General features: G+C 41.1%; 11 protein-coding genes across 13 annotated transcripts; 9 read left to right on the forward strand and 2 right to left on the reverse strand.

Annotated features, from left to right (window-relative positions):
• The first annotated feature begins 9,315 nt into the window (after positions 1 to 9,315).
• LOC306694039 (inositol hexakisphosphate kinase 2-like) lies at positions 9,316 to 14,967 on the forward strand. The gene is made up of 5 exons (XM_079156742.1): positions 9,316 to 9,894; positions 12,422 to 12,653; positions 12,763 to 12,923; positions 13,054 to 13,229; positions 13,334 to 14,967. Exons 1-5 carry the CDS (start codon positions 9,681 to 9,683, stop codon positions 13,961 to 13,963), a joined length of 1,413 nt encoding a protein of 470 aa, XP_079012868.1. The 5' UTR covers positions 9,316 to 9,680; the 3' UTR covers positions 13,964 to 14,967.
• Positions 14,968 to 25,188: 10,221 nt separating this feature from the next.
• Positions 25,189 to 31,402, forward strand: sec61a1a (SEC61 translocon subunit alpha 1a). The gene is made up of 12 exons (XM_079156737.1): positions 25,189 to 25,278; positions 25,923 to 25,990; positions 26,084 to 26,149; positions 26,936 to 27,014; positions 27,102 to 27,233; positions 27,329 to 27,438; positions 28,043 to 28,196; positions 28,286 to 28,446; positions 28,579 to 28,776; positions 29,123 to 29,314; positions 29,407 to 29,483; positions 30,226 to 31,402. The coding sequence occupies exons 1-12, from the start codon at positions 25,272 to 25,274 to the stop codon at positions 30,410 to 30,412; spliced, it is 1,431 nt and encodes a 476-aa protein (XP_079012863.1). The 5' UTR covers positions 25,189 to 25,271; the 3' UTR covers positions 30,413 to 31,402.
• An 800-nt stretch (positions 31,403 to 32,202) lies between these two features.
• Positions 32,203 to 34,568, forward strand: chchd4b (coiled-coil-helix-coiled-coil-helix domain containing 4b). The gene is made up of 3 exons (XM_079156745.1): positions 32,203 to 32,365; positions 33,086 to 33,184; positions 33,310 to 34,568. Exons 1-3 carry the CDS (start codon positions 32,344 to 32,346, stop codon positions 33,660 to 33,662), a joined length of 474 nt encoding a protein of 157 aa, XP_079012871.1. The 5' UTR covers positions 32,203 to 32,343; the 3' UTR covers positions 33,663 to 34,568.
• Positions 34,569 to 35,967: 1,399 nt separating this feature from the next.
• uroc1 (urocanate hydratase 1) lies at positions 35,968 to 42,375 on the forward strand (the record flags this gene model as incomplete). Its single annotated transcript, XM_079156735.1, has 19 exons — positions 35,968 to 36,093; positions 36,773 to 36,903; positions 37,507 to 37,600; positions 37,681 to 37,740; positions 37,831 to 37,959; positions 38,050 to 38,111; positions 38,205 to 38,271; positions 38,587 to 38,730; positions 38,835 to 38,923; positions 40,013 to 40,075; positions 40,194 to 40,373; positions 40,462 to 40,559; positions 40,663 to 40,735; positions 40,884 to 41,073; positions 41,178 to 41,276; positions 41,369 to 41,468; positions 41,766 to 41,847; positions 41,946 to 42,045; positions 42,143 to 42,375. 19 exons carry the CDS (start codon positions 35,968 to 35,970, stop codon positions 42,281 to 42,283), a joined length of 2,028 nt encoding a protein of 675 aa, XP_079012861.1. The 3' UTR covers positions 42,284 to 42,375.
• A 1,138-nt stretch (positions 42,376 to 43,513) lies between these two features.
• LOC306694040 (MAP kinase-activated protein kinase 2-like) lies at positions 43,514 to 48,740 on the forward strand. The gene is made up of 10 exons (XM_079156743.1): positions 43,514 to 43,936; positions 45,118 to 45,257; positions 46,401 to 46,465; positions 46,544 to 46,623; positions 46,718 to 46,844; positions 47,069 to 47,144; positions 47,267 to 47,391; positions 48,099 to 48,184; positions 48,275 to 48,355; positions 48,455 to 48,740. The coding sequence occupies exons 1-10, from the start codon at positions 43,673 to 43,675 to the stop codon at positions 48,629 to 48,631; spliced, it is 1,221 nt and encodes a 406-aa protein (XP_079012869.1). The 5' UTR covers positions 43,514 to 43,672; the 3' UTR covers positions 48,632 to 48,740.
• A 1,323-nt stretch (positions 48,741 to 50,063) lies between these two features.
• On the forward strand, positions 50,064 to 53,630 carry LOC306694041 (uncharacterized protein). The gene is made up of 9 exons (XM_079156744.1): positions 50,064 to 50,183; positions 51,579 to 51,725; positions 51,977 to 52,063; positions 52,159 to 52,243; positions 52,351 to 52,426; positions 52,720 to 52,801; positions 52,889 to 53,021; positions 53,135 to 53,352; positions 53,448 to 53,630. The coding sequence occupies exons 1-9, from the start codon at positions 50,085 to 50,087 to the stop codon at positions 53,466 to 53,468; spliced, it is 948 nt and encodes a 315-aa protein (XP_079012870.1). The 5' UTR covers positions 50,064 to 50,084; the 3' UTR covers positions 53,469 to 53,630.
• A 1,045-nt stretch (positions 53,631 to 54,675) lies between these two features.
• On the forward strand, positions 54,676 to 69,282 carry pfkfb4b (6-phosphofructo-2-kinase/fructose-2,6-biphosphatase 4b). 3 transcript variants are annotated; one of them, XM_079156739.1, is made up of 14 exons: positions 54,676 to 54,775; positions 61,312 to 61,428; positions 61,559 to 61,655; positions 62,083 to 62,149; positions 62,249 to 62,323; positions 62,411 to 62,467; positions 62,723 to 62,844; positions 62,926 to 63,133; positions 64,297 to 64,443; positions 64,546 to 64,650; positions 64,763 to 64,892; positions 65,316 to 65,378; positions 65,639 to 65,703; positions 68,292 to 69,282. In XM_079156739.1, exons 1-14 carry the CDS (start codon positions 54,733 to 54,735, stop codon positions 68,349 to 68,351), a joined length of 1,356 nt encoding a protein of 451 aa, XP_079012865.1. In that variant the 5' UTR covers positions 54,676 to 54,732; the 3' UTR covers positions 68,352 to 69,282. The 3 variants fall into 3 exon arrangements, with proteins under 3 accessions (XP_079012865.1, XP_079012864.1, XP_079012866.1); XM_079156738.1 differs by lacking the exon at positions 54,676 to 54,775 and adding an exon at positions 59,674 to 59,852; XM_079156740.1 differs by lacking the exon at positions 54,676 to 54,775 and adding an exon at positions 60,082 to 60,130.
• Positions 69,283 to 71,276: 1,994 nt separating this feature from the next.
• arpc4 (actin related protein 2/3 complex, subunit 4) lies at positions 71,277 to 74,588 on the reverse strand. Its single transcript, XM_079156792.1, has 6 exons — positions 74,500 to 74,588; positions 72,873 to 72,991; positions 72,632 to 72,743; positions 72,382 to 72,477; positions 72,029 to 72,199; positions 71,277 to 71,819 (listed from the first exon to the last, which is right to left on the reverse strand). Exons 1-6 carry the CDS (start codon positions 74,500 to 74,502, stop codon positions 71,814 to 71,816), a joined length of 507 nt encoding a protein of 168 aa, XP_079012918.1. The 5' UTR covers positions 74,503 to 74,588; the 3' UTR covers positions 71,277 to 71,813.
• Positions 74,589 to 76,924: 2,336 nt separating this feature from the next.
• Positions 76,925 to 85,463, reverse strand: LOC306715914 (ras-related protein rab7-like). Its single transcript, XM_079186400.1, has 6 exons — positions 85,113 to 85,463; positions 80,938 to 81,000; positions 79,358 to 79,484; positions 78,939 to 79,157; positions 77,365 to 77,493; positions 76,925 to 77,222 (listed from the first exon to the last, which is right to left on the reverse strand). Exons 2-6 carry the CDS (start codon positions 80,988 to 80,990, stop codon positions 77,127 to 77,129), a joined length of 624 nt encoding a protein of 207 aa, XP_079042526.1. The 5' UTR covers positions 80,991 to 81,000; positions 85,113 to 85,463; the 3' UTR covers positions 76,925 to 77,126.
• A 3,130-nt stretch (positions 85,464 to 88,593) lies between these two features.
• On the forward strand, positions 88,594 to 93,299 carry LOC306715852 (fibroleukin; the record flags this gene model as incomplete). The annotated part of the gene is made up of 6 exons (XM_079186331.1): positions 88,594 to 88,872; positions 89,507 to 89,702; positions 90,154 to 90,231; positions 90,311 to 90,423; positions 90,560 to 90,822; positions 91,316 to 93,299. The coding sequence occupies 6 exons, from the start codon at positions 88,594 to 88,596 to the stop codon at positions 91,656 to 91,658; spliced, it is 1,272 nt and encodes a 423-aa protein (XP_079042457.1). The 3' UTR covers positions 91,659 to 93,299.
• A 13,335-nt stretch (positions 93,300 to 106,634) lies between these two features.
• gata2b (GATA binding protein 2b) lies at positions 106,635 to 113,739 on the forward strand (the record flags this gene model as incomplete). Its single annotated transcript, XM_079156759.1, has 5 exons — positions 106,635 to 106,860; positions 107,451 to 108,017; positions 109,807 to 109,952; positions 112,395 to 112,520; positions 113,461 to 113,739. The coding sequence occupies 5 exons, from the start codon at positions 106,635 to 106,637 to the stop codon at positions 113,737 to 113,739; spliced, it is 1,344 nt and encodes a 447-aa protein (XP_079012885.1).
• Positions 113,740 to 143,241: the final 29,502 nt, after the last annotated feature.

Raw genomic sequence — 143,241 nt, forward strand, 5'->3', positions numbered from 1 at the left:
CATCCACATACTGAATCACGAAAGTAAGGTAATTCCAGGGACTCTACTTCTGCTTTCGGATCAGACATGGTAGTTTGGGGAATGCATGAAGCCAGACCTCTCTCTTCCTCCTAAGTCAACCAGAAAACTCTGGGATGGCATTTTCAATAGAACATAGATTGCTGATGTGAATTTGTTTTGGCAGTGAGTCACTCAAAGTCAACAAAACCATCTGGGCAGTGTATTAAGCAACTCATTAAAGGGCTCAGCAAAGGAACAGTGGCTGCACGTGGCGGTAGGTCTTTGCACTGCAAGATTAGACCAAAACCCTCAACCCCGATCTGTTGCTCTGACCTGCTTCATCGCTGTTGATGAATATCTATCTCAGGACAGACAGTGAATGCAGCAGCAGAGTCAATAGCAGCCTAGTCTAAAGTGATTCTGACAGTCTGAGATATTGCTAGTTCCTCACCACGATAGCACTAATCGGTATTGAAGTACTGACTGGTCAGGGGGCTAGTTAAAATCAAACTGGTGCGGCGGTCAGGTTGGTTTTGTCTATGTTGGTATTGTAGTGACAGCTGTGGTCCACATTAAGGGATCCACATGCCAAAGCAGCCTGAGTAAAATTCAACATGTTGTGAGTTATTGAAAGCTGGAGCTACTCCAGTCTGCACAAACCAATGCCATATCTGGGAGAAGAGATTAGGAAGCTAACTATTTCCCATGCAGGAATACAAAGAGGTTTTATGGCCTTGTCCGTATCTTTAAAGTTTAATTTACATTTGTCTTTATTTGCTCAGACAAGGCACCTAACAAACACTGAAATGCTCCACTAAACATAACTGCAGTCATACACTAGCTAATTTAAAACATAACTGTTTGTTATTGTCTGGTGCAGCCGGTTAATCTGCTCACCCCGAGTTGGTAACAAGCGCGATACACATTTCATCTCACTTGAGTTATTAACCAATAATTAGCAGAAGGCCGGGGTTTGCGCTGGCTGAATTTAAGTTGCTACAGCTCCGCTAGCTGAAGGTCTGTCTCCCAGAGCTCCGCCCCCATGTCCTTCCAGTCCAGCGAAGTAGGGTTCTGGTGGCAGGGAGGACGAAACAAAATTTTTTGTTTCTGCCACTTCGGAACTAATCCAATAGACAAACTGTCAAAACGTACACAAAGAGTACAGCCCCCCGGTTAGTGGCCCAGTAAACACAGTAAAGGCTGACGGCACTTGTGGATATTAGAATATTGTTTGGTCCGGCCCTCAAGAGTTTTAGCAGTTTAGGCAATTTTTTCTTATTTTTGCCCATCCGTGCCATTATGTTCTTGTGAATGCGATATCTCACAAACGCCTGAAGGGTAGTTCTTTAAATTTGGCTCAAATGTCCACTTACAGTCAAGGTTGAACTGATTGGGATTTTGTGATCAAAGGTCACAAAACGTCTTTTTGGCCATTACTAAAGAATTCATATGCTTATTATGACAATTCTACATAAATGTCTATGAAATTATGAGATTGTATGGACCCAGAATCGAGGTGGACTGTTGCTCCATATTTCTTTGGATCATGTGGCCATATCTTACACATTGCACCTTTTAACCTAGAGTCTCCATACACATTTGATGGTCAGGGTGAAATTAGTTGTGAAATCATGGCTGTGTGCTTGTGTGCAGAGCCAGCCCCTCTGAACAGTCTGTACTTAGTGTCAATATAAGTCATGGGGTTTAGATACAGTCAGACTGGATACACTGGACTGTTACATAACACAGCTGGAGCACACAGGATCTATATTTGCTCTCGAACATCTGCACATGCACATACACCCAGGGCCTCATATTCAGATGTACACACACACACACACACACAGAAATAACAATGATATGTGGGGGAACTCCAACAGCCCTTACATCTGCAGACTGAAAACCAAAACACTCTCTCTATGTTCAGCCAAGTGAGGAGGAGTCTTGTTTCTGACTTTTGACAAATGATGTTCCCCCCATATTTCCTGGAAAAAAGAAAAGTGGTGTACACTTAACAGTGAAGTAACTGCAGTAAAGGACATTCATGGTCATGACCTTTGTACCTGAAAATTAGCTAAGTTGCAATTTTCAGCAGCCCCCAGCAAATTCTGTGCTTCGCTGAGCAAAAAAACAAAATCTAAGCCAGCATTTTGTCTCCAACACATTCATCTGAGTTGCAGGGACAAGCAGTATAGTCTTTGTCCCAGATGCAAAACCTCTGACTTAACTATACCATCCATTTAATCCTTTAGAGTGTCTTAAGGATTGAAACAATTTATATAGAATATAATTTAGTCTCCATGAGTTTAGCTACACTGCAGAAATTGGGGAATAGAAATTGTAAGACCCCCTATTAAAGCTCAGTTTTGCTCCTTGGTTTGAATGTCTAAACCATGAGTATTTTCATGTGACCCAATGAACTTCAGTTTCATGGAAGTCCTTGAATGGTAAATGTCTCCCTGCTCTGTTTGTTTTGGGCTGAATCTCCAACATGCATGAGTCTGAGCTCAGTCTGAATAGATATTGTGTGTGTGTGTGTGTGTGTGTGTGTGTGTGTGTGTGTGTGTGTGTGTGTGTGTGTGTGTGTACATGCATGAGTGTGTGCGTGAAAATCGAAATATTATGGTTCTAGATTTAGGCAGTCTAGGGGCCATGTGACATCCTGAGTAACACGTGGAGAGCAGGAGGAGTGGTTTTGTTTATATAAATCAAACTTTTTTTGCTCACTCTCTGCATGTTTGGGTCATATGGAACTAATTAGTGTACAGTGAGCTGCAAGGAGACATGCAGAGCTGCTGGACCTGCACACACTCTCATGGTTTAAATCATGTAATTTTGACTATTTTATTCCATTGTACACCTCGCTCCATTTCATAGTAAACCCCACAGACTCCGTTCATGAGCCCAGAAAGCCGCAGGGAAGATATCGGAGATAAGGCTGCTCATGTTTCTCCCTGATGGAAAACAAACTGATGTAGGCCATGAGGTTAGAAAGTTTGTTTTGTTTTTCTCAACAGTCTCCACCCACTGAGCTTTTCAGGCAAATGTATAGCCATTACTATGGTAATATACTGAATGAGTGCTGTTTCACCACCACAAAACCAAATTGAGTTTGTGCTGGTTTTTTTCATTTATTTGATCCGTGCTAGGCCTGTTTAGTTTGTCCGTGTTGACTGAGTTGAGAAGCACAGCGACTGCTTGGCTCTAAACTTGTTGCCACAGTGCTGCTACTGAAATGTTGATTCGCATATAGTTGATTCGCATATAAATAAGGATCAAATATGTTGATTTATTGCTTTTCAGGGAAGTGCGCTCTGTGATTTTAGTGCTTACATTTATCCTTGTTTTTTGTATTCATATGTACAAAAAATGGGAATTTTGAGTTTACTTCTTTCTTTGAGTTATCCCTGTTTCTGTTTGTGTGCATGTGTATCTGTTACTCTCAGGCTGTAGCCTGCTACTAAATAGTGGATGTGTTGACGGCTAGTTGGACTGTGGGTACAGTGAGAAGTCACAGAACAAGGATTACTGTGCGAGACGGAAACTTTGTTTGCAAAGGAAGAACAATCTGTATAGCTACAGACTTTCTTTCCTGAAATGTCCACTATACTTTCATTTAATTTGGTACTGGTTGTTTGACTGTTATTTACAAAACAAAAAAGTAGGAGAATGTGCATTCAGATAACTGCACTTTCTTCCATTAGAAAATCAAATGCCTTCTCCTTCTTGTTGGCAGTTGGCATTTGTTGCAAATTCCTAAAACAGGAGTAACAAGAAGAGTCTTTTTCAGTCTACATAACCTATAAAGATGGACATTGTTTGAAATGCGCTGTTGAGCAAAATTACAGGATGGCAAAGGGTTTACAGTGCAGTGGATCCGATGTGTGACGCGTGAAAGGTTGCACTAGCCATAGATATGCTTAGTAATTGCCGGCGCCGATTCCTTCTGGTCCACTTGTCCGAGAGTGACACCTATGCTTTGACTTTGCCGTGAATAAGATGTGACAGGTTGGCCAGACAGTATGTGGGGCAAGAGGGGGCGGGGTTTTGGGCATCTGCCTTAGGCAGGGCACGTAGAACCGACTTGGTGCGGTGGCTTGGAAATAAGCCAAAGGCCACATTCAGACAAGAACTTGGCCACAAGGTCCTGGACATAGAATCTAACCCAATTTCGCCTCCAGGTAGGGTAAATCAGAGCTCGGGCAGACAGTATCATTGCACAGCATCTCACTTTCAGTTATCTATCCGAGGTCAGGAGTGAAGGTTAGGGTTGGGGAGGGGGGGACGATAATTTAGCCAGGTGTACTTGTGTAAAAACGTGCCAGCAGAGCTACAACAGACCACCAGACAGGAGCCACAGCGGCGATATATAACCTATGGCAGATGTATGATATGTGTCCTGTTCATGTTTACATGAAGAATGAAATACAGGACAGGCGAGTAATCAAAGGCTATTTCAACAGTCCTACTGGTAGTGGCACATCACGCCGTTTGTTGAATATTGTGTGGTAGTATTACTGTTTTTTAACAAGTCTGCAAACACTCCTAACTTACCACAACCCAATAAAATCGTTGATATCTCTTCCCACACTGCTCATATACACGCTGTCCTCCAGAGACTGTTCCCATGGTGATGTGCTAGAGCATAACTAGGATTGATCCACTGGGTGCAGAAACTGGGCCATCCCACTGAGGAAGTTAAACACGTTTCATTATTTTCAACACAGGCATGTGAGCAATAACCCACACAATGGACAGAAACATAAACTGTGTCATTCACAGCAGATTGTTTGCCTACACACGCACTCAATCTTTTGTCATTACAAATTTCCTGGCCTCACGTTATAGTGTGACATGTATGTTTACAAACAGATATACTGTGAGGCCCCACCATGATAAAGACCCCCCCCCCCCCCCCCCCCCCAACCATAGATTTAAGAGAAGCAATCAGCTGCTGCTTCTGTGAAAGTGGGTCGGAGTCTAGCTTGTTATTCAGTGACAAGCTGAACGTGTCAAGCTGATAGCATGGTATTATCTCCAACAACCTAAAGAGGCTGCAGTGACTTTAAACACTGCAATCATCTGGTACCGAGGCATCTCGCGACTGCATGCATTTATCTCTGTCACTTGTTGGAGGCTTTCCTGCCCCTGCTCAATACACCAAGTTCAGTTTGTGTTGGCACAATGCCATAAGGTTATGCAAGTCCTCAACTTTCACTCAAATGCTCATGCTGAGGAGTAGATAACACAGCTCGTTTCGCAGTATCAGTGTTTCCGAGTGTTTGCTTCTCACTGGAATATTGAGCTGCTTGAATTTTTTTGCCACGGTTGCGAAAATGCACCTCCAATTCTCCCACTGCCTTTAACCTAGAGGAAGTTGGTTTATTGGGATCAGCCAGGCTCTTCCAATAACCCTTCCCTTCCAGCCATAGACCAAGTGCATCACAGACATGTGTTGCAATATAATGGGCTTCAGGAATGCACTTGAGGAATGTGTCAGTGTACTTGAGGAATCTAAAGTTAAACTTGTGAGGTTGCTTAGAGGCTCTCCAAGGCCATGGTTTGAGAAAGGATAGCTATCACCAATGACGTTGACACAAATAGGCTTATTACAACTGTGAAATTCATGTTCACATTATTAGACATGCTGTGGTTGGGTAGTTTTAACATAACTAGCATTTTGTGCATTTTCCTATATCTTAACTTTTGTTTGTTTTTATGACCATATTGTGAGCATTGAAATAAAGTGTCAACATGATACAATTTATTCAAACTTACTCCCCACAATACTATCAGCCTGTGTTAAGTGCCTGTCTATTTTTTTCACTTTTCAGCCTCTGCTTTTGATAACCCTCACTCTGTAAACAATATGCTAGTTTCTTGACTCTTTGCTGCAAGAAGGTTTATTGCTAAGCCGCACGTTCGGATTTTCACACGAAAATGTCATGCATCCATATATGCGGTCTGATGGTTTATTTACTTACTGTATATTGCCTTGACTCACTTTTTATGAATGTATGTACTGTTCAACCAAACAACCTTATCGCTATCCAAGAATCTGAATAATTTATGTTTGTCAGAGACTGATACAAAACCAACTGCTGTCATACAAATTAAGTGTAGAATTAAGTGTAATTTGTGCAGCAGTCTACCTTTTTCTGTCTTTTATTCAGAAGAAAAAAACAAATAAAATTACAGTTGTAAAGACAAATATTTTATTTCAGTGTATGATTGGTGAGTTTTTAGGATGTTGTCATATACACCATATGACAAACTGGTGCTTTGATTGTATTTTTATCATCAGGCAGTCAGTGTCTTGTGATCCGATGAGCCTTTTCTTCCATTGACAACGTAAAAGGCGGAAGGAATAACACAACGTGGGGGCTGGTGGAGAATGCAAGTAAACAAGGCTGCCCTTGAGTTAGCATTGAGTGGCAGTGTGCCAGCAACAATCATCACTGTCAACACACTTATTACAAGAGCAGCCCTTAGCCTAAATGTCGGAGCATGTAGGCCCATCCCCTTTCTGAGGCGAGTGCTCATACTACCCCATGTTTCACTTCCTCACGTGTCTGGGAGTGAGGGGGAGGGCTTATGGATGCACTGGAAAATGGGATGTTAAGTTGGTCTAATAATACTGTTGAGATTTCCCCCTCACAGGAATTTCAAGGCATTCCTCACAGCACAACGTTTACCCCCCAATTTCAGCTGTACTGTAAGTGTCCTTTTGGGATGGAAGGAGTATCTCAACAGTAATTTAAAAGGCCATGAACCTGACCATGTCTACAATACATGGCAATACATGGCATGTTAAAAAGCTGCCCCGTTTGAAACCAACCAGTTCAGGCCACCCAGTCTGAAAAGTTGAACCAATGCAGGAGTGCCTAAAGCAATCATTCTTTCTGACGGTCAGCAGTAGGCAACTTCTCTGGTTGAAAAATAAATCAGATTTCATTGAAGTCTATAAGAAAGGGGTCCTATTTATCACAAGATTTATTCCCTCAGAAAACATTATACAATTTACTTTATGGTCTCAATGGCTAGTTTCAAATCTTCTTCAATACAGCATGTTGTTCATTTAGTAGTGTTTGCTTTAGGGCGTAGCTACCTTGTGATGGACGCTGGAAGTGGTGCATGCTTTTGTCTTAAAACTTAAACCCTTTCAACGTATTTTGTCAGTTCATGAAGGTTAATTGTAACATTTTGGTCGCTTAAAAATGTCTTGATCAGTGTTCGGTTGTACTAAAAGACACTCTCTCAGGAGTCACAGTTACGGATGCACCTTGCTAACCAGGCTAGCTAGCTAGCATTAGTTGGTGACTTAGCGGTACCTGGGCCTCGCCAGGTTTTTGCTCTGGTTGGTGGAGTTTATAATGACTCTTGTGTCTGTTGAAGGCCACCGTTATACAATGTGCACGGAGGAGGTTGTTGGACGTTGCATCACTGCTCTGTTTCATAGCTGGGTTGAGGGCCCCGTGGTGCAGCCTGGATCTATTGTCTTGAGGCACGGACCCATGACATGAGAGGGGAAGCCGTGCTGAGCTGACATAACACTGACGCATGCATCAACGAAGAGATGGTGACTCGGCTAGAAAGTCGGCAACTCATACACATGAACACACACTTTCTTGTAGCTTTCATACTGAATATATAATCTTAGTGGGATTTGTAGAGTCACGGTTTATCCTAAGAAACAATGTTGACGAGTTCAGTGCTTTAGCACTATGATAGACAGAGTGTAAATGTTTTTTTTCTGTGTTGAAGAAATCTTCTGGATGCTACAAAATTTAGAGCACAGACAGTAACACATGCGTTCATCCCGACCCCAGTGTTGAGGCCCACTCTACACATTTGCAATCACACAAGTAAATCCTTTACACAATAACAGGACATGGTTGTCTTTCCCGAAAAATGGACTGGCCAACGAAAAAGTTGAACCTGGTTCAGCTGTTGCCACAGTACAGTGTACCATCTTTGGGAATGACATGTATTGGTCAAACCTGTGTTGGTGCCTATTCCAGTAGACGACCTTGTATTATTTACAACTGTGCCTAGAAAAGTCTGTAAAACGGTTGACAGGACACCTCAAACAAGGGCAGGTATTTTTTGTAGTATGAAATGTCAATCAATGATTTAATATTAGTACAACTTTCCCAGAGCGTAGAAAATACATTTTCTTTGTGTTATGTCATCGCACATGTGTAGTTTTTAGGTTGGGTCAGGGAAGGAGACAGTGGACAACCCATATGAATATCAGGAAGTTTTTGGCATTTTTTAGGTTGAGCAGCTTTCACTGGATTTATCTTGGGTACTACAACTCAAAGATGTATATCCCTGCACCATATGCCATATTCTCACCAGTACTTGTAGTAACATTGTCACATCTAAGCAGCCCCTTGTGCTTATGATGCAGTTCTATTATTGGCGTGAACACAGCCTTGTGTCACGTATTGCTGTAATGACAAGTGTCCAACTCGTAGAGTGTTCACCTTAACAATATCCAAGTTAAACCAGATTTCATTGCATTCCTAATTGAACCATTAAATGTGATGGATAATAATAGAGTGTTTTGGTTTCAATCCTCACGTGACTGACTCCGCCTGATTTGTCTGGTCACACTTTTCAATTCGTAAACATGGGAATCTTTCCATCCTACATGTGAACATTGTATTAGTCTCTAAGGTAATTCCTGGCTTTTTGTGCCACTGAAACAACAGCTATTTTCTTGAAGGTCCTCTCAACCGTCATAAACATACAACATCTTTATGTATCAGTAATATTTGTTTAAAAATCTAACTTTTACATTGAGTTGACATCCACTGCACTGTAAGTACCTATGCCTCCCGTCTATGGTGCCACCTAAACCCAACCTTCAGGGTTACCTATTGCTGAGACATGAAAACGAAAGTCGGAATGGTACAATCAAAAATAAATGGCTTGTGTGCGGTTTCGATTGCCCTCTCGCCATTTTAAATTCCCTGCTGCATGTGGTCTCCACTGACATTTACATTTGCAAGAATAAGATTAAACTAACAATGCAACCTGCAGCCTGTCTTCAAAATGACAAGTACATTGAAACAAAATGTCCTCAGCGAGTGTTTTGTTTCTGAGTCGAGTATTTTTCCTGTTCACCCCTCCCCCTGTTTTCTCTCCTTCCTCTTTGTTTGCTGGATCTGCTTGATCCTCTCCTCGGTGCCTTGTCTCCTCCCAGCGACAGCTACGGCTCTGTGATTGGCCAGTTGCGAATAGAGGCGGGACTTGCTGGCTGTGTCTGCTGTTTTTCTAGCTAGAGGATCAGTTCTGGCGTCACTTTTGGTAACGGTCACACGACGGAAACGACCGTTGCTTGAAAACGTTTTAAGCAGCTCTAAAGCTGCGTAAGTAGCGTTTTATTACACATTCAAATACGGAGATTATCCAACACATCGGAGGAGTTTTTAAAAAAACGTATCCTTCGTAAAGGAAAAGAGAGGGAATAAGGGTTTTTGTCGTTGCCTCTGTCTTTCCTGTTCAGCCCTTTGTTTTTTCACCGCTGTGCTTGTGCAAGGCGACCAGTAGCGCCCCCGCGCGAGCTAACAGTGAAGAGCTCGAGGATAGGGAGCCACACGAGCGGGCGAGCGTCTTGCCTCCACAGCGACGTGGTGGGTCCCCTCAGCTCAGTAGTCCGATGCGGAGTGAGGATGAGTCCCGCTCTGGAAGCCCTCATGCAGGCAGACGGGACTCCGTATCCCGGAAAGGGGGTGATGCTTGAGCCCTTCGTGCACCAGGTGGGAGGCCACTCCTGTGTGCTACGGTTTGGGGAACAAACAATATGCAAGCCCCTCATAGCCCGGGAGCACCAGTTCTACAAGAGCCTCCCCCCAGAGATGAGGAAGTTCACCCCTCAGTATAAAGGTAAGACCCCCCCATCCCAAATCTGCTCACAGTGTCACGCTAAGTGATGCTGTATTAGTAAGGGTGCCTAGCTTCAACCTTTTTTTCTTTTATATTTGTGTATTTAAGCCACTCTTTGCCGAATTTAATATTATATGGCAGAAAATTGTTTGTAAATGTTCAAATCGTAAGGATATCATTGTTGCTGTGGTTGTAATGGATTGCTGCAAGGGCTCAAATAACATGGCGGACACCACAACACACTGCATATATGTATTTTGATATTTATAGGGCGAGACAGACTTTTAAATGGCCACATAATATGTCATGTTGGAGCAATTTGCAGGCTCCACGGAGAGTTCTTTGGTCGGGACCCTCTCGATCAACGTGTGTGTGTGTGTGTGGGGGGGGGGGGGGGGGGGGGGTGTCATGTAGTGTATGAGGACTCTCATGTGCCGTGCCAGGCTTTAAGGGCAGCTTAGGTTTCAGAATGAGATAGAGTTCCACAGCTATAAGAACAAAATAAACTGATCGCCAGTGGAGTGATCCACAAGTCACTTGATGAGATTTCCGTGTTGTGTAAGCAGGTACACAGTTTCACCTAAACGCGTGGATTAAAACATAGTGTTCCTCTGGTTGGGTCCACAGTGTCTCACGGTCGCATTCAGACAAAGACACCCAGTACATCCTAATGCAGAAGTCTTGAGGTGGTCACAGGACAGAGGTAAGACACACTGGTACCTGACTCCGCAGGAACGCTGCGTGGGACTATAAAAAGACCCAGAATGAGGAGAGGAGCTTTGTAGGGATCGTAGAGGACTTCTGGGGCCAGTGATCACTCTTACTACATTACACACAATAACAAGAGGAAGAGTTGTTTTTAAAGGACATAGTAATATCTGGTGATCATTAACTTATTGCTAAAGACATTTAAAAGGACATTTCAGTGACATCTTGTAGTGGCCTGTAAAAAGAATAAAATTAGGGAAATACTTGAAAGCTTTGAGACATCAGTAAAATGATCGTAACACTGTCTGTATTCACTGTTAAGCATGGAGATGGTGCAGACGGTTTCAATTCCAAGATACAGACGTCAAAGACAGATTTGGCCACCAGACCTTTTGAACCTCCATAAAACAATACTCACTGATAGTGATCTGCAACTACGTCAAACCCCTGCTATTATACTACGGCCAAACGGGACGATAACTATTTTAATTGATGCACCGACTTCACAAATGTATGAGCTCCTCTTGTGCATTAAGCCAGAGTGACTCATAAGTTCCCACACTCACTGAGGTGGTGTGATGACAGAGCAGCTCTGAGTGGACAGAGCAGTCCATAGGGAAGAGGCAGGGCCTCCTGCAGGGTGGTGATGTCAGAGCGCATGGCGTCAGCCGGGCTGCAGAGGAAACACGGACGCTGGGTCCTCGGGCCCACCGTTTAATACGCTAAAACAATCCAGTGCATTATCACAACATTGGTTTGGTGAGGTTGTTCCTAAATGGCTGTTAATTCTCTGCTATCCAGTGGCTGTTTGTTTAAACCACCACTTGTGCTGTTGGATACAAAGTGTGTCATGTATTGACTTGGATGCTGTGTTCATATCTCTGCCACTTTCTCTGTCGGTCACTTTCGTCCACATCCTTCCTTCCTGTCTGTGGTTTATCTGTATCAACCGCTGCAGCTGTGATGTTTATTCTCAGTGCTACACCTCCCCCACCCGGCACACACTGGCCCTTTTAGGGACTTTTACCGGGGACAGGGGGTCTACTGTGATGCCCGTGGGTCATGTTATAAAACATCATTGGCATTAAGGTAGACTGTGCTTCATTTCTAGCCCTTCCACCTGGTTTGTTTTTAAGTTTGTGAAACTGGTTGATGCTCAACTCTAGACAAACTGCCAAACCTCTTTTAAATGTTCTTGTTTCTTTTAAGTCCTGTGTTATGAACTGTGTAGACAGACTGATTGTCACTGAATCATGGTTACGCACTGATCGATGTATGTTGTATGTGGAAAGAGAGAACTGTACTTCATTTTCTCATGTCATTGCAGACTGCTTGAAACTCTGTATAAAGACTTGTGTGTTTTCATGAGGATGTTTAGCAATTGCTTAATAAATGTCCTGCTGAGTTTGACACATTTCAGCCTTGTGTGGTATTTTGTCTCTTCTTTCCTGAGTAACGAGTTATTACACGATTGTTTGTGTTCTGACATATATCAAATGCTCTGATTGTTAATATCCTACTTTCCACTTCCATCTGTCTGTCACATCCATGGTCTAAACCTCCATATAACATGCTTATGTGTGTGTTTGTGCATGTGGAGATGGGAACATTCAGATAGCTCTATGAATGTGTCAATATCTTTGTGGAAAAATGTGTTTAAATGTGAATAAAAATAGATTTGGTAAGGCATATTCTCTGTAATTGGATAAATGATTACTCACTATGGTACCCACATTTATAGATGATTGCCATAATAGAATTGACTTCAGAATTCAGTACTAATAACCGCTCTCTGGTGCTCCTTCTCACCCTCTCTCAGGTGTAGTGTCAGTCAGTTTCGAAGAGGACGAGGAAGGGAACCTGTGCCTCATCGCCTACCCCCTCCACAGTGAATCTGGGGACCTGGAAAACAAAGATCCCTCAGCCGACTGTGAGCCCAAGAGCAAGATGCTGAAGTTGAGCAACAAGAAGCAATCCTCGTTGCTTCTGGAGAATGACAACTACAGCAAAGACAGAGCTCGACACAGCCGTAAAGAAGACAAGATCATTAGGTGAGGATGCTTGTTATAACACCATGTTGTTTCATAAACTATGAGACACTTCATTCATAAGTTCTGTAACACCGATGCTGACATCTTGTCTGTGTTGTCACTTTTGCAGTTATAACCGTGAAGAGATGCAGCAGCAGGCCGAGGTTCTCTACTTCAGCCTGGAAAAGGGCAACGTTGTGCCCCAGATCAAACACAACCCCTGGAGTCTCAAATGTCACCAGCAGCACTTACAGAGGATGAAGGAGAACGCAAAGCACCGAAACCAATACAGTATCCTTTCATTAATAAACAGCCGGTACTGAAGTAGACAGATGGGTCTTAGATGTGAATGTAAACACGCACAACGTGCGTTAGTTTAAAGGTCTTTTGTTATCGTGTGATCCTTAACCCCCTTTCACAGAATTCATTCTTTTGGAGAACCTGACGTGGCGCTACACTGTACCATGTGTCTTAGACTTGAAGATGGGAACTCGCCAACATGGAGACGATGCGTCAGAGGAAAAGAAAGCCAATCAGATTCGCAAGTGTCAACAGAGCACATCTGCTTCTATTGGAGTGCGACTTTGTGGCATGCAGGTACGGTAGAGATGCAAAACAACTCCTTTTGCATTGAAGTTTGTTTTTTTTCCGTATTGGTTACGCGTGGAGCTGTAGTGCTCATGATTCTGTGTAACCTGCAGGTGTACCAGTCAGACTCCGGCCAGCTGATGTTCATGAATAAGTACCACGGCCGTAAGCTGAACCTCGCAGGCTTCAAGGAGGCGCTCTATCAGTTCTTCCACAACGGGTGTCGCCTATGGCGAGAGCTGCTGTCCCCGGTGCTGCGCAGACTCCGGGAAATGCAAGCTGCCCTGGAGGCCTGCGAGTCTTACCGCTTCTACTCCAGCTCCCTGCTCATCATCTACGACGGAGACCCTCCCAGGACTCGCGCTAGACCCAGACACCGTGGTGGGGAAGAAGGTGATGAGGATGAGCCGTCTGATGAAGATGAAGAAGAGGAGGAGGAGGAAGATGAGGAAGATGATGAGGAGGAGGAAGAGGAGGGGGCCTTTGGTTTCCCCCGATCTTCCTCAGCGGGTGGCGGCGCTGGTGTGGCCGGAGGGAGCGGCAACAGTGGTCGCTCCTCCCACAGCACAGGAGAGGCCGGCAGCCCCGCGGTAGACGTGCGCATGATTGACTTTGCTCACACTACCTGTCGGCACTACGGAGAGGACAGTGTTGTGCACGAAGGCCAGGACAGTGGTTTCATTTTCGGCCTGCAGAACCTGATCTCCATCATCTCCGAGCTGGAGGATCACAGTACTGACTGAGGCTGGACTAGAGCCAACATGGTCTAAATTTCAAGCATGGGAAGAGCTCATTGATCTGAAACCCTGCTACTCCAAGGTGCATCGCCCTTATGCCTACATGGGGTTCTGACCCTTCTCTGCTTGGAGGGAACCTCAGACACCCCCGGGGTCAGAAGGGAGAGTCTGTGTGGTTGTCCCCGCGCTCTCCCTCACCTGACAGAGGACAGGGCGTCCTGTGCCCTTACTTGCACTTTTCTCTTTCTGGGACTGCTCCTTTTCTTTGTTATACTTAGTAGGAGAAACATTGTGTGAGACGGCGGTCTTTCAACAAACACAGGGACTCCCGTAGCATCCTAGGACACCCCCCCCCCTCCCCCTCTCCTCCTCTGGTACAGAAGACTTTCCTTATTGTTAAGTTCTCTCTGAGAGAGAAAGAGCGAGGCAGAGATCATTGAAGCTCAAGTGTTCTAGGAGCCTGATGTGGTGCTTTACCTGTGATATGATATGTTTGTTTCTTTTGGATGAAGTTTGGACTAGCGGTCCTGCACAGCACATTACTAGTGGGGAAGTTGACTGTACAAGCTGACCTTGGCTGGCTAGGTCAGTACCCTTGTAGCAATTGAAAACTTGCGCTTTGGAGAAGGACATTTACTGTTTCTATTGGTCTCTCCTTAGACCCTTGCAACAAACATGGTTTGTCTGTCCACCGGGCACTTGTATTTACACTTTTTGGTGGAAGAACAAGATTATTTTGGTCTAGAAGAAGGGATTTGCCTTTTTTCAACAGTTGCTCTCCCCTGTACTTTTCTTTGCCTATAAACGAAATACTTTTTGAGAGGTTAATATCCTTGTTTTGTCACTGTTCTTGCTTTTGTCTGATTTCCTCCTCTTCATTCCTGAAACTTTGACTAAACAAAGAGAATATATTGATTAAAAACACTAGCTACAAAGACTATATAGAGATTATTTATTTGAAAGGATTGTTTAAAAAAGAAAAAAGAAAAAAAAAATGGAACCCCCTACATTCCATACTACCACTCTATCCGTTCTGAAACCAACTTTGATTTATTTTGTTATTGCAAGACACAATGTTTCTCTTGTACACCTGTGTGTTAACCGTGTCTTTAAAATAAAGGCATTCATTTGTTGTAAAAACTACTGTCATTGTGTTCATTTATATAACAAAGTGTATGGAGACATTATTGACTTACAGTTCCTACTGTGAAATCATTTGAACTCACCCGGACCAATGGAAACGGTGGTCCAAGCATCTGATATCTAACCAGGTTGTCTGCTGCAGTTCTAGTGAACCAGATTTATGTTCATGCCACCTGTGAATCCGCTGTAGGTCCGTCTATCGTATTGCTTCAGCTGGCAGAAGAACGCTCACTTTACACACAACAGAAGAACGTTTGACTGCTCGCTCTTAGATCAGAAATGTTTTTCTCTGCAGTAAGATGGAATCTGAAGCCCAAACACCAAAAGGAAGAGCGAGAGAAAGCATGAGACTGATGATGTTGTTTAATGATGATGTTGATGTATGTATTCTAAAATAAAACTATTTGGTTCTGAGGTGATGGTAGTATTAAGGACATTACTAAACACTGACTTTCTGTGCAACAACAAGGAGTTACAGTGTGATTTGCTGCCAAAACAGTAGAAGCTGGTGCTGTTTGCTTCTTTTATGTGTAATGTACATACTTAAGACAAAATCCATCCACAGGAAAGTCTCTACCAAAGGAACAGGCTTTCCTCGCTCAGGTTTTACCTTTGTTTGCACAATATGCCTGAGATAGCGGAAATGCAAAGATTGCAAACCTCACGTTGCATGCGTCATCATAGCTACAGAGTTCATTATTAAGCAGTTTAGTCAAGGTTTTTGGATTTGGTTGCCGTTCGGCGGTGACATCGGTGACTGATCTGCACTAGGGTTCAGATTATACACTTAAAACATGAAAAACTTCCAGCAAAGCCTTCTAAGCAGGAAGCATTGCAAGGTTTTAGCCAGCAGCCACATGTACCAACAGGTCCGAAGCAGCAACCTCAGATGACCACTATTTGTTTGAGGAACTGTACACTGAGCTCTGAGCTCCCTGATTAAATTAGTGAGCCTAATGTGCTTCCCAGCACCAGAAAACACCCTGAGCTAAGGAGGCTAAGTCCACAGAAATACTAGCTGTGTGGAAAGTATGACTATGCTGCGTTGCTTTTCAGCAACGTGGCACACCTGCTTTACATGAAGGGTGGGGTTATTGGAGACATTTCCAAAGGCTAGGTTATGACGTAGATACAGTAGCACATACCTGCTGTCTAACCTAAAACAATTGTATGACGTGAATTAAATAAAGTATGTGAATATTTACAGTATTTGAGCAATCTGTAGGCCCTCCGGAGCAACACGCAGCAATCTCAACCACACATCATCGTCAGATCACAGTTCACTTAGCTGGAACAGACTGACTCAGAGCCTTCAGATGACCCACATACCCACGCTTGGCAATATTCAGACATTATTCATGCGTATATCAACCAAAGAATAAGAAGGAAAAATATATTATCAAACACCTATAGACATGGGTAGATCTTATCTGGTTTTGTGCTTGAATGGATTTAGTTAATTCAACTTCAATTTGGGCTGCAAATGTGTGACGCTTTATGTCATTCTGTCTCTTATCCGTCAGTCTGTCAGGACATTAGGGGGTTTGGTGTGGAGAGAGCTGATAGCACGAGATGAGAAGGATTATCATTTCCTCTTTCTACATCTAAAAATAAGCCGAACCTTGCCCGCTCATCTGCTGCCTGCATCAAAACAGATTCAGCTGAGTATGCTTTCCTCCTGTATGGCATGGACTCAAGCTTGTCCGTGTGGTTTTGATGATAAAGCCCCAAATATATTTGATTTAGGGAAGAAGACAGCTCTCTGTCCCCTTGTGTAATGAGGCATTTCTTCACTCCATATGCAGATTTATTTGTCTTTTTGTATTTTCTTTGGATGAGTGCTCATTTGTCTGTGTTGTGTGTGTGTGTGTGTGTGTGTGTGTGTGTGTGTGTGTGTGTGTGTGTGTGTGTGTGTGTGTGTGTGTTGTGTTGTGTTGTGTTGTGTTGTGGGACACTGACAGTTGCCTTGGTGACTGAATGGAATTTTGTTACACTGATATACTGTACACTACCATGGCAACAGCACTGGTATTTTTAGCATTTCTGCACCACAAAATGCAGGGGTGGCTTGGCCCCATTACTCATACAAAAATATTTACATAACCTGAATTAATGACACCTGGCATTGAACTGGATTTAAGTTAATGTCATGCTGTAAAAGAGTAAAATAAAAAATAAATGGCGGAACGCCTGCTTGATTTAGAAAATCTTGCAACAAAACATCAGTTAGGACGTGTTAGTGGATCAAAATAGTGGTTTTGCGATGTACTAAAAGATCTAGTAACGCCTGAAGGCCCCAATAGCACACGGGTAAATGTGAATCATGATGTAAGAGCTCCTGTGATTACTCTTACACCGATAATACCGCACTAATGTAAGGCGGAGGTACACACGCAGCTGCTTGTGTGCATGTGATGACATAATTGAGGCCTGTAGTAAAACACGTTGGTGTCTGAGCCCAAGGTATTACAGTCGTCACAGATCAAAGTTTATGGAATTTCTTATCTTCATTCTGGCAACCTGAGCTTCTCTGCCTGATGGCCTTCTGTTGCAGACATGATCTCGTGCTGCAAAAGAGAAGCCACTTCTCTGTCAAACAAACAAAACAGGATGTGAGAAACCATGTTTGAGTCTGCAGGACAGCACGTGTTCTCTCACTTTCCCTGCAGCAACGACAGAGAAGTGTAAGTGAGCTTTAAATAACCCAGACAGGAGGTCTATATACTAAACTCAAAGTTTGGCAATGTAAGAGCTTTTAAGAACTGAAGCTGAAATATGGTCTGGAAAACCCAGTATTTCTGCAGTTACTTACAGGACTATTTTATGAAAGAGGGGATGACTGATCCCAATATAAACGATATGAGTTCTTAGCACTAGGGGGAGAGCAGAGGAACCTTCATGCAATAAAATATAAAATAAAAATCCAAAAACAGAGCTAAATATTGTATTTTAGATTAAGAATGATACAACATGTATACAACACCGTGCACGCCTACTAACTCATAAGTTTGGAGATAGTTTGGCTGGAACCAACCATACTCTTGAACAATGTAAATGTAACCATAAAAGATATTACGGGGAATGACATTCCAAACAACTGTGCTGTGATGTACCTCGGGAACATTAAAGAGGTCATACAAAGAACAGATAGATACCTGGCACACATTTTACTCAAAGCCAGCAAATAAATAATTAAAATGGTGTGAAGCTGATCCTCCAGGGAAAGAGCAACGCTTTTACATTATTCAAGAAGTTTATTATTCAATGGAAAAATGACAAATGAGAGGCAGAGAAAATACTTTTTTACAGGAAATGGGATAATTTACATGAACAGTTTAAATATGAAATAATTGGAAAAGAGAATGTGTATTTCTTTGTATGCAGGTTAGGATTATACACAAAATGTCATATCCAAAGATATTGGTGTCACAGCACATTATGTAATCCTCCTTGAACTATGGTCAGCAGAGCGACCAGATAATAACACACAGCCACCAGGGGGAAGAATAAAATGACAGTTGATCAGAGGAGATAATTTATGACACCATAGACCTGAACACACTGTGTTCACATCTGTTGGCCCATTCTCATATCAGGCCAGTTGTATCACAGTTTTACCGCTGTAGCAGTAGTAACCCTGCTGACACTGTTTTAATGTAGTCTTATCACCTCTTTAACCTTTGTCCCTAACGGCCTGTCTGCTATGTGACTAGAAAGAAAGAAAGATAGATAGATAGATAGATAGAGAGAGAGATAGATAGATAGATAGATAGATAGATAGATAGATAGATAGATAGATAGATAGATAGATAGATAGATAGATAGACACTGCAGCAGCATCAAAAGGTCTCCATTCTCTTCCACTCTGTTCTTTTCTTTTCTGGATATAAAGATGGTAGGGAGGAGATTGTTATCTTGACCTGATTGCAGCACCACAGCAGCACAACAACAGCATGTGTCACTTACCCCATGTGAACGAGATCGACGAGTCCTGAATGTTGAGATTATGTACACACACATACAGACACTGGTGCTCTGTCAGTTTTCTTTTGGTCAGGACCAAATGTGAGCTGGGATTATGTAACACCTCAGTGGTGTCACAGGCTGTTTTGTCTCATTTCTCACCAGCTGCCCTCCGAGGTTGTGTCAGGCCCTCAACAGCTGCTCTCAAAGTGTATTTATGTCACCAAATCCACAGGAGTCTGTCGCCTGTTGAACAGCGTCACAAAGTGTGCTTCACATATTTGTATGGGTGATAAATGCAGTGACAGGTGTACCCGAATCATGCCAGGCAAATGTCCGACACTCCTCCCTGTAGGGGCCAAGCATTCAGGCCTGTATAGTTGAGATAGAGCTGAATACTGGTGCCAGGTCAGTCACTCATTCTTTGTGAAGCGTCACCACAATTCACCTCATTTCAAAGTCTCTTTGGCTTTTTCTTCTTTCAATCTAGAGCATGAATTGATGTCAAGTACGTCACTGTATCATGCCGAACACGTGCATGGAAGTATTTGTGTTATGTTTCTCCACTAAATTATTCAGGTTTTCCGTTAATTTGTCACCTGTCTGTATGTTCTAATTGCTAGTTAAATAGTTAGATGAAGTGAATAACATTCAAGTCAGTCAACACAAGGACAGAGAGGCTCTTAGAGGTAAAGAAGAGGGATGTGTGTGTTGCTGAAGCTATGAGCCTGATTTTAGCAGCTGATATTTCTGAGCACTAAATATGAGCGTGAGTAAGTGTGAGAGCATGTGAGACCTTTATCGAGCAGTCGAACCATCCAACAAGACGTAGAAAGATATTTGAACCCACATCAGAGCACATGCACACTTATTTTCCATGCATCAACCGCAGTGAAGTGTGCAAGTATGTGTACTAAAAATAACCCAGACAGGACAAGACAGGCAACGAAGGCTATGAGTGTACGTTTAGTAGTCTTGAATAATCTGGATTAAGCCCGATGACTACAGTCCAGTTAAGCACGGTTAACTCTTGCAGGGTTATGTTGTGACTTGTCACTCGCACCACATTCTCCTGTCGGTGGGATTTTTTCGGTTCTCTGCTCTTTAAAACATAGCTGCATTAATCCTCCTCACATACATTTTCCACTTCATACATGACGTGACACCAGACCTTTTCCATGAAGTAATTGCAGAGCCGATGAGTGAGTGTGTCTGCATGTGGGCGGAGGAAGTTTCAATGAAAAGGCCTCTGTAGCTGGATTCCTTTTAATTACTGTAATAAAGGTTATAGAAGTGAAATCTGACAATGCTTTCATGTCATGGTGGCTCATTTATCACTCTCGGAGGAATTGTCTTGCTTTGAAAAGACAAAGTAGGTCTTCGTTATGTGTGGTATTGTTTCGAGTGATACTTTAGAAATATTCTGTTCAGGTAGAGTTGTCTTCTGTTGGTTGTCCTTAAGCTGTATTTGTTTAAGTTTTGCAGAAGCAAAGCTTTAGCTGTCTTATGTTTTCAGCATTTTAGACACTTTGCAATTCATTGTGTTGGAACAAGAGACTACTCATCTGTGATGGGGTCTTTTGGCTGTCATGGCTGTGTTTATGTTAAGAGCATAGACGTCAGGGAACCTTTAAACAGGTTGCATAAGACAGTTACATTGAGGCTGCACTGAGAACAGCTGTTAGCGTGAGATTAGCAGGATGACAAAACACAGCAAAGGCCTCTCCGCTCTACACCTTTTAGGATTTGAAAGTGTTATTATTTACAAATCCTTAGCTACAATTTAGAAATCCCATGCCACTTTTTTCTGTATCCCCCTCCCACCTTTCACTCTTTATGTAAATTGAGCAAGACTAAAGGCGTATGGATGGTCGTGATACCTGTTTTAGCCATGTTAGCAGTGTGGCTAGATTGAAGGCAATGTGTTCAATCAATGACATATCTCAACATCAATTGGATGGATTAGCATTTTGTCCAGAGGTTCATGTTCCCTTCGCGATGTAATAACTTTAGTGATTGCATTTTCATCGAGCTGCTTCATCAGGTAAAAAAATAATTTGCCCAATACTTTGGATTATGACCATAAACCTGAACTAATGAAATTTCCATCTGTCTCAGCTGTGCCTCATGTTTAGTGCTAATTATCAAATTGTAGCATGCTAACATGCTAAACTAAGACACAATCAGGATAAACATGATACCTGCTAAACATCAGCATGCAAACATTATCATTGTGAGCATTTAAACATGATGTTAGCATTTAGCTCAAAGCTACAGGCTCACATAACCGGTAACATAGTTGTAGACTCTAAGCGTAGCTGTGTTTTAGCTTTCTAGATTAGGATATACAGGAAACAACTGTACTGTATGGATAATGTTCAGATTGCCAGCTTTTAAGAGTTTTTTCCTCCATATTTGATGTAACAAGCCCACCCGATTATATAAAGCCGAAGAGCCGGGCTGTTCTTCATTAACCCACTAATGCTGTGTGAGAAAATATCTGCTGGGAGGAGTTATGGTTCTCTGATCTGTGAATGTTTATGTAACCTCGTGCCGAGGTCGAGGACACAATGTTCTTCTGTCAGCTGGATCACATTTAAATCCACCAGTTACAACCCACCGACCGTAACCCCTGACCTCTTGTACAGCAGATATACTGTGAACGTTGTGGTAGAGTATCAGTATGCTGTGGGTCGCCAAGATATCAGAGCATCTGAATCACAGCAGTGAATGCTGCTCAAACATCAGAGCGTAGTACCTGGTCAACAGTGAGCCACCAGTGAACGCAAACGATCCACCATATAAGGAAAACCAGTCATTCAAGGATTAATTAAGAGGACAGAGAGAGATGTAGAGGCAGAGCAGTCTCAACAAGTTTCTCTTCACAGACCAGTTTGGAACAGTTTTTCCATGGAAGTGGAAGTAGACCGACAGGAGAAGCTGGATGACAAAGCTGAGTAGAGAGTGACTCACTCTGCTTTGTCTCATGGTGATCTTGTGACTCTGTACTCCCACCCTTGCTTATGTATCCACTGTCACCCCCATCCCTTACAAGAACCTAATGGACAATCCAGGCAGAGAACATAATATTCTCCTGTCACTGTAAACATCAGATAGTGGTCTTTCCAAAGTCCTTGACGTCCCAGTGATCTACAGGCGTGATACTCTGGTTTACACACACATAGATTTGCGGTTCACGAAACAATTCAAACACACACAAAATTGCTCAAATTAGTGGTGAAAGTGGGTCTTTTGATCTCGCTAATGGGAACAGAGATTGAGTGTGTGATGTGTGACCTGGTTTCGATGGAGAGTGTTAACTGGTGTACAGAACAAGAGAGTGAAACACTCGTCTCTTGCATCAGAGGAGAGTGAACTCTCCGGGACAAAACAAAGCATGAAATGAATGTGAGGAATAAAAAGGCTGGAGAGTTAAAGAACAATCGTAACAGTTAAAGGAATTCAACATTTCTTCACGTTACAGCAAAGTCAAAGACTCTTATGCAACGCCAGCTGCCAAGCAACATTTGTACATGTCCATGTGCACAGTGGCAAAGAGAAGAATTATATTAAGAGTGTGTACACTTGAGATATGTGGCTGCCAGTAACGTTGACATTACTTAAAGTTAAGAGATTGTGGAAAAATATGTTGTTTTGATGTTTTTCCTATATTCACTTTCTCCCTGATAGTTAAAAGAAAAGATACCACTTTTATATTTGTTCGTTCAGTGTGAAACTGGTGCCAGCAGCTTGAAACACCTCTAAAGCTAAATGATCAACACATTATATCTTGTTTGTTTATCTGTTAAAGAACAAACACAACAAACAACAATTGGCTGTTTTACAAGGGGTTATGTAAGTGTCCACTAGTTGCCAGCAGAGCCAGGCTAGTTGTTTCCCCATGTTTCCAGTCATTGTTGTGCAAAGCGGACCGTCTGCTGTAGCCTTGCAGCTAAGACATGAGAGTATCTATCGTCTCATCTCAGCAAGAGTCAATAGGATTTTATTTCCACAAATGAGATTTTAAAAAAAAATAAGAGATACTATAAAAATATCTTTACCGATACAAACTTTTGGTACTTTTGGTCTCCTTTAGACATCTTGAGTCTTACTTTAACTGCAAGTACCATATTTTCCCTTTACTCAAACAGTGATGACCAGAGACCCCTTGTGCAGTTTGACCAGAGACGTATCGGTATTAACTGTGTAGCCTGGGGCCAGTTCTGTATTTGCTCCTTGAGTTGATGTCCTCAAAATGTGAAGAATTGGTTTCAGATATGACATGGTGAAATATTCTCCAGAAGGGGCACCAGCAGTGGAGGGATGTAACGAAGTTCATTTAATCAAATACTCTACTTAAGGAGAAATGTAAGGTGTTTGTACTTTACATGAGCATTTCCATCTTTTTCAACTTTACTCCACTTTATCTCAGAGGCAAATATTGTATTTTTTACTTCACTACATTTGACTGACAGCTCCTGTTACAAGTTACGTTTAAATTAATTGAAATACTGAAGGATTAAGGTGTGCACCTTACAGCAATTCCCACATTTTATGAATGCACAAAAAGTATGTACAAAGTATTGCTTTATTATGAATTAATTAGTATTTGCTTTTTACTTTTAACTCTAGTTAGTACTTGTGTTTATGGTCGTGTGTGGTTTTGTTTGTGTACTGCTGCTGTGACATGACAACTTCCCCCCGGAGTTCAAGTAAGTATATCCGTTTATCTATCGATATCTATCTAAACAGTATATGAAGTACTTAAAATGATCACCACCTTAAACATCTACAGCAGTAAAATCCAACATACGTATTTATGTAGCAGTATTATGACTCCACAAATATAATAGATAATAGTAAAGCTGGCACTCACAGTCTTTCTGCATAATGAGTACTTTTACTTTTGATACTTAATGAAAATTATTTAGTTAAGTATGCTGATAATGATACTTTTACTTAAGTTTTTGAATAGAGGACTTTTAGTTAATTATTACGTATTTTTATATTGTGGTATTGCTCCTTTTACTTGAGTAAATGCTCTGAATACTTGACTCTGGGCATCAGTGAGTTTATGGAGAGTATGCAGAGACTTGTACACTGCTCTCACCACACCTGTGTCCTGCAGTGTATGAATCGAATGAAGACCCCGTCTGTCAACAGACAACGCCTTAGCTGCAGCTTTATTCTGTTGGAGGAGCCTCTACTTTATCTTTTCCCTGGTGCCCGAACACTATGGGCACTCTGTTTTCAGGGAGTGGAAGAGGAAGAGGAGAGAGGAAGACTGAGCTCTTTATCTGCTGTGTGTGCCATCATACTCTTTCAACTATGTGAGAAATGCTTTGGCAACTTTTTACGACATCCCGCTGACTGATACTCTGTCATTGTTTACTGCATTCTAAGAAAGAAAGAAGAAAATAAAGGAAGGTTCTTCAAGCAAATCTTCAAAACATAAACCCATTTAAAATAAAGACTAGGACTCAGAGATACAGTGAGACATCCGTAGAACATAATATCATACGTCTGTGCTGCTTCTTCGGCTGTTGGTGCAAAGTTTATATTGTTGTATAACTCTTAATATTATTTGACACCAATCACCGTCTCTCAAAAACAATAATTTATGTCACATGATAATCTTTTCAAATAAAAGATTAATTGCAGGGCTTTTGCATGGCATTTAATGACATTGTCAAGTGCCCCTGTCATTCTGTTATTTTGTGCACCCCTTCATGGCGCGTGTGGTTCTGACTTTGTTAACAGTCTGGTATGTCTGTTCAGGCCACTGCTGCTCTCTGGTGGACACATGAATGTGTCCATGCAGGGAGGAACAGTGGAATAGTAAATAGTCCTCAGATCCTCCACTTACTGTAAGTAAATGCAGGAATACTGTGTAAAAATGATGATCCAGTTCCTGCATTCAAAGTGAAGAAGTCTATCAAAAATATACATTATTATTATTCACCGATTAAGTTGACTATGTGTTCTATACTGTAACTCTAAAAAGTAACATGTTTGCAGTCGAACGGAAGAGGCTGGTTCTTTAAATCGTTGTTCTTCGTGTCCGTGTAGTGGTGACGTGTCTCTTAAATTTCTCCTCCTCCTCCTCCTCCTCTTCCTCCTCCTCCCCCCGGTGGCTCAGTCAGTAGTGAGTTTCAGTCTGGTCAGATTTACACAGTAAAGGAGCAAGTAGGAGGACAGTTGGGACATCATGGGCAGTGAGTATGACTTTGGCACACGAGTTTAAGGAGACTTATGTTACCTATAGTCTGTGTAGTAACACCCTGAATATAGTTGTAACTGTTTTGTTCAACTTAGCTCAGTTAGCTAACGGTATTAGCGCTGGCATTGGTAGCAGGCTAGCTTACGCTGCTAACAGCTAGCTAGTTGGCAGTTGCTTTTGTACTATTGAGAGACTTCTGTGATGGGAAATTGTTGGTGGATTCAAATAAACAGCCGGGCAATGTTAGTGAAAGCTGCGTTACCTGCTTGGATTGAGATGTTAGAACAGTCACGGTGTTTTGTTTTTTTTTGTCGGCAGGAACATCTTCCAAGCTAACGTGCTAGCCACTCATTCAAAGACATTGACAGTCTAGTGATGACGACGCATAACACAACCGGCGTTATCTTCAGCCTGCTGATCCTAAATCATTGGCCGAATAAGAAGCACGTAGCAGTGATCTTAAGAACACAGCTAGACACAGCGATGCATAAATTTACATAAATTTGTTTGGTATACGTTCGGTTCGGTTATTGTCAAGTCTGTCTTGAGTCCGCCCTCCGTTCACTGCCACGTCCCACTGGTGACCAGCTATTATTCCCACATAGCTCACATTAACACTCGTGTTTTTCTTGTCTCCAGTCAAATTCTTGGAGGTGATAAAGCCATTCTGTGCAGTGCTGCCAGAGATCCAGAAACCCGAACGAAAGGTCTGTTACGTTTATTAGTACATTTGCTTTTTTGCAATAAAAAAAACAACATATCATTGTTATAAATATGCTCATAATGTCATTGTCTAACAGATCCAGTTCAGAGAGAAGGTACTATGGACTGCCATCACTCTCTTCATCTTCCTGGTTTGTTGCCAGGTACGTGTCACAATTAACTGTTGTCTTAGTTGTTTCTCAGCTAATCAAAACAGATGTGCAAATCCACATGATTGTATGTGTATTATCTTGCAACAATGTAGTCAAAAAGTCGTACACTACAATCAATTGCACTCACTGACTTTGTTTAGGACAACTTGGTCTGAGGACAAACTTATTATTATTGTTAATAAAGTGAGTACACCTGGTCCCAGTATGCAGCTTTTTTTTGGTGTAAATTAATTTTGTAGTTAACATTTGGCACTTATAGCCTCTTAATGAACCACCATTTTTTAAAAATTTAGATCCATATAATTGTTTTTTAGAATTATTTTGTATTAAGAAATTTGACAACTGCCCATCACAACTAATCATATCCTTGCAACAAGAGAATGACTGGTGCTTTTAAATTTACACTTTAAAGGTGCTAAACACAAAATTGAGAGCCTAGCTAATGGCTCTAAACATGGCTAAGCCAGTGGCTCGCAGCTAACAATGCTAACAGCGTTAACAGTGCAAGCAACAGTGCTGACTGCAACAGTGTTTACTTGAAGAGGCAGGGTGGGTGCTACGCTACCGCAACATCGCCGTCTGCTGGGACAGCATTATCAGCTGTGACTCCAGTAAGTGATTAGTGCAGAGCTGTGGACATGAGCTAGCCAGTGGGGCACTTTAACAGACACTCAAAGGCACGCGTGTGTGAATGAAGGGCTTAGAGTTGGACTTGTATTGTAAAGAATTACTTTCAACAATTCCAAAAAATGTAATTCTCTCACTGTTTTCCTGCAGATCCCCCTCTTTGGCATCATGTCGTCAGACTCTGCAGATCCATTCTACTGGATGAGAGTTATCCTGGCCTCAAACAGAGGTATTTGTCCTGCTAATAACTGAGTAATGGATCAAATGTATGTCTGCTCTTTCGTTGGTATAATCTAACTTGAATATCTCCCCCCAGGTACCCTGATGGAGCTGGGTATCTCGCCTATTGTCACCTCAGGCCTGATCATGCAGCTGCTTGCTGGAGCTAAGATCATTGAGGTTGGAGACACACCAAAGGACAGAGCCCTCTTCAATGGAGCTCAGAAATGTAAGTAAACTCTCATCACTTGGTCGTCTGTGAACATATGGTTGGTATCTATAAGTATGTCCATAAATTGTCTGACAACTCTTAATGTTTTTCAGTATTTGGAATGATCATCACCATCGGCCAGGCCATCGTATATGTGATGACCGGCATGTATGGAGATCCCTCTGAGATGGGTGCAGGAATCTGTCTGCTCATCATCATTCAGGTGCGAATGGGAATTTTATATAACATTGTGTACTTTGAATAAAAATATATATTTTATCATCAAAACTGTCTTTCATTATATACTTAAAATGAAAATATGTATAATATTATAGAACAAACTGATGCAGATTGTTTCTTTTCCGGGGTCTTTAGATTGTCATTTGTGTCCCCTCTTATGTTATTCCTCACATATTGGTGATTTATTATCATCGACAAATCCCTCACATTGATGTTGACACTTAAACTAGTCAGCATATAATTCTCCTTCAATTAAAGGGAGTTAAACTGCAGTCTTACTGAAGTGCAAGATGTGCATCGAGGTCATGTCAGAGTATCTTGCAGAAACGTATCATTATGTCAACTAATACAATTCAAATAGTCATTTTTCATCATTAGAGTTGCATGACCTACAGGTTTGTTTACATTAATTGAGTTCACAAAGTAAATATTCTCCAGCGGCTCACGCTTTTATTAGGTTCAGTTAAGGAAACAACTTGCATAGTCAGAATAAACAGCTCAGACGCTCCAAAGAAAAGTGAATTAATTGCAAAGTGAACGATTACATTTTTTTTAAGCTGACTGTATCCGTGTCTGTTCTTCTTCAGCTGTTTGTGGCTGGGCTGATCGTGCTGCTGCTAGATGAGTTGCTCCAAAAGGGTTATGGTCTTGGTTCAGGGATCTCGCTTTTCATTGCCACCAACATCTGTGAGACGATCGTCTGGAAGGCCTTCAGCCCCACCACCGTGAACACCGGAAGAGGTAAGAAATCCACAAACTGCTCCGTGAATACGTGATTTTGATTGATAAATGTAAATTGTGTCTCATACTGTACTTGTTTCTGTTTCTAGGCACAGAGTTTGAGGGAGCAATCATTGCGCTGTTCCATCTGCTGGCCACTCGTACGGACAAAGTGCGAGCTCTGAGAGAAGCTTTCTACAGACAGAACCTGCCCAACCTCATGAACCTCATTGCCACAGTATTCGTCTTTGCTGTAGTGATATACTTCCAGGTGAGTCTCCGGCCTCTCTTAACATGCAACTTTTCTCAAAGGTTATAATAATAATAATAATTCCTAATGGATAATGAAGTTGGGGAATGTGAACAATGAATGATTTGCTCACACATTCACCTCCTCTAACAGGGCTTCAGAGTTGATCTGCCCATCAAGTCGGCTCGCTACCGTGGCCAATACAACACCTACCCCATCAAGCTCTTCTACACCTCCAACATCCCCATCATCCTGCAGTCTGCCTTGGTCTCAAACTTGTATGTTATCTCCCAGATGCTCTCCACACGTTTCAGTGGCAACTTCCTGGTTAACCTGCTTGGTACTTGGTCTGTAAGTATACACTTGATCAAATATTTCCCTTCAATTTGTCGAGCGTTATTCTAAGAACGAGCCTCCGAATGTTTACCCTGTTCCGTATTTATCTAATTAATATCATTTACCAAAGTTACTTCAGTCCCGAGCAGGAGGACTTGTCTGTCTTTGACAATTGCACTACTGGAGTATTTGTAAAGAATAACAGTGTACAGTCACACATGTAATTATGAAAGTCTTTTGCATGCCTGTGTTAGACATGGTGCCGCCAGATTGTACTTAAGTGTTTTTTATTTGTTTGCGTTTGTTAACCCACAGTGCGAGAACATTTCATTAAGCTTGTATTCTTCTCTCGTGTCTGTAGGATGCCACGTCAGGTGGTCCAGCCCGGGCCTACCCTGTAGGTGGACTCTGCTACTACTTCTCTCCCCCTGAATCCTTTGGCTCGGTCCTTGATGACCCGGTCCATGCATGCATCTACATTGTCTTCATGCTTGGATCATGTGCCTTCTTCTCCAAGACCTGGATTGAAGTCTCAGGCTCCTCTGCGAAAGATGTAAGTTGTAGCCACTTTCAGTCGGGTGGGTGTTTATGAGTTTTATTTCAAACAGACCGTGTGTTAAAGTTCTTCTGTTCACTTTAATCCAGGTGGCAAAACAGCTGAAGGAGCAGCAGATGGTGATGAGAGGACACAGAGAAACCTCAATGGTCCATGAACTGAATAGGTAAAATCAAAACGCTTTTCTTTTACACATCTCTCTTGCTGATCTTTTACATACCTAATCATCTGCCCAAACCATACATTGAACACGTTTATCAGATAGAATAGATAGAATTATGAATTTACATGAACTAATGTTTTTGTCACTAACAAGCCAATAACTCCCATCTTTAAATCAAAGCAACTCATTAACATCATATTTCACCGTACCTTCCTTTATAGTCTATTTATTTATTTATCTGTTTTGCGTACAGAGGGATTGATAAAGGGAGCCGGCCTCTACCTTTTGTTGTTCAGAGTTTTAATTTTAAATTTAGATTATTTTGTTACACATAATGAACTTCCATGCTCAAACCTATGCTCACGTTAATCCTTTTGACACAGATTGAATCTCTTCACTGTGTTTTTTTTCTTTCTTTTTTTGTTAAAACATTTTGTGTCCTTGGAAACGCTATTCCACCCAAAAAACGAAAAGTTTCATACCTTGATGAAGGCACGGAGTGCAAGAAATATCAATCGCCAAGATACTAAAGCAGCAGTTCAAGGATGTGACTAACTTTTGTTATTGTTGAAGATTTCCTCAATTGACTGCAAACTTGGATGTGCATCGTCAATATGCAACACTTCTCATCTAACTCTTTGCTACTTTACAATCATGGTTAATGTATTTGAATATCTACCATTCTGCTGAAACACTGAGTTGAAATTCTGTGTATTAATCTCCATCTCCCCGTTTTGTGTTGTAGGTACATTCCTACTGCTGCTGCCTTCGGTGGACTGTGCATCGGTGGTTTATCAGTAATGGCTGACTTTCTCGGAGCCATTGGCTCCGGCACCGGTATCCTGCTGGCCGTCACCATCATCTATCAGTACTTTGAGATCTTTGTCAAAGAACAAAGTGAAGTAGGCAGCATGGGGGCTCTGCTCTTTTAGAAAACTCAATATCGTCTCACCCTTTACCAACTTTTACTTCGATCACCAACTTTGCATTCATTTTACATCTATGAGAAGCTCCTGCAACGCCAGCGCTCCACTTTCAGGATGACTGAGGGATCTTAAGGGATCTCTGCTTAAATTGGACCTTTCCGAGGTGGTGGGGCTACACAGCTCCTGCCTTGAATCTTCCAAAGCAACACAAAGACTGACATCTCAGTTGTACTTCATCAGATTTTCCAACTGACTCGAGACTATAGTTTCCCAAAATGAATTTAAAGGCTTCATTTTTTTTTGTATGAGATAAAGTCCTGCGGGAGTTCGGTCCTTTTTTCAGACTGACAGAGTGCTTCAGTATGCCGGCATACTCGACACGGATGGTGAAGGTCAACTGCCTGCTGTGTGCTGAAATGTACTCAATGTTCTGCTTGGTGTTATCTTAGTGTATACTTTTACTTTCAGCTTTATTTTATTTTTCCATCAACCTGCCAATTAAGTGAAGGTGTGGAACCGAAGCTTAACTGTCAAACGCTGAGTCAAGTACTGTCTTTTTCCTGATTTGTGACCCTGTGTTATAGCTGTTATGTGAACAGAATCTTGTAAGGAGAGGATGTGGAGCTCACATTGGAGTCCACCTGTCGCTGTTTTAATGTACGGCATTCCCAGGGAGCAGCAGTATTAACTCACATGTCACATTCATTTTTGTGTCCCACTTTCTAAGATTTATTTGTTTGTGTTTTTTAATTGTCTGCTCTCGGCATACTTGATTTAATCGCTTTTTCCACACCTGAAAAAAAAATTCTGATTTTCTGTACATAGGCCATTCATTGAATAACTTAGAATTTGTGTAAAATACAATCTTTTGAATATGTAAAAAATAATGCATTTCAGAACAAACATTCTCAATAAAACCTTTTTTGTGGGAAAAGGCTTAGTATTCTGACTCTTCTACTTGACTGAGGCGTCTTTAAGTGTTTATTAATGTACAATATGTGTTCACAATCATATCTCCTATGAAGACCTATTTTGTATTATCACTATAAAGTCATCCTTCATCTGTTTATCAGCTTCCACCTGTGGATGCCCATAGGAGGAATTACAGGAATAAACACTTCTATCTACTAACAACCACATTGGAGTGTGTTTTAGGAGGACATGATGTAGCTACTGCCTAGTCAATCAAATACCCCCTCCACATGAGGATTGTCATTCCTTATACTGTGATCTACAGTACTGTAGAATTGTATGTGAGTAAATCACCAAAGAGATGTTTGACTGAACAAAATTGGTTTATCCAACTCAGTACATGTTGGTAAATTTCCCTTTCAAGATGTATAAAGATAGATTTTGTTATTATGGCAACATTACTTGTATCCCAATCTCCCAGCCCTAAAATGAAAAATATGTAGTTAATTATACAAATATATATAAGGATCAAACAGGTATTTGTTGCAGGGTTATTGTAAGTAAATCAGTTTATTAAAGTGTGAACTCTCAAGTGTGAGGACACATTTCCGTCTAGATATCTCATTAATCCTCCTTGGTTGTCATTTCTTATCATAAGGGTGGTATATTGTATTTTGTTATAGAGAAATAGAATACAAATATTTTATCAGAAATTTGGAGGGGAAAGAAATTCTTTGCTTGTGAGAAATCCCACAAATCATTTTGTGCAATGTGTATGTCATGTTATGAACTGTTGGTGGCAGCAAAGCGCCTCAGAGCGTCTGCGCTACCGGAAATAGACAAAGAGAAGAAGAAGACTACACGCTCATGAAGAGGCTGCAGTAGATGGTTATGAAACACGCTAGCTGATGCTGCACTAAAACTTCTGCCATCTTCATGTGTTGCGTTGCGTGTCCGGAAAGAGTCGTTATCCTTGGAGCTGTGGGTTTGAAGAAGAGGAACTCTGTCTGTCCCAGCGTGAAGACATGAGCTCGGTCAGAGAGGAAGGTAAACTACGACGTGCTAACCGGCTAACCTATCTGGAAAGCTAACCCTGGAGTTGATTGTCGTCTGAATGAGAATTTATTTTACCCAGTTGTTAAAAGTGTAAAAACAGGCCTCTTGTTACGATGAGAACCAGGACTGTTCAAATCCTGACACATCCTGAGTGAACAGGACTGTTCGGTTTCTCACAATGACTCACACTGTGGTGTCACCTTGAGTCCTTTCCTTACACCTTGAGTCATTGTCATCACTATACGTCGAGGTCTTTGAAACATCTTGACTGTCATGGTGTCGGTGGATATCTGGTGTAGTGGTGGAAAGTAATTCATTAAAGTACGATTTTGAGGTACATGCTGCTTTATACTGCTATATTGTACTTCTTACAACATTACAAGTATTTGACAACTATAGACTATATTGTACTTAACATTACTTGCATATTACATTAGCTACATATAATACACATACAAAATACATTGAATCTTATTTTTGTTTATTTTGAGCATCTTGTCATGTTTAGTGTGCCCGACACCAACGTTGGGATCAATTGGATTAAAATACCTAACTTCATATAAAGGAGTTAAAACTATCTTCATCTTGGTCAGACAGTAACATCCTAAAGTTCTACCTCGGCATTGGCCATTGCCTTTGGTTTGGATTCGGTGCCGCAATTCTTATCACTGACAGTTTGTTTGTGTTGTCTTTCCACATGTTTCACAACAGGTAAAGACCGAATTATCTTTGTCACCAAAGAGGATCATGCAACGCCCAGCAGTGCAGAGCTCGTAGAGGAAGATCCTAATGACCCATATGAGGAACGAGGTGAGGAACAGTGAAACTACCAACAGGGCGCGGTTGTCAGACTTGTTTGTAACTCGGGTTAAGTTTGAAAAAGGCAAAATTACAACCTGTGTATTAATTTAAGCCTCTCCTTCCTCTCATCCTAGGTCTGATTCTTCCCAGTGGGGAGATAAACTGGAACTGCCCCTGTCTGGGTGGGATGGCCAGTGGACCCTGTGGGACTGATTTTAAGGATGCCTTCTCCTGTTTCCACTACAGTAAGGAGGAGGTGAAGGGTTCTGAATGCCTGGAGCAGTTCAGGGCAATGCAGGAGTGTATGCAGCAATACCCGGAGCTCTATCCACAAGAAGATGAGAAGGTGCAAGAACAATCGTTAGAAACAAAGCAGACCTCACAAGACTCTGCATCTGCAGAAACGTCAGGTGCAAACTCAACATCTGCCACCAAGCAAGACTCTGAAACTACACAACCCAACACAGAGGGCTCAGTGGAAAGTTAATGATGAGCCTCGATGGCAACGTGAGCCCAAAGGCTTTAAAGGTGCTGAATTCCAAATTCAGAGCATAAGTATGATTGAGGGTTTGTCTTCACACGGCAATGGCTGAGCCGGTGCCAGTGGGGCATACACACACATATGCCTAAGTAAAAATAAGCAAGGAGATGCTCTGATTACGACACACACAGAGAGAGTGACTTAATTCTCTGCTCAGGTGGACATTAATCCACTATATCTTTACATTACAAATAGCTGTTTGCTGCTATATTAATGCTCTACATTTGGAATTCAGCACCTTTTTAAAGTCCAACGGAAATCACAGTTAGTCATCGCTTTGTGAAGTCAAAATATATATCATGTTTTTCCCGTTTACTGTCAATAGCTTTTTCTCTTGGTGGCTGGAGAGCTACTTCTTATGATGGGATCACACCAGGCGTGATTGCCAAATCCGGCCAGGGGCGTAAACTTGATCGGACCAGGCCCATCTTCAAAGTTGACTTTGATTTTGGCCCAATCCCAAATGTCCACACTCACAGGCTTTGAGGCTCTTTCCTGCAAAGTCCGTGAGGGTTTAGGATTGTCCCACTGTCAAACCTTTTAGTGTTTGAGAGCTCACTGGCAAACATTTTAGTGTTTGAGAGCTCATTTGCCAACATTTTTAGACCTTTAATTCACACTTTACGTAAGTCTCCATTTCTGCTGGGGAAGCCCAGAGGTGTAAAAACAAAAGAAAAGGTAGACAAAGAGGACAGCACATGGCTGTTCAATATCCAGGTCACAAAATCTGTCCACAGACACGAACGGTAGTGCAGCGTAGCCTACATGTGACTTACAGAGTAGACATGTGTGCTTTAGGTTGGACATTCATTCTATTTATTTAAGATGGGCTTATACTTTTGTAAAACTAATTCAATGCTATCAATGGAAAAAAATATCTTTTAGTGTTGAAGCAAAACAAGATTAAAGAATCTAAATCAATCAAGAGCCTAGAAGACTCTGCTCAGTGTATTTCTTTGTCTCAAGTCAAGATGGTTTAATGTTCCCATGTTGTGATTAACTCTTACTCTGAATTTGAAGATAACCGTAAAAACATACACACCCTTTACATTTACATTCTCTCGTATCTGTGCTATTCTCTTGCGATGTGCGTTTTACATACATTATGTGTTATACAAAGTTTATTTTCAGATTAGACTTTGACTCAAAGGTTATATTAGTAAACTAACATTTCCTAACAAACAAATAACATTGCTAAATTCACAGAGGCGTGAAGAATGTACTGAAGACTACATTACATTTCTACATTTCTAGTCTTGAGCATTTCTTCTGCTGATCTATAACCAGACTTTACCTCAGCTGAACTCAACCGTGTCCAACACGGGAATAAAGTGAATTGTTGTTTAAAGTTTTATAATAAACATAAAAAAGTATCTGACATTGCAATAATGACCTTTTTCTGAACTCCATAATGCAAGTCTACTCCGTCATAAAGACCAAATGTTTGAACTTGTGCAGCTCTAGCAGAGGGTAACCTTGAGTTGAGATACACAAGAAACTCTTTGCTTTATTATCATTACTACCTTTGAAGTATAGTTTCAATTAATTAATTAAGAAAATACTTCAAAGAATCTCCAAATGCATTGTTTGATCTCTACCAGTGACTTGAATCAGCAAAGATCAGGTATTTCAGAGGTGTAGTGTATTTATTAATTAAATAAATATTATTATCCCCTCTGTTACTTAGTTTGTACTTTCCACCCTCTCAGGCACAAAACATTGACCGCATTAGTTGCTGAAAAGTTAGAATGAGGACGCTAGCTATTATACTTTCTGGGAGGACAACGCATTTCCCTTTTGTCTTTATAATTACATTATTAGGCTGGTATATTATTGAGCTGTCAATGTGCATTTTTACATGAGACTATCCATTAAAGATTGGTGTATATTCTGGAAATAACATCATTCTATATAACGGTTGTTGACCTGTCCAAAGGTTGTGAAACGCACTCAGGCATCAGGGGTCAGAGGCCGGTGACAGTGTTTGTCCACTGAAGCATGCGCCACTTCAAACTCCCTCAGCGATCAATAATTACCAAACACCGCTTCTTTTATCCGTGCTGCACCATTGGTGGATTGTGAAGGGCAAAGACGACCGAAAAGCCAATGAGACATCGCCCTCAAATCTTCACAAGTACACCGTCTTTGTCTCCATAGTGGACGGTTTGCAGTGAGAGCTGCCTTGAATCTCCAGCGTGAACTCTGTGTTCAGGTTTTTTGCTCAAGCGTGTGACAGAAAATCTCAGACCGGATGTCTTCTTTAAAGGAGGTATGCAGCGGGTTACCGCTGGAGCCCTTGCCTCTGAATCGGGGAAGAGACCCCGATGTGCCACATGCACCCATGCGGACCCCAAACCTTACAGCGGAGGAGGAGCGGGTGAGTCAATATGCAAATAATGTCTGTGCATTGGACATTTTTTAACACCTTTGTCACTCAATAGTTTGTATTTGAATCAGGAGTCCGATTATATTTTATGACATTTATACCCCTTAAATCCAGGTGCAACTCATTTGATAAATAACGGCTGCATTCCATTTTATCCACACCTAAATGAAACTGAGGAATCATGAATAGGTACTCCTGTGCTTTTCCCAATATAACAAGTCAAAATACTTCCTGTGAATAAAACTCTGAAGTGAAGATATCACAGTCAAAACTGTCCAAAAACTATCAAAAGGAAAAAGTAGACTACCTTTAAACATCATGAAGCAATGTGCGCGTGAGCTAAAGGAGGTTACGGCTCACTGTCGATTGCTTTACTATAAATGTATCTGTGTGGAAGCACAATTCATTTCTGTGCCTTGCTGTGTACTGACTTATTGCATCATCATTGTTGTCTCACAGACTGCCCCAAAACATTGATTATTCTCTAAGGTCCTCAACTGATTGCCCAAACTCAGAGCAAAGGCTTCAGTCAATAATTAAAAGAGACAGTGATTGTTCAGCCTGTTATCTTAACAGTAGAAAGGATCTGCTCATCCATCTGACTGTATTGAAACATTGATTTGCTGTGCGCAGTGTTCACTAATCTAGTGTAAATGCCTCTTCCCTCTAGTTGGCGCTGAGAAATGCATTGCGTTATTTCCCTCCGTCCCACCACGCAACACTTGCACCCGAATTTGCTCAAGAGCTGCGGCAGTACGGACACATCTACATGTACCGCTTCTGCCCCGCATTACGCATCAGGTGAGGCAACCTGACCATGACCCAATATTCAAGTGTCAAATGAATCTGATATGTATTTTTATTTATTTATTTTTGTACCTTTTGATATTAATATAGTGACTGTAATCCTTGAAATTTGGTTATTAAGAGAAAAATATATGCTGAGGAAGAATATTTTACAGGTGACCAGTAAACTTTATTATCGGAGATGACGGTAACTGTAAATGAAAGATGCGTTTAGTAATTTGTTAAATGAAAATGAAATCACTTGAACTAGAGCACGGATACTGAAGTGTCTTTTCACTGCTTGTATATCTGTCAGTAGGGCCTTTTGCATTTACACAATGGTTTGCTGCTACAGACTTCCTGGTCTGGTATGACCAGGTGGCTAATGTTAGCTAACTTTAGAAAGACATTGCTGTATAACCGGCCCTCATGACTTTAGATAAACATTTAATGGGTGTACCACAAAAGAAGAAGTAAACACACCAGAAATCAATGGAAATCAATGTGTAAAACTTGTGGCCACAATGGCTTCTGTTCAGAAAAAGTCTTGCTTGTAGGAGGTATTGTCTAGTTTTGTTCCTCAACAACAATAATGTGAGTTTCCCTCTGTCTCCTCAGAGCTTACCCCATAGATCAGTATCCGTGCCGCACACGTCAAGCTGCCGCCATAATGCTAATGATCATGAACAACCTGGACCCAGCAGTTGCTCAGGTGAGCCTCTAACACAGCTTGTATTAACTTTTGTTTAATTCATTGTCTCGATGACGGCTTCGTTTGTATTTTTCCTTCAGTTCCCCCAGGAGCTCGTCACCTACGGAGGGAATGGACAGGTGTTTAGTAACTGGGCCCAGGTAAGCCTTGAGTTAGCTTGTGTTCAGAAACAATGTATAGAGTCTAAATAGATACATATTAAGGACTTGTGTGTGTGTGTCTGGGTGCAGTTTTGCCTGGTGATGCATTACCTGAGCGAGATGACAGAGGAACAAACTCTGGTCATGTACAGCGGTCATCCCATGGGCCTGTTCCCCAGCCTGCCTTCATCACCTCGCGCCATCATCACCAACGGCATGGTAACTGCCAAACACACATCTGATTTAAACTTTCAGCCCACTGACAACCTGGTGTACTGACACACACTCTCTTGTTTTTGTATCCCCCAGGTTATTCCAAATTACTCTTCTAGAAATCAGTATGAAAAGATGTTTGCCCTTGGTGTATCAATGTGAGTTTTAAAGGTGGTTTTCAGGGAGGAAATGATGCTGAATTAAGCCTCATGTGGGTCCAGATGTCTTGAACCTTTGTTTATTGTTTTCAGGTACGGTCAAATGACAGCAGGCAGCTACTGCTACATTGGACCTCAAGGGATTGTTCATGGCACTGTGGTTTGTGAAGTTATTAAGAAAAGATCAGTGCACAACACTCCAGTATTTCCAAAATACTTCCCAAGTACAGGGTCAGGACCCCAGAAAGACGTTGTAAGATTAGTGTCACCAGATGTAACAAGAAAAAAGAGAAAATATTTGACACAAAATTATACTTGTTTTTGATTATTCTGAAAAACTGGATAGTTTCATCTCTTTAGACCACTAAAAATGATTTAAACGAAAGATTCTGAGGAGGCAAAACAAACCACTGCTTGAGCCCATTACCCATATGTTGTGGTTCCTGTTTTTTTCATTCTTCCCTTCTGTTTTTAGCTGACTGTGCTGAATGCCGGCCGGAGGTACTTGGGCTCTGGTGACTTGAGGGGGCGTGTCTTTGTAACCTCCGGCCTGGGGGGCATGAGTGGAGCTCAGGCTAAAGCCGCCGTCATTGCCGGTTGTATTGGCGTGATTGCAGAGGTCAGTTGGTGTCCAGTCATTTCCCATAAACACTCACTGCTGACTGAGCGAGAATGAAGGAAGTCCTGTGTGTCAGTGTGACTGTGAATTTGATTTCTATGTAGGTGGATGAGGCTCCTCTTAAAAAGAGACATGAGCAGGGCTGGCTGATGGAGGTCACCAGCAGCATGGATCACTGCATTAAACGCATCAGGTAACAAAGAGAAAAAGTAATTACAACAAAAAAAAATGTGCTGCATACTCACCTTTACTCTTCTATTTAACTGTTATCAATGATCATCAGGGTTTTGATATGACAAACTTTTAGTGTGTGTGTGTTTATGTTTCTCTGTACGTGTGTGAGACTCATATTGTCAGTTCTATGCAGTGAAAGTCAGGCTTGCATTACTTGTAACATAATTGGCAGCCCTGGCAGTGGTGAAGGACATATTCACATTCTTTACTTAAGTAAGAGTAGTAATATCACACTGTAAAGAATAATCAGTGACAAGTAAAAGTATGTCAAAGTACTTAATGTAGAAAAATGGCCTCTTGTGAGAGTTATACTATCATGTGCAGATTATTAGATTATAAAAAAAGATTAGTTGAATTTGGGGAGTTAATGAAAACATCAATACAACTCTTATGTAAGGTAAATATAAAGCTACTTCCTGCAGGTGGTTAGCTTAGCTTAGCTTAGCATAAAACGGGAAACAGGGCAACAGCTATCCTGGTTCTGTCCAAAGGTATTAAAATCTGCCTATCAGCACTTCTAAAACTTATAAATAGGTAATATCTCATTTGTTTAGAACGTTCAAAAACTGAAGTGTAAAAATAATGCATCTGAACTCCAAGTGGATTTTCTTGTCTTCCATCCATCAGACTATTTGTTTCCCCCTATTTCCCATTTTTATGCTAAGCTAAGCTAACCAGCTGCTGGTGGCAGCTTCATATTTACAGTACAGACATGAGAGGGATATCGACCTTTGTCTCAAAAAGCAAATTAGTGTATTTTTTGTGTGTATTTTATTGTCAACGTGGTGCAAATTCTTACAACTTTATTTACTGTTAGGTAGTTTAATCTACACAACTGTATCATGTTTTATAAGCTCATCATATGTTTTGTATGTAAAATCTTTATTTCTAAAGTAACCAGTAACTATGTCTGTCAAATTCATGTTGTGGATTAATACACATTTTTCACTAAGTACAGTACTTGAATAAACCTACCTGGTCAGTCTGTTGTTATGTGTACAGTAGAGACAGTAAGATGGATATCATAATGTGCATTTGTGTTTTTCAGAGAGGCCAAGAGCGCCAAGACTCCCCTCAGTGTTGGTTATCATGGCAACATTGTAGACTTGTGGTGAGTGAGAGGTGAAAACTTCCTGCTGCCTACACACGGTCCAGGTCTGCAGTTGCAGTGAAACCCTTTGTTACACACTCTTGACATCTTTGTCCTACTTTTCTAACTGTCTAACCAGGGAGAGGCTGCTTTTGGAGTATGAGACGACAGGGGAGCTCCTGGTGGATCTGGGTTCAGACCAGACCTCCCTTCACAACCCATTTAACGGAGGCTACTACCCGGTCCAGCTCAGCTTCCACCAGGCGAATCAGCTCATGTCGACTGATTCGAACCGTTTCCACACGATGGTCCAAGAAAGGTAATATAAATTAACTTTTCTATGGTAAACCTTCTGCAATATATGGGTCTATTGAGTTGAAATAATGTTTTTTCACATGCGATCACAGCCTCCGCAGACACATTAAGGCCATCAACAAGCTGTCTGATGCTGGTATGTTCTTCTGGGACTATGGCAACGCATTCCTCCTGGAGGCCCAGAGAGCTGGTCAGTAATTTAACACTTACACAATCTCACTCAGAATATATAATGATTATCATGCAGTACATGTCAGAACTATACAGAGGCTTGTGTTTCTTGTTTCTTATAGGAGCAGAGGTAGAAAAGGCTGGCGGCGGGGCAACAGAATTCCGTTACCCTTCTTATGTCCAGGACATTATGGGGTGAGACATTTATTCAATCTAGCATTGATCATGTCATAGAACTGTAGAAAATGTGTACGTCTAGAAAAAGACAGAACTGTAAACTGTGATCAGACCTTTTGTTCTTGCTTAATAGTTTGTAATGACTCTCCTTCTACCTTGGCCGCAGGGACATTTTCTCTCTGGGCTTTGGCCCATTTCGCTGGGTGTGCACATCTGGCGACCCCCGAGATCTTGCTACAACGGATGATATCGCTGCTACTGTCCTGGAGGAAATTAGTGCCAATGTGACGGATCACATCAAACAGCAGTACGATGATAACATCCGCTGGATCAGAGAGGCTGGAAAACACAAAATGGTGAGTAACTTTCTGGGCAACCAACGCCATTGTTCGATAAAAGTCTGATGACAAGATATGCATCTGCAATATCAGGATTTCCTCTGTATTTTCTCTTTGTTTAGGTTGTGGGATCTCAAGCCAGAATCCTCTACTCTGACCAGAAAGGAAGAGTCTGCATCGCTTTGGCTATCAACCAGGCTATTGCTGATGGACGAGTTTCAGTAAGAAGATCATTTCATGTTTACTGCAGTCTGTATGATATCAAGTTTTCACTGGCGTCTCAACAATGTCTCATGTTCTTTCTGTTGTTCAGGCTCCTGTGGTTATTAGCAGAGACCATCATGATGTTAGTGGCACAGACAGCCCCTTCAGAGAAACCTCCAATGTGTATGACGGATCTGCCTTCTGTGCAGGTATGTGGTGTGTTGGAAACCAATGGCTCAGATGTTACACAGGACAAAAACATTGTAATGTGCATCGTTTGTAGTCAGTTTTATGCTTTGTTCTGTGGGCAATGAAACTTGACTTGAAAGTGGACACGCTGCCAACATTGTGACAGATGTTCAAACATGAGAGAGCAGCTCTACAGTTCCTCGTTGGGTTAGGGTTAACACAAAAATGCATTTCCTGTCTCTCTTCATTCATATAAACCACTAACACTGCAGGAATCGTTTTAGAAAGTAGGAGCTCACAATGTCTCCCCCTTACAGACATGGCGGTCCAGAACTTTGTTGGTGATGCATTCAGGGGCGCCACATGGGTAGCCCTGCACAACGGTGGTGGTGTTGGCTGGTAAGTCTGGCTGGTCATCCAGTAAACAGTAATATGTGTGAAAGTTTTTTGAATCATCAATAGTGTGTTTATTACTTTATCTCTTGTCTCACCTACAGGGGCGAGGTAATGAATGGAGGGTTTGGGTTGCTATTAGACGGCTCAGAGGAGGCAGCAAAGCGTGCCAGACTGGTGCTCAACTGGGACGTCTCCAATGGGGTGAGAGTGCTGAGAGGAGAGCAGCATGATAGATTCCAGCCTCACGTATTGTTTACAATGTGCGCTAATGGGTCCAATCTGTTTCCGTGTGCTGCAGGTGGCTCGTCGTTGCTGGTCTGGAAACTCAAACGCCTATGAGACCATCCAGCACACCATGGAGGAGAATGGGCAGTTGCGTGTCACCATGCCCTTTCCTGTGCAGGATGAGTGCGTGCTGGACCGTGCCCTGCAGGGCTAGCCAACATTTTAGCGCAGGTTATAAACAGCCAGCTACATACAGCCACACAGCAAGGAAACCTGAAGCAGTGATCCCCTCAGTAGTGTCTAAGTCTGGGTTTATCCAGCTGTTGAAATGATACACTGCAGACGGTCGGTACTAGTTAATGAATCACTGGCAATGTTGTTACATAAATTGTTTGCCATGAATACACAAAATGCAAAGTAGACTACAACATTGTGCCAGGCTATATATTCTTTTTTTTGTGCTGAAAATTAAACTACAAGTATGTATAAATGATAAAGCCTTTATGACCCATTTGTATGTCAGTAATCTACAAAAAATATTGTGTCCAAATATGTCAATGACAGGTTAATGGCAAAGAAATAAAAGTAAGAAAGTTATTGTTAATTTTATGTTGTGAAAAAAGAAAAAGAAGTCAATCAGAAGGTGAAAGCCATCTTTTGGTCACAGCTGCCTGGTTTCTTTTTGTTTTCAACCACACACGTTTTCCGCTTTGATGTCCTTTTCAACCAAGTTTTCGGTGCTGAAAACAGTAACTTGCTATTAAGCAACCAGAGACAGATCCCTGACATAATCACACAGCATTTCGTCTGTCTAAAAAACGCAATTGTTTCAATTAATTACATGAAATATAAATAAAGTTTGACTGTAAGCATATCAGTATGTATGGAAAGAGAAGAGCACAGTCAACCAATTAAGACAAACAAAATAGGACCAACCCCCGCGTTATCAGTTAATAACTTTACTGACAGTTTACCTCACATCTGTGTGATTCAGCATTAATATGGGAGTGAGGACACTACTGCCCCTTAGCTTGGGCGATTCCACAAAAAAGTGTAAGAAGGGGACACAACAATATTCTCTGAGGGAGGGCCATGTACGTAATACATGCATTTCTGGTCATAGCTTCGTGTCTTTGCTGTCTCACTGATACCCTGCCGTGCGTCTTTACGCGTGGTTGTTCCTTTAAGAAAATGCATTTGAGGCGCTCCGCGCTGACGTAAGGGAATTGGGGAGCTTTAGTGAACCCTGCAGGAAGAAGACGCAGATAACTGTGATGAGGACCAGGCATGGACACCGATTTTTGAAGCTTGTTTTGTTTCTCTCGGTAATTTAATGTGTTGTACTATTTCTTTAAATTACATCCATATATCAGTTGGGATCTTTTGAACTTATCTATGCCAGTATACCGGTGTGGATTCAGACCTCCGCCCTTTTTTTGTGACGAGGAGGTTTGTTCGTGTTCAAAGTGGGGCGAGATGTTCTGTCGGGCAGCACGAAAGTCCTCTGGACGTTAGCGGATGAACTAAGATGACACCGGAGACTTGTTGTTGCAGACACTGATGATATTTGCTCTGCATCACTGTTGGCTTTAACAAAAAAAAAATGCATCATAACCAGGAGGAGCAGTCGGGAAATGCAATCACTGCGCAGCACGGGACAGGGCACCACAGTGGCACAAACAGCCTGGAGAGCAGCTTGGGCAGCGGCCCCACTGACGACCAGCCGCCTGCTTACTCCAAAGTGGAGTTCAGGAGGAATGCAGTGACAGATGATTATAAAATCACATCTCAGGTTCTTGGCCTGGGCATCAATGGCAAAGTGCTGGAATGTTATTGCAAGATAACGGGAGAGAAATGTGCCCTCAAGGTGTGTGTTTATCTGCTTCTTAACCCTGTGTTATCTGGGTAATACTCTGGAGGCTGCTGCCACTGGAAAGAAAGAGAGCAGCCATCAATTATTCATGTATACGATATCCACCATGTTATAGTGTATTGTACTGGAAATGTGTCCAGAATATCTACTTAATGTCAGGTTTGATGTCTAGTATTTATTTTGAATTTGTATGATTAGTTATCTGATGTGGCACAGATGAAATATGAATTCAACCATGGATGGATGAAGCAATTATCTGCAAATTCACTTCCTGAGCCCTGACAGTGGACGTGTCTGTCAGACAGTGTGCTGTCTGGGATGCTCTGACACAGTTTCCACTCTGCTCTACGATTGTTGTGTGGACAATGATCTGCCCTGTTAATACTTTACATAATCGTCTGACATTTAACACATTGTATTACTCCTCTACGTAACATTTGGTATCCAGTTTATTAAATGTACAGTTATTTTTAAAAGACAACTTGGGAAATATCAGTTGTGAGAAGTCCAGTGCTGTGGTAAGTCAACAAACAGCTGGCTTTAGGGTTGCAGCAAAGCTTTAAGAAAACACAAACAGGAAGAGCAGCCCCATGAGCGCCTCTGCTTGTTTTAATTGGAATATCTTTCTAGCTAAAAGGAAATGGGAAATCTGTGGAAATAATCTTATGTTCTGCAGGGTAAATCTGTGATTTGTGCATAAAGGCTCTTGAGGAAAGTCAAACACTCATATCTGAGCCTTTCCTCCTGCATTGCTTAAAATTCATTGTAATATCCTCAAGGGTTTAGGCTGGGGTCTGCAAGTCTAGGAAAATAGGATATCCTCCTCCCCTGGCTGTGCTACCAGAATTGCAGCACTGTGTCTTTAAAGATAGAGCACATAGCCAAATGCATTCTCACAGTATTCACTCTTAATGTTCTTTCCAGAAAATGTAGATGAATGGCTTGAATAGCGGCCACTAACAGTGCTGTAAACAGTGAGTGTCTTCACAACAGAGCATTTGTTTGTCTCTGTGTGGGTTCATTGATTTCTTGACAAAGACGTCAAACTAATTCTTTTAAAAATAAATTAGGCTTATCTACTTTAGACTGTGAGACTGTGATCTACAAACATTCAGATACCTTTAGACAAATATGAAACAGAGGCGTTTCCTTGATGTTTTTGTTATGTGGAGCAGATCCTCTATGATACTCCTAAAGCCAGACGGGAGGTTGAGCTGCACTGGCGAGTGTCCGGAGGTCCCCACATCGTCCGAATACTCAGCCTGTATGAGAACATGCACCAGGGGAAGAAATGTCTCCTCATCATAATGGAGTGGTGAGCATTACCAGCACTACGATATTTATTGTCTGCTTGATTTAGGCCTTTACAGGAAAGCTCAAATTGATTTGATGTGCTTTTTCTCTAATTTGGTAGAGGTTTGCATTCATTTAGGAAGAGAAATGGATTGTGTGAAGTCATACAACCTAAATATGTCTTATACTGTATGTGAATAATGTAACAGCCCCTACGATGCCCTGTTCAGACTATCTTGCATCTAGAGATGTTATGATGGTATCTACAGGACTGTCTCAGAAAATTAGAATATTGTGATAATCCCCATACGTGTGATTTAGTTTACTGAACCAAGCTGAGTGTTTTTCAAGGCTCAGGAAACCCTTGCAGGTGTTTCGAGTTAATTAGACGATTCAAGTGATTAGTTGAATACCCTACTAGTATACTTTTTCATGATATTCTAATATTTAGAGATAGGATATTTGAGTTTTCTTAAGCTGTAAGCCATAATCAGCAATATTAAAAGAATAAAAGGCTTGCAATATTTCAGTTGATTTGTAATGAATCCAGAATGCATGACATTTTTGTTTTTTTAATTGCATTACACAAAATAAAGAACTTTATCACAATATTCTAATTTTCTGAGACAGTCCTGTAGATCCAGCTGAGCTTGATTTCAGCACATGTGGCATAAGAATGCAAATCAAATACATCTTGAGTGACCACTTGGGATTGGAATATAATTTTTCTCTTGCATTTGATTTTGGGGGAAACTAAACAGGGAAAAAATACATATCTTCAATCTCCCATACTTTTATTGTTTCTGTCTGCATCATAGATAAAAACAACTTAAAAATCCTGATTGCTCTTTTCTCTCTGAGGCGTCTTTCACATCGCAGCTTGTACTTTTAGATAACATATTGAGGTCCTAACTCTTTTTCTGAAAAGAAAAAAAAATCTTACAGTCCGAAATTAATAGTTTATTCTTTTCCCTTTAAAACTTCCTTACTACTTGAGTCATCTGGGTCTGCAGTGGCTCAGAAGACTGTACTCATCTCAACAGTACATTGTGACTCACAATGACTTGCTTTGTCGTCAAACCACAATCGCAGTAATGAACTGTGGTTGGTTGCCAAGAGTCCCCTCACTGCCCCAGTTCTAATGTCTTTGTTAATCTTCTCACAGTATGGAGGGAGGGGAGCTGTTCAATCGCATTCAGGCCAGAGGGGACCAGGCTTTTACAGAGAGAGGTGGGTTGAAGTTCACCTTAAGCAGATGTAATGTATGGGTCCTGTACATGTTACATCTATGTCATGTCTATCCATCAGAGGCGTCAGAGATCATGCATGACATCGGCACGGCCATAGAGTATCTCCACCACATGGACATCGCTCATAGGGATGTGAAGGTGCTGCTGCTGCTGCTACGGTCAGAAAGAATTTCTATCTTAAATACATTGTTTTGAATTTGTTATTGTTTTCTTTTTCCCATGCACACTACAGCCTGAAAACCTGCTCTATACCACCAAGGAGAGTAACGCCACACTGACGCTGACTGACTTTGGCTTTGCTAAGGAGACGACACTGCAAAACTCCCTCCAAACTCCCTGTTACACTCCATATTATGTTGGTGAGCGTTTACTGTCGAGCACTAGAATGAGTTTGAGTGAAATCTGCTGTACACTGCATATGTGCCAGTATTATAAATGTGCTATTATAGAGATAGCTTTTTGGTATGTCATCCACTCACATGTTGTCCACGTGTGTCTGCATATTTAGCTGCTTTTGTGTGAATGTGCCTTTCATTCTCCACATCATTGTGTTGTTTTCTTCTGTATCTATTTGTCCATTCAGCCCCAGAAGTGCTTGGGCCAGAGAAATATGACAAATCATGTGACATGTGGTCTCTGGGCGTAATCATGTACATTCTGTGAGTATCATGTGTGTCTGCAACTGATTCAACTTAATTAAACACATACAACTATTTTGGTATATTGTATATTAATGTTCAACTCTGCATTTTGTTTCAAGAGCCTCTTTTTCTGTTTCTAGTCTGTGTGGGTTTCCTCCGTTCTACTCAAACACAGGTCAGGCCATCTCTCCAGGCATGAAGCAGAGGATCAGGTTGGGCCAATATGAGTTCCCCAACCCTGAGTGGGCTGAGGTTTCGGAGGAAGGTCAGACTTTTGGCATAAAATGTATAAATATCAAGGGAAAGATTTAAAAACTGTAATGGGGTTCTTACTTTGTATGAAAACCAGCATAAAGTCAGAAATAATCATGGAATACAACAAGTTATATAAAGCATTTTTTTCAGAACAATAAAAAAATGTCTAAAACAAAAAATAATTTCTAAATCAATTTCTTTTGTCAATTTATTGATTTCTATCAGTGTTCATCATGCAATAATTACTGGCATGCTGTTATACTTAAACTGCTTTTTTTTGTTTTATGACACAATTTGCAACTAGTTGGTGACTATGGTGGTGCATTTAGCAGCTTAAGAGACACTTATTCTCACAGGAGTTGGTAGAGAATAAAAATAGAGCTAAAAGAAAGTGAATGATAGACTTACATTCATCAGGAGGCCAGAAACACAACTACAAATGATTGATAATGCTGCTCCGTAACAGCTAGATATAAGAACTTAAGAGAATAATATGTCAGTGTTTGTTACAGCTTGTTTCCACAGCCCCAAGTGGCAATAAAATAAATGAATGCAGTTTAAATGTTGCAGGCTGCATTGACCCAATCACATGTTTGAAAGTTCCTGAACAACCTGCATCTCCAGACAACACAAACAAGAACATCATTATTATAGCTCCATATTGCACTAAATACTTATTGTATAAAATGCTTGATATTGTTTAATTGTGTTTTGTAGCAAAACAGCTCATCATTCAGTTACTGAAGACGGACCCCAATGAGAGGATGACCATCGGCCAGTTCGTCAACCATCCCTGGATTAGTGTAAATTATCCCTTTGTCACCTTGCCTATAGACCCGTATGTTTTATCCCCTTTTATTCAAAAGAATTTTGTGGGTTTTTTTGTGCTGCAGCAATCGATGGTGGTCCCTCCGACCCCCCTCCACACCTCACGTGTTTTGACAGAGGACAAGGAGCTGTGGGACGACGTGAAGGTGGGACACACTGTTTAGTTCCCTTTATTTTTAGAATATAGCCACAAGGTGGCAGTAAAGCACCGGGTTTTCAGCACAAAATGTCTCGTCTTCCAACAGGAGGAAATGACCAGCGCCCTGGCCACAATGCGGGTCGACTACGACCAGGTTAAGATCAAAGACCTGGACACGTCCAACAACCCTCTGCTCAACAAGAGACGGAAGAGGCCCGTCACTGGAGGAGCTGACAGAGGAGGAGACGATGGTGGAGGAGATGAGGTGTATAATAGCCACTGAGAAGTTACATTTTCTGAAGAGCATGGGGAAATGATTATTGGACCAAAGTAGTATAAAACCCACCTACATATCACTGATTGTATTTTACTTACCCTTTCTCCTTCTTTGTATCACTGCACTCAATAGTCTAACTAATGTCATTTATTTTCATTGTTACCACTCTTAACATTGAAAATAAAATTGTTTTTTATGTTTCAACATAAGGAAACTGTATTTGACACAGTTTGTTTGACACAAAGAATTATAAAACCTCTTTGGAGGCTGTTATTAATGCTGTCTGGTGAAAATAAGAGAGTGAGTTGAGTGCAGATATTTTGCATCAGAGTGAAAAGTTGGTTCTTCTTGCTGTAAACAAAGAAAGACTGCGTGGAAGTCATAAAATCTATTTATTAGGCAAGATTACATCCAACTAAATAGTCCTCTAGGGGAATAGTTTTGGTGGGGATTACCAGACATTTCCGCACACTTGACGTTTCTTCCTGTGAGAGCCTCTGCTAAACCATTAATACTCCCTCATTGAGTTTTCAGCTGCAAGATAAATATTCACTTTTTCGGTGGACTGTTGAGTAAACTGAGGAGAATAGAAGCGCAATAGCTTCAGTGAGCAGGACTAATGGCAGAGCAGACCCAACTGTTAATGTTTCATGAGCACAGCAGATGTAACCAGTGAAGAAGTACTCCAATGTCAAAACAATCCATTACAAGTAACAGTCTTGCAGTTAAAGTCTTATTAAGTAAAACTACAAAATATAATTCGTCTATCAAAAGAAAAAGTGTTAATTAAGTAGAAGAATGACTCCTGTCAGTGTTGTATTATTGTATATTATTCACAATATCTTTTAAATAATCAACATTTTAATGTTGGATGGTTGGGGTGGAGCTAATAATAACTACTTTATATGCTGTTGGGAAGTTTCTTCTATAACACTGTATGATATTTTATAAACTCTATATTTCCTTCTGAAATATAGCAAAGTAGAAGTATAAGGAAGCATAAAATGCAAATACTCAATTCAAGTACAAGTACCTCAAAACTGAACTTAAGTATAGTACTTGAGTAAATACTTGGTTATTTTTCACAGTTGGTTGTAGATTATGTAGATTATGTTGCTTATGTTGCTTATGTTTTAGAGTTTCATCCTTTCATACAGAACAGTGACGGGTGAAGACTGTGTGATTAAAACGTAGATTATTCATACATCTTGAATACATATTGTCAACAGATGTCTCTTGCCATTGACTGTATATAGAGGTGTTCAGTTAGGGAAGGAAAGCCACCGTGCATATACAACGTACAGCAAGTCAAATAAATTTGCATGATGACAACCTGCAATGGAAATATTACCATTCAAATCAGTTACGGTCAGGACTAAATGTACTGGGTTCAGAAATAAATGAGAAGACAAGGTAGTGACAGTAGTGGTGAGTAGAAGGTAAAAACAAGGGACTTGTGATGGCGTCAAGTCGGCTTCCTATATGTAATGTAATGAGTGATCTCCTGACTCTCCGTGAGAAAAGTCTCCTCTTCACTCTGCTCGAGCCTCCGTGTAAGGTCAGTTCATTACTTCGTCACTTTAAATTAATATCCTTGAAATGCAACATAAAAATGAGTAACTTTTTCTGTATTTGTAAAAATTTGAATTAGCATTTGAGACTGTTATATACTTGTCATTGCCATAAATGACCATTTTAAGTATTAATGAAACTTAGTAATAATTTTGCTCACAGAAAGAGACTGTGGGTTGTGGATGTAAAACATTTGAAAAGTAACATTTCATCTACGAAGTATATGTGGATGTTACTGTGTTACCTCCGTGTTATCAGTAACATTTATCAGAGGAAGCTTGTTGGATGAATGGGCTTTCTATGAGGGCTGTTTTGTTTACAGTTGGTATCTGCTGCTTGTGTTGCCTGGCACTACCGTGTTGTGTTACCAGAGCAGGTGCTGCAAGATGTATAAATGTACTTGAATAGAGCAAAGAAGTAAATACTGAAAAAAAGAAAGAAAAAATAGGGGGTTTTGTTTACAGTTAGGTCAGACACTACTACAATAAGATGGTCATTTTGGAATGTAAAAAGCAACGTGAATTTGTTCAACCATACTTATATACAGTCTGTGCATATGACTTGATTTCATAGGATTTTTAGGTTATGTGATTTATTTTCTAAATGATCAGGAAACGTAATGGTAGCTGCCATCTTCTTTTTCATCCATCCATCCATCTATTATCCCCACTTATCCTGTAGGGTCGGGGGGGGGGGGGGGATACTTAACACAGTCCTACATGAAAAAAGAGATTGTGGTTAGTTTTATAGACCTGTATAACTGTGTGTCATTAGCATAAGAGTGAACATTAGATCAAAAGTGTCTAAGTGTACCATCAATAGAGAAAAGAAGAGACTCTAATCCCGTGACCCAACAGGTTTGGTGTACTATGGATGATGATGATGATTTACCATTGCACCCATGGGGATGGTAGGACCTGAATGAGTGAACCTAGTTAATGTCAGGGCTTTAATATAAAGGGAAGTTAAATGGATAATTTCCCAGCCTCTAAAAAGAGGTCACAATCTCTCCGAGGAGCTGCCTCTCTGGTATGTGACACTCTGAAACTAAACCAGAATAACTCAAAGGTTACTCTGAGTCAGAAATTATATGAGTTGGTTAAAAAAATAAAGAATTCTCATACATTAAGAAAGCAGTTTGGTGGAAACTTTCTAAATGAAGGGTTGAGGCTAAGAGCTAAATAGGGAAGATGCACAAACACTGACTGAACTATATACCTAATCAAGAACGTTTTGGGGAATTGAAAGTATTCACCAGCAGAGAAGAGGCTGTAAAACATCTCTGCAAAGTGGAACCCTTTTAGTCTGCTTTGGTAATAGGATGAAGTGATCTGAAGTGTATTCCATTTTTGAGATCTGTTTGACTACTGGTGTATTTCAGCTGATCAAAACTACAGTAGCACAGATACTAGTGGCCGAAGATACCCAGGGTAGCAGTCCAGGCTGGAGTTGTTTGGGTTGTGGCGTGGTGTGTCTCATTGAGGATAAGTCCATTCACGCCCACTTTCTGCGTCTGTACTGTGTCAAGGTAAGAGGAACCGCAGAACTGATTAGAGATGCTTCACCTCTACCAACACATCGTTTCCTCAATGAAATGACATGTTAGCTTCCATTTTGTGTGTAGAAGTAGTTGCATGTATGGGACAGCTATAGTTTCCTTTGATATGCACTATCCTTTAGTAACAATTTACTTGCCAAGTGCCTGTACTTTTCCTTCTGTAACGACTATAATATAAAAACCTTTCCTTTAATACTTCCCTTATCTTTCCTTGAACACAGCGTGCCAAGTTACTGTGGGAGCAGGAGCTGTACATTCCATTCAAGTACACTGCAACTCGCACATTCTTCCATACTTTCCCTGCAGATGTAAGCAATCCTTTTTTAAAGTATTAGTGTATGCAACGTGGTGGTCAGAGAATTAGCGTGAGTTGATTTAAGGTGGAATTACTGTGTTTGCATAGAGCCACCAGGTAGGCCTCAACTTTGCAGAAGAGACTGAGGCAGAGGAGTTTCATCTGGCGGTGGAGGATGTTCAAAGACACCAAGGTTAGAATAACAACAAAGTGATGACTCATATCAACACATTTCAAAGGTGTGTTTGCTCTTTAATTTGAATTGCTCTTGTTTCCTGTAATTCCACTTCTGTTTCACAGAAAGGATGACCACAAGGAGAGGAATAGCAAATTCTGAGAACGAAAACAAGTCGACAAGTGATCCACCTGATACAGGGTGACAAAAATGTTACAACTCCATTGATGTAAAAAATAGAAGAGAGCAGAGGTTTAAAGTGTGGTTTACTTACCAGAGGCGACTGTGGCTATATAAGTGGAGAGCAGGGCCGTCCTTCATTCAGAGGATCGGCGGTTTGATCCCCGGCTCCGCTGGTCGCATGTCGATGTGTCCTTGAGCAAGACACTTAACCCCAAAATTGCTCCCATGGCTGTGCCTATACCCTGTAGGAATCGTAAGTTGCTTTGGATGAAAGTGTCTGCTAAATGACTGTAATGTACTTTTTTCTGTAGGATAAAGCCACTTGGCCATTTGGACAAAGAGCAACATTTCCCCTTTTCACCATCCACAACAGTTACACCAACCACCAGTTCAGTAAGTCAAATTATACAGTGAAATGCAAATAGCCTACATGAGTAGAATCGTGCCAACATGTTAAATCAGTCCATTATCTGCTTGGAGATGTCGAAGGTTCCTGACGCTGCTATGAGGAGGCTGTTGATTCATTCAAGATTCAATGAGAATGACGCTGGTGACTCCATCCTCAACCTATTTGACAGACCAAAGGCTGCGCAGAAAGAGCTTAGGAACAGAGGTACTGTATCTTGAAAATTGTTGTGGAGTGTAACATTTTTTGTTTTTTATGCTTTAAAAGCATACATTTAAAAGTAATACTGGATCTTTCGAGTGCTTTTGCATTTTTGACAGACCCAGTATCTCAGACATTGCCGAGAGCTGCAGGGGCATCCTTCTCCCTGGCTCTGAAGAAAGGACCTTTGCCACCGGTTCCCCCCGTCAAAGGCAGCACCACCTCCCAGCAGACACCACAACACCAGAGTCCGAGTCCTCTTCAGATTCCTCCTCCACCTTCTCTGCCTGCTCCAGTTCTCCCAGAGAGAATCAGAAGGAGCGCAAGTTTCCAACCTGTAAGAGGACCAGGACAAATGCCGTTACAGTTCTGTCAATTTAAATATGTGAAATGTGTGGTCTGAATGATCTTAACTTTTGTTTACAATGTCAGGTGAGCTACAGAAAGAGGTGACCGTATTCTGACTGCAATGAGAGAAGTGTTCAGACAAAAGCAGCGGCTCCAGATGGGTACAGATGGGAGTCATATGAAGCTGGACCCTAACAGTGACGGGCACCTTTAAAGAAACTTTGGTTTCAACTGTGCTATGTACGATGCACTTATTAAACAATGTGTGATATAGCTGAGATGCTGCTTTTTGTCACTTACACAAGGCCATGGGCAGATTAACCTGTTATAGCTGTTATATCTCATAATGACACCACATGTTGCCAGGTTTTCTTTGTGTCAGTTTATTTGTGCAAAACTTAATTTACTCAATTCAACTAACTACGACTATATACCTATATATATATGTGTGTGTGTGTGTGTGTGTGTGTGTATAGGTGGCCAGTTCATATATATATATATATATATACTGGCCACCTAGGTCAACAAACACAATACATTAATTAATCACAAAACACTGTGAATCACAAAGCTAAAACAAACCAATTATCAACTAAATAACAATACCATACAGAAATATATCTAAATACTCATAAACTATTAAAGCCATGCTTTAAAAGCTCTATGTATAGATTATTTTTACTGTGAGGTAAAGATATCCTGAAGCCAGTAATGGATTAAATGATTAAATGGCTAAGATTTGTTCATGTAGAGGTTTAATACAGCTCAGTGATTCCTTAAATATTAATTCGTCACAAAAGGAGCTCTAATAATGTTGGACAGATCTGTACTGTACAGATACTGTTCAAGTTGTTTATGTTCTTCCCTTATAGGGAGACGAACGGGCAAATACAAAAACATTTGAAAAGACTATTTAGTAATTTAAGAATCTGAGCACAATATAAACTGAAATAATAAATCTACATTTTTACACATTATCCCCCAACAAGACAGGACCTGAAAATTGTGTTTTTTTACTGCAGTATGGTGCAAATTTTCTAACAAATTTACAATAAATAAAATGACCAAAGCCCAACCCGGGGCCCATTTGTGGTCTTGGCCAGTTGTTTGCACTGGTATGTATGAGACTAATTATGGCTCATACGCACAAAGGGGCTTAACACATATGTAAACAGGGGTAGAGGTAAAGATGGGGTTACATGAGCACAGCTGAACAATAACAAGTGGACGTGCTTGTGCGCGCGTGCTTATGGACGCGATAATGAGCGCGCGCATCACACAGCGCTCACTCACTTCATTCATTGCTGCCTGTGCTGCTGTAGGGACTCGCACTGCACACCACGCTGGGAAGAGGCTTTAAACCGAGACCATGAGGGGCTCTTGCCGCCCGAGAAACCCTCGGGACAGGGCAGGTAGGGTGCAAACTCCTCCCGAGTCCTTACTTTTCTCTTTTTCTCCTACATGTATATTTTGGACACTGGTTGTGTGTGCATTGAGCGCTACAGAGCAGCTGGACTAGCAAGCGGAGGAAGTAAACAAGTCTGTGTCACGTAGGCATGCTCCAGAGCGGACAGGGTCTGCTACCGGGGAGAAGTGGGACTGGCTGCGGTACGCAGACGTGAAATTTGGGAAAGACTGCGTATTTCCGCTCTCACGTAACGAATACATAGTTTGCATATGCCAAGGATGCTTTGGTCGACTTCCTATCTGCTGTTAAGCCTGGCTGCAGCAGCTGGTTAGCTATAGCCTGTAAGCTAACGTAACTGACTGACTGTTTATGAGAGGATGTAAACACGACTTTGTTGTCGAACAGCTCTCCAAACATCACTTATTACGGTGTGATGCTGCGTCAAAGAGCCCCAAACAGATCTGAGAGGTCAAGTTGGTACTCGAGAGTGTTCGAGAGGTGTCTAGAGTTAGTTATTGCTGCAGGTCTGCTCAGACGATGCAAAGGTAACGCCAGGTACCGTCTGACCACATACTGTGTGGGAGGACCAGAGGGTAAACTTATGGTCAGATGGTCATCTCTGCATACCCTGACCTGCAGGCAGTCAGCTTTTCAAATGTCTTTTGTTGTTATGGTGATTCTTGCAGCAACTAAATGTGTCTATCACAAAGATTGCATTGATAGCAGCGAATGGGACAGATGGTGAAGAGATTTCAGTGTTAATTTGGGTCCAACATCTTGGTCTAATGTGTGCTGACTTGTGTCAAATGTACCTTCATGTTGCTCTGAGCTACAACTTCTGTGTGTTAACTTTTGCATGCTGTCAATCCCAGCCGACGACACTTTGTCTCTTATCGAGGTTCCTCGATGACCACCTCACATGCTACAAATGCCATCTGAACCAATGCTGATACTATGGCCTCTATAATCCGGTGACTCAATTATTATAAGAATATGTTATTATGTAACTCTATTTGTCTGTAAGGCTGGGCCTGTTTGACATTGTGTCGCTGTGCTGTCGTCTTGATGAACGCCCTGAAGAGAGGACAAACTCTACCACGTCTCTGAGAGACTTTGTTTCTCGAGGGACGGATTCATCGCTGTCCCTTGTGTGAATATGGTCACAGCGGTTTTAAATGTTGTGGCAGATGTGTGAGCGATGAACAGATCTCAGGCTCTGTTGTGTCTCTGCCTGCCAACACACAGAGAGGTGGGGCTAAGCAGAAAAACAAGAAAAACATGCCAGTGTGCATTTGTGGATGTTGATCTAGTTGTTATTTTAGGAACAAATACAGATGGCTACTTTGTGTTTTAGCTATTCAGTGAATAGTATTAAGCTGCCCCTGCAGTTACCAGTGATGTAAATAGGATGTTATGAGGCTGTGAAAGCATTGAGTTAGCTTTAGCTCTAGAGGGCCCACAGAGCCCTTATGTGTTTATCACTGCAGACGGAGAGAAATATGCTTCAGTGGGTGCAGCGGACCCAACACCAGTAATATCCCTACGTGCACTTCTCCATTGCTGTGTACCGCACATGATGCCTCACATGCTGCCAGCTGCAGTGAATCTACCTTCTCCCACCCTCTATTCTTATCCTCTTTATTATACCCAGTAATCCTTATTTTCTCTGTCTTTATTTTTGCCAGATCCCTTCTCTGAAAATTCACAAAAAAATCACTTCCTCTCATCCTTGTTCATGGTATTGGTGGCTGGCTCACTGCGCCTCCCTCCCTCCCTCCCTGTGTCTGCTCTCTATCTGGGGGAAAGTTCACCCGCTCGCTCAGAATCTCATTATAGGCTTCAGGCAGAGCTGCTGTAGCCTACGTGTGTGTAATGCCTATGCAGTCATTGTACGCCTGCTCAGTGCACTGATCTTGCTGATGTTTCGCATCTGGGAGCATTTAAGTGCAGGGTTGTTTGTGTTATTTCGGTATGTTTATGCAAAAGTTGCAACATTTCTGCACAATGGAGGAATTAATATTGCTTGTTCAGGCTCATATGAAACCGCCTCTTTTGTCATCCTCTGTCGCAAGCAGCATAAAAGGGACCTATAGACCGATTCATCGTTGATCAACACAGAATTAACATATCATATGAACATATTTAATAATCAAGCAATCATTAAAGCAAAAATGCTAAAGATTCTCTGTATGCAGCTTCTCCAGTATGGCTGTTTTTTTGAGTGATAAAAGTGTAAAAAGGAATATCTTTGTGTTCTGGACTGTTGATTGAGCAAAACCATCTTTTTTGGGATGTCAGTGTGAACGCCCCCGTCCACATACTTCTACTCTGAGTTTGTTGTTCGTGGTTAGTGCTAGATCCCTTAGTTCTAGTTAATGGAACATCAAAATGGTACAGTATTTAATGATATTTTAGGCAATAGTGTGCTGTCTTTTTTGTGTACAGTGGCACTGCCATCTTAAAAAAGGAAGGGTTTTCTGCCCCAAACTGTTGCCAAAACCAAACTAGGTACTAAATGAATACCCTTTCTAGTTTTGGTGTAGAAGAAGTTGAATTGGCTGCACAGAGCCCTGAACTCACCTTTGGGTTGGGGTCAAATGCTGTCAGCCAGGCCTCATTGCCCAACGTCAGTATCTGGAAAATCACTGCAGTCAGGTTACAAAAGTCTTCCCAAGAGTGAAGTGAAGGGTACCTCCATCTTTATTCAAAGATCAATCATATGTTGGTGTAATGTTGGCCATGAATAAAAACAGACCTGATCTTTTAAAACTAAACTGGATGTGCTCTAATCGCTATTAGATCATCGACTCAACTTTATGTTTTCTATTTAACAAACACAACATAAAATGAACTAAAGTATGCTGCAAAGCATCTTTTAGGCTGCTTAGTTAACGCAGGACGTCGACAAGATAGTGTAAACACTTCATGCAAAAGGAAGTTTAACTCTGCATCGGCTATAAAAGACCTGCGTTATGCAGCAGTGAGTTGTTACATTTAAAAAAATATATATATGTACAAATGTAAGAGGACAGTGAAAGTGGTCCCAAGTCAAAAGGTGTGTGTGTGTGTGTGTGTGTGTGTGTGTGTGTGTGTGTGTGTGTGTGTGTGTGTGTGTGTGTGTGTGTGTGTGTGTGTGTGTGTGTGTGTGTGTGTGTGTCGCTGATGGGATTAGTCCTGCTGACTTTCCCTGACGGCGGTGCCCTCTGACCTCTAGATGTGTTCAGTGTCACAGTAGATGCTGAGATAATAAGATCCATAATCTTTGTCTCAACTAGATGTTTATTCATTTAATTTACTTTGCTGCAGTCCAAACTAGAGACCTTTTAAAAGTAAGTACACAGCGCCACCTGGTGTTACAACTGTGACATTACATTGGGCTAAGAACGACCTACTGTATTAAAGTTGTTCTCATCATTTCCTAAAAACAAACCTTATATTCTCAGAATTCTACAAAAACAAAGTCAAAAGACACACAAAAGGTAAAACTCAACTGATCCCCATAATGAAACATTAAAACATAAAAATTCAAAACAATACTATGTCTTCTAAAAATGGGACATTGTGTTCAAATGACACACACACATCATCACATGATTAAACATTTCCAATAACCAATTCCACAATAATGTGCTCAATGTAAAGCGCTTTTATGAATGTAAAACTGTAATATGAATGCATTATCAGAAGATGCCTTTTGCATGTCTAGTGTTACACATTCTACGTATGTACAGGAGTCTGTTGTAAATACTCAAATAAAGAAACCGTACTGTAGAAACAAAAACGTTTTTTTCTTAAAATACAGCATAATCAGGAAAATAAAAAGCAGATTAATTGAAAGGACTTGTTAGCTGCAGCCCTAAATTGAAAATGTTTTGAGTTACATAATAGATCAAAATAAATGAGGAGATGATGAAGAAGAACAAGCTAACAGCAGCTGATTGAAATCCTTGGTTGACATGCATGTGCGTTATATAATGTTGAAATTGTTATTGACTTGTGCCACAAGAAGGCTGTGTGATATGTGGGCCTCGTGAGCTGGCCGCGTGTAGTTCTTGTGGCCACTACAGTTTTCGTGATGGTGTTCATGTGGGCTCCCAACTCCCAGCAGTCAGCACGCGCCCCCCCCATCCCCGACCCGCCTCTCCTATTGGCTGCTGGACCTCTCATGTCTTCTCTGATTGGTTCATTTCTCAGCTGCATTCACTGCCCATGTGTGCAGCATGTGCGCATCTGAAGGCTTTGTTTTTCTATCAGCTGCTCTTTTCCTTTTCTCTTGCTCACTTTTTGTGTCATTACGGTGATTTCTTTGAAAAGGTTTTCTTAGAAATGAGTGAGCTGTTGGGATGTTTTCTTATGGTCTGGAAATATATGAAAAGGATTTGTTGCATTTACCCCACAGAAAGTTCAGTAAAATGTAAAGGAAAACAATAAAGATAAAAAAAAAACAACAGTGTATTTCTCAATGAATGAGAGTACATTTGTTTGAATGATAAGATTGACAAATGAAATAACCTTTATTTGTGAATCGAGCATTGTTGTTTTTTACATTTTACATGTAGTGGTCGAATTTCCATTATATTTCTGAGCTCTGAAAAGTATAGTAACTTGAGTTAGGATTATTTTGTCAAACATTATATATATATATATATATCTTTTGAGTAGGCTAAGTTATTACTGTCACAAGTGCCTTCCCATTCTTAAAATATGACCGCATATTAGTGCAGAGGCAGTTAGTTGAGGTTGAAATAACACCACTGAAATGCTGTTTAAGCAAAGTCACATCCTGTACCCGGCTTTGTTTTGCTCCCTCACGCTGTGTTGCGCTCAGTCTCCAGTCGTTACGGTAATGTGCATCTGCTGTTTCTCTGCTAATAGGCAGACCGCAGTCAGAGGAATCAGACTGCCAGGGCTAGAGCCCACCGCCTCAGTTTCACATACGCAGGTTAACATCAGTGATCCAACATCCAGGATGTTGGACAACGAAGAGTTCATGTTAGACACGTCTCCGCGGGAGCTCACCCAGAACCCGCTCAAGAAGATCTGGATGCCGTGCAAAAACGGACATATAGCTCAGAGACGGGGTAAGATGCAGCCGGCCGGCCAGAGCCGCTAAGGATGTGACTGGGAGTCAATGTGCATCTGCTAATGCTATTCCTATTTTAAGTCATATTTTATGGCATTAATGTTTCCTGATTCAAGTGAAGTCTGTCTTTTAACTTAAAGATATTCCGTTTTGTGACATTTACGCGCGGTTGTTTTAGACGTTGCGCACTAATAAAGTAATGCATATTGTTGCCTTTTTGTGCTGCTTGGCAGTGTTGCATCGGCTGATCTGGTTTCGACCATCATATGCATGGAGGTACATTATAATCACGCTTGGGCTGCATCAATTTACCCCCAAGATCACCCCACAGACAACATGTATGATGATGGGTGTTGACCGACGTGGATGTGAGGCTGAGCAGCTGTGTCTGGTTCGCACTCTCCGCAGGTCGGCTGGTTTTTGCTGAGTCAAGCTCTGCTTTCTTCATTGCTGTTTCTTTTGAAACAAGCGTTACACATCAGGAGCAGTTTATTATGTCTGTCCTCAGCCGACTAATCGATTAGTTGATTTAGTTGGCAGATCTGTAAAACTGAGTTTCTCCACAAAGAATCACACAAAAGCACCACTTTGAATGTTTTGTTTACCAGAGATGTGCTCATACATTTCATAAAACTAAATCAATCGGCATGAAAAAAGCACTAATTGATCAAAGAAGACAAAAAAGACAAAAAAACCGACTGTTTAGGTGACTAATCAAATAAGAGGGGGCAACCCTTAACATGTGAGTTTTAATAAAAAAAACTAAAACTAAAAAAAGTAAGAAATTAACAATCAAAGGAAATTTTGAAAAAAAAAAAAAAAAGTGTCTGCAGAATCTAAAATACTGTGATTGCTTCTGTGTGACATTCTTTAATAATGGTAAAATAAACCCAGAAAGAGCATTTTCATTTTTGTAAGAATAATTAAAAAAAATAGATAAGAGATTTAATGTACATCCTGAGATACAGCTTCCAAATTTCACAAAACTTTAGCGCCCAGTAGGCGACAGCGTGCTTTTCAACTGGCCCTTGGTCTGCAGCGTGGTGCTGTCCTTAATTAACCGTGTTCCTCCAGCCAGCTTTTAAAGAAGTAAGTGAGAGTTGACAAATTGGAGACCTCACCCTTTGCTGTCCTCATGTACATCCTTGTATCATCCTTGTTTTCAGTCGTTTGTTTATGTGTCATCCCTTCACCTTTTCTTACTCTCCTTAAGAGCTAGTTTCGAGCCCTGATAGTGAATAAATTCAAAATGCTGATCAGTTGTCTCATGGTGCAGATCAGATGGACCCACTGATGGGTCGCAGGAGAGGACTATATAGTGTAATTATGAGCAACCTTCAAGACTAATTAAACTCTTGTTGAATGGAATAATGTCGACAAGCTATGCTCAGCCAATTAAATGTGTGAGAAGTGAGTTTAATCCATTAAAAGTGTGTTTCTCTTCCTCTCTCTCACAGTGTGTATGACAAACTGCCCGACCCTCATTGTGACTGTTGGACTTCCAGCTCGAGGGAAGACTTACATTTCAAAGAAGCTCACTCGCTATTTAAACTGGATTGGTGTCCCAACCAAAGGTACCAGCTACACCCTAAACACATACACACATATATAATATGAAATACATAATATGTACATATTACCTTAAAGTAGAAGCCAGCTATACTCTATAATCTTTTAAAAAATACATATTTTCACCTGTAACAGAGTTCAATGTTGGCCAGTACCGGAGGGAGTGTCTGAAGATCTACAAGTCGTTTGAGTTCTTCCGTCCAGATAATGAAGAAGGGTTAAAAATCCGACGGTAAGTCTGCACTGATTGGCCGACCAAAAGCAATGACGAGCCAACAGTCTGCAGGTTTTCAGGTAATTGGATGGAATGAAAACCTGCAGACTTTTGGTTCTCTCTAACTCAGAGTAACCAGCAAACAACTACTATCTATGGAATGTAGAGGAGTATTGTGTACCTACCCGGAGAATGTATGTTGCTATCAGAGCTTCTCCGTGATTTGATGTCATAGCCGTTTTAGGACCTGTAAACCATTCTTAATTCCAGGATGTCTCCTATTGTTTTGTACGTCACAAATTTCTACCAAAAAAAACACCATTTAATGGTAGATATTTGAGGCTGACAGGGTTACAGTCTGCCTGCCTGAGTTGATGTAGTTGGGTCACAAGCGTTTGAAGTCTTTGCACCGTACACTGACTCTGTGTCTGCTGTCCTTCTACAGTCAGTGTGCGTTGGCAGCACTCAATGATGTCCGGCAGTACCTGAGTGTCGAAGGAGGACAGGTGGCGGTGAGTCCTTGATGTTGTCCCTAAGTTCTCCACGGCAAATTATCACAATATCAAAACAAACTGTACATCACAGCTGAAGAGTTTTTCCTGCTTTTTCAGGTGTTTGATGCCACAAATACAACAAGAGAAAGAAGAGGAACTATTGTCAAGTTTGCTGAGCAGAATGGGTTCAAGGTATGTTAACCGCGGCAAGCTGTTATTTAGTTTACGTCACTTTGACTTGATGGCCTCTAAGTTTACTCGATTGTCTTGTCACTGCAGGTATTTTTTGTGGAGTCTGTGTGTGAGGACCCAGATGTCATTGCACAAAATATAGTGGTAAGCCTTTTCTCTTTTTGTTCTATCCAGTATAGATAATTGAAAATATACATACTACATTTAAATCCAAATCCAAGAGCAGTTTACTTTAAAATATGTTCATATGAAGGCTCTCTCAGAGTTAAGGCATAGACCACGAAGCCTTGTTCAGATCTATACAAACAAGCTCAGTGGAAATAGGCTGATAACAGTATCAGGCAGACAACTTCCTCTTTTCTCTGCTCACATCCTCTCCCTCCGTTTCTCCCTTTGTAGCAAGTTAAGTTGGGCAGTCCAGACTACATACACTGCAACACAGAGGAGGCCGTTGAGGACTTCATGAAGAGGATCAAGTGTTACGAGTCCTCCTATCAGCCTCTGGACGAGGTTCTGGACAGGTGAGGAAACACAAAATGACTTAGACTAGATTAAAGTACCTCATCGAGATGGCTGGTGGTTGACTGACTCTCTTGCTCCAGGGATCTGTCTTACATAAAGATTATTGACGTGGGCTGTCGTTACCTGGTGAACCGCGTCCTTGACCACGTCCAAAGCCGGATCGTCTACTACCTGATGAACATCCACATCACGCCACGCTCCATCTACCTGTGTCGCCATGGGGAGAGCGACCTCAACATCAAGGGACGGATTGGAGGAGACTCTGGCTTATCCCCCAGAGGAAGAGAGGTGTGTGTGTGTGTGTGTGTGTGTGTGTGTGTGTGTGTGTGTGTGTGTGTGTGTGTGTGTGTGTGTGTGTGTGTGTGTGTGTGTGTGTGTGTGTGTGTGTGTGTGTGTGTGAGTTTTTATGTAGTCTAAAACAACAATAATTCTCAAAGTGGGGTCCATGCCATAATTTAAATTATGACATTTTTTCATAAAAGCCTAATAGTCCAATGAATACTATTTTGTAGTGCAACAGTTTTTATTTGAACAGATAGACCCTGACATGAGTATGCAAAGACGTCTACCAGAATATTCAGTGACAAAGAGATACAAAGTAAGAAGTATAAACCAATAACACCCATAATAACCGCAGCAAGTACAACACAGAAATTAATAAATAAGTATATCTAAATAAAAAAAATACTACAAAAATAAATAACTAAATATAATAATAAACTAAATAAAAATACTGGAAATAAATAAAAGGCAAATGGAGAAGGGAAGAGGGGGGAAAGGGCACGGAGGGCTTATTCAGTCAGACTGGCACAGTGGAGGTTGTTAAAAATATTCCAGGAAAGACCACCACGCCTTGTGGTATTTGTCCCTCCAGCCTTAGTCACGATACCTCAACTTGTCTAGTTTTAGGTGTCCCGTTACATCCTTGACCCAACGAGCATGTGATGGTGAAGTCCTTTATAGGGTTCATGGGCACGTTCGACTGACAGAAAAAAAACATATATCGGGTAGCAGGGACACCATGACACTTCTGGCCGGTGGAATCCACCTCTGGATACAATTTACCAAATCTATAACTCTAACAATCTGCACATAAGTTTAATATGTGACAAATATCTTTCTAAAACGTTTCTTTTGTGTTGCACTTTCATATAACTAAGACTGTAGAAGTGTAAAAAAAAAATATTCCAAGAGACATCTCCAGTGTATTCTATATTGCCAAATTGGATAACGGGAAAATAGCCGGGAGCCCGCTACAGGACAACCACAGGTGTGAATTATGCTTTGTCCCGTAATGTCTCTTCACATTAAAAACTCTTTCATAACAGCGACGGTATCTTGGCATAGACAAACGCAACTGTTTCGGCTTTCTGTGAAAAAGTGATCAACGTCCCACTGCTTCTAAAAAAAATATTTTTTTATTGGATGGATTTTGTTTTCTTGCATTCTAGTATGCCAAAAGTCTGAGGAAATTCATCCAGGACCAGAACATCAACGATCTGAAAGTGTGGACCAGCCAGATGAAGAGGACAATCCAGACAGCGGAGAGCCTGGGAGTACCATACGAACAGTGGAAGTCCCTCAACGAAATCGATGCTGTATGTTGATTCCTGTAGTCATCGAAATAAATAATTAATAACAGCCTTTTTTTAAGCATGTCTTTACTCAAGCTAAGCACACACTCTCCCCTCTTTTCAAAGGGTGTGTGTGAGGAAATGATGTACGAAGAGATTCAAGAGAATTACCCTCTGGAGTTTGCATTGAGAGACCAAGACAAGTACCGCTACCGCTATCCTAAAGGAGAGGTGAGAATGGGACTCTTCTTCCAAATGTCTCGCATCTATTATTTAGAGGTGAATAAATGTGTTTGTTTCCTGTAGACTGTGTGTTTTTGATCGCTCTGTGATTCTCCGTCAGTCTTATGAAGACCTGGTGCAGCGGCTAGAGCCAGTGATCATGGAGTTGGAGAGACAGGAAAATGTTCTGGTTGTTTGTCACCAGGCCGTCATGCGTTGTCTTCTTGCATATTTCCTGGACAAGACTGCAGGTACGAAGGACTTGCAGTAGGCAAAACAAATTTGTAAAGTGTATAATTTTCTGATTATTTTCTGATTCATGATGTACATCGCGATAGTTTTTAAACTAGAATGATCGCGGTTGTATGCCTCTGTCAACGAGTCAAGTGTCAGTTTACACCCATGCGTGTCCAAAATGTCATCGCGTCATCATTTTATTCTATATGACGTATGTGAAATTGACATTCTTAAGTTATCATGTCTATATCACGTTTATGAGAATGTACTGTACACATGTACATACAACCTGTAAACATAATGCCTACCAACATATTGACTTATGGAAAAGACATAAAGAACATATTGAAAAGCAGCCTTAAAATGAAAATATGCAATACACCTTGACCCTGAAACTTCCAGCATGTTGCATAACTTTTCTATCTCTGTCTCCACAGATGAGTTGCCTTATCTTAAGTGCCCTTTGCACACGGTATTGAAGTTGACCCCTGTGGCTTATGGTGAGTTCTGTCATTTATATATATATATATAATTTATGCATAGTATTGACTATCATTTTTATTCCAAACTAATCAAAAAATGCATCCGTTTTTTTGTGTCATAATTTTGCCTGAAAGATAACAGGATAACTCTTATTTTTAATTTTTTTAATAGTCTTATTTGATAATGAAAGTAAACTTGTCACCTAGAGACAAAGATGACAAATCATCTCCACTTGGTCTAACGCTTACTCATCTTTGCTTTGTTTGCTCTTTCTCAGGATGTAAAGTGGAGTCTGTCTGTTTAGGCGTGGACTCTGTGAACACACACAGAGACAGACCAGAGGTAGGTATCCCAGGCAGCACATAGAAATGTCTCTCAGCAGACGACGTAGACAACTTCAATCCACTTCAGGGGTGACTCACCTCACTGCGTTTTCCTCCAGTTCATCTGTGACCGGGGACTCCATTGGATTCGGGAGAATCTTTAAACTGTGAAAGCTGTGTGTGACTTTCTTTAATGATTTCTAGAGAGACACATTGTCTGTGTTCCGTCATATTTAGTGTGTGTGGCCCTCCTAAAGCCGTCCTAGCAGTCAGTGCTGATCCTCTCTCCTTATTGCACAGAGAATGTACATTTTTTTCACACAAAGGAAACCGTGTTCAGACTCCGTCCACCAGTGATCTCTGACCACAATCAAGACAGCTGTGACTTACCATTGCCACTGCTACCTCTGTCCTGTCAGCATTTACGTTTTAGGTCGGAGCAGATTTTTCATTTTTTTTATGTCTCAAGTATTTCCCTACATTGGCCCTGAGAGCTCAACACCCTGCAACTTAGAGACAACATTTTGCAAAGAAAACACGACCAAATATAGAAACATGTAGATTATAACACAGAACACAATGGAAATAAGTTTAAAAAGAAAACAGTTATATTCACTCTTTTTGTTTCTTATTTTATCTCTTATTTTAACATTCTCTTTGAATGCTTCATAATTTAACTGGTAAACTAGTAATCAATGAAAGGCCAACGCTAGATTAACAGCAGATCTCTAAAGTATCTGAATCATGCAATCACAATGTGTGCCAAGAAATGAAGCCAACAGGGAAGTGCCTAAAACTGCAGTTCCTCACATGGCCACTTGAGGTTGGCTCCAAAAGTGAGTCGATCTCTGTAGACCCGAATGTTAAAATGTCAAACTTTAGAGCAGAAATAAACATGTTTACTGCTTGTTACAGAAAATGTTTTTAGTCTCTATGCCTTATTTTTCACGTCCATGACGACTGTAGATGGAGTAAATATTTATATAACTCACCCTTTTAATTTATATTAGGTCTTAAAGTTAGGCACAGTTGAGGGCGTGGCCACTTTAAGTGACAGGTAGGTGCCGTACCTGCTCTGCTGCGTCATCCGGGCTGCTTCAGCTCCTCCTCTTTTTTTAGAGTTGAGTTGTGTCGTCACTGCCAAGATGGCAATGGCCGGAGCCACCCGCTTTGAGTGGCTCCTGAGAAACCTAAGGGTGACGATACTGAGACTACGTCTATATTTTATGCGCAGTCTACGGTTTTGACTAGTTGCAGTGCTTTGAAATCTCAGGGCCACTGCATTTCGTTCCATTTCACATCTTTGTAGGGACTCCATAACATAAAGAGACGGGACAAATCACTCAGGTGTGTGTGTGTGTGTGTGTGTGTGTGTGTGTGTGTGTGTGTGTGTGTGTGTGTGTGTGTGTGTGTGTGTGTGTGTGTGTGTGTGTGTGTGTGTGTGTGTGTGTGCGCGCGTGTGTGCGTGCGTGCGTGCGTGCGTGCGTGCTAATAGTGAATGAAGGAAGAAAAGGACAAAAATACCATGTTGATTTTAACATTGGGTGAATGTTTTTTTTCATGCTTAATGTATGCAAGTGACAAATACATTTAACCTCAACATACATGTGTCTGCATATGAATTGAATCAAAATGTGATTTTCATTCTAGTAATAGTTTTTTTTATTTTGTATCTTTATATTAACTCTTGTTTACTGCTTAAATGTTCAGGCTTCATCTGCAAAGCCCAACAAACGTTTGATCACTAAACCTCCACTTGAATCAAGATGTTTGCTATTCAATGATCACTAACAGTGTTAACTGGTAGTTGGAGAGCACACATGCTTAAATCATTTCATCAAGTGTAACTTTTTTCAGATTTTTTTGTTTGTGAAGGTCATTGTAAATATAAAAATCCAAATTGGAAAAAAAATCATTCTTTCTCCTGTTACTTTTTTTTGGTGAATACATTAATAATCGGTTACTTTGTCTCTCGGATAATGACTATAATGTGTCTAACGGTACAGTTCTCTATGTGTCACATGTCAGTTGGGGTTTGAGTGGACATTGATTGATTTGTCTCAGTAAAGCAATAAGTAACGTATGAATAGTAATCTACAGTAAAATGCTGACTTCTGTATTTCCTCCTAAACAGTGGTGTAGTGGTTGTTGATGAGGTGGGTGTACTTCTAGGTAGATGGGTGGGTTACCAAGGAGAACGTGCGTATTCTCTCCTATATATATTCCAATGGCTGTTTGGCTCATGGGTGGGTATACTGTAAACCGCCAGAAAAACAGGTGTATACCTGCATATACCCCGCAATACACCACTGCTCCCAAGCGCACTTTTTAGATGGTTCTGTGGCAATGTAAATCTACATTTAAAAAATATTTTATAGCAAAAGAATTAATGTCATACCCTCTGTGACAATACCCACAAGTGCGATTCATATATTCTAGAAATACCAGATGAAAGCATATATTCTGACTTCATTAAATTAATTGTATCAGTCATGTTACTATGGATCCGAATATGAATGTCAAGGGAGTATTCAATGAATTCAAATCAATATGTAAATGAGTAATGTAGGATTGTAACTCAGTCCTTCTCTCTCATTACTGTTTCAGAATGTGAAAGTGCAGCGCACCACCGATGACGCTCTGCAGACAGTCCCAGCTCACCTCTAATGTTCTGCACTTCCTGTTCCAGCCGCAACCTTGTCCGACTTTCGTTCAGCCCTCTGAACTGCATTATGGGAGCGGTGCTGTTCAACTGCCCGGAGTAAAACTGTAACGCACTTTCACTAACTGTAATCCATTTTTATATGTCTGTTCTGTAGCTCAACTCCTGGTGAAGAAAATGCCAATATTTTTGATAAGCGTGTCTACTTTTATTGTTGCAATGATATTCTTATCATTTTCAGCACCTTTTCCATGATTATATTTAATATTGTCTGTATATTGTGCACTATGTATACTGCCATATGTTCCCAGTGTTTCTGAAGATTTTACTATAAGAAAAACAAGTATCATTATCCCGAAAAAACCCCTCAAGAAACTATAACTACTTTAGTTAAAATGCTCTTTATCAAAGTCCTTAATCCCTGAGTTTTTAATTTTTTAAACTGTGTTTTTCTCAGCTAGTTGTTGAATTATATAAAAAAATGCAGCCATTGTGCTCAGTGTATCTACCATGAGAAAACAAATTAATATAAATCATTATGATTCACACATGTTCTGTAATCAGAAATCCTGGGATGAGGTACTCCCTCTTATTATGTTTAAACCAAAAAAGATGTTAGGATGGACTTTGTGGGGTGCCGTTTTTAAGACATACAATGAACTGTTATGACAAATCTGCAGTCATAAGTCTGTCATTGAAAAAGGCAGCGTTTGGTTGACCAATGATTTAAGTGAATGCCTGCCTGGTGCTGTGCAAACTGTACACACAGCTGTTTGATGTAAGTTGTGTGTGTAAATCAACATGTATTTTACGGTATGCCATTATTTTGAGAACTCTGCACCTTTTCTGTAATGTTGTACATTTGATATTGTAAAATTACTGTACTGGAAATATAATTCCAAATGCCTTGTTCGTCTCCAGCTGTCAAAATCTGAATAAACCTTCAATGTTTGGGTTTAAGACAGAGCTGTTGTTTGGGCTTCTTAAAAAGATATAGTGTCAAAAACATTCCAATCTTCACAATCACGGACTATGTTTAGGGCTGTCACATCATCGAGTGTTTGGCCCAATCCCAGGAGTTACCAGTGGAAGTAAAAGGTAAACAAAGAGGATGGCACATGTGCCTGTCAAATTACATTTCCTCAGAAACATTAAAGATTAAAGATGGAACATAAAAACACATAAAATCAGAGGAATGGAAGCAGATTATACTACACAGATTTATTCATCAAAAATGTAATTTAGTCATTGAAGCATTCAGTGAGCACCAACCGGGATTTCAACTTTGATTTCTGTTTGAAATTTGGTCTGAATGTCTTAAGAGCTATTTTCACTGACACTGATCGGTGAAATGTGGTCTACACAAAGACGTGATTTGAACGTATTTAATGTTTCATATAAAACGTCATAAATATGGAATTATAGACATTTTGCTGCTAAGATGCTTCCAGGACATCCTAATGAGAGCAGTGTACATTCTGTCAGTACATTCATGTGTTTACTGCTGGAACACGCACACGCAGGAACTTTGGCTTAGAGTGCTTCCAAATACGAGTACTGCAAATCTCGTTGAAGTATGGTCTAAACGTGAACATTCATTCAACGTCTTCAAATAGTCTTGAAAAAACTTTCGCTTTGGAAGCAATTTCAAACCTGGGTGCCTTTGTTTGACTGTTGCGTGTGTCCATTGAACTGTAAGATTTACATTAAGTAACATATTGCTATGGTCTCTGTACAGTATTCATCCCTGTTTTGGTGATACTTGTTCATTTCTTACTGCTGGTCATGCTAATTAGGCTCACTTAATTGAGTATCTGCTGTGTTAGCTTCCACTTGTGTAGCGCCTGTGCTTAATGGTACAACATTCAAGGTATATCATTTAAAAAAGTCATATTATAGTATGTTTAAAAGCAATAAGTCATTTTATAGTCTTTAAAAAAAAGTCATATGAAACTATTTTAAAAAGTATTAAAATCATATAGTATGTTGAAAAAATAATCAAAAGGTCATAGTATAGCATGTTGAAAAAAGTCAAAAAGGACATACTAGTCTGTGGGATAACTTCATAGTATAGCATGTCTACAAATAATGTCGAATAAAGTAAATAAAATAAAGTCATATGAAACTATTTTAAAAAGTAGTAAAAAAGTAATATAGTATGTTGACAAAATTCATCAAAATGTCATAGTATGTTGAAATTGTCAAAAAAGTCATAGTATAGCATGTTGAAAAAGGTCATAGTGTTGTATGTCCCATGTATTATTAACAGACAGTATAGCATGTAGAAATAAATCTAACAAAAGTCAAAGTAGTGTAAGTGGAAAATGTTGAAAAAGGTCAATAAAAAGCCAGTCAAAAAAATAAAGAAAATCGTGAACAAATAGTATAGTACATAATATATAACATAATGTAGTCGAAAAGTCATATTAAAACATACTATGTATGTCTAAAAAACAGTATTTTGAAAAAGTCATTAAAAAGTTATAGTATTGTACGTTGAAAAATGTGCAGTATGTCGAAAACAGTCATAGTATATGTCAAAATATAGAATGTCCAAAAATAAAAGTCAAATTTGGTATAGTGTGTCATAAAAAGTATGTTGACAACTGCCGTAAAAACGTCATGGTAGAGTATGTCGAAGGAAGTCATAAAAGTCAAAGTCTAGTATAGTATGTGTACAATTAACATAAAATCATGTAGGATTTTGATAACGGTCATAAAAACGTCACAGTATAGCATGTAGAAAAAAGTAATAGTAAATTGTCGTTAAAAAGTCATATGAAATAAATCATATATACTGAACTATACTATAAATCAACATGAATTATACGGTGTGTCATATAATTCCAGCTGTCTAAATCTCAATACACCTTCAATATTTGGGGTAAAGACAGAGCTGCTGTTTATGCTTCATGACATTAAAAAAAAAAGAAAAATCACAAAAATACAAAGAATAATGCTTTTTATTTATCTTCACTTTTAGCAAGTATATTTATTTTAATTATTTCCATCTTCAAAAGGGTTTATTTTGTGGACTTTTGTACTAATACAAGAAACGTGCACCAAATGATTGCCCTCGTTGTTTAAAGTCAGTCATAACAAAACATAGCTAAATTAAATTGATGTTCATATAATATATATATATTAAAAAAAACATTTAAATTTAAATGCATTTTACCCTGTGCTCATGAATATTGATAACAAATAGCTTTTTAAGGAACTGCCCTGACTTCTAATGTTCTAAAAGGCAGAAATTAATGTCTGTTGTGAATATTGATATATACAAAAATCCATATTTTTATATCGGTTAAAGAGCAAAACCCCATTTGCCAGAACACCTTTACTGAGCGTCTTATGTTTCTCCACTTCTCATGGTTGATCAGATCTCCTCCTCTCTGCTCTGTGGTGTGAAAGCTCCACAGTCACTGCCAAGATAGCAAAAGAAATGTGTTCCCCGGTTCTCTCTCTCAGAACTGCAAGAGTACAAGAAAAACAATGTCAAAGCTTCAGTAAATCAAAAAGACATGATTATGATCTACTAATAATGTTACTTCAATCACCTACAACATTAATAACATTGTAGCCCTAAAATAACAGCATAATATATGACAAACTAAACCACTTGTGCATAATGCTGCATCAATGCGAACGTCGAAGCGTTTTTTTAATAACTACAACTTACATTTTTGAGGAACTCCTCTGCGACAATACGAGCCCTGGCGTTGACGGACAGCTTCATTTCACTGATCTCTTTGTCAATTTCCTCCATGAAATGAATGACGTAGTCCACCAGTTTGTGTTTGTACATCTGCTCCGTGTGAAAGTTGGTGATGAGAAAACTGATGTCATAGCCCTGCGAAATGAAGATAGATGGGGGAAGAAAAAGAAAAAAGAAGAGTATTTTAAACTTTAAACAGAAATAACTGACGCAAATGTAAAACGAGGTTCCCACTACCTGCAACAAATCATTTTTCATTTAATACATTTTCCTCCGCTGACTAAGTATGTGTGGGGACCCTGTAAACGCACACCTACCTCCACTGGTTTCCTCCTCAGGATGAAGAAGTTCTCCGCTCTCATCATCATGAAACGCATGAACTTATGGCACAGAATCTTCTCAATCTCATCTGCCTGCAGCAGCAGAATATTTAAACTTGGTCAGGATTACAGATACAGTTCTCATCTTCACGTCAATCATATTAATCACTAACTGCTCAGCGTCCAGCAGTTTTGTATTGGGGTCTAAACACACAACCATTGGCACCCAGACAGCAGCCCGACCGACCTGCTTGACAGCGATGCTGATTCTGACAGAGTTGATGGAGCCCTCAATCAGAACTTTCTCCTTTTCATTACGGCTGATGATCACGGGCTGGAGGAGCAACTCTTTACTACTTCTATAAGTGAGAGAAACACACGTAATTCATTTGGTCAGTCCACTAGAGAGGTGAAACTCAGATTTCATGCACTGCCGGGTGTTGTTCACCGCTCCAAAGTCATACTCAGTGTTGCGGTGACAGACTCACCGCACTTCCACCTCTGGCTTGTTGTGTCTCTCCACCACTTGCGAGGAGAAATTCTCCAGGCAGAGGGCGGCCTGCAAGGTAGCACGGACTGCATTGAGATATGGGCGCAAGGTAGCCGTCTGAGGGAGGAAAGCGAGAAAGAGTAGATGAGAAACATTCCTAAAAGAAGAATGGGCAGTAGCCTGGCTGTTCACACCAGAAGGAGCATCATGACGCGCAACAAGCTTTTTTTGTTCCTCTGCTGTTTTCTATAGAGTGGATCTTTCTCTGTGTCTGCTCGTCATACTCACTCTCTGTTCAGACACAACAGACAAATATTTGCAATAAGTAGTCTCCGCAATTTAAAAACCACAACCACTGCGCACTGCGTGTTCTGGCCCAATTGGTTTACATGGGAGCGCTTCTCTTTCAGTGTGAACCCGGCGTAATATCACGCGATAGTGAGTCACTGTAGCGTCCAGACTGCCCTCATGAGAAGACGCAGAAGTAGAGCTGCCCGAGGGCTTGTCTGTGTGCGCTTTAAAAGTCTGTTTATCAGATTAAATTCAAAGTGGCGGAAATGAGAATTTTTTTTGTGTCGTCCTCCCCACCACCAGGAGACTACTTCACCATGAGACGAACTCCAGTGAGCAGTTAGTTGTAGCAACTCACATTCAGTCAGCGCAAACCCTGGCTTTGTTTCTTCTTCTTCTTCTTTCTAACAACTGATGACTGTAAATGTTGATTATATGGATACAATAGTGGAGGTTTGGAGCATGTGGCCAGGTCTAAACACATTGCAAGCTGAGCTTTGAGAAAATTACAGAGCCACTTACTGAAAAACTATTAACAATATGATTTAAAAAAACATGGCTACAAGCCGTTTACAAATTTTACGTGCCTAACTCCAAATACCCCATCTCACAAAACTTGGACTCAGATTAATGTGCAAATATATAACAACATTGCCTGTCCTGATTAAACGAATACAAGCACTTCTCATATCTTTATGACATAGCATACTATGATTTGATGTGTGATTTGTGTATATATGTATGCAAGTGTTGTGTATCTGTAAACTGAGACCAGGGTTTAACCCTGCACCTGGGTGTGTGCAAAGAACTTACTCAACCATCTTGTTTTCTGTAAGTATCTACAAATAAGTTGTATCCCTCATGTGACACAATGATTCCACACGTCACTAAAAACAACACATGATAGGGTGTTTTGTTACAACTGAGGGACAACACAGCTCCAGATAGTGTATCAGTTCATTTGGGTCCAGTGTTAGCTCGTTCCACAGCTGTGTCCATCACTCTACATTCCTGAGCCCAACACAATATTACGAGGGAGCTACGATCACTCTCACACGTCATCACGATAATAGCGCGCATCACCAGCTGAATGACGAAGTAGGCTTCTATGTTAGGTTCTATGTTAGGTTTTGTCGTTCAGCTTGGAAACAGACCGGCTAACGTTAGCCTGTGAGCTAACTACCTGCTTAGCTAGTCACAATACACCTAGAAGAAACCCTGCAGGGATGCGGCGTAACCGAGGAGCGGATACGGCTCAATGTCGACACGCTCGGACATATGTAACGTTTTAACCGTGTCGGTTTATCAGCGCATTGCGTCTTAATGTCTCTTACCATGTCTCTGTGTGACGAGATGCGGCTAAAGGCGGAAGTAGCTGCACTTGTCGGTCAGGGGTTTTTCCGTGAACATACCGGAACTCAACTCTGCCTCCGGGTTGCTTCTGGTGAGAAGGTTTTGGGCACAATTATCCAGATGAAAAATAAAACACCGAGGTTTCAAAAATAACAATTGTGTTTTATGCTTCTCAGTAATACTATAATGAAAGAAAAAGCGGAATAATTCCCTGTTTTTCCGAACCAAAGAATAACATTGGAGACAACACGTGTAATACCAGTCTACCTGGTTATTACTGAAAGCACATATTTGTTTAACAGCTTATTTTATTTCTCAGTTTGAGTACTGGGCTTTCACATAGTCAACATTATACAATTGAATGATGTTGAGTTGGGAGTCAGGTTTTCATTTTGGATGCCATGCTTGGTGGTGTACCAGAATTACCTTTCTTAATTATAAACAGGCTGTAGACCTGTGACACTCACAGCAGTAACAGCACAGGTGTAAATAATGAAATGAATTTGAATTGTGCATACTGTCTCACTGTCATCATTTTCTTGTTATTAGTTCAACTTGTGCTTGTCCTACTATGGAAATGCATCAGGTGCAAGGCTGTGTTCTTCAAGGCCACGCAGACCTTTACAAGTTTGACATTATTCTGGCTGATTTGACCTCTTTTGACATTAAAGTCAGGTGGACCTATTGTGTGGCTGTAGGAACAATTTTTTTTTACGACTCATTATAAAGTGAACTATTGAGTGAAGGAGTGACTTGAAACAGTCCGAGTTTGCTAAAGTAATCCAACTCCATATGATTGAAAGAATCATAAAAACGGTGTACAGGTGAAGGTGCAGCTACACTTACAGGCCAGTCAGGGGGCTGTCAATCAAGTACCCCCCCCACAGTCCAGAGGAGAGGTCTAATCTGCTAAAATAAGTGAAAACACCTGTGGTGGGCATCAGCAACGTTTTCCAAACACTGCAGTGCATTTTATCATACAAATGGGCCTCCCTTAAGACGCTCTGACTTGTCACAATAGGAGAAGCGACGGCGTAAATAATGAAATTAATGATGGCTGAATTCCATTTAGCAGCATTGATTTTAGGGTATTGTGCATGCTCGCTCACTGTGACGGCTTACTGGGACACTTGAACAGAACGTCGTGAATGTTAATAGTAAAGTCACACTTCAATGCCAAGAAACATAATTCTTCACCACGCAAGTGGATTCTTTAAGACATTGTAATAAATTAACCACACAGTCAAACAAAAATTGAGACACATATTGCTACACCATTGATATATTCAAGAGTTTTATTATTTGACGTCCCAATTTTCTTTGACAACATCATTGGCATTGCAGTGATTTTTTTTTTCTATAAGGAGAAAGAGTAATACCAGGGCAAGACGTTGGATCGTTTCTTTAAATGGAAGAGAGAACGTCCATTTCAGTTGGATCCATCTGCCATTTACCATCTATACACCGTAATGCACAATCCGTTAAAAATATGAAGTACTTAGCCAACCTGAGCTACAAGCAGATAGAGAGAACAGCAATAACAAAGACATGACAGAAGACAGTTGTATGCTGTGTGGGTGACACGTATTGTAATTCCATAGCGTTAAAAGATGTCTGATGAAGAACAGAACACATACAGCAGTAATAGTAGCAGTACAAGTAATGTTACATAAAAGGCAAATATTAATATATCAAGGAATGAATCCATGTTTTACACTGTGACTGCGGTATCAGCTTTTACTTAATGTCTACTTAGGAACATTTCTTCTGCAGTGTGAGGCAGTTATAAACCCATTAACACACACACACACACTTGAAGGGAAAAGGCAGTACAATCACCATAGTGTTCAACAGATTCTCAGGGGACATATTTGTCTGGGAAAACAAAGTGAGGAAGTATCATTTGAAGCTTGCCAAAACGTATGTGTAGCAGACGTTGCCCAAAATCAGTCATCCCTCTATAATATTTAAAGGCAAAAACATAAAAAGAAAGTGCAAAAAAACAAGTTTGTGTTTCAGGCTAGAGAAATAACATCAGCCAATTAAAATCTCAATTATGTTTTGACAGATTGGCAATAGAAAGCAAAAAGACAACAGAAAGAGAGAATAAGATACTTGGGATGCTGATATTAGCCAACATCATCTCACATTACAGAGCTTCAGCCAGTCTATCTAAAGTTTCCCGTTGCACTCTTTGAACATGGCTCCATCTTTCCCCCTCGGTGTGAGTGTCAGGGGCCAAAGTCAGAAAAATGGGTGGGCGGGACAGGAGATCACTCACTATCAAGTCAGGGACTCTGTGGTCAGAAGGGGTGTCATTCTTCTCTTGTGTGATCTTTGGGCACTGGATTTATCAGCAAGTGTACGCTAGTGTATTAACTTGTGTACTGCGCGTGTGTGTGTGTGTGTGTGTGGGGGGTGGGGTGGGTGGGAGGGAAGTACATCCATGGGCAGCGTACTGCGTGAGGGTTTGTGTCGATGGAATAAACAGCGGCGTGAAGGAGGAAGACCAGTAGGGGAGTCTTCGCCCTGGGAGCGAGGTGCAGGTGATGGAACCGGCGACAGGGTGTTTCAGAAAGCCAAGAGAGAAGATGGTCCAAGTTGTCCCTTAGCAGCTGCAGCTTTCTGCTGAAGGTTTAGCTCTGTCATTCCTATCCAGTTTTATAGGCTCCGGGAATTCATTATACAGCTCCACCTCTGTCTCCTGAAAGGCAGAAAAAGAAAGAAAATCAGAATGGGAGAAAATGGAACTGACTTAGTCATTAAGTTTTAAATCATTCAGCTATCATTGCATTAAGATATGCACATAAAGCACACATTTTTCATTTCAAGCAACTTTTACTCACTTGTTTGAGGGCGTTGCGTGCAATTGTCTGGAATGCCTGTTCTACATTGATGGCTTCTTTGGCGCTGGTCTCAAAGTAGGGGATGTTGTTCTTACTCTGACACCAAGCCTGGGCCCTTTTGGTGGTTACCTGCGTGTATGAAGAGGAAGAGATTCATGAAGAAGTATTTCCAGATAAATAATAACGTTCCAATGTCCATCCTTATGGACTCTCAAGAGAGGCCAACTAGCCAGACACCTCTATGCTCGATATGTCCACACGACTCCTAAGTTGGAGCTGTTGTTAGGTCACATAACTTCTGGCAAGTAAGGAATTGTTTTGGACAATATCTTTGATAGCATCTCTGAAACCGTCTTCCAGAACTCTGCAACCTCTGGGCACTCCCACACCAAATGAAAAAATGTGCCCAACATATTTTGAGTGCATAGGATGCAGTTTGGTGATGGTCCAGCTTTCATTTTATACAATGTTCCGAGAGTGACGCATGTTCTGTGAATACAATTAAAATGAATAGCTTGATGGCGAAGCTCCCTGGAAGATAGTTGCATGTTCTGCCATATTAGTTTCCAAAATGGGTTGGAGCTCTTTGGGGAGAGGCCCGAAGTCAGTCAACAGATAGGGTCTCACAGGAGGCCTCATGCCAGATATAATGTGCTGCAGAGACCAGTCTGCTGGGGCTGGTTAGAGCTGTCTGAAATGTACGTGTGCAGAAAAGTTATGTTCTAAGGCACACCATAAGTGCGCATCGCTGTACGCAGTTGGAGATAGAAAAAAACCCAGATGTGTGGTGTAGATTAAAATGCTTATGGATGTCTTGAACTGCGGGGAGAGTGTGCATCCCTTTCCTACGCCATTGAGGGAATGAAATTGGTTGCCTACCCAACTGAAGGTTATTGTTGTGAAAAACGGGAGAGGGAAGATTCCAGTAAGACAAAGTATTGTTGTGCTTTTTGGTAAGACCTGTGAGGGTGCTCCATGTTATCTTCCAATGGCCTCCAAAACACACAAGAAGTCGGATTTAACCATTTAGAATTCAGGGCGCAGTGCAAATGGCCTTTGATACCATTTGCAATTAAGGTACACCAAATGCGCCATCGCCTTTATGTCTTTGGAGAGTTGACAGTTTCCATCTGGGATTTTAATTCCCCCAGACAAATGTTGAACAAAGTCTTTTCCAGTGGTCTTATGGTGGAGGTAAAAAGTTATCATTAAGCTCAGAAAGGTGATCCGGTCTATATCTCCAGATTTGAAGAAATTCCTTCAAGGTGTTTCTGAGACATCGTGTTCATGAAAATGGACGGGACGGAGGAACGGACGGACACATGGAGAACATAATGCCTCTGGCCCCGGCTGTTGGAGACATAAAAAGCTGGCCATGGGTGTGAGGTTGCTGTGTTTGCATCTGATCTCATCAAACACGACTAATATTCTATTATTGAACCATACTGAGTAATAAACACTGATGATTTCAACATCACTCTCAACAGCCATTACTGATGAGCATTTGAAATGGGAGTTTAAGGGATCTGAGATTTACATGCAGCATAGGTAATAATCTATAATGAGGTCCTCACCTGTCTGTTCTCCAAGTCAATCTTGTTGCCGAGCACCACAAAGGGGAAGTTCTCAGGATCTCGAGGGCTGGCCTGGATCAGGAACTCATCCCTCCAGCTGTCGAGTGTCTTGAAGGTGTTGGGTGCAGTCACGTCAAACACCAGCACACAGCAGTCGGCTCCACGATAGAACGCAACGCCCAAAGACTGGAACCTCTCCTGGCCAGCTGTGTCCCAGATCTAGACAACAAACAAGGAGGCCAACACTTTAGTAAATAGACAAGATCACAGAAGCAGGTGAGAGGACTGCAAAAAATATTAACAACTGTGGCGATAATGCAAAAAATACTGATGCTGTGGTATGCGTCTCGTAAAAGGAAGGAACAAATAAAAGATGAATTCTCCAAGATGTAACCTTTCCAGCTTTAATGTTACCTTACCTGCATTGTAACGAGTCGGTCGTCCACCATCACCTCCTTGGTGAGGAAGTCTGCTCCTATTGTAGCTTTGTACTGGTTACTAAACTTCTTGTTCACATACTGGTTCATTAGGGAGGTCTTTCCAACACTGAGAGTAGAAGACAAGAGACAGCAGGATAACAGACACTGTAGAAATAAAAAGGTGGTACAGGTTGACTGATATTCTGTACGACATGTGCAGTTATTAGATTACCTAGTTTCATTTAGAGCCGGGGGATATATAGATGTAATCAAGAGATTATTTACACTTTTTAATCATTTCATGCGTCTTGAGAGGATTGGGTGGCCATGTCATGCCATGTCTCAAATAAGTGTAAATGCAACCAAGAGGCATTACAGCCTGGTTGACTCAAACCACCTTCCAAGTTTAACAACTTCAATCATGTGATATTAGCAGTTTTCCCTCTCACCTATAAAGCCATAGGTTAAAAACAGCTCCAGCTAATTCAATCTGATCCCTAATCAGTGCAAACAACTGAATGACCTGTGTGGGTTATGGAGCACTGATCGGTATGTGCAGGAAGCGTAAACAGATCAATGCCCCAAACTAGTCAGTGCTGGAATCTAGACTAACTTTTTACTTTGGTTGCACTGGTGTGCTCAATTTTTGACCGTGCCTTTTGGCAACACAATAATACATTTAAAGCATTGCCTTTTTTGTCAGCTCCCATACACATTGGTTATTTCTGAACATTTTATGTAAATGACAAAGAAGGAATAAAGAAGCAGATAAATGTTTTTTTGAGTCAGAGGCCGCTATCTCTGCTGAAGATGTTGGGTCTGAAGGGCACCGGAAGTAAAGGGTTAAAGGGACCATATATGAAATTAAACCTGGGACTTTTTAAATATCTTGTACTGCACTGTAGCTACACTGTTGAGGTCCAATCTGGTGAGAGTTACAGTAGTTTCATAATATACTGCGGCTTAATGTCTGTAAGGCTGCAATATTGTCAAGTGATGCAATTTCCTGACTTTTAGAGCAGCGAATGTTTTCACTCTCTTGGCCATCAGTCCCACATTGCTGTTGGAATTTTTTTTAGCCATGAAGAAAACATTACCAAGCTATAGTTTAGAATAGGGAACCCAATTTAGGAACATGTCACAGACAAAACATCGTCAGTAGAGGAAACAATTAAAACACTGTAGATTTTTCCAATATCACACAGCTCTAGTACTTAATATCACAATATTTAAGAAACGCTGGGAAACATCAGGTACCCTTAGGATAGTATTTGGATACAATACTTTTCACAACCACATGCAGGACTTAGCATGAAAGGCAATGGCAGTGATTATGTCTCAATAGGTCTGCAAATAAAAACATGTGGTTGAACAACAGTAACAGTTGTATGGCAGAGTAATAACTCCAGCTAGCAAGGAAGTAACACGAATCAGACCAGTTCTCAATGAGTTGACTCACAACAAAAATAATACTTTTAGGGTTTTTTTCCCCACCAATCTATTTTTAGAACAAACCAAACGGATCCTTTCATACCCCGATTTGCTGACATGTCGGAGAGAAATATCCTGTTGTGACTCACCCGGAATCTCCCAGGATGATGACTTTCAGGAGCACTTTCTTCCTGGACGTCATTTTTCCACAGCTGCAGAAAGACGAACAACAAAAAGTTTAGCATACAGACAGCAATAAACAATGCCTTCCTAACCCCTTCATCGCAAGTCCAAGACAAGTTCTTTATTGTTCAGGTACAATAAAATCAATACAAAGGTAAATCTGTTTCTATGCAGAGAGGCTCTTTAGACTACAAAGTTGTGTGTAGAGTTTTATGCCTCTGGACCAATCAGGTTTGAATACCACTCATTCCAGTCATGTGCTTTGTAAGCTGTTTGACAAATCACGAGGAACACATCATCATTCTTTCTTTTTCATGCACGTCAGGAAGTTCCCCTTTAGACAACCGACTGCTTCTTTTCACTACAACTCCAAACCAAGTGGCTCACCTAGACGTTTTTTGGTGATATCGCTTTCACTACGCGAATACAACCTTCTACTGCGTGTGTTGATGTTAGTACACTCTCAATCATCCCAGATTTAGACGTCAGATACCATTTCTACATAAAATGACCAGCATTTACAACACTAGCTAGGGGACACTGTACATATATTTATCTATCCCAATAGAGCAACAATAAACTTGTTGTCCCGTGATTTGGGTCAGTCAGTCAGTGGGTGACCGTTACTTTAAAAAGTTCACCGTTAGGCAATCAGTGTCATTTCTGAGCTCTCCAGTGAGCAGTGGATTGGATCATTTCTTCCATATCTCATCAAAATTAAGGAAGCAACATCTGAGATATTAAGTGAGTGAGAAAATTATGTATATATTTGAAGAACATCCCTCCAGTTGATCCTCAGGCTGCTTTATCTTTTTTCACACTTTTGTCTCAACTGTGCCAAGTAAATAGTCCAGCATATTGCTACTGATGAAGACAAATGTAGAAAGCCTGCTGAAGGTGTGCATCATATGAAGGCGAAACAATGTCAAAATCCACGAGCATGCGTGCGTAGAGGCCCCGCACGTGCAACTCAAACCGCCGCGCACGCAAATTACTTCTGTGAGCACTTTCACATAACTCCGTGCAAAACTGCAAAATATGCTATTATTGAAGCCCGTGCAGAGAAAACCACCTTTATACCGCCACCTGGCGTCTGTGCCTGGAGTGATATTCGGCCAATCCAAAGACGAAGATTGTACATTTAGTGATACAATGGTGACTGGGTCCTCCCACTTACTATCAAAAAGAAGAAGAAAAAACTTGCAAGGGAGCAGGTGAAATGTTCGCGTGCGAGCAGAAGAGCAGTGATAGAAGTCGTGCACCAGGGGACGCTCCTCGCCCTCAAAGTGTGGTTGTCTCCTCGCAGGCTTCAATTTTTGCTCACGCCGAGATATTCTGCGTGGAGTGATGTGGAAAGTCATTTGCATGCACGGCTGTTTGGAGTTGCACACGCGGGACCTCTACACCTGCGCGCATGGATCTCATTTGTTATTGTGGATTTTGACATTGATTTGCCTTCATAGCATCATTGACTCTCAGCGAGTATGGCAGCAGTAGCAGCCGTCTGATGCGAATATTTAACCTATGATACAATGCTTCCTCATAACACTGACCATTATCCTAACCGTCACTTTGGACATAATAACACATGGTGGGTATTTACAGTACATAGCACACAGAAAACATATATAACCAAATGTATTTGTTAGTTTAATATTGTTTGCAATTAAAAAAATGTCTTTAAATGAAAAATTCTGTTCCAGATTTGGGGGAATACAAATAATTACTTTGATCGTTTTTTGGCAGTGAAGCACAGTAACCGGTTTGACAGAGAACATGGCCACTTCCCATCAGCTCGTCACGTCAGTAAACATCATCATGCTCAACGGATATTTTAGACATGCCAATCTGCCAGCTCAAACAGGTTGTTGTAACCTCAGCCCTTAATAAAATGAATTCAAACTCTGAAACTAAGCCAAAGTAAAACACAAACACAAGCACTCCATCAGGAGCTGGAAAGTACACTTGCATACTTTCTGAAAGGAACGAGCACACAGCACTCCAGTGGCTACTGAACTGTGAAGCACAGTGTGTGAACAGTACAGTAGGGACTGATTTGCTGACAACAGCACATTTCTTAAGTCTAGAAACTCAACTCAGGTCTTTAACCTTTGACAAACAGCAGAGCATTCGACATTGATACCTGAGTGCATGACGATCATCTCAGACAAGAGGTTCAGAAATCAGGTGGCTGCTTCTCACTTAACACAGTTATTAAAGATAAAAGGAAAACAAACAAACTGAAGGTATTTATACAATACCTGCAGGTCTGTGGAAATACCTGAAGATATGGCACTCTAGGAAATAACACTGTACTGGTTAATTGACCTTAAAAGATTAATATATTGGAAATATGTGTTTGCCATCATTTTCTGTTAAGAAATTTCTTCTGCTGCGTCATGAGCAGTTTAGTCAATTAAAAAAAAATAGTGCAAACTTTTTTTTATTACAAAAGCTTGCACTAAACTATGCAAAAGGTTATAAAGTTTAGAGTAGTGATGTAGAGAGTCTGGTACTAATATGTTGGGTTTTTATTAAGTAGCATTTCATTTCCTGTCTACTATTATGAGTTTAATACATAACTGCTCTGTTTGATCCTTAAAAAATAACACAAATATAAATAATTGTGGCAAAACAGAAAGTTAAATAGTTTCATTCTTTGACAAACTGATAATTCAAACGATTTAAAGCCACATTCTTTTATGTATGTTTTATCCCACCATTGTTCATGGACAGTCTCCCGTCTATTTACATTATTTAAGAATCCAAAAGGATTACTGGGCAAATATCTGTTTGTCTGTAAAATATGTGCCATCACCAATAATAAGATGTTCTTGTATGGCGGAAACTGCCCATCACTACACAAGTTAACATTAGACTGTCCATGGATTTCACACATAAACTCACATGTGTTGTACGAAGGTAAAGGTCTGGACATATTGCCCTATCTGCCTATAAATCACTGGCACAAGCAGCTGGAATTCACAGATCACTTCTGATATGGATTATGCCGGCACACCCACAGGCACAAACTCTGGCCTAGAAATAGATTTGGACGTCTTCAGATGTTTCTCAATGTTCAAACCCATCTCCACATATTATAAAATCAGACCTTCTGATGTTGTTATTCAGGATTGTATCAAATAGGAAAAATAAATGTTGTGAAATAAAAGACAAATCCAGTACTCCACACTTAAGCACAGCATACAGTGGAACAAACGGGAACACTGGGTAATGTAAACTGAGAAGCAGTGGCGTACGCTACAATGTCAACTGTGAAAACATTTCAGGCATTTTAACCATGACAAAACTGCATAACCATAAGATGTGCTGAGCAACTAGATTTAAAAAAATAATAATTCATGGCAAGACATTAGATATGAGTGAATCTCAAATTAATTACTGTAATCAATCATTAAATACTAAATCACAGAGCAGTAGCATGTCACAGTCATCATACTCATTATATTGTTTGTAAAATGTATGATTTTGAAAGCCAATGAAAATGAAATAAGGTAAAAAGAACTTATTCAAGTTAGAACTTGAATAAGAAAAGCAATAGATTTCAGGTCACACGTCATCTTGGCAAGTTTTACAGCTTTTAAAGAAGGTTAATGTGCGCTGTAGCCACAATAAAGCACCTTTCAACGCATAATCTGAAGGACATGTACCTGCGTGATCTGTGAGTCACAACCAAAACCAAAACCTGGGGCATGTGTCGTCTGTGACAGAGACACGGGATGTTTCTCTCAGACAGCCTGTTGACGGGAGTCATGGGTAAAGTCGATAACCATGAAGACACCTCGACACGTGATTAATCAACCATTCACAACGTACTGGTTGTATGCCCCACACTCCCTACTTCTCTAAAGTATTGAGAGAAAACGACGTTCCGTCTGTCAACATGTTAACACATTGTTTACGACCAAACCTCGTCTCCCCGGTTCTGCTTCCTTGTTGGAGTCGACCCAAAGGAGCCCTAGGCCGGCCTTGTTTTTGTCAACCGGCTTCTCGAAAAACATTGCACCATTAGCCGTTAACGTCACAGCGTCGGCGTTCACGGGACACTGGATGAATTGATGAGATGAGATGAATTGACACTGTGCATATAAATCACACAGTTGTCGTTTCAAGAACCTACCTTCGACTTGTAACACAGCCAACCGTTGACTTCTTGACGGGACTCGAGCAGGCTGCGCGCTGACTAGTTGTTGTTGTGCAGGACGGTTCGCGTTATTGGCTAACTAGGCGTTACGTTAGCTAGCTAGCTAGCTAGCTCGCTGTCACTGAACTCGTTAGCTAGCGTTAATTTAGCGATACCACGTTGCAAATTCTTAGAGAAATACGTTGCCCGTTGCGTGAACACTAACAATACCCTTGGCGTAAATTGACGAGGCAGATTATCTACAGCCGGTGTGTAAATTTGGCACTTTGCTTCAAGGCTTGTCTCCCAGCGAGCTAACTGTCTGCTACCTCCAGCGTCTCTCTTCCCCTTTCACTTCCTCCTCCTCCAAAACAACGCCTGCGTCCTTCGTCACACGCAGTTCATCGACTGACTCAGCCCACTTCTGTTTTTGATATTTAGCATTGACTAAACTTTCTGTTTTTTGGTCTTTGGTGGACAGAGCAACCTTTGAGAGTTTTCAGGGGGTTGTTATCAATGCAACAGTTAAAGAATAATTAATGTAAAGAGATATGAACCTACAGTATATCGTATCATGACTAGTATGATTAGTAGTAGTATTGCAGCAATTTATGATGAAGGGTTCACAAAACAAAATAAAAGATCAAGATCAAAGCTGCAGAGGCTGAGATATCCAAACACGGGTACTCACAATTACCACAATGCATCTAAATGCCCTTTTTTTTAAACCTCACACCCCCAGCTTCAAACACATGTCTGTTCAAATGTTTATGCCTTGAGCCCAAACGGAGATAACCCTGACGAAATCATCACGATTATATGTGTAGACGTTGTGTAAACTCACTACATGAACACAATACTAAGCTTAAAATAAGCGGAGTGCCCCTTTAAAAGCAGAGGTTGACACTTTATTCTGACTCTGCAATCAGCAGCTGAGAAAGCAGCCTCAAGGTTGTCTTGCTGGAGCTTTTGAGCATATTACATGATCTTCATCAGCAAATATATGTGTGCACACTACTTCACCGCTCTGAGGTCCCTCTTACTTTAATATTCCTGCCCCCCCCCCCCCGACCAGTGCTGCTTTTTCAACTTCACATGATCAACAGAACAAGTAAGAGATGTGATGGTTCTGTGTGATTAATTGCAGTCAAAGACCAAAGGGAGAGCTCTGATGATCCACCACTAGAGGACAGAATCAACCCACTTTCAATGAATGAACCAAATTAACTGGTGGCCCTGGACACCAGTCCACATTTAGGTTTTGGGCCTCTGTAAAGCAATGTAACACCCTGTGGTTGACATTGTTCTGAGAAAGTGTTACTGTTAAATCAAAAATAAGTGAGATGAGTTGCTTCTGTGATACATGAAAGACTTCCCCTCCAAGCACAAAAACACAGTGTTGCAGAAAGATTGGGATGCATGTCAGTCTTTACTGCCGGTCTGCAGACGGTTAGTCCATGAAAGAGTGTGTGTGTGTGTGTGTGTGTGTGTGTGCGTGTGTGTGTGTGTGTGTGTGTGTGTGTGTGTGTGTGTGTGTGTGTCATGTGATATCTTAAAAATGCTTGTCTGACGGATATGACAGAAAGGTTATGTCTGTTTTCCTGTCCAATGAAAACACATATGTATGTATACTTTCAAAGTATGACAAAACATTTGAGGGTACCATGACACTTTAAAATTGAAACAGAACTTAAAATCGATAACAAATGTGTGGTATTGATATATTAACATCTAATTATGATATAAAGATATAAAAAAGATGCCACTAATTCCACTTGGTGCAAAATGTCGGTGTAAACTCACAACTGAGTTCACAGACACACTTTAAGTTCTATAAGAAATATGCTTTCTGGTTAGTGTGACACACACACGATCTTTTCAAAAGGAGAACTTTATTCATAACATCTGAAATGAGTTTCTGGTTTGAATTCTTTTCAGACGCAGCTAAATTAAATGGAACTGATGACGTATTTTCATTGGTCTTACTGTGGCTTATTGATGAATGTGTGTTTTACTATCTTGTGTGTGATATTTGTAATGTCATATATTATGTTTAGGGTACATTTCCAACATCTGGCCAGAGACGACATGCTTGACATTAGTCATTTAAACTAACTCATTTACAGTTGTTTTTCTGTTAATCAAAGAATAAATACAAATAAACCACTATAAAATTAGTTATCGGAGAAATTCAGAACTGTTGCGTCCATATAGATCTTATTGTTTACCATATTCTCAGTGTTGCGAAGATCATTTATCTAACAGAATCTTTAAATAATAATGGAACATACAATTCTTGACTCTCTTATCAGTGTTCTTTAACATTTTTATTTAAACTCACAGACTCCTACATTTTTTCTATATAACGCAGCGCCGCAATTGGCTGATCAGAACAACCATTTCACATTATGAGGTCATTTTTCCTCATCAAGCCTAACAGAGACCTCATCTTGATTTTGTCCTGCTCCATGTTCATGTGTAAGTGTGTCTTCGTGTATGTGTTTGCTCTCCTAGTTAGTGGGAGTGTGCCTCTGCAGATTCCTGATGACTGGTGTTTATAGAGGAATTCCTGCCTTCTCGCTCCTATTGAATGTAGAGTCTTTATGGCCTCTTTGGACCTCCGTTTGTAAACACAAACACTGCGACACAAAAGGATGTGAGTGAGAAACTGGTGCACAGGAGGAAAGGAGCCACATACTTTCGGCATCTGCTGCATTTCTATCTTTACAAACATTGCTGCGTATGCACGTTGAGGGGTAAGGCTCAGAAGAGGTGAAAGTCTGTTCAGAATGGGCATGGGATTCTTCAGAGGAATAAAAAGTTATTCTTCATGCATACAGCATGTGAGGCAGGTGAAGAGCTCATTCACAGCATTAAAAAAAGTCCATTCATCTGTGAAAGACTGGTTTACATTTGCTTAATGTTACACTGGTTACAATGGTTTGTGTGTGTAAACATTTACCTCTGTGTGTGGCTGTGTGGGAGTCTAAGAGAGAGAGAGCATGAGATGAGTTAATGAGATGGACAGATTGTGTGTGTGTGTGTGTGTGTGTGCCACAGGGGGGTGGGTGCATTAGTCTGTGTCAGACAGCAAAGAGTGCCGCAGTTATCTAGGAATCTGAGCCAAAGCAACCTCACTAACAGACAGACAGCAGAAGAAAGAGGAGGACTGGGAGTGAGATGAACTGAGGGAAAAAAAAGAAAGAAGAAGAAGAGGATGAATGAAGCACAAATAGTAGAGAACAAGACAGTCAAGGACGGCAATAGAAATATTTAAACAAAAAAGACAGGTCAGCAAACACTTTACACCTGAAGAGGCATTTGTTGAGATAAAGGAGAGTGACGTGAACGTTTTCTAAGAATCATCAACAACAAGGGGACAAACAAATTACAACTCAGAGAAAGAAGGTTTTCCTTCTGAACCTGCTCAAGAGTTTAAGACAAAGGTCAGGGCGAGCCTGCATTGCTGCATTTTCCCATGGTTCCACCCGGTTCTCTCAGTTTGCTTCCTCTGCTGTCGCTGTATGTGGGAGCACTGCTGTCCTCGGATGTGTCTCCGGACTACACGCACCCTCCCTGCAGAGACATGCTGGTGGCTGCACCCATCCAGCCCAGGACGGGAGCAGGAGTGGGTTCCGGGGCGTGTGAGGGTCAAACTGGCACAACAGCCTGCAGGATGGGGGTTTCACTTCCAGCCATCTCAGATTTTCCTCGGAGGGTGGAGCACAGGCAGGAGCTCCCCCAGGTTCAGCCTAAGGTGAGTGACATCACCTATACAGTGTCGTGGCAGACCCAAATGAGATGTATTGTTTACAAATCTTAAAATGTTATTCTAATAAAAGCCAGATAATGCAACTTTTAAATCTCAGCCATGTATTAGTGAGATGATTCAGAAACATTGATGGGCGAGTTGAAGCAGAGCTGACCCCCTGTCTAATCATGCACTTGTGTCAGGGAGACTGAGCAGCGTATCAGGCACAGGTCAGCAGGTCCTTTCTCACGGGACAGTCGGCACACTAAACTTGGCACCAACAGACATGGAGCAATGACAGTAAGCAATCAAAGAAGGGATAAAATTAGATCTGCTTCAAAAATGTCCTCATCATATGGTCGTGCTGAGCTCATGCAGCAACAGGTGTGTGTGTGTGTGTGTGTGTGTGAGGGACATGATGCCTGATGTAAGTGTAAGAGACAGATTGAGTGTGACACAAAACATGCCACTGAGCTATGAGTTTTGCTTTTAAACTGTAGAATGTATGATAATGCACATGCACATTTGCGTTATTTAAAATCCCAGCATTATTTCACTCAACAATAGACATGAATCTTCCTTGGTGAATAAAGAGGATTTGGCACTGTTGTGTGCAACAATGTGAGCACTGTCTTTGCAGACTGGAGGTGTCAAAGAGCGTCTCGTTCAGTTGCAGCGCTGCATGCGCTCTCTCCAGGAAACAGGGGGCCCCTGGAGTCCCGGGGGCCAGGAGAACAACTCTCTAGGAGCCATCCTGGCACTAATGGCAGCTGTGCTGACGGAGTGTGACCTCCACTGTCACAGCCAGGCCCTTGGGGCGATGGCCAAACGACTCGGTGAGTAGTACATATACGTATATATCCTCCACCTCTGCAACAAACAGACAAATACACACACACACACACACACACACACACACACACACACACACACACACACACACACACACACACACACACACACACACACACACACACACACACAAACACACACAAACAAAGAAACACAGCACAGCCACTCCCCCACTCATAGTAAACACAACCTCAATGAGGCCTGCTAAGTGTCGGTCATAGGTGAGTGCATAGGAATTTTACTGCACTCAGAAGGATGAGAACAATTTAATTTACAAGCACACACACACACACACACACACACATACTGTATGGCTCACAACGTGAGGAAGATTCATCATACAAACTTGAACCCCTCTCTGTAGTACATAGAGGCAAAGCTTTTATTTTCAACCCTTGTGTCTCACTGATAACCCAATCTCTCTCTGGCTGACAGAGAGTGCAGCCGTGGGAAGAGAGGGGGAGAGAGACCTGCTGCTTTTCCTGAAGAGCATCACACAATATCCACCCACAGGTAAGGGCATCAGGAGTGACCACATGAAAAAATTGTTGCTTATTAAGTTGAATACAAATGTACTGTGTGTGGTTCTCAGTTGCCCCCTTGGAGAGGTTACACCCTCAGGACTGTGCAGAGATTTACAGGCTCGGGATCAAAGAGAATGGAATCTACACCATCCAGCCTGACCTGCACAGGCCGGCATTGGAGGTATTTCAGATTCGCCACACTCATAAAACACAAAGACGGACCCCCAACCCATTCCTCTTCTTTTAGAGATGTGTGTGCTATCTGTGGATCACGAAAATCTAGGCTTTATAATATCAAAGACTTTGTTTTGGCTCAGGCTAAATGTGACATGGAGACGGCGGGTGGTGGGTGGACGGTGATCCAGAATCGGCGGGACGGCTCACTGGACTTCAACAGGACATGGCAGGAATACCGGGAGGGCTTTGGCAGTCCGCAGGGAGAGCACTGGCTGGGGAACACAGCGCTGCACGCCCTCACCTCCGCTGGCCAACACCAACTCCGCATCGAGCTGGAGGACTGGCACCAGCAGAAACGCCATGCTACCTACAACCACTTCAGGGTGGCCTCAGAGGCACAGAGGTGAGACACACTGCAGAGGCACAAACACACACTTTCTGCAACACCTAGATGGGTGGAATTAACTATCGTTAAGCCCCTGAAATTGGACAACAATCAAAGTTTAGAAAGAAATGTCTCGGTTATCATTTATAACTGAGACACACTCAGAATTTGCTTCATTGTGAATATTTGGTTGTAGTTTGATTGTGGGTTTTATTGACAGTGCTGGCAAGATGAGGAAACATCGTGAAATATGTTATTAACTCTTGATTCAAATGTTGCTAAACTCTGATTGGTGCATGAGTATGTGTCATCAAATGTTTCCAATTGAATCTCGCCAACAGAAATCTGGGTTGTGGTATTATACCAATATGGTCAGTGCATGGCTGGTTGTGTGTGTGTGTGTGTCTGTCTGTTTAATCTGTATCCACTTGGTTCCCAGTACACACATAAGGATTTGGATGCTACGCACAATCCTCATAAATGTGTCATATGTTGTTTCTCTTTCTTCCAGGTATCGTTTGACAGCGCGGGAGTACTCTGGCGATGCGGGCAATGCATTGAGCTACAGCAAACGTTACAACCACGACAGCAGATCCTTCAGCACGGCTGACCGAGACCACGACCGTTATGCAGCTGGAAACTGTGGTCAGTACTACGGTGCAGGCTGGTGGTTCGATGCTTGCCTGGCAGCAAACCTGAATGGACGTTATTACCGTGGGCGCTACAGTGGGGTGACCAACGGGATCTATTGGGGGACATGGTACATCCTGACAGATGGACGAACTGGAGAACGCTACTCCTTCAAGAGGGTGGAGATGAAGACGAGACCCAGAAACGTTGTCAGAACATCCTAAGTAATAGCAACAATTCAGTTTTCTTTAAGTCACTGTGCGGACAGAGCAGCTTTCATGTCACTTATCAGTTACATGCAGGTGGCAGCTAATAGATGAAAAAAATATACAAAAGATATGTCTAAACATTCACTAGCAGACTGTTTGAAGCTACACTCCATGTATAAATATGTTTTTGTTTATTAAGGGGCTTCTCTCTTGCAAAACCACATTTATAGCGTTTCTCCATAGCAGTAATAGAAAGAAATAGATAGTGAAAATACCGCTTGTAAAAGCTGTTATCGTAATAAATTTGGAGAATCTTTATTTGTACATTAAAAATAACATTCTGTGGTACTTTAATGAATCACTAGGAAGCCTACTGACGCTGTGTCTACATGCAATCATTGTTTACATGTAAAGGGTGATTTTATAGTGATGCCACACGTTCACATACAACATACTAGAACAGAAACTGTTCATAAAAGTGATCCTACAAGAATGCATGGGCCCCTATCCTGTCTAAGCTCCATGATCCATTAAAATAGGCTACTGTCTGCAACAGCTCACATGTGTTTTAGGTCAGATGATGCCATGAGAGAAAATGTCTCACTCTATGAGGCAAAGAGGTCATTGTGACCCTGCAGGGGGCTTTAACAGTTAGGTGTTACACAGCTTCTCAAATTCAGACTTTATCACCATGTTGTTCATGCAACAGAGAGCTGATAGGGATTTTTAAACCTGTCTCTGTCTACTCACAGGCCCCTGTGTTCTGCCTCCAACTCTATTAACATAGAGCCAAGCCACAAGCTCACGGTTTGACACTAAACAGTTTTGTAGAGGCCATTTTTCTCACCTTGCCATGCTCATACTTTCCCAGGTCTAAGCCTGACACACTGCTGCTGGCCGTCAGGAGCCTTACTCTGTCGTCATACCACGAAACTGCCCTGCACCCACCACTATCAACTCAAACACACACAGAGCACACACTCTGCTTCACCTGCTTTTTGGAGTTGGCGTCAGGCGGGCGGCTCCCTCTCTGGCTGTGCTTCACAAAGGCTTTTCTGGGAGTTTAGAGTTGGTGCGTGAGCGCTGACTTTGGCCGTGCATGTGTGATGCTTGTGTCTTTGTGTGGAGGTGGTGTTGGGATGGTCAGTGAGTGTGTGGATGGCTGCACCTATTTTAGCAGTGTTCACGGTGAGCTGTCAGTCTCTCCGACGAGCAGGGTGTCTAATATTAACCAGAGAGGGGGCTCAGCGGGCTCTGATCTAAACACACAGACTCACCGCGGGCAGACTCCAGACCAGCCATGGTATTTCACATACACTATACACACACTGGGACATGCCCGTAATCATCTGCACACACACACACACACGCACAAACACACACACACACACAGGAGAGACTCTGACTATAGGAGACTACAGTTGTTCTCTCAGCAGAAAAGGAGGTGCATGATGTGCTTGACTTCATTAAAACAAGTGCACATTAGAAATAAAATGGCCTCCATTGAGGACAGTTTGATCATGCCGCCTTGATTACTGTTATGAAGCCACGAGCTCCCTTTCCCCTTTTCTTTGTCTTACACATATACTTGCACACAACAGTTAATCATAAGTAATCAAGACCAATCATCCATATAAGCCATTATACATATCAGCTTTCTCATTTGTTTTTGTGTGTGTGTGTGTGTGTGTGTGTGTGTGTGTGTGTGTGTGTGTGTGTGTGTGTGTGTGTGTGTGTGTGCGCGCACTGTAATACTAGAGAAACCACTGCAAGGTTGCAAGGTGAAAGGCTTCATGTTGTGCCCCCTGGTGGCTCCTGATGGTACTGGAGAGTCACAGAAAATCTTTATTTTAGTTGAAGATACTGGTATCATCTGCAGTGGGTCAAATTGTAATGAACACATTGTCCTGTTGGTTTGAATAAAGTTTCTGTCTTTGAAAAATGTTAATCATGATCAATCTCTCAAATGCAGCTCGATAGGCTCAATAGCCTAAAGAAAATGAATTACTGATGTGAAAATAAATCACTTGTTCCAACTCCTTGTCATTTTCTACTCATCGTCACCTTCATTTGTTTCCTTGCATTACTTCCCTCGTTCTCAATTCATCCCCCCAAGAAATAAATGGATAAATACATAAATGTCATTCTTACTCTGAGCTGCAGTTACTTTACAGATCAATGCGTCCTCTTCTTTTCTCCTCTCCTCCTCTCTGCATCCATCAGTCTTGTTGACAAGGGAGGAACAGAGGCCCAGGGTTGTGTCACCACAGTATCCTGGCACAGTGTCTGGAGTGGGGTGATAGTGGTGGTGCTGCAGGGTGTGAGGGGTACCGGCAGGCTCTGCCGCCCCAGGGCCGGAAGCCCAGCCTGGGCAGCGGTTAGCCAGCACATCCCTCTGAGAAACATTGCGCTCCTCTGAGGGAAGTTCCCCTGTGACCTGTGTCATTCATTACAGCGTGCCACAAGAAGACATCAGATTAAAAACATACGTCTAACTCATCTTTGAACCCCTTTTGTTGGCCCTCATAGTGTGCTGAGAGCACTCTCTACACTTCTAGATGCAGACGTTCACAAGATGTCTTATCTGGCTATCTGCTGCATATCTGCTGCATTTGATGCACAGGCTGATCTGTAGAGACATGATGGTCACAGAAACTTTACACACAATGAACAAAAGCCAAATCTCTAAATGGCCACTGCAAAACATTTTTTTTTATTTTATGGATCTCGTCATTTATTTATCCAGGCAATATCCATCCATAAATCCAGTAAAGCTGATCATCTAGTAATCAGCCTCACTCTGTGTAAATAGTAACAATATCATGTGTCAAGGCTTAGACTTAATTCCACTTAAGTAAAAATACAAGTTCCAGTCCTTCCTCGGATTTAGTTCAGTTAGAGAGAGGACCTGCATAGATCAAAAGCTGACTAACAAGATGGTCAGGTATTTCATAAAGAGCATGAATATGTCCAGCTTTCACAGATAAGCAGTTTGAAGCCCATCGGCCGTGATCTTGACTACTTTTAGAGTGAAACATAAGAAAGCCAGTCTGTCTCTGATTAACACCAGGTGGCAATGTTGCTTAGCAAAGAGGAGATCTGGGATATGATTTTCCCTCTGTCTTGCTGGCACTTTCACAAAAGAAGCTGCAACTCCATCACAAACACAAAGAGGCAGAAATATTCTGCACAGAGAAACTACAGAACAATAGATATTGTGCTCTGTATGAAAATAAACAGTTGAAAACAAAAACTGGGTAAAGTTTATGTGAAAACTACTGCATGAGAAGGTAAATGATGTCATATGTGTCAAAGCTATATTCTTCAGTAAAACGTGATTTCTTTCAGTGTTTTTGATACATCAGGTGGATGAGTTCATCAGAACAAGAGCAAAAACAAGACAACTTTGACTTACAAAATGTTAAAATACAGTTTTTTGCGGGTTTGAGGTTCAACTCAAACCCCAAAACTATTTGCAGTTCTTCTTTTCAACACTAGGGCACCATAACAGAGGTTAGAGGTCAAAGGACAAAATGAATACTACAACAAGAAGAATTGGAGATTTCTTTTTTCATAACTTCAAAATACAGTTATAATATGTAATATTTAGAGTATTTTCCATACAGGTTCAACAGCAGTGTGTCTAAAGTAGAAAAGGAATCAGTGATGTGACAGCGTGAACGCGGCAGGAGGAGGTGGTGACCTCTGCGTCCTGTGGAAGGAACTTTAAATTCTTTATTCTGCTCACATGGTGATAAGGGTGCACATGTGGCCTTTCGAGGATGAGTATGGGAGGAAGGCTCAGGGGGAGGAAGCAGGAGTGTGTGAGGTTTCAAAGGTGTGTGAGTACAACAGGCCGTTGGAGGCTCCCCCTCCCTGACCACAGCGCTACCGAGAGACAGCCTGTGCCTGTTTTTAATACTGGTCCTGCAGAAAACCAGAGCAAAGCAGCGTTCCGTTTGAAACCGGAATTCACCAGAACAAGTGTATCCTGATGTGGTGAGGAGCTGGGGGGAGGAGGGGGGAGTAAGGAGGGGAGGACACAGAGGGCGCCATGTGCGAGGCCTCATTCCATCTCTTGTCATTTCTAGATCTGCAAAAGAAAGTGAAAAAGGGTTGTTTTTTTTCAGGGAGGTGAAAAGACACAAGGGGTTGTTTTGTGTGTGAATATCTGCAACCCTGAGTAACATTTTAATGAAAATATATTCATATAATTCACACTAAGCATGTGCAGCATCTGGCTGTTGTCTACTTGATGCTAATATACTCCTTTCCCCACGTGGTTGAAAATGGCGACTGTCACACACTCATGTGACACTGCAGAGACAAAGCTGAATTACTTGAATGATCAGGGCTTTGATGCCTGTAAAATAATAGGATCACAGCAGTGAATTATGAGTCCTCCCCCCATGACTGTGAACGACAGCAAACCAAAAAGTGACATAAAACGCCATTTTCCAGTGTCTTTGTCCCTCAGCTTAAGCTGTATACACTGACGCCTTATAACAAGCCTTATAATGTTGTAAAGATTTGAAAAGTCAAGAAAACAAAGTTTGAAAGCATCTTATAAAACCCTTCTCTGGAGCACAGAGAGTCCAAGTAACTGTCGAGGCGTTCACTGCTTCCTGGTGCAACACCTTTTGTTCTGTATTCACATGCGCTACCATTAACAATATGATCACTCTCAACTTTGTAAGGTGATGAAATGTCAATGTTGTGTCTGCAAAAAACAAGCTTTAAAAGTGAATTTGTGCCGATTCTAAAATCATTTTGGGAAAGAACAAATGTATATTTATCCAGAAATACTTAAAACCTTCAAGCGCAAGACATTATTTGGTGGAAATGCTTCACATCAGTTGCTCGCTTTTGTTCCCGTTTGAATCAGAGTCTCTGGTGTTGACTGTTTCCATTATAATCCACCAAACTGTCACTCTGATACGGAGGGGAGAAGGAGAAAATACTGTAGCGAGAGGAAAGGTGACGAGATTGAGAATGCTGATCAGGCAAACTCCATTTCTGAAATCAAAGGATTATCTAATCTGATAATGCAGATTGACATAAACACAGATGAAAGGAAACCACCAGGTCAGAAGCAGCTCATAGTAATCCACAAATACCAGGAAAACATTTGACAATTAATAAACCATCAAACACACTGTGTCTGGGAAAAAATTATGAAACTTGAACAGTGTGTGTTTGTGTGTGTGTGTGTTTTTTCACTCTGCCTCGACTCTGCAGGTGCAAGAGAGAAGGCAACAGAGAAGAAGAGAAACGCAGCTGACCATTAGGCTGCTTTAAAACATCTTTCATACTGTACTTCACTTCTTCCCCACCACACACGCACACGAATACATGCACACACACACACACACACACACACACACACACACACACACACACACACATATTTTGTAACTGCAATCTTATGACTTGAACAGAGCGAGAGACAGGGAGGAACAAAGGGTAGTGATGGATTAGATCCTGTTTATTCGTCGTCTCTCTCTCTCTCTCTCTCTCTCTCTCTCTCTCTCTCCCTGTGTGTGTGTGTGTGTGTGAGAGATGACAGGTTAGCTCTGGAGAATCAGCTTAAGCAAAGAGGTAAACATTTCTTCACAGGAGGAAGAGGAAAGTCAGGGGATTTATAGACTCACAATCACTGAGGATCAAACACAGAGTGAACAAAGAGATGCACACACACAGAACCTAAACCTTTAGACAGTATAAAGCACACGGATGCGCTTAGATATTGCAGTAAAGTCTTTGTCAATTAAGTTGTGGACACATTATATTCAACCTTTTGCTGGCGGCCATCGTGACATGGACTAAAATAATGTGAAAGCCAGAGACAATGTTGGTCTATCTGAGCTCCATGATAGCTTCACGGCTCTATGGATGTCAACGTTGGTACATCAGTCGATCGGTCGGATGTTGGTTCAAGTCATAGTTTCCAGAGAATTACATTTATTGACTTTAGCGATCTCTTGACTTTGTATCTAGCACCACCAGCAGGTCAAAGATTGAGCTCATCCTGTGAACTTTCTCAATATCTACTCAATGGATTAGCACAAACGTTTGCATAAAACATTTGAATTCAAGTGACCATAAGTAGCTTTTCTAGTTTTCTGGCCAGTAAGCAAATACTTTAATGACTAGCAATTGCCTTCGCAATCTTTATTACACACACTATTAAACACATTTGAACATGCACACTGGCTCACCAGCACACACACGCACGCACACACACACACACACACACACACACACACACACACACACTCCCACTTCCACAGGAACTGGATTCCCGTAAAGACAAAATAAAAGCACGTTGTCTGAAATTGATGAACACTCACATGTTGAGGAAAAAAAGGAGGTGTTTTGAATTCTACAACTCCCTGAACAGCTCGAGTGAGACAGAGTTTGACTGACAGGTTGTTAGTGACAAGGTGTTGTAAACTTTCACTTCCTGCTGCTCTCTGGGTAGGAAGTGAAGTAGTGAACCTCTGACCTGTAATTACTTTGTAAAGATTCTGCTCAAGACTACACACAGTGAAGTAAGGGATCAAGTAGGGACATTCAGAAGGTACTGGAGGTACTGGAAACTTTCAGCGAGACGTGTGTAAACCAACAGTAACAGGAGAGTATAATGTATGCACAGAGTCCAGTTTGTAAAAAGGTATGAATACCGTATAATGTAATCTTCAGAATACGGAACTAGTTCTTAATGAAAGGAACGATGGAGTACAGTTTCAGGATAAACGCTGTCATGGCCAACAATGTGACATTTTTAACACAGGGTTGCGTGGACCGGTCTCTCTCTTGGATTGGACTCAGAATAAATCATCCCAATCTTCAGGCAGAAGAACTTTTACTTAAAGTAAAAAGTGTAAAAGTAGCAACATCTCCCCTCACCCAGAACTAATACACCCCTGTATCTTAATGGAATTATGTCCTTTACCTCTCTGCTAGACGCCTCATACTTCTTAAATTGAAATATGTTTCGCCACCTACCCACAGAATATGGATCAAGAATGGAGGATATCACATCAGGCTGGAGAAGATTTTCCTTGAAAGGTTCACTGAGAAACTGAACTCCATTTCCGGACGATGTAAAGACCAACCGTAGTCCAAGAGGATGGGTATAACTAAAGCCATAGAATGAGAGACAGAATGTTCTGCATACATACACACTTAAGAAAGCACACAGACATAGGATTAAGTGCAGTATTTAACCAAATCCTCCCTACCTTCCTGCCTTCTATTGGGACCCAGTACCTTGTCTGGGATCAGGGTTCAGGTCTTGTCTTGTTGTGGCCCGATGATCATCTTTACACAATGTCAATTTTGTCTTTGATCTGGTTTTACCATAAGCCATTTGACATGCTAATTTGAAGCATTTTATATACTGCTGGGTAGCTTGTGAATTTCCCCCCAGCAATCAATAACGTCTAATCTTATCATGTGTTTGTTGAGTATATTTCACATTAAGTAGTAAGTAGAGGTAGAGTAGAAGTAGAGTGGCAAACAGACTGCATTTATTAGCACTTTTCTCGTCTTAGCGACCATTCAAAGCACTTTACAACACAAGCCAGCATTCATCCATTCACACACATTCATACACTGGTGGGAGAGGCTATACCATACAAGGTGACAGCTGCTCATCAGGAGCAGTAAACCTTCACACTTGCCCAAGAGCACTTCGACATGTAGACCGCTGGGGTCTTCAGACCAGCGGACGACCGCTCTACGTCCTGAATGAAGAAGTACAAAATAGGGGAAAATGAAAATACTGAAGTAAAATACAAGTACCTCAAAATTGCACTTAAACAGTACTTGAGTAAAGGTACACCCTACCTCATACCAGTTCAAATTTCCCTTACTTTTGACCTGTTGCCTCAACACTGCCTCCTCTGGATGACCTCGTGTTTCTGAAAGATTTTACTCATTACTGCAGTGACATTTCAGAACATGCCTGATGTCCACAACGGGCTGAATAATAAAAACGGCTCATACAAACAACGTCATACTCAACACTGCGCTTCCTTGGGTTCTTAGCAATACACCTGCCATGACATCACATACCCAAGTCACGTATACTCATGGTCAGAAACACCAGTGAAATATACTCTGGTACAGGACAAAAAATCAGGGGCAGACTTTACCGGTAGGCAAGGTAGGCAACTAAAGGGGCCTCAAACAGTTATGGATTTGTTATGATGTGTAGATGTGAAAAATATTGAATATGTTTCTATTCTAACTCATTGTCCCCAAAGTGATTTTCAAAAGGCACCAAAGCACTTTAAAAAATATGCAACTCAACCGTATACTACTTACTGTATACTTGTATTTCAGAGTAGTATAGGCTACAACATTTACTGGACAGAGTACGTTGCTGTTACGTTGTAGATACAGATTTGACTCAAATATATAACAATTAAAACATGATGCATTATTTTCCTTTAAACTATCTAGCATCATATCAGAATTGAAAGCTCTTGAACAGACGTTAAGTAAATATCAGCACATTGTGGCGATAATCTTTCTCTTTCACTCTTCACTTGAAGTTAACATTTAAGTAAAAATAAATATTAATAATTGTCATTTTGCTATTAGTAATTAGTAGTTTGACTTTGAAAAAAGGAAGGCCTACTTCTTTTACCACTGCCAATACCACTATTCCCAGTTAGAGAAGAAGGATGAAAAGTAAAGAAAGACTCTGTTTGTATTTGGCCGTGGTCACTCCCGGTCAGAAACATTGGTGAAACACTCTTAGTGGAGGTGATTGCCAAATAGACATATTAGTTGCTTGCTTTGGCATAACCACTCCGGATATAAAGTGGAGCATGGATTTACTGAGCACAGGTAATTAGCTGGAGGTAACGTTATTAGTGTTATAAGGTGGCAAAAACATACAATTGAAGAAAATGTAGCAATAGCATCCAGCATCCAGGAGAACAAGTGAACTGCAGTCAATGAACCACTTTCTGCCTGCTGTGGATGACATGATGAACTGCAGAGCCCTGAAGCTCCGCCGCTGCTGCTACACAGAGCACTGTTCGCTTATGTATTGAAAGTTTAATAATATGGAATGTGTCAGGTGTCCATATCCCCAGCAATACACCCGCCAAGTGTGATGAACGGTTCTGGAAATATGCGAAGAACCCAGACAGACAGAGATTCCTTGATGTATAGTTTGTATATAACCCGATACTATCACCACTAGAGAGACTGGTTGATGGATGAGTCAGTCAGAGTCAGTCAGCCAATGTTAAATTAAACAAAAAAACATACAACAGATCAAATAAATTAATAACTGAATCAAATCAATATTTTTATAAAATATAATAGATAATTAAATTGAAGCAAATTCAACACAAAATAAATTATAAATTAATTGATTTGATGAATTATGTTTTAATGAACTTTGAAATCTAATTTGTATTCATTTTTAATGTCATTTGGTGAATATTTTGAATGAGCAATGGCTTGTCAGGCAGATGTAAATCTTTAGTTGCAAGCATAATTCTAACAGACAGCTGAAACATTGAAATAGTTCAAGTTCATCAGCACTGCACACAACAGTTTTTCTCAGTGTCCAAGTGGAGAGATGTGCAAACTATCATCTCTGGTGTTATTAGATTGTTTTGTTTTGTTAATGAGTTGAATTGATTCTTATTATCAAAATATGCTTTTAAAGGTTGATTATTGTTGCATGTTTTTCTTAGACACTGACGCAATGAGGCACATTACCTGCAGAAAATGACTGACTCTGTAAGGTCTTAGGAGTCCTCGGACAGCCTGAACTTTGAGAATTACTCTTGAAGTTATAACTGACACGCCCTATATTTTTAGGCCTTGCTCCAAACTCTGCCAGTAAGGATGTTTTGTGATTACGACCCTTGGACTACCGGGCTGCTACCCCGGACATTCTCAAATGTTTTGATGATTAAAGTACTGCACAATCCTGCAAACCACTGAGGAGGTGTTATATAATCCAATCTTTGTTTTTGTCTCTTGAAAAAAGAGGAAGCAAAGGAAGGAACTAGGATTTTAGATGCATAAGAGAAAAGTGCAACATAAAAATACAATTATAGTGCACAGCGGTGCTCAGCCAAAGAAAATCACTGTTCACCACAAACACATGAGTCCTTATGATATTAAAGGGGAATTCAGGGAGGTTTGTTTTCTGCTCTGGGAGGTTTGTATCTATCTAAGCATGTCAGCAAAGGTCATCGCATTGGTTTAACCAGATAATATGAAAAAAATAAATGGTAAATGCTCTGTCACTGTAGGGTGAAGGAGGAGAAGGAGGAGAAGGAGGAGGAGGAGGAGGAGGAGGAGGAGGAGGAGGAGGAGGAGGAGAAGAAGCACTCCTGGTTGGCTTGACTTTACGTTTGACCTTTTCGGGAAGGAGAACTAATCCTTGAATATAATAGACTGTAAGATATGGAAAATGACTGCGCTGTTATCTCTGTTACCCTGGAGACCATCAGCAGCACCCAGGGCTGCTGCAGCTGCCAAGTTATTAAGCATCCAGTTTGTATATAATGGAAAAATACCTTTTCTAAGGTTCCTCTATTTATTCTTTCTGCATAAAGGATACTTCTTTTCATATTTGTGTCAAGCATGCAACTACAGCTTTTGTGTCTTAAATAAATAAATAAAAAATAAATGTTCCCATTTCCATTCATTGTAATTTGGTCTATAGATGTTTTAAAGAAATTATTAAATAATTTGTCAAAATAGGAGATAACCTCGTGTTATAATGAGACTTAGGTAAAATTAGACTTTGGACAATGGCCTATTCAAACCATCTTCACTGTTTTAATTATTTAAATAAATGCTGCAGGATTGCAACCAAACATATATTTAGAGCATGATAAAAATAAAATAAAAATGAAATCAATTCCCCACTACTCCTATATGAGTTTCAAATATCAAGTATATCTAACATGGCCTGTTCGTGACAGACTGCTTTACACCCCTGGTTTAATACCTTTTTTTTTTTTGCAGAATTCCCAACACTTGAAAACATTATTCAAATATATTTTCTCCCTGGATGGAAGCGGCTGCGTCTGTTTAACTCTTATCCAGTCAAATCCAACATGAAAGAAATAAGATACCACAACAAAGAACCGGAACCGCAGATGGCTCCTGCAGATAGCTTAAAAATAATGGAAAAGTGAGCTGTATTTATGCTGTCTAAATTCACCGAATAAAGACTTTGCACATGCAGAACATTAAACTTGTAAATAATAGCCAACACCATGCCCCCCACCCACACCCACACCCCCTCCTCCATGCAGCCCCCTTCCTCTAATCTATCTATCTATCATTTACACAGATCTGCTCCAGTAAATGATGCATTCGCTGCATTAGATGTATTTGTTGTGCGTGTTTGAAAAGGCGGCGATAATCTGGGAGCGAGAGATAAGAAATGCCATTTATTCCGCGGCACTTTGGAGCCTATTTCCCGGGCCGATCAGCCCCCATTCTCCCCGACACCTCCAGCAGCTTGCTGATAACGATTAGGCTATTTATTATCTTCACAAAGAACAAAGATTAGCCAGCACCGATGAAAAATTACCCCGGGATGCGTTATAATCAGTGGGACCCAAGGATCCTACCAGCATTGGATTTCTCTTTCAATCTGGGGGAGCGACTCAACACGCACGCACACACACACACACACACACACACACACACACACACACACACACACACACACACACACACACACATTCAAGCACGCGTCAATGCAATAAGCTCTTAGCAGAACATTATTAATTTGATACACAATGAAAAAAAATACTACATAAAATGTAAAACAAAATAACATCATCATAATACTATAGCCCAAATAATAATTACCAATCCTACAGCAAATGTAATTAAGATTAATACTAATAATAAACGTCTATATTAGCCTACTGATCTATTGTCATTTTTTGTATTATATACCATAGTGACGTTTCATTTTTATCTTTATTATGAGGTAAAACCACTTCCTTTCAATGGCTATCCTATAATGAGATTCTCAGAGCTGAATCGGGCTGTGACCTCTTCTCTGCGCTCGTGTGAGAAAAAGACCAGTAAAAAAAGAAGGGCGGATTGAATTAATGTCAAATCCTAAAATGGAAGTGGATGTTTGCCGCCGATAAGGTTTTATCGCCACGCCAGATCAAAAGGGCTCACACTCAAAGCATGTGTATTTCCACATTATCATGCTGATGAGCTCTAATGCTGCCACACTTGTCCCTCCGGTATGTTCGGCTTTCTTCAATCTATACGCCAGATTTCCTCCTAATACTGCTCGAACGGAATCGTTTTCTCTGCTTAAATGATGAATTTCAGTTCTTTACATTGCAGTCTCTTTAAAAAAACAATCTTCCAACGTTTCAGTTTATCATGGACTTTAAGTGGGACATGAAGGGAAGTTGTTTGTAAATAAATGTTTTAGTAAATGTTGAAAAACAGCAAGATAGATAGATAGATAGATAGATAGATAGATAGATAGATAGATAGATAGATAGATAGATAGATAGATAGATAGATAGATAGATAGATAGATAGATAGATAGATTAAAATCATGTCACGTTTTCCTTTATTGTTGTTGTTTTTTTGGCCATCCATGTTTTGGCTACACTCAACATAAGAAGAGCTCTAATAAATCGATGTGTGTCGCGATTTTAGCTGCATATTTGCAAGTTGTAGCCTGATTAAAGAGTTTATTTTCAAATTCCAGTCAGATTAACCCACGTGTCTTGCAAACTCATAGCCTCGCGAATATGTTGTCTGTTTTTGCATTTCAAAAATTGGGCATCGTTGACCATCTTTTTTTTGTTGTTAATGTTAATTGCTTCAGAGAGGTTTTGGCTATGCCAGCTATTTTGCCAAAAGGCAAGACGGGGAACCGAATTAAAACAACCACACTTACGTGAGCAATATACAAACTCTACTAAACAACTACTAAACAACAAAACAGTTGCACAAACAGCAAGCATGTTTTCTTCAGCACAGGCTGCATCAACATAAGCTAACCGAGATGCTTAACGGCAACATTTTTCCTTAAAAGTTCACATAATGTTCTGCTCGTGCAGGTGTGTTTCTGCAAAAATAATTAATTATTGAAGACATTTGAGTTTCTTAATCTAATCTAACCTAATGTAATGTAATATTTATAGTCCACCTTGGCAGTAGTTTGCCACGCAGTGCTTGTTGGCCTGTTCTTCGAAATCACAGTATACATTCAGGATGATGATGTATTATTTATGCTGCTAGTGTAAATATCAGTTGCAGTGTCCTTCCTCGAGATCATCCGCTGGGACTGCAGCAGACTATACGGGCAACCCCCATTTCTCTCTCTCTCTCTCTCGCTCTCTCTCTCTCTCTCTCTCTCTCTCTCTCTCTCTCTCTCTCTCTGTCTCTCTCTCTCTAGAAAAAGTTCATGTCCTGACTCTGTTTTTTTTTCTTCACTAAGAAGCACTGACGTCAGGAGACGGCGTCAAGCAGGCGGCAGTGTCTGCCGGTCGGGGCTGCACGCGCTCCCTCTTCAATTATTGTCTGTCAATCATGCGCGAGGGTAGAGAGAGGGAGGGAGGGAGGGAGAGAGAGAGAGAGAATGTAATATGTTCAATTACTCACACAAAATGTTGTTTCTTCACTTAAATATAAAGTAAATGGGTGAATAATTAACCCTGAACAAATCTTAACATCAGTGGAACTTTTATTGCAGATTCAAACTCTTAAACTCGTACAGTGTTTTGTTTAGGGGACATTGCTGTTTCATGCACTGATAAAAGTTTCCTTAAATAATTAAAGTGTGAATATTATTTTTTATAAGGGCACATCATGACAACCACAACCAACTGATTACGTAATTATATGGTGACATTGGATTTAAATACAATTGTCACTGACACATGTAAACACACCAAAACTACATGCCAGTATAAACTTATTTTAATCTTGGCGTCTGCGTTTGGTGTTTATCTATGGAGACAATGCAGGGACAGATCATCCCAAAACATTATTATAATCATTTGTCTGTGGTTGTCATGCTGTGCCCTTATAAAAAAATATTCAGGATAGACTAACAGCTAAACATGCAGCCTATGATAATAATTATGTTAGTTTATGTTATATAATATGTTTTAAGGAATATTACACTGGTGGTGAATATTATACTGAAACAATCAATTCCATAAAGTACAACAAAGTCATAATATAGGCCTGGCCCTGAGCAGCCAGGCAATGCCTCTCCATAAGAGTGTTATAGAAGCATCTTTTTTTTTCTGGTGTGGGGGAACCGCCTCTGAGGTTTTGCAGAGGTGGTGTGTAATTGGCTGAGTCAAAGCTTTAATGGTGACTCCGCCCATGAGCTTGACAAGCCTGGCCCTGCGCTGTCAGCCACAGTTATACGTGTTGCTTTAAGTCCCAGTGGACGGAGTTGACTCTGACAAACACCAGCCGACTACTGGAGAGGACCTGCAGCAGCAAAAAGGGGACCGTTTTGCAAAGACGCGCGAGCTAATCGGACGCTGCGGATAAAACAGCATTGGCAAAGGTACGGCATGTTTATCTTAGTGTCATGTTGAGTGAAGCACCTTAGTGAGCGTTTTAAGTGAAAACGCGTATTGGGTTGTGGGTGAGTATAGTGAGGAGAGCGATGTAGTAGTAAATACTTTGGGTGGAGATGTTTGTCTTAAGTGGCATCAATACTCGCACCACACGAGCTGCGTTTAGAGAACTGATGCACAACACCCCTGTTTTAAAAATATTAACATATTTTTGCTTGTTGCAGGTTTTCAGTGCCAAATTCGACTCGATGTCCAGGAGAAGGGAGGGAATTTAAGTCTGAGGAACCACAACAAAAGCATTAGTCCGCTACTGTAAATGGACACAGTGACGATCTGGTAAAGGACACACATTTTAGACCATCCTCTCCCTGGATATTCGTTTACTACAAAGCGCGCTACACAGAAGCCACAACGATGGATGTGGCGGCTGATCAGCCCCGCTGGATGCATCACCATGCCATGCTGAACGGGCAACACCCGGACTCTCATCACCACGGCCTTGGACACAACTACATGGAGCCCACGGCGCAGCTCCTGCCTCCGGATGAGGTGGATGTTTTCTTTAATCACCTGGACTCACAAGGAAACCCGTACTACCACAACTCTGCGAGGGCCAGAGTGTCCTACAGCCAAGCGCATGGTAAGATGAGCTACAAGGGGGCAACTTCAGCCAATAGGCCTACACACAAGCCACAATCTCGTAGTTGGCTTTGTAGTATGGAAATGATTAACTAAGCAAGATTATATATACATGTCTGCAAACAATAGCCTACGTGTGTTATGATAATCGTCAGATCATTGTATCTATTTTAACACAATTAACATCATCTGTCATATGTAGTTTGAAACGTTCATTAAAATGAATAATGTTTGGCCTTGTGAATAATTACTGGCTCATGAGTCTCATAAACTGGTTTGTTACATTCACGCTGTCACATTTGTTTTGTTACATTAACCCACATATTCGGGATTCTTTTTTTTTCTTCTTTTTTTTACAAAATATTCATATTTAAGAAAAAAATACGCGTGCAATCAGTAACATATTGGTTAAATTATGGTATATTTTCTGAATATGTGTCAGGCTACTTTATTTGCACGTTTAAATCAGGCCAGTGTGTCCGGTGAATCAACAAGTCTATTTATTTTGCATTCAAACTCGCATGCGACATAAAACACCACACAGTCTCTCTAAATGCTAAATCAGTCTTTGTCTTTTGTATTATTCCTCAGCTCGTCTGACGGGGACTCATCTCATCCACAGCCCGGGGATTTCATGGCTGGACGGAGGGAAAGCAGCCCTGTCGGCTCACCACCACAACGCCTGGTCCGTCAGCCCCTTCAGCAAGCCCAGCCTCCACCATCCCGGATCCGCGTCTCCTGGCGGACTCTCTGCCGTCTACCCGTGCAGCAGCAACTCAAACACGGTCTCTGCATCCTCGTTAACGCCGCCGTCCCACTCCAGCCCGCATCTGTACACTTTCCCCCCAACACCACCAAAGGACGTATCACCGGACCCGGGGTCCGCGTCTCCCTCCGCCTCCAGAATGGACGAGAAGGAATCTATCAAATACCATGTGTCGTTATCGGAAGGGATGAAGCTGGAGGACTCCAGTCCGCTGAGGAGCAGTCTGGCCTCCATGAGCGCTCAGACCCCTTCTGCCCACCATCCCATACCGACGTATCCCTACTCTCTCCCGGCACATGAGTACGGCAGCAGTCTGTTTCACCCGGGCAGCCTGCTGGGAGCTTCATCCAGCTTCAGCTGCAGGAACAAAGGCAAGACACGATCCTGCATCGGTGAGTCCACTGCAAACACAGACTAGTTTAAAAATAAAATAAATGAAATCTGAAAATAGTCAGACAGTATTTGGACTTAGAAGCTTGTCTGTGAGTTTATTTAACGACCTAGTCGGTCTGTTGTTCTATAACGAATCAGTGGCAATTAAACTGAACTAAAACTAAAAAAGAGTTGGTCTCAAGCAAATACTAAATAACGTAATGCATTTTTTAATCTTCCCATGGCACTCTATTTGTGTATCTGTGGTGCAACGATGAGTTTATTGACCAACTAGTGCAGCTTTGCATCGTTTTGTTTTTATAAGCCACATTTTACTCTGTAAATATTCCTAAAAGGATCATTTCACGGTCTTGTTACATAACACACACACAAACATACACAATTAAACTGCATATTAATATTGAAGAGGTTTATGAATCTTAGCCAATATAATATTATTATCACACAACTCTTTATGAGGCTATACAATGATCAAAGAAAAATAAATGGTAATTATTGAAGAATACTCTCCTGCTATCTAATATAATTTACTGTTTAAAATTAAAACATCCTATCAAAATCAGTAAATATATTCCAAATGGTACAATATTTTCTTTTGATTTGTTATGACTTTAAACACAGCCAGCCTATAATGTGTAGGCTGTGATTTGAGCTTGCTTATAATTTTGGAAATTGTATTATTATAATTATAGTAATAGCCTAATAAATAATACGGATAATACTATTTTTGCAATGAATGCTTGCAGAGGCCTAAGCCTGCACTCGACAGTCCTCCGACACAGAGCGACTTTGATAATCCTCTTTGTGTTAACCGTGACTCTGTAATTACTCCTGGCTGCAGCAGAACAGTGAACTGGAACCAGCCCAGAGGTGTGAAAGGAAGATCTGCAGGTGCACCGAGCCAAAAACCTCAGTATTTAGGCTAGAAGTCGCTTCTCTGTTACATAAGACACTAATACATTGTCCTGATTATTTGATTACCGACCAGGATACTCCCAGTTTAAACCTGCGTTTAACCCGTTCATTAACCGGATGATAGTGCAGGGTAACCTAAACTCACTTTGAATAACGTGTTTTAATCAAATACGAGCTGGCAAATCAACTGGCTGCAAATGTAGTTTTACAACTTTATTATTAATTATAGGTTATATGACTAAATGATTAATGTTGTCATAGATTTATTTAAGCTTAAGTTTTTATTTCCTAAAAATATTTACCTAAATTATTATCTTTTTGTCTTTAATGGTTGTAGTTTGCCTCAGGCCCTTGGAGGGGTAAAATGCTTTCAGCATCTACACATTTATTTTGTCAAGTGGAATTAATTGTCTCTGCTTTTATAAAATACAATATATATACTTTTTCTCAATCAGGACATATATTTTATGGAAGTCAAGCATTGGTGCTCTCGCTTGACAGCACAGAGGGAATATATTACTGATTGTGCAGCTAATGCTTCTTAGACTTGCAGCTGTTTAGTGCTTCTGCTAATGCCTAACAATTTCCCTTTATACTCCACTACACTACTTTTGTTCTCTTTACTCTCTCTATATAAAGTTATATATAATCTGATGTGCCCACACAAATGAGTGTGCATGCATACATACCATAACATAAAATGAATCCCTGTTAGAAAAAAAGATGATCAACATAAGACAGTATCTTATAGTTTAGTGACCATACACACAAGCATCATATTTAACACAAAGAGATAGAGCAAAGGACAGGAGGAAGTTGTATTCCAGCCAGGTATCAAATTTAATATCACAAAGTCACTTTGTTTTTCTTCAGAGGGCCGCGAGTGTGTAAACTGCGGAGCCACCTCGACACCTCTGTGGAGACGTGACAGCACTGGACACTACCTGTGCAACGCCTGTGGGCTGTACCACAAGATGAACGGCCAGAACAGACCACTCATCAAACCCAAACGCAGGCTGGTGAGTCCCATCAGTGTCTACGAGAGAGGGGCAGTGAACGTGTGTGTGCGTGTGTGTGCATGTGTGTGCATGTGTGTGTGCATGTGTGTGCGTATGTTGGAGGTGGCAGTAAATAAAAAGAGTGTAAGGAGGAAGGAGAGGGGGAAAAGGTACAATTCAAGGAACTATTATATTTTTCCAATCAGTTTCCAGGAATTGTGCTTCTCGTTCACCTCTTGCTCCTTCATGCTTGGTAGCATTGGGACTATCTGAGTTGCTTCTCTTATCATGACCACTTCTGATACTGTCATTGATAGCAACAGCACCTCAAGGACCTCACTGACAGTTTATGGCTCATAAAAGCTGTGATTATTTATTTTTATTTGTAGGACGAGGTGTTTCAGTAAGAGTTTGTCCAGTAAAAAAACACATGATTTTGAATTTATCAAATAAACGGAAGGAATAAATGTGCATTTTTGGGTTGCCAAGCAAAGTTGACATTTTGGAGGTGTGTTTTTTTTAAATTAAAGGACAGTGTGACAGAGCAGTTGTTTCCCATCATGAACTGCTTCAAACATCATTGATGCTGCATCTCACTCATCCTACAAAGAACTTTAAAACTGTTTCAACACACAAGCCAATGCCAATGGCTACAATCATGAATGGCCTAAAATAATCATTCCTATTTGATCATTCTCCTAATAATTTAAAAGTCGAGCTAAATATTTTCAGCCTCAATGTATTCATGTAACCGTGTGCACAAGTTGTGTCGTGCTGCAGCAGGAGCCAGCTCTGAAATCAAGGCAGTATTTGCGGAGTCAACAGACGCTGCTCATTAAATCAGTAGTAGCCTAATTAACAATACGGCAGTGGGCCATCACACCTTTAAACCAGGACTTATGTAGTAAATGGTTTTATTTTGGAGTCCTGGAGGAAATTACATGGAAAAAGCGAGACAATAGAAACAAAAGCAGTGTTTGTCCCAATCAAAGAAGGATTTTGTAATTAAAGAATGCAAACGTACGATAGAACTGCGCAACTCCACACTCATTGAAGGGAAATACAATGAATCGAGGAAATGCTACGGGTGAGCAACGAATTAAGAGTAATCAACAAAATATATTATTTTGCGAATGTTGTGCTTATAATTTAGAATCAATCATTACGATTAGTTTCAGATGATCAGTCTGTTTGTTGACGAATGCGAACTGATAAGTCTGCATCGCTGCGACAAACTGGTCTAAATCTATCGATACGGACTCGCAGACCTCGTACGCAAACAGCTGCCTGTTTGACTCAAAATATACAAGTGTTTTATTTTAGCATCTGTTTGCTATAATAGCATATACAACAGCCATATATCAGGCCTGGTTTCCGTATGGTACGGCCGGAGCTCGCGGAGCTCCAGAGCGCCTTGTTCAGTGGCAGCAGCTCTCCAGTTGTTTCCTATCCGGATATCTGACCGGTCCAGATAAATGAGCAGGGCCAGCGCCTGTTTCCTCCTGCGGCCTCCTAACGATAGGCTCACACCTCATTCCGTTGTGGTCAAACTCTCCGTCCACCACAGAGAAAGTACAGCACAGTGAACGTTAAAAAGAAGAAGAAGAAGAAGATTGGGAAAGTGGGTTTGACAGTATTTATGAAAAAAAACGCTGGGATGATGATTCTAAAAATATTTAGGTTATTTCAAGTTTACTTAGATAGTACATTCATTAGAACATTTTCACTGAAGGTGCAGATTAACTTCCTGGAAATTAGACCTAACTCAGGTAAAAGCATGAAATAATCAGGTGTGAAGAATCCATCATGAGCATCGGGCTGTTAGGGCTCCTCACTCATCATCTTAAACTATATACTGAGCTTTGTGCACGCTAATCAAGCATATGAAGCCTTACTGTATCACATTAACATTTCTTATCTTGTTTATACATTTTCATTTGAAATCTTTGGTCAAAATATTGAGAGAGAGATAAGATAAGATAATCCTTTATTAGTCCTGCAGTGAGGATGTAACTCCCAAAAACAGAATGTATATGTCAACTAGAGCTGCAATGTTTAGTTGATTAATACATTTTTCACCAGACAACAAATGTGAGCATCAATTCATTGTTTAAGTATTTAAAAAAAAAAGATTTCCTGGTTCCAGACTCTCAAATATGAATATTTTCTGTTTTTTCTTTGGTCCGACAAAAAAAAGACAAGCCTCCAGGAACTTGTGATGGGCATTTTTATTTTCATGAGGTTTTATTTGCTAAGCAATTCTTAAATTAAAGAAAGATATTTATTTATATAATAACCATTATTTGTGGCCTTGATGTCATGACAAGTTTAAATCAATATAGGAAGTTAAACTATTATCATACATTTTACATACTGAATATTCTTAAATGTACTCCTAATCTAACTCGTGCTATGTCTGCTTGTGATGTTGAGCTCTAATCAAAGCTTAATATCTTTCCACAGTCTGCCACCAGACGAGCAGGCACCTGTTGTGCCAACTGTCAGACGACAACCACCACACTCTGGCGGCGCAATGCAAATGGAGACCCAGTGTGCAATGCCTGCGGCCTCTACTATAAACTGCATAGCGTAAGTCTTTGACTGCTGATCACCAAGTTGGGCCCGACAGGGTCAAGTAGACGGGAAGTAGGCTGGTAGGTCACACTGATTGTTGAGGGATAAGAGAGGCAGGAGAGAGAGAGAGAGAGAGAGAGAGAGAGAGAGAGAGAGAGAGAGAGAGAGAGAGAGAGAGAGAGAGAGAGAGAGAGAGAGAGAGCTGTTTTACTCTCAGACACTGTCGGAGTCGTTGGTGTTTTCTTTCTTTGTGCTTTATTGTTTCCATGGTAGGCGTAATCCCCTTGAGAGTCACAATGGTGGGACTGTTGTTGAGTGGGACAGCCACAAGGCTCCACATGAATAGTATTAAGACTGGAGTCATCAAGGTTGTTAATAGGTGCTGGGGATGCATACTTATAAAGGAGGTATCTGATATTTTATATGTTTCTTGCTGTCAATAAATCCTATATCAATAAAGTATTATCTGTGTAACCAAAGTCCAATATACGTCATGTCTTTATGCCATTGACCTCCATTTTTGTCAGAAAACTATTACAAATTATCAATGAGCCACACAACTCCACATACAGCTTTCTAGTGGCAGATATAATAGAGTACCAAATGTGTATTAATCTTCAGCTGAAAATAGTCCCCAACAAATGCACTGTTTACTACTCTTTGAGTAATGTTTGGTACAAACCACAGTGCCCAGCTGCTTTAGGGAATTATTCAGCCGTTTTTTCAAGATTAATGTAGAGTCCATTTAGGTCTTTTCATGGGATTTGTTGACAATAACAACAATATAGCATTTCTTTTTATCTTGGACTTATCAAACTTAATTTAAAAAAGTCAGAAATACCATGTTTAAAAATGTATTTGATTACATTTATAAAATGTATCATTTCTGGGTTTTAACTTTCCCTCCAAACTTTAACCAGATCACTCACATCCTCACTTCTCCCTCTCTACACAGGTGAACCGGCCTCTGACCATGAAAAAGGAGGGAATACAGACACGCAACCGAAAAATGTCCCACAAATCCAAGAAGAGCAGGCGGAGCTGCGACAGCTACGAGGAGTTTTCCAAAAGCCTGCACGAGAAGAGCACTCCTTTTAGCTCTCTGGCCGGACACATGTCCATGGGCCACTTGCCGCATTTCGGCCACACTGGACACATGCTTCCTACGCCCACCCCGATACACCCTTCCTTTGGGCACCCGCACCACTCTAACATGGTGACGGCCATGGGCTGAGACGGCGAGGAGAGGGGTTAACATAACGCTCGGCGAACCTGAGAGGGTTGTGTGAACGGGGGATGAGGGTCTCACGAGAGGACAGTGTGTGCAATGTACATGCAGTTTGTGTGTCTTCATCTTGATTGTCTCTTGATTGATTACGCCAATGGTATGTTGGAGAACAGATGGGAGGAAATAATCGTTGTACTCCTTATGTATAGGTACCTATTTTGAGGGAGGAAGTCAGAGAGGGATATTCTGCTTCCTGTCGGCCAGGCACCCACATGTAAACACAAAAAATGTCATTGCACCTCATAGTTTTGTCCCCACTGACAGCCTGACTGACTGCAGTGTGGCTCAGTATGTGCCGAACAGGTTTATAGTAACTGTGAATATTGTAAATGTGTGAGACCGAAGAGGACGTCCCCGATAAGGGAGATCACCTTCGCAACATTAAATGAAAATATGCTGGATTTTTTTTTGCTTATATGGACAATTTTAAAGGAATTTTCACAAAAGAGAGAAACCAAACAAAAAAGGTTTATGAATCCTAATTTGACACTGTTTATTATAATTATTGTTATTATAATTTGTATTGTTATTCAGATAATTTATTTTCACTGCCTTTTTTTCTTTTACTATATCACCTGAATCATAATGTGGATACTGTTATCCCATTTATGAATATATTTTTAGCTGAAGCACTATCTTTGAGCTGGTCAACATTTATACTCGTAAGAAATAAAGAGATCAAGTTAATTACCCCGCTGCTCCTTCTATTCAATATCCAACGTTCAATCAATAAGTCTTCATACTAAGAACACATACAGACATTTATTTGGCTAATTGTGCTGTCCTCCATGCCATAATGGGACATGGTACCACAATGAACAGATACAATTGACCCTCGTCATGAACGTGAATGTTTAATTAATACAATTAAAAGCTACAATGTCAGTGACAGCTATTTGTTTCTTTGTACCATTATAATACCTATCTTAGGGTTATCTTCTGTGCGTCACTGCTCTGTAGCTTTCTACGCATCCTTGTTTACATATGGATACATTTTCAGAAATATGCTTATGCACTTTCTTGCAAGATGAGAAGATTGATTTCACTCTCATTTTTGTATGGTAAATATGAAGCTACAGCCAGCAGCCGGTTAGCTTATCATAAAGACTTGTAACAGCAAGTCTGACCAAAGGTAACAAAATCCAACAACCAACACCTATAACATCCTTTGACTAATTTCCTGGAGTCCCAGAAGTTACTGCACCAGGCCAGGAAATTGTCCAACACATAAACCTCAGTAAAACCACAAAGTTTACACTTTGTTATTTGTATGGATGAAACAGACAAGCTCTGGAGGTGATGATAGGCGGATGTTGTTATCTTTGGAAAACTCCTTGCTAGCTGTTTCCAGTCTTTGTGCTAAGCTAAGCTAACTACCTGCTGGCTGTAGCTTATTTACCGTACAAACACGAGATTGGTATCTTCTCAATCTCTGCAAGAAAGTATTAAAGCGTAGGCCTCAAAATGTCGGACTATTTCTTTCACATTTGTAAGGGTATAAGCCACTTTACATTCAGGCAATGCTAATGTCACTATGTGAGGAACATCTTCACAGCTGGGGAAACACTATGTATATGTACAACTTTCTATTAGCCTCTATATCAAAACTTTTGATCAACACTTCTACCATCCAGAGAATCCATGCTTACTATTACCTGCTACCTGTCACAAAAAGCTGAACATCTGGAGGCAATTGTATACTGTTGATAATAAAGAAACCATATAAAACTAGCAGTGATGACTGAGAACATTTATTTCCTTAAATTAAAAAACGTAACATCTTCTCGTTAACAAAAGCTGCCATGGTATTTATATTTACTAAGATCACGGGGACATGCAGGGCATTTCTAACACTCATAAAACCCGCTTGGCTGCAGAACAGGTCATATCCCCTCCTTTATGGAAAACCTTTTTGGTGATGCTCAATAGTACAGTATCAATGCTTTCAAGTTACCCTTCTAACCTTTGTTGACATGAACCACCACTTTCTAATTAACAGGTTACTTTACTGAGCACTGGAGATTAGGGCTGTTGGCAGGAATTGAGCAGGTTGAGCCATATGTTCCCACAATGACTTAACCAGTTGCATCTGCTCACTGGGTAATACTCTCATTAAATGGGTCGTCTCATTATCTGTTACATGATGCTATTACTACAGTGATATAAGTCATGTCCTTTTACTATGAAAGATATATTTTACATCACTGCTAACCATGTTCTTTTAGCCTTCTGAATAAAATGTTCCTCTTTTACAAGCAGTTACCATCATTGTTATGAAAATTAACCCACAAACTATCTTAAAATAAGCAATTAATAACAGTGAACATCACATCTGCTTTACCACACACCACTAACTGAAACTCTAACACATTAAGAAAAAAGCACATTCACTGTTAGATATCTCAAGCAGATTAAAAGCCTGTGAATGTTGCCTGCATAGTAATTATTTTGTCATGGTAAACAAGTGTGGAATAATTTGGAAAATGATCAGCAGTAATGTAAACTAGAATAAATGCCGTAAAAACATTTTATTTTTAAATCTCACAATGTTCAGTCTCGTCTTTGCCCCGAGGCTACGACAGTGAGCCTTGTGACGACCCGCCGTTCAGGGTCAACCCAAGTGCAGCATGCGGCCTCCTCTCAAGACTTACCGGACCTCTCACCCTGGAAGCACTTACTCTGTCATTCTTTCAGGCCCTCCCACTCCACACTCAGACTTATTCATAGACACTTTTAAAATGTCATGTCCTCGCCAAAAATATAAGCGAAAGATTTTCCAATAAAAAAGGATATAGAAAGCAGCCAAGTGATGTTTCAAGGTGAACCTCTCTGAGGACCTTTGTGGAGGAGAAGTTTGGGGACTGGGTGGCCATCTTAAATCACCAGTGAGATTTATGGCTCCCACCTTTGCACGAGCGCCCCCTCCTTAAACGATTTGTTTTTCTACTAAACTCAATTAAAGGAATAGAGAACAAGCCCCAAACAGACTCCAGAGGAGTGAGTTAGCAGAGAGATGGTGATAAAGGAGATGAAAGGGGGAAGGAGACATAGTTTCATCCAGTTCAGAGCCCTAATAATGATGAAGGGAGCGGGCGTCCACCAAAAGAAGGAGAAAACCACACATCTACTAATGTGGATTCTCTGGTCTATGTTGTAGAAAACCTTTAACACAGAAAATCAGATCTCAGATCAGTAAAACATGAAAGACATAAATGATCCCGTACTGTAAGTTGTTCATATTTCAGAGATCCTTGTTTCGCTTGTAAATCACAGCAGATTATGTCGGACCACCAAATACACATGTAAAAGTGTTGCTATCTCTCTGTTTATCTCCTGTTGATAGTTTTCTAATAAAGGTCTCACTCCGTCAAGAGGTGAACATGTAATAAATCAGTTTGCGCAAACGTTTGTGTAAATCATCATTTTAAAAACAGTGATTGAATCATGTCAGAGATTTTGGGAGGGCAGTAATATGTTCAAACATTTTCGTTTTTTACCGCTGTCAAACAGAGGACCTGAACATACTAAGTAACATTAAATGTTGCCTAAACATTTGAAAACAATCAATATTGTTGTGAGTAGCCCCTGTGATTTATGAGCTGCTGATCAAATGCAGCATACATTATCTGGGTCTTTATGAGTGGAACATGTAAATATACATTCAGATATTTTTTCTCCAATCACAATGAGTAGAAAGTTGAAACATTATCACCCATGAAGAGCCTAAAATCTATCCTTCAAATGAAAGATATGTTACAAACTAGCTGCTTTCTGGCACAAAGGTGACTAATGGGAGAACTGTAGGAAACTGAGTGTGATGACATCAGATGATAGATGACATGTGTAAGGTGTCCTACTGTGGACTGTTGAAGAAAACTGTAGCTTTGTGGATTTTAGCGATTTTAATCTTTTCAAGAAATCTTCTAAGAAAGTGTAATAATGAGCATGTGCGAAAACTGGGAAATGAATTAATTTTGGCAAAACACTTTGTAAAAACATATCAATAGTTGTTTGAAGTTAATAATACATTTTTTTTAATGATTTTATTATTTTTTCATGGAGTTTCTTATCTGTTGTGGGCGGTCCAGCTCGATTCAAGCTTTGCTGCCAAACTTATTTTTTTTAAATTGATGATACAACCAATCAGACAGTTGTCCCCCACTAAATTCTGCAACAATATTTTTGTTGATGCAGTTTCAAGTAAAACGGTGCCATTTTCATATCAAACTGAAGAGACTATTTGCAACCCATAACTTCCATGCAGCTAATCGTACTACACAACTGTTAGTAAGTCTGTCGAACAGTGTATACAAACTTCGATAGCATCGTGAGCAGGGATGCATATTGGTATTATCAGCACATACTGGTGCCGTGCATGCTTAAGTTTAGGATATTGTATGATCGGTCTAAGGACTAAATATTTGTATATCAGTATATAAACTCTAGGGGAAGTAGTAATTGGAAATTTAATTTATTTAATTAGCAAAATAAATGACCTCTTCTTGTCCTCTGAAAACATGTTGCTGTATCGTAGATGGGTCAAGGAGCACTGCACCTCCTAGAAGACTGGATGACCCTGATTACCAAAACAAAATGCATGGTCTCTACACTCTTGTCCCTGGGTAACCGAGAGACAAACAAACCTGCGATGTAGTCAATTAATTTTCAACAAAATGGTCCCACACTGTGCTCCTGGAGGACTAGGGGATGTGAGATGTGTCCAATCTGCACCAACGGGACTCTGCTGCAATCTGGTATGAGCTTCAGTGAGATCTGGGTTTGATACACAACAGTTATTGCCTCTGATGGGTTCTCAAGAGGACCAACACGCACAAAAAACAGTAAGAGGGAAGAGAAAGAGAAAGCTACTATCAGTGATGCTCAGAAAATGTGATAAAATCTGCCTGCGTCCCTGAGGGAAAATGAACGAAACATCGCTGAATAAAAACGTTCATGTCCACAGAGACACAGTGGCATCCTCTCACTGAGTCTCATCATGAGTGTGGACACGGGGATGTGCTGCAGATGTGCTGTTCCAAGGCACAGCTATGCCTTAGAAAATAGGAGATATTATAACGTAGACACTACAAAGTTAGATAAAGCTTCCTCTAAACAGGAACTGGAAGGCTTACAGGAAACACTTATGAGGATACATTCTGACAGAAAGGAGGAATCTGGGCGTATGTATCTTCATGTAACTATGCTGGAGAAGTGATGCACACACACACAGTTGTGCACACTGTGACACTCAGGCACACACTGTACAGGCACACACACCTGGCTCTGCAGAAAAGGTAGAACATGCTGACACACAGTGCATTCTCTCTGAAAAGTGGGACACCCTCCAACCATCCGATCCACAACCACTGACAAGTCCCTTTCAAACTGCCTTTCTTCTCCTGTCTGAGGCAGACAAATTCATCCCTCTTGTCTCCAAACAATCACCTCTTTTCTTCTGCAGTTTGCACCAATGAAAGAAGGAGGGAGGGTCGAGGAGAGAGGGAGGGAGAAATACATCTGCTCCACAGAGCTACACTGTAGGCACTAGGCTAGTGTCCTGTGTGTTAGGGCCCCTGGGACTGGGCGTCTGGGCCCCACTATCTTATAACAGAGTTGACAAAAAGCCCAGGGCTCAGCCCTCAGGAAATCTGAGAGGCGGGGTATCTAGGCCGGGAGGGCAGGAAAGAGGGAAGGAGGGACAAAACACCTGAGGTACGTTGCACCTTCGCTGGACCATACATGTCTAAACTCAGAGATTTGCTTGAAACAAACTTTGCACAACATGTCATGAGACCATGACGGAAGGCAAAAGTGCACCAGATGGCCAGACTTTGATGTGGAGCAAAAAGCATGATGTCATTACTCATATTTAGTCCATGAAAATTGGCAAAAGTATATTAGGAATAAATGCACGTTTCTATCCAGTAATCTTATGCGAAAATTAGGAGTTGGCCGCATCGAGAGAAACCTGATGGTGGTAATTCTCCAATCAGGAGCCAAAAAGACTCTTCATCAGCCCACAGATCTGATGTTTTCCTCTGCCGCAATTTTAGATTTTCGTCTGAACCTGACTAAACTTACAATTTGAGGACGTCACTTTAAGTTTGTTTCACTTTAATGATTGTTAAAAATACAAAAATACAAAAGTGTCAACCTCACGGTGGTGCTGGATGAAAAGCTAAGAGACCAACAAAGTTGGATTGTCAGTTTGGGAAAGTTACATAACTTGTCAGACAGTGCATTCGACAAGCACTTTGTTTGAATTAAACTGATGCCATGAGATGCTGTTGTACCTAACAAATGTGTCAGCTGATGAAATGGATTGTTGGTAAATCCAACAGAGACAAAAAAAAAAACCTTGGCTCCTAATATTTAATGGAGGAAGAAGTGGAGAGACCGCCTTGTGACTGTAAACTGAGGTCAGGATCAGCAACAGCTGCGGACAGACATTCAGATTTTTGCTCAAGGACACTTCAGCAGAGGAGAATCTGTGCGTCACTGCACACATGTAGACACACACACACAAACAATGCACTCACTGTAGATTTGCCGATCACCCTCATTGTGTTTCATGTGTGTGTGACGACACGTGACCGACCATAATGTGACACTGTTGCACACACTCACGCTCAGTTTGTACTTCTAACAAATCGCAGCATCCTGTGCTGGCCATGAGCGGGGATGCTTGAGATGTTCATTATTAGGGTTTTATCCTGGAGGGGAAATGTCTCTGCTGTTAATTTGCCTCTCAGCTGACCTTCCAGTGACCTGCAGAGCAACAACAGCTCAGAGCAGAGGCCCCTTCTTTGGCTCGGGACCAAATTACTGGAGAGAAACAAATGCAGAAAAGGGGAACAAGATGAAAAGAGAGACATGTCCTACCAGGAGAGTTGTTGCGGCGCAAAAAAATAAAACATTCAGAAAAGAGGAAGACATGATGACAGACGAACAAGGAACAAGGAATAACAGCAAGTTTGCAAAAGAAGGAAGAGTATGTTGGGGCTTGTGTTCGTTGATTTAAGTATTGAACTTATAACACAGCAAACAGCTCATATGTTGCAACTCCAGCGGTTTTTTACAGCACACACTACAACACGCCCTGATATCTCACTGGAAATGCAAAACTTATAATGAACTAAATATGCAAAACCGTGCACACATACACAGGATTACACACACAAATCCATAAAGCTTTGATTCTTCTTCATAAGACTTTGATCGCAAAGGTATCCCGATGTGACATGTGTGCTGCAATCTCTTTCTTGTCCCTCACATCTTTCTTTCGTCTTATTTCTTCTTCTTCACTTTTTATTTTTTTAATTTGAGCGGATTGCCTTTTTGACGAGTGCACCTCCTATCACCCTCTACCATCAAGCTGCTTTTCATTTCCTCTCCTTTTTATTGCTTTTCTTTTTTTTTATATAATTTGTGTGGTGTGCCTCTTTAACCCTTCCCCCACCCATCAATTCATTTATCCTGCTTATTCTTTACTCTTTCATACAGAATTTGTCAAAAAAGTTTGTTTTTTTCTCACACGTTATATCATCAAAAACATACAAGCAATCTCATACGAGCAAGGTTTTCTGTGAAGAGGAGATGCACCCAACAACACAACTTTCACACACTTAGGTGGGGCAAGGGGTGGAAATCGGGCCAAGAGAAATTGGAGAGAGAAAAAGAAGCAGTGAAAAAATAAAAGACAGTGATAGACATAGATCCGCCTCACCTGCAGCCTCTGCTGCTATTTGAGTCGTATAACCCAGCAGACCCCTCTGCTCCCACCGCAACCCTCTGTAACCATTTCCACACGGTCTCCAACAGCTTCTTCACATCTTTAATTTCACTGCTATTGTTGTGGCAGCCACAACACCCTGTTGTATTGTCCTATATACAGCCCCAATATAATCAGGCTGTTTTGTCACCTGTAGAAGGGCCGTTTTGCGTGGAGAGAAATCACTGCAGGCATTTGCAACTGCTACAACTCAATGAGCCCGTAGACAATGTGTGTATCCTAAACAGTTTAACCCCATTAGCCAGTTGCTCGCTCATAGACAGACACTACATGAATCTACATCTCGACATCTGAGATCTAATGAGGCCATGTGAGGGTATAATGATGGATCATGCACTGCAGAAAATCTCCTTAACCTGTCATTTTGACAGGTTAATGAGTATAATTTCCTAAGACAAATGAAAGTCCATGTATTATATTTGATGGCAAAACTGGACATGTAGAGACAGTATTCTTTTTTCCAGAATTCCATTTTTAAACAAATAATAATTTCATTTGAGCAAACAAAAATGCTGTTTGCTATTATCCAAAAATAGTCTAGAATCTTAAAAGTGCAACTTGTTTGGAAACAACTTGCTTAGTCGATAGTTTTGAAGAAACTTTGTTCTTTCATATGAGGAGTGCTACTATTTTTAGTAAATGGTGGGTGTACAAAGCGCAGGACTTTAACATAGTAGACACACAACATGTTTCCCTAACGTTATACTGTCAGTGCCTAAACATGACCATGACAAATCTTAATCATATTTAAGATGGGAGTCGATATATTGTAAGAGCAGATATTGTAGGAAAACTTAAAAAACATTATTATTATGTAGAAGCATTTGTAAAAAAAAATTGTGATGTTGATCAAAAGTTGGCGTTACGTTTTTTCTAAAAATTGAAAGTATTTTCGTTGTAAATTAGTGGTGATAAACATAGTTTTTCTGAGACGGTGGAAGAAAAAAGAGCTAGATTTGCTGGGTATCAGCTACTGAAACATACTAATATCTGGAAGTTTTACTCTTTCTTCCCACTAGCTAACTATCTACAAGCTCTCAGTGCAACTGAAGCCTTTTCACATTCCTCTCCATTCAAGTTGGGGTTTGTTCTCCTGACCTGCTGATGAGCGAGTTAGATAGCATCCAAGCGGCCTCCCTCCGCGGCAGACTACGACCAGAGATGGGTGGGGGTTAGGAGACTGATTTAGTACAATGTTTTAACTGTGCAGCGGGCCGACCATTATGAGGGTCCCAGAGTCAATGTGGGCCCAAGCTTAGCCAGTTACATCAGTCTGAGCTTGAAACCTTGACCTTTGTAGACAATCACACACACACAACTTCCAATGTCAAACACTCATAGGACAATAAACCAATAAAAAATATGTCCACTATTGTGCATTAAAAAAAGAAAACTCACAAAGAACAGAGGCACTCGTGTGAGTTACAGACACACATCTCATCATGTGAACACAGATGTTCATTCTGAGATTTTCACACAGTCATCCTGAGTGTAAGGAAATCCGCCTGTCTCCTCTAAACTGGATCTTTTGTGAAATAAACATGATCAAACCGCTCGCTTACACCCTCACATTGTGCTTTTTATTGTCATTTAAGAAAATACTTCCTCCGTGAACCACTGCCCCGGGCCACACATGAGGACAATGCCGCTCAGATTGCCGTGACAACGCAGCCAAGGAGCTCCAGTACAATCGCCGTGGATTGAGTGACGCTGTTCGGTTATTCCTCCATTTTCTGAAACCTCACCCTGCTCACCTTCTCCACTCATCTCCGCCTATAAATTACACCTTGTACTGTGCTGTACTCCCGCTAAACCTGCATGATTATGAGTACCTTAGATTCCCAGTAGTCTGTCACAATGACATAGTTCCTGCTTTTCATTTTCCTCATAAGAAATAATATGACACGTAAAGAATGGAATAAAACATCCTTAATTTACTTGTTGACCCCATTACGGCTTCGCAAGAAGCTGTAAACACAACACCTGACTTATTATCAACCAGTAAAGTTTACATGGCGAGCAGAAGTTGCTTATCTACACATCTGGCAGACACAGAACAACCTGAAAATATATTTGGAGTTGGGTTTGTATCCACTTGAGGAATGTAAGTCCAATATTAACTCTCCTTTTAGCTCTGTTTTTGGTCTCCACCAGTATGTTAAACTGCTGCTTACAGATGGGTCGCAGCAGATTTTACTCGAGTAAATAAACGTTCTACTGTCTTTTATTTTTTTATTTTACATTTATATCGGCAGTACACTTTTGAGTCAAACGAGGGAGCCTGACTGTTGGTATTGTTCTGATAATTGTAGCCTACTTATAACATTGAATCGAATAAGAAAGGCTATTGAACATTCTGTTTGTTTTACTGATGAGAGGAAAAAACAAGAGCCTGCTCCGCCTAAATGCTTTCATTTGGTCTTATTTATAAAGTATTTAACATGTGTAAATGTTTACATAACATAAGTCTAAGTTGTGATTTATCAAACGTCTATCTCTTTGAAAGTTTAACTATTAAAGTTAATATAAGGTGATGTGAAAATGACAGTAATTTGCTTTTCTCACAATTTATAAGAAGTTGTGAAATTGGAAAGCGACAGTTTGTCATTTTTAAAAAGTAGGTCCCCAGAAAAAAGTTTGGGAAACACTGCATCACACCAACTGTTCCTCTTTCATTCTACATTTTGGCCGCACTTGTTCTTGTTCTGACTCTATTGTGTGAGCAATCAGCACACATACAGTATATTACAGACACACACACACAATCCCCTACAATGGCTGCAGGGCTGCTGTGTGCTCGACTATGTGTGTGTCTGTGTGTGTGGGGAACATGGTTCCGTGAATTTCTATAACAGGAAGTCGAGCTGGAGTCAGCCCACACACCGAGGATGCTGGGAGGCTGGAGGCCCTGGGCCCCAACCGTGGGAGAGACGGGAGAGCTAAGAGGAAGTCAGCTTCACTCTGCTAACAGTATAACAACTTATATCAGCCAGTCAGGGAAATGATTTGAAAAATGAAATGCTGCAGAGGGCTTTGATTCCAGTCAGGGGAAAAGACGAAGTGACATGACTGACAGAAGGCACACGTCCTCTATTAGCACAAAACCCAGCACCACCTCAGGCCACCTCATCCATCTCATCCATCCATCACCCCACTAATCCCTTAATGACAAACGAGTGAGATGGAGAGTCAGCAGACAGGAGGAAAGAGAAAAGACAACGAAACACATATAGAAATGCCCGGCAGTGCTGCGAAGCCTGCGGACAAAGAGTGCACGTATACAAAAAAAAGAAAATAGTTGGAAGCAATCAGATATCAGGACACCTGCCTCTGCGTTAAGCGATCAGAGACAAACCAGAATGTGAAGGAATAAATGAAGAGGATGCATGACGATGATTATAGAAAACTGCATGTCAAATTTGTATTCGTCTCAATATTAATAAAACGCTTTGAGACAAAGAAAGCGTTTATTTGTGTATGTGTGATTTGTGTGTGTGTGTGTGTGTGTGTGTGTGAAAAGTATGTGTGACCTTTTTTATAGATGCGTGTGTGTGTGCATGTGTTGTTCAGATTAATACTCCATTGTGAATTGAGAGGGAGGGCAGCAGGGGATCATGTGACAAGAGTCAGACTGAACCCGGCGCCTACACGCTTTTCAGGGGTCACGCTGGGGTCGTCACGTGGCTACTGTGCCCGCTGCAAAATATACAAACAGCCACAAACACCCACACACACACACACACACACACACACACACACACACACACACACACACACACACATATAAAGCATAAATGTGCACAGACACACAAAAGCACATAAGCACATACAATACAGTTACTGTAACAGTCATACATGGACAGCAACATAAATGGGATAACAGAACATCCATAGTTATAAATGCTATTTTATTTGTATTACATGACGGAGAGCACATAATTCATACATGCAACATATGTCCTTTTCTTATCATCTCTAATGTCCCCACTAGTCTTTAGTCAATACAATAATTATCTTAATTTCTCCCTTTACCGACAACACGTGTAGACTTCCTTTTCTCTCACGCCCATGCCTTCTTCTACTTCAACTACCACTACCCTCCTCTCCTCTTGTCATGTAACCTGAGATTCCCATGTTCTGTCCTTTCTGCATATTATACCAAGACATTAGTGACATCAGCTCAGTTCAGACATGGGAACGAGGAGATCAGGCGAATGAGACATTTGGGAAATGACGGCAAACAACCGAGACGGAAAAAAATATTTTCCACGGAGTAAAGAGAGACATTATTAGGACAGAAAGGAGGGAGCAGGAGAGAGCCAGTAGATCAGGTTTCAGTGTGTTTTCATGGTTTCCCCCATTACAGTAATGTGCCGGGGCCACTTAACTAATGCATAAAAGCACTGTGATAAACACAATAAACAGCATTACTCAATGAATTAGAGTATGAGAGGTAAACAGAGCCACTGAAAAATGTAGACTGCGCATACTTATCCCCCCTCCTCTCTTCCTCTCTCTCTAAACACACACAGTTAGATGACTAACTTCATTACCCTCCCCATTCCTCTTAGTGAGCGAAGCGAATTGAAACCTAATTACCACACCAGAGCCAAATTAAAAGCTTTTCCTCTCAATGGCTGCAATCCATCTCCTGACAAATGAACATCGCCACTTCTACTGTGTTAATGCCCGCTTTCTCCCTCCCTGCATTCAGACATCTTCATTCATGCCAGCACGCTTCCTTTCAAACAACACTGAAGCAAAAGCGTTGACACCAGCAGCGCATTATCTCACTTATACTAAGTATCAATCAAATTTCAAAGACGTAATATTGGGAATAAAAAACAAATCTGCCAGATAACATTTGTTATTCAATACATTTGTGTTCATTTGTAAAGCTTCCCCCCAAGACCTCAATGACAGATTACATTCCTGTCCATGCTGAAGTCAGCTGTCATGTTGACATTTTTCGTTTTCTCTTCCAACTTTTATTTTGATAAATCATCTTCTGCCGTCTGTTTGTCCGTCACTGCCCATCTCCAGTCCTGCATACATCTAGCAATCATACAGCTGCCTCCTTTCTTTGTATAGGCTGACAGCCACAGTTTAAAAGCTAATGAGCAATCCTGCAGATAAAGCGTAAGCAAAAAATCGTTCGCATTTAGGATGCTTTTCATATTAGTGCGACTATCAGAAAAGTAGGATTAGATTCAGAATTGCATAGATCTAAATAATACTCTAAACAACAGTTGACATCTGATGTCTGGATCATTCTTTCAATTCAGTACAATCTCATTTTTTATTGAACCTTTATTGGCTTCAGGGAAAACAGGTCAGTGGATGATGCAGCAGCACTACATTCTACCACACCTTGACTCTCCAGGGACATACGCCGCTACCAAACACACCAAGCTACCTTTACTTTTCACTTTTACGTTGTTTGAGTGTTGCTTTTTATGCCAATAAATAGTTCCAAGTGTCTTGAATATATTGGTTGACTGTGCAGACAACATTCAGCGGTATTGACAAAACAAATTAACTCATACTTCCACTATGGTACACATAATTGTTATCTACATGCAGCGAATAACCAACACATCCATCAGATCATTCATGAATGTCCATCACAGCAGTCAGGGCTGTGTGAAAGCCCTCAGCCATTCTATCTAAAATAAAGTAAGGAAGTGCAGGTTACTGTGAGACTTCAAAATGTGTTTGGGATGAAGTCTAATGTACCATCTGTCGAGCTGTAACTGTGCTTAGTAATTAATAATGGCATGTATCAGTTAGAGATCAGATGTTTTGGGCTGTGGAAGGGTATGCTTAATCCAATGATGTCTTCTTTAAACAGATAGTGCAGGCTCCCAGACAGCAAGGTTATCAGACTGGCTCTCTGCTCACTGCCACTTAATGGAGATCTCAGTAGATTGTGGCTCACAAATTCACTATTACCGTTACATTCTGCTATCTTTTCTCGGGTCTGGTATTTCTTTTTACAGGGGGATTTCTGACTGATTTATAGGAAACAGCCACAACCACAGATTATTCTGGGAACAAAGATACAAAGCACGCTCCTCGCTGAACACATTCCAGTCAGTCAGTCACTTCTTATTGTGCTGCTCAAAACAAAGATGGTCAATGGAAAGCTGGTTTACGATGAGATTATATGATCTGATTGATTTACACAGAGAAAAAAAAAACCATTAAAAGCAACCGATGCTAATACATGTAAAGTGTACTCTGTTTGTGAGATTGTGAATGCTCCAGGTTAAAATGTATGGTTATCACATGGAGGGCAAAGTGCTCTTCATTTTAAAGTCTTTATCACTCGTCAATCATGGCCGAGTGGGTTTGAATTGACGACGGATCATTAGGGCTCAGTCTGCAGGTACTAATGCCATTATTTCCCTACTGGTTCCATCTCTGTCTGTCCATCCTAATCCAGTTAGACACAATGAAACAGACCCAGAAGGGCACAGCAGAGGACCCATCCATAACACATTACTTCAGCTTCCCTCGTCAATGTCATCATGAGCTTTCCATTCCTATATGTTCTAAGTGGGCATTGTAATGTTGAAAATAATAAATCTGATTGTGCCAGCCAACAAGTCATACCTTCTGCATGGCTTGTGGTTGATTGAAACAGAAATCGTACCGCCCACTAACCCTGTGCATCCCATTACTCCCCTTCCCACTGAATCCTGCACTGTTATCTGGTCTCTCCCCTGGGACTTGCTTGTAACGGCACTCTGTAGCATCTGTCACATAGTGAATGAGTGATGGTGGCTGCATTTAAATTACTCCGACGCCCATTAACAGTCCCTGAGTCAATGTTTTGTTAACAAATTTTAACAAAAAATACATCACACTTCATCTCATTGTTGTGTCTTGTGACAAATGTGATTGAATAATACATAGAAACTTGGGTAACAGCCTACGAATGAACAGAAAAAAGAGGCATGTCAGTGCCAAGCACATCTAGATTCGTCCATATAAACTACGAAAACAATGAGATACAGAAGAAGTACGTGCAGCACAGTGAGGATGATGATGATCGACTAAAGGAGCTGGGGAAGATAGTGGTGCAGGTAATGAGGAGGGGGAGTATAACAACAAACAAAGAGGAAAAAGAGCAGAACAGCACACCCGCTACAAAGAGAAAGATATGGTAAGCGCGTTACATGACTGTCTGTTTTTGTGCTTGTATATAGGGATGGTGGTTGTTTTATGCAACTCCATAGTTTGTCATTTGAGTGCTCGCTCCACTCTTTGTCATGCCAACAAAGCTGCTATAGGGTATGGTGGGTAATCTTAGACTGGGCTGGTTGTTACACTGAGTACAGGTGGGGAGTAATGGGGAACAGGAGTAATTGAACCCATTTCAGTCGGACGAAACGTGACAAAAATGAAGAGAACATTAACATTTTATATCAGCCTGGTATTTCAGACTGACAGCTGTGAACACTGACAGATTCCTAATAGTTATATTTGTTTTTTTGCCTTTTCATTACAAATGATCACAGTGGTAATGTACAGCACCAACTGCATCAAACGCTCTTCAACAGCTGATTCAGTTTGCTCAGTTGTCACAGAAATGGATATGTTGACATGCAAGTGTAGTTTGTTGTGATTTTATTCTTTGCACTTGTAAGACTTTAATTTGCGTCATCTTAAAAGATAAATATGAAAGTTCATTCTTGGCCTTGAAATGTAAAGTTTGCCTAAACAATACCAATTAACTTACTCTCTTTTTAAAGTTGCCAGTTCATCTGAACAAACTCCATATTCTGCTGATGACGACTATGCAACATGGCTGAAAGCCTCAGAAAAAGGTGATCATTTGAGTTGAGTTATGTTTACATTCAGACGTCATGTGTGTACCCTTGGATATTTTAAAACCTGCATTATCCTCATCCATGTCAAAGGAATAGTTTGGAAAATGGAAAATAGATGAAAAGTATTTTCCAGCTTAGCATAAAGACTGTAAAGAGCTAGCCTGTCCAAAGGAAATCAAATCCACCTACCAACATCTTCTAAAGCCCATTAATTAACATGTTATGTATTGTTTGTTTAATGTGTAGAAAAATCAAAGTGTAAAAACTACACATTGTTTTTTTGCGGAGGGTAACAGGATGTGCCAGACTATTTCTACTGCACTGTTTGACTTGCAAGCTCAAGGTGACGAAAAGATTACATATTTTGTCGTATCAATCTTCTCATCTAACTCTCGGTAAAAACAGCTGACATTGATATATCAAAGTGTCCCAGTAAGCCGTGACAGTGAGCCAGTATGCACAGCACCAGGAACGTGAAACTAAATGGCTTTCAGCCTTAATTAATTTCAATATGTACACCTGAAAATGTCCCCAAAAATATCAAATGTATCTTAAAAACCTGCAGGAATGTGCATCGTGTCACTCTCATATATATGCGTCCTAATGCACGTCTCCAGAGCGCCACTAATGCTCAAAAAACGACACTGTATACTCTGCTCTGCTGTTACAAACAACCACCTCTCTAGGATTGAAGAGATGGTGGAGGAGAGGAAGAGTGATGGGGAGAGATGAAAGGCAGTTATTTTTTCATCTTCATGCAGCTTCACCACACAGGGAGATCAGACACCAGTAGTGGTCCAGGTCTTATATGGAGCTGCAGTCACCGTCTCCACTGCACTTACCAACCAGCCCAAGACACTAAATGGCCCTCCACACCCCCCCCCCCCCCCCTCCCCCTTCTCTCCTCTCGTCACCGTAACCTTCTTTCACTTTGAGATAAGCACTGTGAGTAATCTCCTGCTTTCCTCTCTCCTATTGCACCCTCTCATTTTCAGCTCTCACTCTCTCCATTTCTACTTTTATCACAGTCATTCTCTTGCTCCATCCATCCTGCTCCCCTACTGAGACCTGCACAGCTCCATCCCCAACAGCCTTAAACCCCCTAGCTTTCACTGCAGCAGCAAAGATGGCTGAGTCAGAGGCCAACCTTGGTGTAGAGCGGTAAACAGTAAACACTCAAAGCGAGGGTAGAGTGTATAGAGGGTGTGTGAATCAGTTCTTTGTCCCTGGCTATAGACAGAGGTGTAAAAGGAGGAGGGATCTGCACGGCTTTGTCCTGGCAACATGATACAGCAAGCAGAGTAAAAAGGGAAAGAGGTCTCAATTCAGAAATTTATTCCGTCTTGTATGTATGTGCCGCGGCCGTGACGGAGGATTTCGAGACAGAAATCATTTAATTTGAAACTATCCATGATTGTTTTTGTGGCTGTTTAAGTAGAAGCAAAAGCACAATGCAGAGAGTGAAACTGTAGACTCTGGTTTTGTGTTTAACAAGAGAGCACCTCTGATCAGCTGATGTTAAAAGCCCAGGTGAGGTTCCCCTTCATAAACGCCCACCAGCAGCTTTCACACTGCAAAAAATGTTTACTAAAATGTACCTAATTATTTTGTTATTTCAATCATTTAAATGTTAAAGCCTGTTTTCTCCACAGAATGACATTGACACAAATAAATCAAATAACGTATTCATCTGTTAACTGCTTAAATAGTAACAGTTTGTGTTTGTTGTTCCATTGTTGATTACAGCATATATGTTAACGGTCCAAAGGTATTCAAGTATTTAGTGAAACAATTGCATGACAATTAAACAAACATTAAATAAATAAGAAAATACAATTGAAATAAATATTTAAATTGACATGTTTAAATGAAAACGGGTCAGAATCCATGAGGTTTGCCTGAATGTTGACTGGAAATAATATTCTCTTTGATCAATTTTGTAGCCTGACATTTTCCCAGAACTAGAAGTCATATCTAGGCTATGGGGGTATAAATGACATGCTTTTAAATGTAGACAAGTCAATCATCTGCCTACAAAGATAACATGTGTAAGTCTCCTCTACTGACACCTTTCATGTCTGCTACACTGCTTATTGTCAGCCAAAGACCTAATATCTGCAGCAAAAAAGGATACGAAGGGCATCCATGTCTGGTATCTCGGTGGAGAGCAAAGTAATCAGAAACAACTTTGTTTACCTAAATACATTTCAACTGAATTAAATCTAAATGTCATTATATTTGCATACAACAAAACATGTTCTTGTCTAATTAATCTTGCTAAAATCGCAGAAGGCTAAGGAAGAAAAGTTATAATAAATGGAAGTCCATAATAACTAGTTTCTTATTTTAAATAAGTTATAACATTAGAGCTACATCATTAACCTTAATGTAAACCCCTATTTTCTGTTTGTAATTTTCTGATCAAATTAATTAGATTGAAGTGTTAAGATAATAGATAATAATCTCTAAAATTGTGATTTATTGTGTTACTACAAACATTAATCATAGATTTCGGATCCTTTTGTTTTGGGAGAACTCCAGACAGACAGATCCACTTGATCTGGATATTTTGTGCTCATGAGTTTGGATCATTTTTAACAGTGCACATCACCTCGTCTCAGTTAACCACACACGATCTGGAACGCATCCTCACGGCACACACAACACTTAACACTTGACCTCTAACTCGGCGAGCAATACCACACACTACGAGTCATAAACTGTTAAGAGATGGATATGGGGAAAAAAGGCAAAGGGGAAGAAGGAAGACACGAGAGGAGCGTATATTTCTCTCCCCTCACATTCAATCAGAGCCCTCTCTCCAATATCACACTGTGGTAATTAGGACTATTATTATCTGTCATAGATTGTCCCTGTCTTTGTATTCTCCATTCACATGTGCCAACTGTGTGCACGTCACCATTTACAGACGCTCTGAATCAGATCATAAATTGGCATTAGTGCCTAAGGAGCCTCACTAGAGGAAAGATGAAAGCCTCTTTCACTCTTACTTGTCCTCTCATTCGTGCTCTGTCTTTGTCAAGTGACGGCCCGACTCTATTCATAGAGCTGCGACCTTTCTGCTCTCTGCTGTGTGACAGAGGACTAACAAGTTGTCAATACAAATGAACTGAGAGAGGGAGAAAAAAGCAATTACAATCTCCTTTTAATCCCTAGCAGTTCCAAAAGTCAAAGATTTAGCCTGTCTTTGCTCACCTCACCTGTGTGTGTGTGTGTGTGTGTGTGTGTGTGTGTGTGGGGGGGGGGGGGGGGGGGGGGGGGGGGGGGGGGGGGGTCCTAATCAGGATATAGGGAACATGGATAAAGTCTCTCTTTCACTGATCAGGATAACATGTCTAATTAATCCAATCTCTGGCTCTTAAATCTTCATTCAAACTGAAGGTGAGAAAGATGAACCTTTGAAAAGCCCTGATTCTTTTAAAAAAGGGACAAAACAGGTGGAAAGTGATTCAGCTGGTGTGAGACGGAGTTAGTGAGCGGATGTGGGGAGTGACAGGATGGGAAGGTGGTGGTGAAGTGGTGGAGGGGGGCAGGTCTGGATTAGTTTCTACCTATTCCCCCTCCCCCCCCCCCCTTCAGTCAGAGGAATTAGACAGGGGGGACGGGGAAGAAGGCTGATAGTTTTAACAGTCTGAAAGGAGCCCAGATAAGGAGCAGCGAGAGGCTAGGCGTGGAGGGGATCGAGATGGGAGGGAGAAGTTAATTACCTGAGCAGAGGGCATGGAGGGAGAGGTGATTGGAGCGAGGGAGAGAGAGATATCTCACATGGCTACCCTCCAGAGTCCCTGATGCATACTGAAACAGATTTAAGGGGGAGGAGTGGGAAGAGGGGCTTTTTTTAAGTGGCCTCATGCTCCTTCCAAGACCACAGACAACATTGGAATATTAAACAGGAATCAAAGGGAAACACTCATTTTTCGGCTTTATCCCACAGTGTCACAGACCTGCAGCCCTGCAGCAATAAAAACCATGAAGGATTGTTTCAAGTAAATTTTGTTTAGGCGTGCTGTGAGGCGCTAATGGAAAAATAAATGCATATGAATAGACTGTTTTTATACCTTGAAATATATCAAATACCGTATGTCTGACACATTTGTTAAGGAACCTCTATATAAATAGTGTGATCACTGAAAAAGTGTGGCTGGAAGAGCAAGAGAGATTCACCAGACATAAAGAGGAATGCAGGGACATGGAGAATTAAAGGATATGAGAGGAAAAAGGAAAAGCAGAGAACCATTATTAGAGGGAAACTTCAGAGCCAAATTACTGAGGCGCCGCAGAGATAGTGATCAGAGCGCGGCCGTGCACCCTGGGTCTGTTAACGCAGCACTCAGTGCATTTACATCACCATCATTACCGTCCTTATCATTAACATCGTTCAAAGCTGCACATGAAGCCCATATAAAAGCTGTAATGGAGTGCATTAGTTCACATTGGGAGAGGTGAGCTATTTGGTCTGGTCCAAAGTTGTCTCAAAGAAAGGGGGGGGATACAAAAAAGACTAGCATTTTGGAGTCCCCCTTTCTCCTTTCGAAGGAGGAAGTGGGAGAGCCGAGGCCCTCTGTGATTGGTCCTGGCGGACCAGCCCCGCGGCTCATTCGCTGGCTGGACCGTAATTTTGTTAAGGGCACGGGTTGCTTCCTGTGCTGGCTAAACATATCTGTGTAAATGAGGTTTGGGATGCCTGAGGGGACCTGGGGTGAAGAGGGGGTGGGGGGGGGGTCCCAGTTATGGAGCCAGTTGAACAGAGCACCACCAGGAGACAGCAGGGGGGCAGGGAAGGGCGGGGGGGGTTGAAGAAGGACAGGGACGTGGAATGAAGAAACAAGGCCGAGGTAATGGTGGTTAAATGAAGTGGAGATAGAGGGAGAAATACAGCTGCATCAAACTTGCATTAGCTTTGATTAACAGGCCTGGTTTGAGTTACCGTTCTAACATTTCCAGACGTCAAACAAAGTTGACCCAACGAGCTGAGAGCTGTGTTCTCGCTGACCTCCCAGGTCACTACCAGCCTAATGTCTCTCACAAAGCAGAACAAAAACAAACACGCTGCGGTCCTCAGCGGCTGAAACTGCTCTGACTCAAAGGGGTGTTATATGTCCTGAACCTCAATAAAACCTTCAATCATTATAAGCGTTTTAGTTCAACAAAACTTCTTTCATTCTCAAATGAAAATATGTCGATCCTTCATGCAGTGCTGCTCAGGAAGTGCTAATGGAAGACTTGGAATAATTGTAACAGTTGAGACAAAAGAAGACTCATTTTGAGACAGACAGGGAATAAGAGATGCCCTGAGCTGAGCAGCTGTTTGCTAATAAATACTGATCAGATCACATCTCCTGCTTGAGTCTGGATGGCAGGGGCAACTCTACCCCATGGTCCAGTCCAAATGCAATTACAGGCAAACAGTGACAGTTAGCGGCCCAGGAGCCAGGTACCCTTCACTCCCCCGTCCCCTGAGGCCGACACGCCCCTCTCTAACCCATCCGTCCCTCCCTGGGCTCCATTGAGCCCCTTGCAGGCCCATAATTGGATTGGTCAGCAGTTAACTCCATTACAGCCGAGCAGTCAGGCACTTGATATTTCCAAGTTGTTGGCAGTAATTTGCTCCTATTAGCAGCTTTTACTGAGAATAAGAGTCATCGTGTAAACAATCAACTAAATAAGGTTTCAATGTCCAGTTCATGTGTGTTTGTGTGTATACTTATGTGCATAAAAGGGTGTTTGTTTCAGAGGGAGATTCAATTTGCAGAGTCAAATCTAATCAGAGGACACCGAAGTCTTACAGGACAGAGTGTGTTGAAGAGGGCGTCAGAGGGGCCTGAGTGGCTCTGGTTACCAGAAGTGATGCAGTAATGGGACTGGGAGGCTGATGGCTGGTTCACCGCACAGTAGTCAGGGCACAGAGAAGAGGATGTAGACATGACATGTTTTAAATTGCAAATATGTTCAGAGGATGGTTTTAGGCAAAAGTTCCGTGCCAGTGTCTCTGTCAGCGCAATTTAACATGAAATTATGCTGATGTTGTCGTCAAACAAATGTGATGCATGGAAATTTGTATTGAGATGACAATTTCTCTAAATGTAAAAAACACAGCAGAGTGAAAAATAGGAAAAAGTGCTTGACAAAGTCCATCTATGTCTTTGATAATGTTTTATCTTTGTGTAATTTATTACCTTGGAAGTTATATCGGTTTAATCGGATAATTAGTTCAATGGCTATAACCTGTGTGTAGTCCAATTGATTATATACATCTGTACATGGAAGGTCCAACTTTTGATCAATCAGAATCGATGCAAAACCTTCATCATGAAGACAAATGAACACTCCAATTTGCCACTTTGACATGAAAGGGTCTATTTATGTTGATCAGTGTCAAAAAAGTCTCATTTAATCTACTTTGATTCAATAAAACATAAAAACGTCCAAGGGCATACAATGTATTGTACTCCATACCTTGTTGACATAGTGTCTAGTTAATATAAGCTGAATTTAAATTCCCCATGAAATCCTTTTTTAATGGGGAAATGGCTAAAACCGCAGCAAAACCTCGGAGTAGGACCACACATACAACAAAAAGTAAAACAATAGAAGTGGAGAGAATAAGAAAAATAAAAGAAGGAACAACATATTTAACATAGACTAAGACATATATTCTAGGTACATCTCATTGCGTGTGGATAGTAATTTGACCTTACGCTTCATTCAGGAACATGAGGAACATAAAACTGAGAGCAGAGGCAGCTCCAGGTCTCTACAGGAAGCAATAATCTAACAGACGATAACAATCTGAGAGAAGGAAAGAGGGTGGTGGGTGGGTGGGGGATGGGGGGATGGGGGGATGAGGGAAGCTGACAGTAGAAGTTTTTTTTTCAGTTTTATCCAGCTCTACTTGGTGCAGGTTATTTCTCCAGTATAATGTGGATAAATACCTATAACTTCTTGCTGAGGTAGACTGAATGAACCAGTGCTGAGAATGAGAGGCAAGGTTTTTCCTGAAACATCCTGACAGTCCATCTGCAGAAGAATGGGAATATCTCTCTATATGTCGTGACAATGGTGTCCAACCCGAATCAATCAGACGGAGGAGGAAGGGGAAAAAAAATAAAAGGAAATGCCTGGACTCTTGTTCCCATGTTAAATCAACTTTTCCTCTCCAGTACGTCTACCTCCCTTTCTCTTCTGCTCACCATGTGCAGAGAGAAAAGAGAAGAGCCGTTTCCTGACATTCATTCTTCAGAAACAGAGTGAGGGGGAACTTGAAAGAGAGGGACTAGGCAGGGTGAAGTGTCGAGGCAGAAAGACTATTCGAGGGAGTGAAAGAGGGGGGGAAGAGGTGGGAAGCGAGTTTGGGGTTGTGTCTGGGTGTCTGTCTCTGAGGAGGACCTCTCCACCTGTCGGAGCCCACATTCCTGCACATTCCGGGGGATCCCACAGACAAAGCGTGGTGAGAGGGCCAGGAACTGACCTTGGCTCTGCCTGTCAACGGCAGATCTCTCTGATAGAAATTGCAAGGGACTCATACTCATATGTGCATGATACAAGAAGACACAAGAAAAACACACGCATGACCAATATGTACACACACACACACACACATGCCAAGACATACAAAAAATACTCATTCAAAAAATGTTTCCACTTTTGGAAGCAGATCTTGTGTTAGGTGTCTTGAATGACAAGTTGTCACTTTTTTTCTTGAAAGAATAGTAGACATCTTGGCTACTAGCAGAAGCTCAGTCGGTGGGGACTTGGCTTGGGAACCGGAGGGTCGCTGCATGCAATGACTAAGTACGGGCTGGGATACTGGAGAGTTGCCAGTTCGCCTCCTAGGCACAGAGGAGCCCTTTAGTGCGGCACACAGCTCCTAACACTAGGATAGGTTCAATTCAGAGGAAAAATGTCACTGTGTGCCGTGATATTTGACAATAAAAGTTGATTTACATTTAAAATATGCTTGCTTTCCTGTGTTATTGTACAATAAGAATGAAGCTACAGCTCGCAGCTGACTGGCTTAGCTTAGCATAAAGAATGAAAACAGGCACACAGCTAGCCTGACTCTGTCCGAAGGTGAATAATAAGTTTGTTAGATTTGGACAGAATTAGGCTAGCTGTTTCCTTCTGCTCCCATTCGTTATGCGAAGCTAAGCTAAATATTTACAAAAGAAACATGAGACTGATATTAATCTTTTACTGACATTCTCGGCATGAAAAAGAATATTTCCCAAAATGTCAAACTATTGCTTTAAAGTATGAGTTCTGTGGCTTTATAAATTCAAGTTATCAGTTTTCTTGTATGCAGAGATTGTCTGGAGGATTGAGATTTCCAATCATTAAACTAAACTACCAACTGACTAAAAGTCGTGCAAGAGGTTCAATGTGAGCGAAACAGTGTTTTTTTTAGAGCTGAGACGATTTAACAATCAAACAAACAGTAACAACTTATGCTGATAATCACTTTGATAATCAGTGAGGATTATGACTTTTCTTTGTCTGACATCATAAACTCAATAGCATTGGGTTGTTGATCTTAAAGATGTCATCTTGGGCTAAAATTGTAACGGGCATACACAACAATTTTTTTACTAACCAAAAAATGTATAGATTGATTGGGGGAAAAAACAGCTGTTTAAAAAACGTTATAGTTGTTTATAATATTGTGGGGTGGTCTATTAGTAAATGAACTAATGTCAACAATAACTGGGTTTAGGGATGGTCATATTTTCACTCGTAGTACAGTATATTCAAATCAGAGGAGCAGACAAGTCAAACCACAACAGGCTGCAGCTCCACACAGATGGATAATATCCTGAGGATATCTATCATATTGCTTTCTGTCCACCTCAGTTTCATACCACTATGAGCTCTGAGTCGTGTAGCCTTTCAGCTGTTAACAGAGTGGAGGGATAGCAGTGAGAGGTGGGGCCGGGAGTGTGGAGGGTGCAGCGGCTTATGAATGGAGTTCATTCTCCCTGAAAGGACTTCAAACAGGAGCGCATCAATCAGCCAGGTGGAGCACCGGCGGCTGAGCTATGCCCGCCGGCCGTCAGCCCAGAGGTTTCAGATGCACCGAGCATGCCCTCTCACACGACAGACTGAGTGACACACTGACCAGGAGTGAGCCAACTGGACTGCAGTCACACACACATACACCTCCACCCAAAACCTCGGGTCGTCTGCGACGCTGGCAAGGATGGCTCAATGTCACCTCCACTGCAAGGGACACACACACAAATCTCACCATCACTTCAAGTTTGTCTATCCTCGTATGTTTTTCCCAACCCTACTGCCAGATAGATATTAGAAGATTCATTTGAAATACTTGCTTTTAAAAACATCTGTACATGGCAACTACAGAGTGTGGTTAATGTTATAGACAGATCATGGGTATGGCAAATAACATATGGGTACGGTATGGTTTGAGTTTGGTATGGTTACTTTTATGAAACATAACTGTTTGTCATATTTGTTGAAACTGTGACAATATCCTGACTGTAGTACACAAGACAGATAATCAGATCAGACCACCGCGCCCGAACAAAAACAACCAATCAGAACCAGAAGGCGTCTGTAACTGGCTAGTTAGCTTGTTAACTTCCCACGTTGGCACTGAACATAAATCATGAGGTGCAGAATTGTCCAATATGGACATAATTAGTTGGGATGGGACCGTTTTCATTATTAAGACTTTTATTATCACCATCACATGGTCATGAAATGTGTGTTCAGGACTAGGCATGTGGCGGTATTGACAATGATGATAGCAATATAGGATATTGAAAAATGAAATATTGATATCATGTTAGAACATATAACATGTTAATATGTATATGAAAATATCCAGAAGGCGATTTGAGGGGGGATGCCATCCCTTTGTTAGCAAAATGACCAAAATGCATCCATCTTGTTAACCTGCCTTCCATCTAGTAGCAGAGAGAGAGAGCAGGGTTAGTCTATTCTGCCTGTGAAATATAATAAAACACACACATTCCCACAAGTACACACAATACGCTTAAAGGATAGGTTTTCACTTTTTCCAAGTTTTTTTCAAAACAATACTGACATGTCCATATGTACATTGAAAGGGTTACTGGTTGCTGAAATTGAAAATTGTAAAAGAAATCTCCTTTTTCAATATTAGTGATGGCCTTCCTTGCTACCCATCACATCCTCATTTTCTTCCGCTCGCTTCAGAGGTGCCTCCACAAACCATGATCTTTTAGCTTCATGTCTCTTATCCGTGGGTGTTTTAACAAGCGGGAATCTTTATCCAGCCTTACAAAATACAAGGGGCATAAGCATTTTCTTGTTGAGAAATAAAAGAAAAACTCTCTTAGAAAAGCACTAAAACCTCCTCCACAATAGTTCAGAACACAGTAAACAGACCCACATTTCTACCTCCCAACAGGTGTTTGTGCTTCCTTCTTCCTTCTATGGAAAAGAATGCTCTAACTTTCTTTACTTCCAGGCTTAATCCAGTCACCAATAGATCATTGCTCAAACTAACAGAGTGGACAGGCACTACTGTATAGCTTCTCGAAAGTCACTGGGCCTCTCAGTGGGCTCGTCTTTGTGTTTGTGCTGTAATTATGCGCTCTCTCTCATCCACCCAGCTCCCCTTGTGACCTCTGGGTAAGGGTCAACATCCAAGACGTCCCTTCCAACATACACAATGGACCTCCATTCACAAGCCAAGGGAGGACATAGAGAAGGAGGAGAAGAACGTTCTCTCAGACATCAGACTCCCTATCGCTCCATCTCTCCATCATTTCCCCTCATCTGTCTGAGCTCTGCCCACATCCTCCTACATCTACCAGACCCCTTGTCTGCCGCCCTTCTCTCAAACAAACCCACTCAGCCCATATCCCCCTGCTCTACAGGACCAGGTTGTACACAGTGAGTGAAACCGTGCCAAAGCACACTGGGAACAGCCTGCAGCGCAGGGCATGTCGAACAAACCCCACCATGCGAGCTCAAGTCGTAAAAACACACAATCCATCTTTTTCCTGAATAGCAGCTGATTCCAAAGCATCGATGTGTCACCTACTGCCCTGTGTGAATTCAGCCTGATGCCAGCGTCACAGTCCGACTGGGGGGTGGGGGGTGGTGGAGGGGTGTGAGGGAGGAGAGAGCGGGCCCTCAGGGCCGGGGGGGGTGAAAAGGGGGGAGTGGACGACGGCAGTGGAGGGTGTGCGGGGCTGGTGTTGATGGGTGGGCGGGGAGGCAGCGAGGATTTAAATGGAGATTGACGCCCAAGGGGTAACCTGGCAACAGGCAGGAGCTGCTGTCAGATTAGGATCTGAAAGAGAGAGATAACCACTTTACTGCCCCCTGGACTGAGGAGAGCTGGAGGGCTGCAGCGTGTGTGTGTGTGTGTGTGTGTGTGTGTGTGTGTGTGTGTGTTTGTGTTTGGGTGTGCTTAACCCACAGTGCCATGTAGCAAGAGGCAGCTGCAGAGTTGTTTCTAAAGACCTGGTTAAAATGCCACACAGCAAAGCACATCCATCCATCACTGACTTCTCTCTGACACATAATTGTATGAAGAAGACACACACACAATATAAACACATGGAAATATCTAATGTTGCCAATTGTAATACTTCTCGTGCATAATTTAAACGTGTAAGAACATTTACTTAAATAAATACGATCTCTGTCTAGGATGTGACGTTATGACAAACTAGACAATAGACCACCAGCAGCCTGTATTTACATGACAATAGTCTATCAGTATGGTTTTATAACGTCCTAACAACAGCAAAGACAAACAGCGGCTTCTTTACGTAGTGTGATATAGCAAAGGTCATGCATGAAAAGCCTGTCGAAACCTGTTGAAAAATGTATTTTGAATAGAGACCAGATTCTGAGCAAAAAAATTATATGCAGTTATATTATTCATGAAAATAATTGTTCAACTTCAGCCCTTTTTATGTCTTGTTTTTAGAGCAACAGACCAACGTGGCGATCTATAGAGCCTTGAGATCTGTTGGTCTGTACATTTAGACGTAATTTTCCAGACTGAAATATCTTAATAACTATTTGATAAGTGTTGTACTAAATTTGGTGGTCTTCTAAATTTTCCTCAACCTGTGACATTCACATTTGTGGTTTTGAAATATCTCAACAATTATTGGATGGATTGCCATGAAGTTGGGTTCAGACATTCATTATCCCCTCACACTTTTCCTGTAGCGCCATCATTTGGTCAAAATTTCAGTTTTTATTTAAATTTTATTTTTAACCTGACCCGCCGGATGGTTTGTTACACCGACCCATCTGAGATGCCGTCATTGGAAACTGTTTGAAAAAGGGCAGGACTTTTTTAAATAATACTTGGCAGGTGATCGGATGAATCAAACGCTTGCTGAAGAATCAGGAGAATAGCAAAAACATCTTTTCCATCTTTCAGTGCCACTTGTCTGCGTGACTGCAGAATCATTTTCTACTTAAGTTAGCTATAAATGCTGCAGCGTATTGGATTTTACAAACCTAATTTATTAAGTAGACACTACTCTTTGGTGAAACTTTTTTTTAACCCAAAAAAGAGATAAGATGGATTTATAGGAAGACTGGTCCACCAGATAGACATATTGATTGATGTAGATTGACAAACTGATCAGACAGAGGATTGATGAACGCAACAAGCTGGTTCAAAACAAACTTGTATCTGATGTCTAATACACTGTCTCTCCAAGTCAATCAATCGAGTGTGTGACTCTCTCTTTTTAAAAGCAGCTATCAAATAATCCTCCTCTCGATCCGGAGGACAAACAGCATTAAAATAATCATAAATAATTATTGGAGAAGCTATGAAGAGACACAACATTCAGGGAGCATGACAGACCCACATACACACAGATGCAAATAAACTGCTGCACACTCCAAAACTGAAGACCGTTTCAAAGACACACACAAGCCCACTCGGGGCCTGCTGGCTGGCGGATTGAGAGGGATTTGTTGGACGGCACGCGACTGTGTCATGGCAGCGCCTCCACCTCCTGTCAGCTGTGTTTGTGCAGTGACCATGTGTGTGTGTGTGTGTGTGAGTGGGGGGGGGGGGGGGGGGGGGGTCTACAGAGTTGGACAGTCTCTGCATAAAAGAGCCAGAAAAAAGAGCATGTAAATCTTCTCGACAAGGAAGAGGGCTGGAGAGAGAGAAAAGAGAGAAAAGAGGGGGCACGGGTGAAAGTTGAAAGAATGACTTTTTTCTTTTGTGCAGGTGTTTTTGTGTGTGCACGAGTGTAAAAGAGAGGGAGAGAAAAGACGGGCCCGTGTTGAGGGTGAATGACACAGACAGACTTAATGGCATTATCCAAATAAGCCCTGTTCAGATCTCTGCTTTCTCCTTTGGTTTAACTTTCTGATGATTTGCATTTGCCCTTTAGCGACTGCAAACAATGAATGTGTGTGTGTGTGTGTGTGTGTGTGTGTGTGTGTGTGTGTGTGTGTGTGTGTGTGTGTGTGTGTGTGGTGTGTGTGTGTGTGTGTGTGTGTGAGAGATGAAAAAAGTTGTTTGGGTTTAATCTTTTGAGTGCAAGAATTACAAAAAGCCTTTATTCTTATAATGTCATATTATATCATTAAACAAACGACAGCTATGCTTGATTGTTTGCGTTTGATACATAGCATGACCCATGATTTGTCCTGTAACAACTGTTTGATCAAATAAGGCAGTAACTAATGCCATGTTCATAAAACAGTCACACAAACCCATCATTACCACCAAAAAGTGAATAAAGACCAGCAAACTAGCAGAGGATCGTCAGTACGTCAGAATAATAAAAAGTGATTTATTGTGGA

The sequence above is a fragment of the Pholis gunnellus genome (assembly GCF_910591455.1).
Source record: "Pholis gunnellus genome assembly, chromosome: 3".
NCBI lineage: Eukaryota > Metazoa > Chordata > Actinopteri > Perciformes > Pholidae > Pholis > Pholis gunnellus.

Coding starts and splice junctions, on each gene's coding strand:
- LOC306694039 (XM_079156742.1), top strand. CDS start 9,681: ATGAGTCCCGCTCTGGAAGCCCTCATGCAGGCAGACGGGACTCCGTAT. Junction 12,924..13,053: donor AAAGCACCGAAACCAATACA/GTATCCTTTCAT, acceptor CCCCTTTCACAG/AATTCATTCTTTTGGAGAAC. Junction 13,230..13,333: donor TGCGACTTTGTGGCATGCAG/GTACGGTAGAGA, acceptor TGTAACCTGCAG/GTGTACCAGTCAGACTCCGG.
- sec61a1a (XM_079156737.1), top strand. Junction 26,150..26,935: donor TCTTCCTGGTTTGTTGCCAG/GTACGTGTCACA, acceptor GTTTTCCTGCAG/ATCCCCCTCTTTGGCATCAT. Junction 28,447..28,578: donor CTGTAGTGATATACTTCCAG/GTGAGTCTCCGG, acceptor CTCCTCTAACAG/GGCTTCAGAGTTGATCTGCC.
- LOC306694041 (XM_079156744.1), top strand. CDS start 50,085: ATGGCGTCAAGTCGGCTTCCTATATGTAATGTAATGAGTGATCTCCTG. Junction 50,184..51,578: donor TGCTCGAGCCTCCGTGTAAG/GTCAGTTCATTA, acceptor GGTGTATTTCAG/CTGATCAAAACTACAGTAGC. Junction 52,064..52,158: donor TCCATACTTTCCCTGCAGAT/GTAAGCAATCCT, acceptor GTGTTTGCATAG/AGCCACCAGGTAGGCCTCAA.
- pfkfb4b (XM_079156738.1), top strand. CDS start 59,741: ATGTTGGACAACGAAGAGTTCATGTTAGACACGTCTCCGCGGGAGCTC. Junction 62,468..62,722: donor TCATTGCACAAAATATAGTG/GTAAGCCTTTTC, acceptor CTCCCTTTGTAG/CAAGTTAAGTTGGGCAGTCC. Junction 64,444..64,545: donor CCCTCAACGAAATCGATGCT/GTATGTTGATTC, acceptor CTCTTTTCAAAG/GGTGTGTGTGAGGAAATGAT.
- LOC306694040 (XM_079156743.1), top strand. CDS start 43,673: ATGCATCATAACCAGGAGGAGCAGTCGGGAAATGCAATCACTGCGCAG. Junction 46,466..46,543: donor CCAGGCTTTTACAGAGAGAG/GTGGGTTGAAGT, acceptor TCTATCCATCAG/AGGCGTCAGAGATCATGCAT. Junction 48,356..48,454: donor AGCTGTGGGACGACGTGAAG/GTGGGACACACT, acceptor GTCTTCCAACAG/GAGGAAATGACCAGCGCCCT.
- chchd4b (XM_079156745.1), top strand. CDS start 32,344: ATGAGCTCGGTCAGAGAGGAAG. Junction 32,366..33,085: donor GAGCTCGGTCAGAGAGGAAG/GTAAACTACGAC, acceptor GTTTCACAACAG/GTAAAGACCGAATTATCTTT. Junction 33,185..33,309: donor TGACCCATATGAGGAACGAG/GTGAGGAACAGT, acceptor CTCTCATCCTAG/GTCTGATTCTTCCCAGTGGG.
- arpc4 (XM_079156792.1), bottom strand. Junction 72,478..72,631: donor TCAGCATCGCTGTCAAGCAG/GTCGGTCGGGCT, acceptor CTGCTGCTGCAG/GCAGATGAGATTGAGAAGAT. Junction 72,200..72,381: donor TGAGGAGGAAACCAGTGGAG/GTAGGTGTGCGT, acceptor TTCATTTCGCAG/GGCTATGACATCAGTTTTCT.
- LOC306715914 (XM_079186400.1), bottom strand. CDS start 80,990: ATGACGTCCAGGAAGAAAGTGCTCCTGAAAGTCATCATCCTGGGAGAT. Junction 79,485..80,937: donor ATCATCCTGGGAGATTCCGG/GTGAGTCACAAC, acceptor TTCTACTCTCAG/TGTTGGAAAGACCTCCCTAA. Junction 77,223..77,364: donor CACGCAACGCCCTCAAACAA/GTGAGTAAAAGT, acceptor TCTGCCTTTCAG/GAGACAGAGGTGGAGCTGTA.